Source organism: Vipera ursinii (assembly GCF_947247035.1).
Source record: "Vipera ursinii genome assembly, chromosome: 5".
In the NCBI taxonomy this organism is placed as follows: Eukaryota; Metazoa; Chordata; class Lepidosauria; order Squamata; family Viperidae; genus Vipera; species Vipera ursinii.
In genome coordinates this window covers 38,169,281-38,291,176 of record NC_139518.1, presented here as the reverse complement: position 1 = coordinate 38,291,176, position 121,896 = coordinate 38,169,281, and the positions used below count along the sequence as shown (strand labels likewise).

General features: G+C 37.3%; 3 protein-coding genes across 8 annotated transcripts; 2 read left to right on the top strand and 1 right to left on the bottom strand.

Annotated features, from left to right (window-relative positions):
* The first annotated feature begins 1,593 nt into the window (after positions 1–1,593).
* On the top strand, positions 1,594–35,337 carry KY (kyphoscoliosis peptidase). Of its 2 annotated transcripts, XM_083363179.1 has the most exons (10): positions 1,594–1,915; positions 10,517–10,564; positions 16,431–16,505; positions 18,318–18,374; positions 24,309–24,391; positions 27,006–27,114; positions 28,405–28,522; positions 32,221–32,409; positions 32,514–32,704; positions 33,524–35,337. In XM_083363179.1, exons 1-10 carry the CDS (start codon positions 1,768–1,770, stop codon positions 34,426–34,428), a joined length of 1,923 nt encoding a protein of 640 aa, XP_083219305.1. In that variant the 5' UTR covers positions 1,594–1,767; the 3' UTR covers positions 34,429–35,337. The 2 variants fall into 2 exon arrangements, with proteins under 2 accessions (XP_083219305.1, XP_083219306.1); XM_083363180.1 differs by lacking the exon at positions 16,431–16,505.
* CEP63 (centrosomal protein 63) lies at positions 28,382–69,507 on the bottom strand. 2 transcript variants are annotated; one of them, XM_083363177.1, is made up of 17 exons: positions 69,453–69,507; positions 66,777–66,862; positions 65,435–65,503; positions 62,097–62,274; positions 60,583–60,678; positions 58,178–58,300; positions 55,178–55,291; positions 52,217–52,450; positions 51,885–52,030; positions 50,445–50,555; positions 50,197–50,311; positions 47,784–47,978; positions 47,411–47,476; positions 45,821–46,026; positions 45,107–45,395; positions 43,009–43,163; positions 28,382–28,463 (listed from the first exon to the last, which is right to left on the bottom strand). In XM_083363177.1, the coding sequence occupies exons 2-17, from the start codon at positions 66,788–66,790 to the stop codon at positions 28,439–28,441; spliced, it is 2,136 nt and encodes a 711-aa protein (XP_083219303.1). In that variant the 5' UTR covers positions 66,791–66,862; positions 69,453–69,507; the 3' UTR covers positions 28,382–28,438. The 2 variants fall into 2 exon arrangements, with proteins under 2 accessions (XP_083219303.1, XP_083219304.1); XM_083363178.1 differs by lacking the exon at positions 55,178–55,291.
* On the top strand, positions 62,179–73,029 carry ANAPC13 (anaphase promoting complex subunit 13). 4 transcript variants are annotated; one of them, XM_083363194.1, is made up of 4 exons: positions 69,685–70,002; positions 71,623–71,745; positions 72,621–72,791; positions 72,830–73,029. In XM_083363194.1, the coding sequence occupies exons 2-3, from the start codon at positions 71,647–71,649 to the stop codon at positions 72,744–72,746; spliced, it is 225 nt and encodes a 74-aa protein (XP_083219320.1). In that variant the 5' UTR covers positions 69,685–70,002; positions 71,623–71,646; the 3' UTR covers positions 72,747–72,791; positions 72,830–73,029. The 4 variants fall into 4 exon arrangements, with proteins under 4 accessions (XP_083219319.1, XP_083219318.1, XP_083219320.1 ...); XM_083363193.1 differs by lacking the exon at positions 69,685–70,002 and adding an exon at positions 62,179–62,329 and having other exon boundaries at positions 72,621–73,029; XM_083363192.1 differs by lacking the exon at positions 69,685–70,002 and adding an exon at positions 69,567–69,605 and having other exon boundaries at positions 72,621–73,029.
* Positions 73,030–121,896: the final 48,867 nt, after the last annotated feature.

Here is a 121,896-nt window from a genome sequence, read left to right as displayed (position 1 = left end):
GCCCTGCTTGGAGACTTCTGGGAGGGTCCAATTTGGTCCTTATGGAAATGCTGGACAATTTTTTCAACTTTCATTTAATTATACAATTCTATCCCCAAACCCTGTGGATGCATAATTGTGAACAGTTGGTTAAAACTAGTTAATGGTTTTCTGAAATTCTTTGTTCATTTCCTTTCTTTGATTTTTATTTTTCTTGGTTTAGGCTTCTTTTTTGTTCTTTACAATTTCCATCATTTCTTCCAACATTTAATGTGCTTTTCTTCTGTTTCTTGGTCTTTGGCAGTCTCTTTTTACATTCATCCTGAAACATTTTCAGTTTCATTCTTTAGTTCCTCTGGTTCTCTATCAATGAGATTCAGGACTTTAAAGTAAATTTGATGTTCTCCTTGAAAATGGTAGCATATACTCAAGATCACATCATACAATCTGGTTGGCTTTGTTTTTCTGTTTTAGCTTAAGGATAACCAATTCATGTTCTGATCCACAGTCTGCTCTTGGCTGCATCTTTGCTCTTATAACTGAGCTCTTGAATGTGAGAAGTGGTCATCATAACTTCTAGAGGTTTTTGGTGCCATTATAACTTCTAGAAGTTACTAAATGAATGGTTGTAAGTCAAGGATTATCTGCACAAATATTTATAGTCCCAAGCTACAGCAAAGTTACTTGAAAAAAATGAGCTGGTAGTGGCTAAAGCTTGGATACTCTGTGATCAATTATATAAATTCATATTTGATTAATGAACATAAGCACAAAAATATGTAACTGTGTTGAACAGTCCTTTACTCAACCTGCAGAAACCACAAGCCAAACATCATTAAACATCTAGCTCTAGATAGAGGCCCAATATATATTTAGAAAGGATTCTTAAGCTAGCACTCTCTCCTCACTACACTGGCTGGCTAAACTAGGTCGCTCGTAATTGCTAAACCATATTGCCTATGTTCCTTCTCAGATTTTAGCTGGCCTGGAAGACTGCAAAAAGGATTGGTTGAGACTTCAGCCTTTTTTATGCTTAGCCTGAGTGGGCACTGCAAATTTAATCAAATATGCAAAATGTCACAAAAATAGGGGAATGCAGATATTGTGCTGATGCTGTTACATCTTGGAAGATCTGGTCAGCTTCTAAAGATATTTGAGATTGCATTGTTAACTGTTTGAGATGAGTTGGACAATATCAAAAACTTCCATTTCCAAAGAGCATCCAGATCATTTCTTTCCTTTTTGCTATTTTTTCTATTTCACTGATTTTCTACCCAAACTAGCTCACCCTAAGCCTTGTTTTAAGTCCAAGCATTGGTTTGTCAATCAAGGAGAAATCCTTTTAGGGAATGGGCAATCTTCGCAAAGTAAATTCTCCGACAGCAACAGAGATATTAGCAGGGTTTATGTGTGGGCAAGGACTTCATGCTGAAAGGGCAGCCAGAAAAGGAAGAGGCTTAAAGAGGACATGATCTGAAACTTGACCCTCCCCTCCCCATATTCTCTCTCTCTCTCTCTCTCTCTCTCTCTCTCTCTCTCTCTCTCAGTCTCTCTCTCTCTGTTTGGGAAATGGATCCCTGCTGGGGATTTCCTTTCAAAACTGACTTGTAACCTGATTTTAGGTCAGATCACTATAGAACATCAACAAGATCATCAACCTTCTGCATGTGTTTCATGCATGTATGGGTGTGAGCATGTATTGGGTATAGGGTGAAGCAAAATGTGCACAGCGTTTGTCCTTAGAGACAGTATAATCTGTAGTTATAAGGGAGAAGAGGCAATGATCTAATGGGGACTATGGAGTTTCCAAATGTTCATAGTGCAGTTGCTCTAGAAATGCTTCTTGTAGTCCAATCTGAGAAGAGACACACCACTGCTGTGCAAAAACTGCAGGAAGACAAAGAGGGGGGAAGCCTTGTCCTACAGCAAAACCAAGGTAAAAAAAATTGCATTGACTGGGGAGTTTGCAGTGAGGGATTATCTGTACATCTCCCTTAGTAAGTGTGACTTTAGCAGAATGAGGGGATTGGGGAATGAAAGGAAACAAAGCAGGTTGGGGGGTTTTGGTTGGTTTGTTTTATTTTGATATGCATATATATATATATGTGTGTGTGTGTGTGTGTGTGTGTGTGTGTGTGTGTGTGTGTGTTTTCTGAGGTTTTCGCGGGTGTTTGTATGTGGATCTTTGGTCATTCGGGTCGAAACGTAGCTCCTACACCTTCAATTCTACGCGGGCAAAAACCCGAATGACCAAAGATCCACATACATACATACATACATACATACATACATATATATATATATATATATATATATATATATATATATATATATATACATACATACATACATACACACACACACACACACACACACACACACACACACACACACACATATATATATATATATATATATATATATATATATATATATATATATATACACATACATACATGTATGTATGTATGCATGTATAAACAAAAGTATAACCAAAAAGTTATACCAAAAAGGTTATTCCTTTCAATCTTATTCTTTTGTGCCAGCCTTTGGATGGAGGCTACATGATGTGGGGCTGCTTTAATAGTGTGTAAAGCAGCACATGGTTCTCTGTATGGCAATGCAGGTGGGAGCAATACAAGCATACAGCAAAACATAGGACTAAGTGCAAAGGAACGCATTGTGGCTACTGTTACAAGGATTATGAATGTAGATAGTCCTAGCTCAATGTGAGATTTTATCAGAGCACCCGGATCTGCACTGTAATTTTTTTCTATATCTTTTTATATACCAACTGGATTTTTGCAGCACAGGCCTGATGGTCCTAGATTTTATAGCATGAGATTGTATACTTCTAAAGTTTAATCCAGAAATCACTCTTAATTTGCAGACAAAGCCAGTGAGGGAACAGACTGAAATGGACAATGATTCAGTAATTCTATTTCCAGCTGCTGCTATAATAAACAAAGAGAAGAAATATCTCATGTATCTATATAAATATGATTGCATTAGTGTGCATAGTTGTGATTAATAAAAGGGATATCAGAATGAGACATTTATAGCTTCATTCAAATCAGAAGCCTAGATTGTGTTTTGCAGAGGGTATAAATATTAATAGTGACTTAGCAGATTTTATAGTTGTTGCTGCTGCTATTTTTTCTATCTGATTTTGGAATTAGGCAAAACTTGCATTCCTATTTGTATCATGAATACTATTCACTGATTAAGTGACATGCCATTGAAGTTTATACAGATTTCCCATATTATTGATTTTACTTCATAATAATTTTCCTGGTGAGATAGTTTAAGGTGAGAGGAAGTCCAAAGTCTAAAGTCATTCAGAGAAATTCATAATTTAGCAGAAACTGGAACCTGTTTTTCCCTTTCCTTCTCCATAACATTAAACCACATAGGTGCCTAAAGCTTGTACTTCTGTCCATCTTATTATGGAGGCGTGCAGGGTGTCCACAGGGTACAGTCAAAAAAGTCTCACTTAAAAAACAGGCAGAGCTTTTATTGCAGAGTCTTGGTTGCCATCTTGGCTTTTTTTTACCATACCTAGTGGATACCCTGCAGAGGTGGTATGTTTTTAAATTAAAACAATTAAAGCCGTGGGATGGTAATTCAGTAATATCACCAGAGACAATGTTGCTGATGGTGGGGTGAAGGTTGGTTTGTTGTGGTTGTGAGAGAGACAGACAGGCAGACAAACAGACTGACAGAGACAGATGAAGAGAGAGAGAGAATATTTGAAGGGTGGTGGCTGGGTAGATAAAATGAATTTATTTAACTCAACAGAGCCTTAACACCTTTATTTTTAAGATTAACTTTGCAAAAAGTATAAATTTAACTTTTTAGAATCACAGAAACAAAAGCATCAACAATTTGCTGCTGAATTTCAGCAACATAATCCTAACAGACATTGGGAATGCAAAACTAAGGTGGGGACCTTGGGCTGGTCATTCCATCTTTTATACCATTCTTAAATCATCATGTACAGTTCCAGACATGCAATTGTGTTTGATTATCAAAAACTGAGTAGAGAAAAGTTTTTCCTCCTTTGTCACTATTAAAACCAGAGTGAGGTAGGTGTCTTTCCATGCAGAGTTAAAACAGCTGTATTCCTAAAACAGCTTATGTGATTTAAAGGCTTCTCCAGTTGCTTTTTCTGTTTTGTACAAATATATTATCTACATCGCTAGTCATGGCTTCCCTTGTGGATACAAGCACAAGCTATGCACACAAATACATGTGCAAACAACTGGAAAACACAGAATTTCTGAAGGATGTGACTGGTTTAATCGTTCAAAGAGAGCAGTGTGCTCACATCATCTCTTTCAAATTCTTTGCAGTCCTAAACAGTTGTTTATCCAGCAGATAATTAAACTGTGGAATTCACAGCCAAAATTATATCAGAATAATAGCACATGCATCTGTGAATGTTATGACAGTCTCTAAATTTTATATATAAAGGAAAATAAATAATGATGTCATCTTGCAAATGTTACATTATGTAGTGACACAAGCATTGATGAGGGTACCATGCATGTTGATATTTGTTCCCCATTACCCCTCTGAACTGCTCATTGTACCAATAAAGACAATTTTAAAAGCAGATCAGTTAAATTCACAGAGAATAGAGTCATCAATGGCTTATAGTCTTCATAGTTGAATCGTATCTCTGGAATCAAAAGCAGCATTCCTTAAATGCCATTTAATAAGGATCAACAGTGGAAAAGAGCCATAACCCTCATGTGAACTTCCTGAATGCTTCTGTTGGCCACTCCATGATGCAGTCTTTCATAGTAGGGATCATAAGCAGGACCCATCTCATCCTGTGGTGATAGATTTATCTGTGTAAGGATGCTTTGTCCTGGGTTTGCCCTGGCTTTCTTCTATGCTTTGCAGTTGGAGAAGATTCTGTATAACTCATGGCATAAGGAGGATAGATCAGACTGGAATAAAATTGTGGTTGTCTAGCCATTCCAATGGGGGTGTAAATAACTAATGAATAACTAACTAGTGAAAAAGGCTCATAGAATACTGTAGCACAAAGGTTTTTAGTAGACAAATCTACTAAAGTCCTCACATGACGGGAATTAAAGCAATCACCTAAGGATGATTATTTATTCTATTTTACTAGTAAACAAGAAGAGGAAGCAACATGCTAGCCTTATATAATATGAACAGATTCTGTGTTGGTTGTGTGCTGTTGTTTATAAAGAAAATGTATCACTTGTAGTGTATCCAACTATTTTGATGTTGCTTCAGCAGCTGATTCAGCCATCACTCCCAGTGGTCTGCTTGGGTCAGCTGCAGCAGGCAGGATCAATCAAAGCGTGCCAGGCTAAGTGTGTTTGTTGCCAAACAAGGAAAAGTCACAGCAATGGACACAGTGGAAGATTTTCCCCTGAGCCAACACATTTCAGAAATGAGCCACTGGGAGATTATGTATGTATGTATGTATGTATGTATGTATGTATATATGTATACGTAAAAATCAATTTTGGGTATTATAGTTTGATTACAGTACTTGTGAAGTTTGACGCCATGAAACAGCCAATGCTCTTACAGTATTTCTGAATGCTCTGAGGTAATTCAGATTGAGCCATACTGTAGTTAAACAAACACATGACTATCACACGTTGCAATGATAATTTATCATTCATGGCCTGAGCTATGCCAGTCATAAGTTATGTAGTACCCAGAATGGAAAACGCATTTTTGGAATGCTGCAGCTTCTCTTTGAAGATTATCAGTATACAGTTGTTTGAAAGCACATACTGCATAATGTATTCCTTTATGGAGACTGAGTTTAGCAATGTTATATTATTCTGTACTTTATTTTGATTTATGCATTAAAAACATAAAAAACACATTTTACCACTTTCCATATGTTGTTCCAAAGCATAGAAAAGATTTGGGTTCAACTAACTCTCTTGGTAAACTCCCTTGATAGAAGGACTGGGGGCTAAATTGTCTGATGAACGGTTGAGGGAGCTAGATATGTCTAGCCTATCAACAAGAAGCATTAGGAGGACATAATAGCTGTCTTCCAGTACTTGAATGGTTGTCACAGAGAAGTTGGGGTTATTTTCCAAAGCACCAGAGGGAAGAATAAGAAGTAACAGGTGGAAGCTTGTTAGAGAGAGAGATCCAATCTAGAAGTATGGAGAAATTTTCTGATAGTGAGATAAGTTAATCAGTATAGCTTGCCTCCCAGATTTAGTGGGTGTTCCCTCACTGGAAGTTTTCAAAAATTGACTGGACAACCATTTGACCAGGATGTTATAAGAGCTCTTGCCTTGCACAGGAGGTGGGACTAGAAGACCTCTGAGGTCCCTTCTAGCTCTATGATCCTACTTTTTATGTTCTGTGGCTACCATTTGAATGGATCCATCCTTCATGTACACAATTGCACATAACAAGCCTTCTCATGGCCATAATTAAAACGCACCTCCATTTCTATGATCTGCTATGTGTGCAACTTGATTGTTAACCAAACCCCACCATTCAAAGAACATGACTATATTTGCTCAGCCTAGCACTATCGCACATTAAGGAGATGGTTAGTTTTCCTGTCAGAAAATGATACTTGGAGGAAGAAGAAAAAAACAGGATAATCCATGAATCCTCTTTCTTAACCCTAAGAACATCTTTAGCCTTGTGACTGAGGAGAAATAGAAGTCAGCAATTAAAGCAGCAAAATATACAACATAGCCAGGATAGAACAGCTATCTGACCTAGTCACTAAACAAAGCAAATTTAAGAAGTATAACCTTTGTCTTAACTCCAGATCAAATCAAATGTATTATTTTAATCAAAGATCAGCATACCACTCTCCCCTGGTAAAATTAATAAAATATTCGTGCAATGAGTTTTGACTACCACACTAGTTACACTAGTTGTTGCCATGCTTTCACAGCAGTCACACAAAATTTGGTTTTTGTACTGATTGTAGCATAGTTTGAGCCTGGAAAAGAGGATTAGGATGTAAGGAACAGTATGTAATCCTTACACAGATCCCCTTAAAACTGCAGTAAAACATTACATGTTGGATGGTTTCTGTTTCCTAATTGTCGTAGGAGCAGATGTGTTCTGTTAGTGAGCATTTGCTGAATATTCCCTGTAATAAAGTCAATGGGAATACTCTGTGCCTAACTTTAAAAAATGCCTTTCTGAATCCAGGGAAGTTTAACCTGTGTAAACAGTGTGCGGATTGCCATGTGCCTCTCACTATCAGGGCAAGGCAGTTGCAGGAAGGAGTGTTAACTTTAGTTTGGTATTCAGCATCAATCAACCTTTTAAGAACCGTCTTTTTGCCTGATCTAACCAGATGAGTGTGAATCTGTAGTGAGCACAGAACACCACAGTCTTTGATTTACTGCTAGTATCCATGATGAGAACTGATTGCCCTTCCAAATTTACAGAGCCAGGCCATTAAGGAAGAATGTTACTTCCAGCCAATTTGTAATAATTTCTATTTTGGGCACTCCTGTTCTCAGGCCTACCTACTGTGTCAGTTCAGAAGGTAAAGAAGATGACCTTGACAGTGTGTGTGTGTGTGTGTGTGTGTGTGTGTGTGTGTGTGTGGCCTGGCTGACAAGAGGTGAAACATATTTTAAATCCAGATAACATTTAGAAGTGGCTTAGGCAAAGACTAGGAGGAGGAGATGCAGCAAATCAAATTTGCAAGGTTCTGCCATTAGTATAGCCAATTTCAGCAAAAGTAGTTTTAATCTTCCTGGGGAATAGATTTCTTGATTGGTCTACACAATGGGCAGACTGACAACAGTCTTGCAAATCTGATTGTGTTAGACTTAAAATATTTTCACACTTTGTTGCCCTCACAACAGATCTTTCATACTTTGATCAAGGTCATCTTCCTTACTTTCTACAGTTGGGGTACATTTTACAGCTGACAATATGGACCCTAGACATTTTCTCTGTGTAGACCAGGGGTGTCAAACTCAATTTCATTGAGGGCCGCATCAGCATTGTGGTTGCCCTCAGGGGGCCGGGTGGGTGTGGCCTGGGTGGGCGTGGCTAGAGTGCATATGACCTACTGGGTGGGCATGGCCAGCTCTACATCGTTCGCATCAAGGGTGCCTATGGGGGCCTGGGCAGGAGTGGGACAGATCTGAGGGTCTCTGGCAGGAGGAGGGACTCTGGGCCAGGGCCAAGGCAGCGGGGGCCGTTCCCTCAGCGGGGGCCGTTCCCTTCGCAGGCCGCATGAAACCACTTCACGGGCCGGATCTGGCCCCCGGGCCTTGTGTTTGACATGTCTGGTGTAGACTCAAGAGAATCTTTCTACATAAAAGTCCCACCTGATCACCATATAAAATTTGGGCAAGGATTTTAATCTTAAAATTTTTTAGGGATGCCATATTAATTCCTTTGGTTAGTTAGTTATTTTAGAGGACTATTCCTTTTCAATACAATATTTAGATGCATAGATTTTCTCCAGACATTAGGATGAAAAGCCTTTCCTTAATTTATGTCCTGAAAATACATTGGATGATACCCTTCATTTCTCCTCCATCGCTTGAATGTCCACGATCACAGAGTGGTGATCCTCCAAAAGGATCAGATGTTTTTTTTTTTAAAAAAAAACTCCTTCCGAGGGAAAAAAGTGAAAGCTACGGTTCCAATTTCTCCATGTAATTCCACAATTTTAACTGGTCCAGAGTGCTTATGAGACATCAAATCAGTGTCAACCTTTAGTCATCACATAGATACATTTTCTCCATGTTGATCTGTCCCTAAACTGATCCTTCAGATTTTCCAACAGTACACTTCTCACCACTCTGATTTCATCCATTTTGCTGCTGGCATCTTCTTCTTCTCTTTCTTTCCATCTTACCCAGAGAGCTAGTTCTTTGCATAATGTGTTCAACATCATTTGTGGTCATTTGTGCCTTAAATAAGAATTCTAGGTTGATTTGTTTGATGGTCCATTTATTTGTTTTCTTGGCTGTCCATGGTGTTCTCCACAAAATTCAAAACTATTAATACTCTTTCCAATTTTCACTATCATACAGTGTCACAGGGAACATTATTGCCTGCCCTGTTGTGATCTTTGTAGGTGCAGACATATTAGAGCATTTGAATATATTTTCCAAGGTCTTCAGGTTAGCATATTCTTTTACCAAGAAAACTACAAAGATAGAAACATTCACACACAAGTACATAAAACTGGAAATAGTATGATTACAAATGTTATGTGTCATCTGATTTGGCTCTGAGATATACAGAAAATTATGTTTCAGGAATAACCATTTTGTAATGAAAAGCCAGCTTGTTTCAGCATGGATGCTGAATAGAATGCACTATGTAATATAGTCGTTGAAACTATTCAATTTGTAACTACTGTATATGTAGCTATGTGTAACTAGGTAATTGTATAAACTTCAACAGTATCCAAGGGCATATGTAAAACCTTGGCAAACTGTCTTGTCATAGCAAAAGCTGAGAAGAATGCAATTTAATAGAGTTTTGCAAGCTTGTTTAAGAATAAAGAAGATTCTTATTACACTTTCACAGATCAAAGCATAGTTCAAGAAGGCACAAGACTTCAGTTCTTATTAATTTGAAACAAATAATAGACATTTACTACAAAGTATAAATATAACCTGAAGACTCTGCTTTGCACTTTCTGTTAGCAGAATGCCTTGAACTTAAACTGCAGGAGCTTCATTTGCTTAGTTGTCCTCATTTCTTGCCAGTTTTTAAAAAATTTCCACATAAACTAGGTATCACAAATATGAACGCTCAAGAAACATTTAGAAGCATTTTGTATATACTTCAGTAGGCTTTTTTTTTCTACCTTGAGGGCCGTAGGATCTGCAAAGGATTTTCTAATCCACCTCAGATCTAAGGAATGGGGAACTGATGCAGTGTAGTTGGAATGCCTTGGTAAAGATAAGTATTTCCAATGGCAGATTCCTGCAAGTTGGATGAGAATCAGCCTGAAGAGAACATATAAGTAAGCAATTGCTTAAGGAATTGGAAGAGCTCCCAAAGGAAGCCCTGGGAGAGTAGTGGATTTTAAGTGTGGAATGTATGAGGTAAGATATTTAATGCTTGGAAACAAGAAACTAGAGATGAGTTTGTAAAGTAAGGGCCACTGCTTTTGATGATTGGATTGAATTGAACTGAAACATGAGAGCCAAGTAAGGTGGCATATTTTATTATGGTTGTTTATTACCAATGGCCACTTCTCTTTTAAGAAATCATGGCTTGTTATTGTCCGCAGGAAAGCTTGCAGAATCTTAAGGTTTACAAAATTAGAAATAAGATTTCACAAGAAATTTAGGAAGATAGAAAAAGAGAGAGGAGGCAAGGCAAGGCAGCGAGGGGAAGGAAGAGAGGGGAAGGGAGAGGGAAGAAACAGGCAGAAATGAGAACTGTAATCATTAAATGTGGAACGTAGTTATGAGGTGACAATATACACCAAAGTTAGGTCCAGATCCTATTTGTTTCTACTCACCTAATTTAATACTACTTCTGTCATTTAATATTTTCTTTTTTCCTCCAGGCTATGCAGTTCGCAAGCAACAAGTCATTACAACCTGCTCGCCGCAAGGTATGTGGCAAACTAGCCAATGAGCTGATGGTTCCCTATATTTCTGCGATTTTTATTCTCTAGAATAACATAAAAATTATGAAGCACTTAAAAGGGTTTGGAAAGCAATAGAAAGGTCTGTAATTGAATTCTGTTCATATATTTCAAATGAAGTGGAATTAAATTTGTGTCAAAGAGATGGGGTTATGCTTCCTGATTTTATTTAATTAGTTCCCAAGCTTCCCTATCCAGCAGGAAATTAACAGAGGAAGGAATTTCTGTTGAAAGGGAAATTGAAAGCAAGCTGCTGACAGAAAAATACTGCTATGACCTCCTGGATCATGCAAGATTGTATTGGCGTTCAAGCACAAAAAAGCAGAACTTCCCCTTAAAAGCTTGCTAGAATGATCAGGACCAATAGATTCCAGTTCACCTTTAACATGTACTTTTTGAGTTCAAAATGTGGACAGTGGCCTTGTCACCCATGTTTTAGAAAAATCAAGAGTTTGAAAGAAAATTGGAAATTAATCTGTTCCTATTGAGTAAAACATTAAAAAGAAATCCTTTAGATATGAATTGTTGAACTATCCAGAGCAGGTCTACCTTGAACTGTTGTTGTTGTTAGCTGCGAAGTCGTGTCCGACCCATCGCGACCCTATGGACAACATTCCTCCAGGCCTTCCTGTCCTCTACCATCTTCTGGAGTCCATTTAAGTTCACGCCTACTGCTTCAGTGACTCCATCCAGCCACCTCATTCTCTGTCGTCCCCTTCTTCTATTGCCCTCGATCTTTCCCAGAATTAGGCTCTTCTCCAGTGAGTCCTTCCTTCTCATTAGGTGGCCAAAGTATTTGAGTTTTAGCTTCAGCATCTGGCCTTCTAAAGAGCAGTCAGGATTGATCTCCTCTAGGACTGACCGGTTTGATCGCCTTGCAGTCCAAGGGACTCGCAGGAGTCTTCTCCAGCACCATAGTTCATAGGCCTCAATTCTTTGGCGCTCAGCCTTTCTTATGGTCCAACTTTCACTGCCATACATTGCTACTGGGAAGACCATAGCCTTGACTATACGTACTTTTGTTGACAGGGTGATGTCTCTGCTTTTTAGTGTGCTGTCTAGATTTGCCATGGCTTTCCTCCCCAGGAGCAAGCGTCTTTTAATTTCTTGGCTACAGTCCCCATCTGCAGTGATCTTGGAGCCCAGGAAAATAAAATCTGTCACTACCTCCATTTCTTCCCCATCTATTTGCCAGGAATTGAGAGGGCCAGATGCCATGATCTTGGTTTTCTTAATGTTAAGTTTCAACCCAAGTTTTGCACTCTCCTTCTTCACCCGAAACAAGAGGCTCTTTAGTTCTTCTTCACTTTCTGCCATTAGAGTGGTATCATCTGCGTATCTTAGGTTGTTGATATTTCTTCCGGCAATCTTAATTCCAACTTTTGATTCATCTAGCCCTGCCTTTCTCATGATGTGCTCTGCATATAAGTTAAATAGGCAGGGCGACAGTATACAGACTTGCCGGACTCCTTTCCCAATTTTGAACCAATCAGTGGTTCCATGTCCAGTTCTCACTGTTGCTTCTTGACCCGCATATAGGTTTCTCAAGAGACAAATAAGATGGTCTGGTACTCCCATTTCTTTAAGAACTTGCCACAGTTTGTTATGATCTTGAACTGTATTTTCTATTAAAAAAAATTTTTCATACCAGCTCACATCAGTTATGAATCTTATTTTCATGCAAATGGGAGAATAGTCTTTCTTGACCAGAGTAAAGTCTCATCACTACTTAACCAGATGCCTCTCGAAAGTGGAGTTTCATGAAAATTATTTTCCAAGCCTTTGTAATAGAAGAGTTGTAGCTCAATGATACATGCTTACAAACAATACCCAGTTCCATTTCCAAACTCTTCAAAAGAGATGGAAAAGACATATGGTAGTCAGATGAGTTCATTACCACCGTGGCGTTGCCTTTGTCTGCTGGCAGAATGATTATGCTGGTGTCATTTTTTAGGTTAAGTAGTGCTGTCTGTTCCTCTTTGGGTAAGTTGCTTTTGGGTGGTTTGCTGGTGCAGAGGATGTTGGTCACTTCGAGTCTGATTTTGTTGGCGTCATCAGGGTTAATTTTGGTCAGGCTGGATTCGACTCCGCATATAATGGTTTCCGTGGGAATGTGTTTGGGAGCGACTGCAAAATTAAATCCTTTAGACAGGACGTTGGTTTCGGCTTTGGTGAGAATCCTATCTGAGATGTTGTGCACAGTTTGTTTCATGTGTTGCTGTGAGAGAGGAGGGGTTTGTTTCTGGCGTTCCTTTAGTCTTCGGAGTTTATTGGTGTGTGTGTCTGTTTTGTAGGCAGTCTCTGTTTCAGCTCTCCAGACAGCGATTTGTTTGAATTTGTCCCAAAGTGTGGGGTGGATCTTGTTGCTGAGTTTGAGGTGAAGTGTGAGGAGGTCTCTGTTGATTCGGTCCAGGAGGAATCTTTTTGTGTGGAGTTCATTTCTGATTAGGGCCAGTTCAGTTCTTATCAGGATGCGTTTGATGGCTGCAGAGTTGGAGTGGAATTTCAATTGGAAGGATGTGGGGATTAAATTTTGATCTCGGCAGTTGCGTAGGAATGTGAGGTCACACAGAATGGAAGCTCTTCGTACTTCGAGTTTTTCATAGGTCCTAGTTAGCTGGTGGATTTCCTCCCCGTAGAGGTAAGATATTTGTTTTCTGAGGTTTTCGCGGGTGTTCGTATGTGGATCTTTGGTTATTCGGGTTTTTCCCCGCGTAGAACTAAAGGTGTAGGGGCGACGTTTCGACGGAATCCCATCCATCATCATCAGGCTGGTGGCTTCTGCTTCCTTCTTCTGGGAGAAGCATGTGGCTGTTTGTTCCTCTTTTTTAAACTGCCAGAGGGGGTGTGTTCTGTGGGTGGAGGTGTGCTCTGATTGGGTGGGGGAGTAAGTGTGTTCTGATTGGGTGGGAGTGTGTTTTGAATGGTGGGTGTGTTCTGATTGGGTGGGGGTGTGTTTTGAGTGGATGGGCTGGTCTCAGCTGCCAGCCTTAGACCTGAGCTGGCAGTTTAAAAAAGAGGAACAAACAGCCACATGCTTCTCCCAGAAGAAGGAAGCAGAAGCCACCAGCCTGATGATGACGGATGGGATTCCGTCGAAACGTCGCCCCTACACCTTTAGTTCTACGCGGGGAAAAACCCGAATAACCAAAGATCCACATACGAACACCCGCGAAAACCTCAGAAAACATTATATATATTACATTATATATATACATTATATATATATATGTGTGTGTGTGTGTGTGTGTGTGTGTGTGTGTGTGTGTGTGTGTGTATCCAAAAAATGCCCAATTGGGGCAAGTGGATTACAAGTCCTAATAACATTTAAAGAGATCTTGAGAAGAATGTTAATTGAACCTTCCTGATTTCCTTTCTTCTTTTTTAGTTCCTTGAAATCAATGACCCAGTTAATAAGAAGATAAAAGAACTTAAAATATTTACATTATTAATGCAATATTTTTTTTAATTTATCAGTTCTGCTAGACTGACGGAAATTTATTGATCTCACTGGTCAAATTTAGATGAGGGCTTTCTCCATTGACGGTCTGTGGTAATTATGTCCTTTACAACTATCCCGTTGATACAGCACTCTGTATTGCTAACTGTGTGTACCACTCAGTATCAGTGTTAGAGTGAGCAAGACCATTTTTCACTTTTTTTGCATTTTGGAATGTGTCTGCCTGTTTGTGTATGTGCACTAGCAGAATGCCTTTAAAAATCCTTCAAGACACAACGTTAGAATAACTGGTCTGTTGGCTGAGTAAATGGGTAGAGGATGCCTCTATCCATTAAAGAGGAGATAAAAACAGCAAAAAAAAGAATCAGCTGTCAGAGGTAGGCTACCAGGCTAAGAAGCTAAGATGGTAGTACTTATAGTAACAAAGGGCTTTAATTGAGAGTATTGGACTTTGATATGAAGTATCTTAGATATGTAAATTGAGGTGTTTCTGTCCTCAGCACATGTGAAATCCATGTGAAGTCCAGGAGAGGAGGATCCATTCCTTGTTTTGAGGGAGTGGGGTGGTAAATCTCTTCCTTGGTGTGGTATTTTACTAGCTGGTCTGGCCTCAAAGTGAAGTATTGTGATTTCCCTTATCTTGAAGGGGTTCCATTTTATATTTGCTTGTCAGTGCCAGCTGATTTCCTGGAGAACCCAAGTGTCAAATGCCAGCAGAAAAAGCTTTTATCTATATCTTTATTTGAGGTTGCTGGTAGATGAGAGGTGGTTGATGGTGATGTGTGACCTCACTAAGGGAGGGGTGGTGTCATAAGGGCTTTTATTGTTCCAACAACATAATGCATTTTCCTCCATTTGGAGGAGATTAAGAGGCATTTTCCCATTTTGTCTCTAAAAAACTCCTAATCCCATTTGTAAAGAAAAGAGGGGCAAAGATATTGCACACTGTGTAACCAAAAAGTTTCCCTGCATTTGATATAAACTTTATTGAGGCCAATGAACCAAAGATCAGACTTGGTAGTACTACCGCGTGCAATTTACTATAATTTTTAAGATTTCATATGCTTCCAAATGGAATAAGGTGAAGCTGTTACATATCTCTAATCTCGTTTCTTTTCTGGAAAGATGTACAAATGGAAAATAGTAATGTCTGTACCTTATATAAAATTCTATGTGTGACAGGATGATTATACAGTAAAAGCCTACTTACTGTGGCCAGAATTGACAATTGACCTTTATTCCCCTTTCCAATTTATGAACTTTCAGGCAATCTACCTTTGTTCCCTCCTATCCCAATCTCCTTTCACTTTTTTGCCCAGGAAACAAATTTAATAAGCATAATTAAGCTATATCTCAATGAGAATGAACAGAAAGGATTCACCTGAAATAGAAAGAAGAAGAAGAAAAATACCCCTTCCTTCTTCAAAAGAAAAGGAAGGACTGTCAGAGCAATTACTTGGTTTCATTGTTTGCAAAGAGACTACGAGAAATCCTAAAATACATCAGTAAATGCGCAGAGGCTCTCAGCTAAATTTCCTTGTTTGATGAGGAAATATCAAAGACAAGGAGACAAGGCTGTCATAACATGTCTTTACTTCTTGCCAGCATTTCACCCTTTGCAGCTCAATTCTGGGGGAAAAATTGAACTGGATTAAGATTGATCCATCCCATAACCCTAATATAACTTTTCTTGAAAACAAGCAGAAAAGGTGGCATAGTTATACAAGAAATCAGCTCCTGAAAAGTACTTCTGTGTCTTTTACTATCAAATAAAAGAACAGATAAATGAAGGAACTTGAAAAAGTTGAACAAAAAGTTGATGACCTTGTAAAATGAAGAGATGAACCAGATGTGAACTTGCTGAAGTTACCTAGTTTGGGTAATGAAATGTCTGCAAGAAAACAGCCGAGCTCAGGGAGCACCAAGGACCCCTCACTTCAACCCCGAGCTACAAATATTCTCCTTGATTGGTACTGTGAAAATCTACTCACTGCTGAAGGCTTTCATCCTTCCCCCTCTACTGTTGTCTTTATTGTTCAAAGGCTGGAATGTGTGATGACAAACTGAGATAAAAGAAGGGAATTACTCAATATTGGATGGAAGCTGTCTGATTGAACAGAAAGTTACTCACACAAGTTTATGCTGCTGCCTAGTTGTTACCAAGTTTGTTCGCAACCCTGCCCTTTCCTGTAATTAATTGACCTCAGGTTTGGAGGTTGCATAGCAAGTTGCATTGGGGGAAAATGGATGTGGAACTGCCTTTTCTGTATGGATTTTCACTTTTTGTATCTATGGTATAAAATATTTGTTTGCTGTGCAATCTGAAGTGTCTTTCCCAAAATTCACTGGCCACAAAATTATTGCTTATTTTAGGAACTCAGGTGACAGTAGAAGTTCATAGTAGCAATTCTACGCCACAGTTATTCAAGAAGATCTCCTCTGAGAAAGGTATGTGGCTTTATAAAAACAGACTGCTTTAAAAAGAAAGAGAGAGGTTAGATGAAATCATACCATAGTAGACAGCTGGCATTACACAGGACTGCATCAGAAAATCCCTATTTTTTACCTGCATATTGCTATGAAATCACTAACTGGTTTTAGGCAAACTACTCTCTTTCAGCCTGAATTCCCCTTTCTGTAATATGAAGCCAATAATGATTTACTTTATAGACCAGTCATAAAGTTGACAAGAAGTAATGTACATGAAATGCTTTCGGTAATTGGGAGCACTATATAAATTAACAGTAGAGTACAGCACAGAAAAGGAACTAATTCTCAGCAATTCCTTGCTTAAAAAAACATTCTGGTTGTAAAGATTTATAGGTAGCTCATGTTCCCCAATTAAAGAAAGCAAATTAGACTCAAACTAATTTGCAAATAGATTATTAGGGCTTTCCCCCTCCCCTTCATTAAGAAAACAATACTATGAGATATGAACATGTTCTTCATAATAGGAAAACATTATAATGTTTCCCTTAAGTAAATTTGACTCCTGGTAACTATTCAGATGGATCAGTGAAGGTTGGGGGTCAGGTTAGAGCTGTTTGTTTTAGGAAGTTATTTACTTTTGCCATCTTCTCAGGGGTTTTTTTTTGTTTCTTTGTTTGTTTTACTTTTCCAGACTAGTGTGCAACCTTGAGAATTCCTTAAGGTCCCCCATCATAAACATTAGCCAAGTCTGACCCTGCTTTCTTCATAAAGATTGGCCAAGATTGATTAAATACTGCAGCCTACAAATCTCTAATTCAATAAATAGGTTGCTTCAATAAAAGGAAAATAAAAAAGGCATAAGAAGTGCCTTTTTACTTGGCAAATCTTAAATGGACATTACCAAAAGTCCTTGTTCAAGCAATACTGTTAAGATACTTTTTATGGGGTAGAAGAAGTAATCCCAGACATAGTCAACAGTAAATATTTTCATTAAAAACTTCCAGTTCAATGGAAGAATGATACAAAATGGATGAGATTAAGCCTAAACATTATTGTCAATTCTCCATGTTGGTCAAATCTGCTTTCAGCTTTCAGTGATATTTAAATTCAAGATCAGTTTTTCAGACATTGTATCCAGTATCTAATCAAGAGAGAGATTAATGTCCTAGATCAGGGGTGTCAAACTGCCGGCCCGCGGGCCAGATGCGTCATGCAAAAACTGTGCCCACCCCATTGCCGGCAATAGAAAAAAAGTTGTGATACATCATGACACATCACGTGATGTTGCGAGTTTGACACCTAGATTGTCCTAGATTCCCCACATCCCCACGATATTTATTGTAAGAGGAGATTTACAATTGTGATTTTGGTTTTCTAATTTTGGTCAATTGCACATTCCAATTACATCCCATTTATATCCAATCAATTTCTCTATGCTTTCCTATTGTAATACCTGATAATTAAAAGAGTTGGATAGATTGAGGAGAGAAAAATATCAAAAAATCATCTAGAGTCTAAGTAAAACAATAGGCCCATTTCAAATGAAAATTTTGCAAAGCTATGACACAAATAATGATTACATCATCAACTTTTTGATATGTATACTCTTGAAAAAGTATATACTTTTGTACCGAACACTGCTCAACATGTGTTATTGTGGGGGGAAACTTGACTGTAGAGACTTTCTAATAGCAAAGAACTCTAAGGTTCTCCAGCCTGATGTTTTCCAGTTGTGTGCTACCAAAACGTCAGCAACTTTTCAAGCCAGCATATTAGAATATGAATTTTTCTGTCTACCTAATTAGTTCATATTTTTTCACAATTTCACAGGTTTTCAAGTGCATGGAAAGAGCAGACCCCGCCCACCCGGACTGAAAGATCAACATGGTAACTACATTATATTGTCTGTCCCATTTTTTCCAACCAACTGTCTGTATATATGTCTATCTGTGTACCAGCAAGAAAACTCTCTGAACTCAAATCAGAATGGGATGAAATATGGCACAGCAGAAAATGTCAGAAAAAGAAAAAATGAGTTTGTAAATGGGTCAGTCCAGCCAGGAACTACAGAGAAGAACTCTCCAACAAATCCATCATCAATTCAGCCTTATGTCAAAGGATCTTGGGCAATGAACTGGAATACTGCCAAATGCTCCATTCTAAGCTCCCCTCCTCCTGGCATTTGCATCCTGCTGTCCTTTTTGTGCACACATATGTGTAAGCATACAAACAACTAAGGAAAAAGCAGAAACATGCACACACTCACAGGAGGCCACACAATTCATAGTTACACTAGGGGGAAAAAGAAAATGCCTCCTCTGGCTATTTATTGCTGGTAAAGGAATTCCATGTATAATGGTCTACATGCTTTCTCTATTTTGTTGCAGATAGAGACAACATCCACTGTCTTCCAGTTGTCTGGCATCTTACCAGTTTTTTGAGATTTCTTAAGATAGTACATACAGCTTCTGCCAGATGATCTGCAAATTCCCTCTCTAATATGTTGTTGTTGCTTTAAGGGCAACTCCCAAGAACAACTTTCAAATCAAATGAGTTATGCATAAAAATGGAAAAAGTTCACAGCTTGTTGTTCATCTTTGAGTGTTGCCTGGATTTAGTGACAATAAAAAATCCCCTGATAACCAGTGAATGTATATTACTTACAGATAGAATGTGGGATTTAAACTCATTAAGAATAAATGAATATTCCCTATGTTTTTTTTTCCAATCTTTAGACTGTTCTTCCCAAATGTCTGGGAAAAGATATAGTAATAGCACTTAGACTGCTCCATATATAAGTGTGCTTTACAGCACTTTCTGAGCAGCTTACAATGTCAGCTTATTGCCCCCAACAATCTGGGTTCTCATTTTACTGACCTCAGAAGGATGGAAAGCTGAGTTTACCTTGAGCTCATCAGGATTGAACTCTAGACATAGGCAGAGTTAGCCTGCAGCACTGCATTGTAATCACTGTGCCATCATACCTCGTTGTTGATGAACACAGTCAAAACCAGAATTGTGTGCTTCTGCCTTTTATTTTATTTATTTATTATTTATTTTAGGTTTGGTTAAGTTAATTTTTAGTTTGCAAAACTAGTAGCATTTTGCTGAACACTTTATTCACTGAACAACTGTTACAGTTATTTTCTTTCTATTTTGAACATACCTGAAAAAGTATTTTTTGTGTTTGTTAGCATCTTTTGCCAACATCAGCTGTTGACTTGGTTACAAACATAGTACAAGCACTGTGGATCACAACTGCAGATTATTGTCTACTCAGTTGCATTTTTATTTTTTAAGACATCACCAGGCAAGGAATTTTGTTGCTTATTTCTCCATTCCCAGGTTCTCAAATTATTTATATGGTGCGATACACACATATAATTAATCGTTACCCATGGTTAATTTAATTTTTTCTTGAAAAGAAACCACCAGAAATGGAAGATAAATTGTATAATTTAAGTTTGTTTACATTTATGCACAGGCTGAGCAAAAGAGAGTTTTATAGTATTAATAATAGATTTTCATTTTCCACTAAAGAAACCACAGCACTTAATGATAAATATCAAACTTTCTCCTTATTTTTCCTGTTTTATTAAATATGAAAAGAAAAGTAGATTAGTCTGGTCTTTTTCCTTCACTAATCAGTAGAAGAGGATGGGCAAATTTCATCCATTCAATGTCTGAACAAGAACTTTAATTCCTTTTGGTTTTCAATAGAAACACATCCATAGTGACTATTTAAAATCAAGAGGTAAGATTTTGGGGTGCCCACATAATAAAGTTGCACTCAGAAGCCCCTGTAGCCCTCAAGGGTGACAAAGCAGAATGGTAGCTCATTCAGATTAACCCCAAATCATGTCAATATTCTCAAGACTAATAACTTGGCCTCTTTCCTATGCTTGGCTATAAATCTTTCAGATTACAAATGAAGTCATTTATAAATGAATAATGATGTAAAAGAACACCATACTGCCTGTTGATTAAAGTTGCCATTGAAATATAAAAAGGAGAGCAGCAATTAGATTTTTTTAAAAAGAGGCCCAAGTGCATCTCCAACTAAAAAACTGCAACAATTAAAATAATGTAAGAAGTGTAAGCTAAAGACTGTCTTCCTGCTCTCTCTTACACACATATACACAAATGCTTTTGTTTCATATAGACACCACTATCTTAGATCTTCTCCTAAACACACACAGAAAGAGGTTGAGATGATAGATAGATAGATGGATAGATAGATAGATAGATAGATAGATAGATAGATAGATAGATAGATAGATAGATAGATAGATAATTTTTGGTATGGTACTAACATATCCCAAGGTAATACATTGGCAACTATCTTTTGTAATATGCTCTGGAAGCTACAGCCATCAAATTTCTACTGTAAATGTCCAAGGACATACAGAAAATGCTCTTTACCATCACCTAAGTCAGTGTTTTTCAACCCCAGGAATTTTAATATTTGCGGACTTCAGCTCCCAGAATTCTCCAGCCAGAAGCCTGGGAGTTGGAGTTCACACATCTTCAAAGTTGCTAAGGTTGAGAAACACTGACCTAACAAAGAGCATTTTCTGCATGTCCTTGGACTTTTGCAGTACAAATCTGATGACTGTAGCTGCCAGAGCGTATTAAAAAAAAGACTATAGTAGTCATTTGAAATTTTGCAGCCCAGGTCTGGTGTAGTTCTACAAAGAAGCAAAGCAGATTTTAAAAGGCAAACAAAAGTTGAGTCTGTCAGAGGAGCAACCTTCAAAAAACTATCTAGATACGGTTATAATTCCAAATGCTTTGCAACCCTACTGGGGATTGAAGATCCAATGCAGAACTTAAGAGAGCTTTTCCTAACCTGATCTTTCCTAGTGCTAATTTGTAGAATTAGAATCCTTTACATTTGGTGTACTGTATATTTTAGCTGAGATAGCAAATAGCAAGATGGGTTTTTAATGAAGTATTGGACACTGGGATAGACAGTGCCTGCCAGAACTTGATGTAGCCTTTGTTTGCTAAAATGGAGTATTTATTTAGAGTACGGCATATCACCGATGGACTAGCAATATTAACATTATTATTAACATTTCACCTAGATTAGTAAAACACAATAAAATATAATTTTTAAAAAAGATCTACGTTCAAATACCAATATCTAGGCCAGCTAACCACTGAAGCGCAGCAGCATCATTTATATTAAAAAAAATGCACTAGCAATGCACTAGTAGCCTGGTACACAATTCCAGCTCTTAGTGGTATCTTTATACCACTGTATGACCTCTTGTGAATTCTGTTGCTGTTTGGAGCCTTTTCAGCCTTATAATCTGACAAAGAGCAAAACAGACCACCAATTTAAAGAATGACCATGCTCCCAGATTTGCTTACTTTTTAGTAATTTTCAGAGATGTGCAGAGTAGGAACCTCTTAAATGTATAAATCTGTTTTAGCTCTCTTTAGGTTACTGTAATAGCCCTTTTCAGTAAAAGGCCACATATACAAACAAGCTTATTAAAGAGACAGATGCCTGGTGCTGAATGCTGGTTGAGACAGACAGATGGCTGATCGGTACATTAGGCTGCTCACAGGTACATCCTATCTTGCCTGACATTTTGCCTTCACTCACTGCAGCCTAGAAATGAGGTTTAATCCTAAAGTATCCTGCAGATACTATATCATCTGACACAAGGCTTTACTTTGGCAGCACCTCTCCTTCCCTGTAACCTCAGGTACAGAAGAAAATTTAGGAACAAGATACTCCCTAACTTTAAAATATGGAATAGTGTAACTATGGGAAGCTCCAGTCTGAAATAGTATATTACTGCAGTTTGCTCTACATAGGACTGTCACCTGGAAATTTCTGAGTAAATTATCTCAGTACAGATGTTTGAGAATATGGAAGTTCACCCAAGGAATATCTCTACTTTGAAAATTGCAGTGGTTGCCAGGTGATTGTCAGCAACCCAAACTCTACATATCTCAGGATCAAGATTTCTATAAGACTGTCTGTTCCCCAGAGGCTCCTCCTGTCCAATGAGATCAAATGTGGCGAGCCTACTCTGGCTTCCTTCTTTTAAAAACTGCCATCTGCAGAACCTAAGGAGTTGAACCTTGGGCTCTCTTTTTTGGAATAGATTTCTTCTAGATCTCACCCTGCTGAGTTTTAGGAGAACCATAATAACTAGGCTTTTTAAGATAGCTTGGGAGGAGACTTTGTGTTAGTAGGGATGGGGTTTGTTTGGATAGGGTTTGTTGACGGGCATAGATGTTTGGGTTTTTTTTGCAATGTTTGACTACTATGGTCTGTGCTATTACTTATGTTATTTTGTTATATTAATAGTTAATATTTTATTTAAAGCAATATGAGCTACTCGAAGTTCATTATATAGCAACAGCATATGAACCCTAGGCACTAATCAACTAAAATGAGTGTTTAGTAATGCACAGTCTTGCTTAAAGATCAATTGCCTAACATCCACCCCAATACACAGCCAACCATTTTTACATTCAGTCCAAATTTGCTCTGATAGTTAAGATTCATATGGGAGGACTGGAATTTTACAACAGTTTAAAGTTATTTCACAAGATCTCAGGAAAAAAAAAACATTAAAAATGGATAATTCTCAGGATGGGTACTCTCTAAAAGTAGCGTGGATCCTAAATGCTGAATTAGATTATGTGCATTTTTACAAGTCCAACATCTCTGCAACAGTGCCAGCCATGCAAGGATGATTAAGCCCCAAGTGCTTAGAAGAACATATGTATCAAACAAAATTCCTTGCTACTCAGAAACAAAGTAGTTAGGTGTAAAGGAAAGCAGGGTCTTTGTCTTCTTTATAAAGTTGTAGAAATCATCTGATTTGAGGAGTAGGTGTTTTCATAGTTTTGCATCTAGTCCCTATCTAGAGTAGTACTTACTTGATGTAATATTGACTTTGTACTAACATTGTAAGACATAACTCTCATCACCTGGCTCAATTCTGCTTAGCTGACATCTAACCTGAATAAATAGGAATGATAGTATTTGCAGACAAAATCTCACAAGTATGTCAGCTTGGGAGAAAGTTAACTCATCTACTTTGCCCTAAGCAAGGCTGCTGAACAAGAAACTTCATACATATTAAGTAGAAAGCAGTATACATTTACTTCACTGCTCTTATTGCCACCTTGACCCAAACATATCATGCTTGTTTGGTCATAAAGGTAAAGGTAAAGGTTCCCCCGCACATGCGTGCTAGTCGTTTCCGACTCTAGGGGCCGGTGCTCATCTCCGTTTCAAAGCCGAAGAGCCAGCACTTGTCCGAGGACATCTCCGTGGTCATGTGGCCGGCATGACTAGACGCCAAAGGCGCACGGAATGCTGTTACCTTCCCACCGGAGTGGTCCCTATTTTTCTACTTGCATTTTTACGTGCTTTCGAACTGCTAGGTTGGCAGAAGCTGGGACGAGTAACAGGCGCTCACTCTGTTACGCGGCACTCGGGATTTGACCCGCCAAACTGCCGACCTTCTGATCAACAAAGCTCAGCGTCCTAACCCACTGAGCCACCGCGTCCCTTTTTGTTTGGTCATATTTATGCCTAATTCTCTGCTATTGTTGCATCTTTAATACTGTGTTATTTAGGATTTTACGTAACATTTTGTTGTGTTAACATAATACATTGAGCTAAAAAAAACAACCCAAGTCTGACATAGAGAAGCCCTTATTATAGTTCTAAATTATTTTTACTAGTTTATTGGCTTATTCTTTCTAGAATAATTAATCTAGGGAGATCAATTGAAGAAGGTAGTATCCGGTCATCCTAATTATTCCTGATTGCATCTTTATTTCTAGCTTATCCATGGGACAAATCATGCTTAAAATCTATGCCTTTGGACCTGAAGCAATTTGAAAAATTGGATGCATATGCAAAAAAGGTAAATAAATTCTGAAAGTAATAACAGCATGCCTCAGAGTTGCCACCTTTTCTAGATCTAACCCATGGCCCTAGATATATTAGTGTTTACCACATTGCATAGATTCTGGTATTAATTATTTCCACAAACATTATGGAATTCATATGGAGTCCCATTATTTAGTTTTCTAGCTATTTTAAATTATGCTGATTTAGTTATCCTACCTACCTGCTTTATATACAATATATTGTTATTTCAATAATTGTGTTGTGTGTCCAAATTATTAGCATGTTTGACAGTCAAGAGCTAGAGAGCTGCTAATAAACTGATCCAGACATATAATGAATTAAAAACTACACCATAGTGTTGATTTAATACCTACTTTCTCACACAGGCACACAACTACTGTTTGAAGAAAGATGGAAGTAAATTGAACTGCAACACAAATTTATAATATTTAGATCCTGGGAATTATATCTGATTTGTTGAAAATAGGCGCTGCAGTCATCAGACTTATGACAAATTATAAAGTACAGTTTGCTAAAATTTGATGGCTGCAATCTATTGCTTCAAGTTCCACTTGAACAGACTATAGTATACAAGTAATCCATCTGAGAGCTTTACTGTATCTATATTTGTGCTCCCATGTTGTATCTTCAATTCTATATTGACCTCATTCTTTCACAATTATCTTAAGGAAACCATTTCCTCTTCTTGAAGAAAAATGCAAATTTATTCAAGTCCTAAATGTGAACTGGCAGCCCAATGGAAGCTGGATTTCCATAAAGAAAAACTGCTCAAAATATACTACCACTTCCTACCACTGTTCCTAATAAAATGAGCAAAAAGTGTTTATAAGAGTTGAAGTCCAACATGTTTTACACACCATCTTTAACAAAGGCATTTTTGAAATATATGGGTTCAGATATAATTAGGTAAAATATCTACCCTTTCCCAGTAAAGTTGCTAAATTTTAGAAATACAAGAATCTGTCTTACAACACGCTAAAATTCTTTTCCCATCTATCCTTTTGTAGACTGTATTGACCATCAGCAAGTCTCTAATTTCTATCTTGAGACTGGAAAGCTGAAGAACACTGTATATCAGCCTCATCTGTTAGCAATACACAATAGGAAATTTTCCTGCTCTCCAACCTTTTAACTGAAGATGCCAAGAATCAAACTTAAACATTTTTGCCTTTGTGTCATATATTCTGTCATTCTGTTCAGGTTCTTTCCCTAGATATTTTTCTGATCTTACTCCTTAACAATTTTGAAATTTGCATCCATTTTTATCATTAAAATCACAAGAATATAGAAGCTTTTTAAGAAACATCTCAAATCTTATCAAACACATTCTATTTTCCTGTAAATTCCTTAGATGTCTCACTTTGGGACTACCCTCAGGATTTATTTCCACTTTTGCAAAGAAAACCACATTGGCAACTCAATACAAGTTGATAAATATTTATTACAAACACACTCACCCCTAGATGCCAATCAAGGAGAACATTTATAGCTCAGGTTTGAAATGAGGGGTCCTTGGTGCTTTTTGAGCTTGGCTCATTGCAATGTGGGCTACCAATGAGTTTGGGTCTCCTTTATCTGACCATTCGCTTGTGTTCTTGCAATCTGGTGGTTAGCTTCCTCCCTGTCTATCCTATATAGTCACAGGGGCAATCCATACAGAGGATTTGGTAGGTTACATTGGAAGCATCTCCCACCTCCAAGCGATCATAATTTGTCCTTTTATGGTATCCTCTAGGTGGTGTGCAATGCCCACTTGCAGATCTTAGAAACTGCGTTCTACAGCTTCTGAAATGTTTTTGATGTATGGCAGGGGTGTGCCATGTGGTTGGTCTTGTACCTTGCTTCTTCCTTTCTCTCCCTACCGTGTTGCGCAGACATCTTGTAACAAATGATTGTGGGTATCCATTCTGCTTCACTGACCCAGATTAGATCTATGAGATACTTCTGATTATGCAGCTTCCAAATTGTTAGAATATACTGTAGTATAGAATATACAATATAGTCTTGATCAGATGATAGAGAAAATTACATATAAATAAAATCTCTGCTTTGACCTGATGAGTGAGCAATTTTGGCTTTCAATAAGGATGTTGTGAAAGGAAATTATTGAACTGTAATCAGTTATAGCTACTCACACCTGAATAAACTGTACACATGTAACAGTAAAGTAATCCTTCCTAACAGTGTCTTTGAAACTTAAGACATGGGTGGCAGTCAGGTACAGTAGCAGGACTAAGGGAAACCCTACTCTATCTTAAACTTTGATGATTAATTAGGCTCTTGTACAAATATATCATCTTGCCCTCTCCCTCCAATCACCTAAACCAAACTATAAACTTCTGTTTTCTTTGACAGAAGGAAATCAATTGTGTAATCAAATGTGCATCTGCAGCAACAGAGGGGAAGTATTTTGCCAACTGTTTCAAAAAAAGGTCTGGAAAATAAAGGATTGAACTGAATTGGATCTTATTGGTCTTCTTTCTGGGCATGGAACTGACAAATAGAGATGCATGGATTTTCTGAACTGAGCATTAGGGAAGGAAAGCCAACTGACTGTCAGTTTCAAATTAGACAATACCTTATTATCTAACATACTCAAATTACAGGTGAATGCCAAAAGCAGTGTGGAAGAATTAGTGCAAACCTTGCTTCGTGTAGCACATACTGACCTGGAGAAAGTTAGGGCCATTTGGATGTGGATATGCCACCATATTGGTAAGCAGTTTCTTTCTATGAAATGTGTGGGTAGGGCTTGTGCCTTGTATTTATGCCTGCTGTTCTATTCTGACAGCCTAGAATGGGAATATGTGACTAAAGGTATAGTCTAGAACAAGGTTCTAACCCTTTTTTGCTTTGGGTCCTCTTTTGAGACCCATGTATCTCTGACTGTCATGGGTTCTTTTTTAAACTACACCAAATTTGATTGACCCATACTCCAAAGATCTAAAAAGCACTGGAACCAGGACTGGTGGTTATTTATATCTGTCTGTAAGTTTTGGGGAGCTGTGGTATTTGAAAAAAAATCAAGATATATAATTGAAACACACAAGTGCTTCTTATTGCCTCTATCTTATCCTATACAGTAGCTCCCAACTCACAACCATGTTTAGCGACTATTTGGAATTACAACACCGAGAAAAGTGACTTATGAATGGTGGTCACACTTACAACAATTGCAGTATGCCCATCATCATAGCATCAAAATTCAGGCATTTAACAACTGGAATATATTTCCAATGGTAGCAGCATTCCAGGTTCACATGACCGCCATTTGTGACTTTCCCAACCAGCTTCCAACAAGCAAAGTCAATAGGGGAAGTCAAGTTTGCTTAATGACCATGTGATTCAGAGTTAACAACTGACAAAAAGATCATAAAATCAGGTGCAACTTAAATCACTTAACCACCACCTTGCTTAGCAACAGAAATTCTGGCCCCATTTGCAATTAGTGGTGCTGCCACTGGGGAGAAGGTTCACATAGGAGGGAAGGAAGGCAACACAAGTGCCTTCAATTTTTCTAAGCAACCTGCTTTCACACAGGCTCCCTCATAGTTGATGTTAGTTGGTGTTTATTGTAAACTGTAGTAATTTTCAATTATTTATGCTGTTGAGATTAGCATGATATGAGAGAATTATGACAATTTGATCACATGCCTAGTAGTTGAGTGGCCCTCTTAGAAACTTACTGTGGCTCCCTATAAATGTAGCATGATCCTGGAAGGGGGAGGTCATATGGCTCATGTCTAGAATGCCTCTCTTCTGGGGAAAATATAGATATTATCATTCACAGGAAATATCTATCTCCAGATACCTTTCCAAGAATTGCCTATCATCAGGAAACATATATAAACATATATATTACATTTTTTATCTCCTTATTGTTTAGGTTAGGTCTACATGATCTACAGTGGAATGAGTACTAGTAGTTAGTTCTAGAGTTCAGAAACCTTTGTAACTTCACATTGTTTGTTTTATATATTACTTATTGTTCCATTGTTCCTCCAGAATATGATGTTATAGGTTTCTTCAATAAAGAGAATCAGTCTTTCAGTCCCCAGGATGTTCTGCAGAGTGGAAAGAGCATTTGTGAGGGATACGCTGGCCTTTTTGAACAAATGTGCAGGTACATCAAGTTCAGAAATATTTGGCCATATTCAGTTGCTTTATCACCTGTGTATCTATTCCACCTCCATTTGCACGTAATAGGAATCTCACTCTGAACCTTTGTTATTGAATGGCAAGACGTCCCAGAAATGTTAATTTTGCTTATCATTCTTGCCCAATATAATTTATTTTGCACCATCTGCTGAAACTTACATTGTATTAACATAATGGCAGATGTGAATATGGGGATAATTTAGTTAGAAAGGTACTGTGTTTTTCTGGATATTTGAAGGTCAATAAAAAAAGTCTGAAGGCTATGGAACAGGGTTGTCTGCAAGAAAAGAACTGTGAGCCCGCATCCACTCTCCAATTTATGTGTAAGGCAGAGAGGTAGAATTAGGGTATGCAAGTTAGTGTATTATGGAAGAGACCAAGCTACCTATATGTAGGACTTTTCGAATAATTTTATAAAATTGAATTGATGTTAGACATAGCTGGAAGTAACTTGAAGCTCTGTATTTCTGTACTGTCATCAGATTCTTAGTTTAATATTGAATAAGACTTTCTTCCAACAGTCTTTATTCATAATTAATAATTGACATCCAAAGTCTGGAAATATATTTACAAAAAATATCCCATCAAGACAAAATATCTGGCATTAGAAAACAAATTATGAAATCTCATTTAAAAACCATTTTGATCAACTGAGTAAATGAACTCTTGATTAAACTGAGTTACCTGGAAGTTAAATAACTACTTACAACAAAATGTGATTGAAGTCGCATGTTGAGGTGTTAACATTCTTACAATATATATTAACAATTGTAACATTTATAGGCATGTTTGAATGCAAATGCATTAACTAAATAGATCTATATTCATATTTTGCCACAAGCATTCATGTACAGTCAAATCAAGCAAAAACTCTCCATGTATATGTATATAATCTTTTATGATTCTAAGCGAACCAGACTTACCTTGATGGCAAGATGGGCAGTTAATAAATCTTACAAATAAATAAAGTCTTAAAATTCTCCAAAACAGGGACATATTGGGGCAGAAACAAATGCCCCCAAAACTATGAAAGACAATTATATATTTTCAACAGGTTGAACTTGCATGTCTACTTTTCACTCAACATGAAATTTAGCAATGCATTAATAACCTTTTCATGAGAAATAAAATTGCTGTTTAATAGAATTTTCCCCTTAAACTGAGGCAGAATTGGGTTCTTCCCTGATGATTTCATTTAAAAAAGGTGAAATAGAGCTACTCAACTTTTTTTTCCATACCAAACTTTAACAAATGGCACTTGAAACTTTATTCCTTCTGCATGTCGAAGTACATATAGTGCCTCCCATCTTAAATTAGGAAGGTGTATGCTTGCCCTCTAATTGATCTTGGATACTATAACATTTGTTAGGTCACCAAGATTCTAATTGGGGTCATTGTAGAACCTCACCCATAATGACTGTAGAATACTGACAACAGCAGCATGCTTAATTGTAACCATGATCTATAATTGTAACTATAATTGATTATGGAGCAAATTTGGTGTCACAAAGCTGTCTTCTTTCAGCCATTCATTATATAATAGTCAATAAAGCATAACTTGTCTGATTTAGTAGAACTTAGGTGAAGGATGTTTAATGTCCAGACATGAGTATAATCTTTTGATTATCTATTACATTTCCTGATGTTTAAAACTCTCATGGATTTTAGCTTAAATGCTGAATGAAGTCCAAGAACATTTACACTGTTTCTTTGCTGAAACAGCTGCTTGATTTGGCAGGCCTTGCAAGACTACAGTTAGGAGACGAAGAACAGTCAGGGAGTATAATAAATTTTCTGAAGAATCCGAGCCCAAGCCTTAGAAAACAATTTACTGCCTTGTTCCTGTAATTGGTAATGCAAAAAATAGCTGTGGAAAAATACAGGATTTATAAGACACCATCAACTTCTATTGTTGATGTAAATATTATAAATTTCCTTCCCTAGCTCATTATAATACTGATTTTGTTTTTCAAAAAACGTTCAACTGCCTGTTTGCCACTTGAAACAGAAGATGCCCTAAATTCCAGAGCTTTGCTGATGCAGACACTGTCTAGATTGGCAATTCTACAATTTGCTACAGCAAAGTTAATTGATTAAAGGCAACTCTAACTGGCAAACTACCAGCTTGACAAAGGAAAGTGGAAATGGGCAAAAATATTTGTATCTCAGCAGTTTAATCCTATATCAGCTATGACTCTAGCAGTGACCCAAAAGGAGATATTATAGGAAAGAACCAGCCATCCAACCAAGTGACCATTTGCTTCTTTCATTGATTATACAGTTAGTTATCTTGTCTCCAGCTACATGGTTTATCACTGCCAATTGTCTCATTTATTCCTTTCCCTTGCTGAAATCTATTTTTCTTGCACTTTTCACAGGCTTTTATAGTTTTGTTCTATTTTTGTTGTTGTTCTCAATATCTTTTATTCAGCTGAAGCAACCAAAACTGTCTACAGTATTGAAGGGACGGTCATGCCATTCATTCATTGTAATTTGCAGCATTTTCCAGGTTATTTTCTATTCCCCTTTGAAACATAGGCTAACATCTTATTTGCTTCTAATCATCTCCTTGCATTGAGCAGATACTTTTACTGAACTGTCTGCAGTGATTGTATCTGTCTGCAATCAATTCCAATTGTGTCTTTCAATCTATGTTGCTGCAAATTTAATTTCATCTACCATCACACTGCTCAAGCTACTGGCTTTGTTAAGAGCTGAGGGACCTCTTCCCATCCCTTTGGTAGATACTGGTTTCTCACTGATGAATGTCTAACAGCAAAAAGACAAGAACCTAGGTTTGGTCAGTTCTACATATAGAGAACTTCCAGACTGTGTCATTCTTTGGTTTTCCACCTTGCTCCTTCATTAATCAGTCAGTATTTCCTGAACATACACAATCCATTGCAGGATTGTTGGAGATTTTTGTTCCCCCTTTGGTTTGGGGGTTGTTGTTTTTTTGGTGAGTCTATACACCTTTGACTTTCTTCAAATCTGATGATCATTCTGTTTCTGCAGTTTATGACATGAACAAGCTTTGAATGGATAGGTTCCATCAGAAACCTAATATCCATATTCTGGTTCAGCTATAGCCTCCATAATACTTGCAAAGATAGCTCCAGGGAAAGCACAACATAGGGATCTAACCGGGATGTGGCATGTCAAAATGAATATACTGTAATTATTAAAAAATGTGAAGTGCATCTTTGTATACTGCTCTTGAACTCTTTTACTGTGTAGAAAATTGTTACAATGGAAAAGGTTTATAAGGTATTAGGTGATCAATATGTAAAGTAACTAGATCATTTTCCACCACAGCCTTTAACAGATTCTTGAACTTTTTCTTTTTTTCCCCTTAAAACAAAACAAAAAAGAAACAAACACAATTTGATGTCAACCAGTAGTTTTCACATATGCAAGCATTTAGCAGCAATTGAACGGTGCATCACAAAATAGTGTCAAACTTCTTAATACAGTAAACATATCTTCCTGCACCAACATTCCAGCGAACACACTAACAATATGCATTATTGTACCAATAATAATGCAACAAAGGAACCATCTTCTTGGAATGCTTCATTGAAATTAACAATGATTATAAAAGAATGACATTATTCCAAGATGCGCATGTTTAGTTCCCGAGGACTCATTCTTATCTTCTTTCAGGATTGCAGGGGTACACTGCATGAATTTATCTGGTTATTCTAAAGGCTATGGCTACAAACCAGGGCAGACCTTCGAAGGAGAGTATGACCATGCCTGGAATGCAGTTTACCTTGATGGAAGGTGGCATTTGGTGGACAGCACTTGGGGATGTGGCTCAGTTGATGAAGGTTGCAGCAAGTTTACCTTCAGGTGCATGTCTCTGGTTCTGGTGTGCTGCTGGGCGCACAGATGGGGTGAGGGCAGGGAGTAATTACGCACATTGCCAATAACATTGTGATCTCTTTTTGTTCTAGATACAATGAATTTTATTTCCTCACCCACCCTGCACTCTTTATTAATAATCATTTTCCAGACAACAACAACTGGCAGCTACTCAAACCAACTGTGGCATTAAAACAGTTTGAAAATAACATGCTGTACAAGAGTGACTTTTACAAGATGGGATTGCTGGTGGCCCATCCAGAGACATCTATTATTCAGACAGGTACAATCATACAGCTTCTTGCCCCATGTCAAATAGTATTAGATATAACATTTCCAGCTTTTGGAAGGAAAAAAATTGCAGCAAAATTTAAAACTGAGGTTGATTTTTAATTAGTTTTTAAAGATTAGCTTGGTACGACTTAAATTTCTAGTAGTACTCATTTTTGCACTTATGCCAAGTACAATTTATGCCAAGTTCAAAATGCCACTACATAATTAATCTGAAAGGGTCCCTAGAATTATTTGTATATTTCAATTTCAAAAGAAGGCACAAAAAAAAGAAAGTTTAAGAATACAAATGCCTCATAAGTGCAGGTTAATAAGCCTGATATTATAAATCAATGTAAATAAATATTAGCTCATTGGTTTTCTGATGTTCCCAGCTATCCCTTCAGTGTCAATTAGCAGTTTTAACTATACGAACATTTTCATTTTAGAATTCTATCTTTGGAACTTTCTTAACTTTCTCTGAAATCCAACAGCTTCTACACTGCTGAAGGTGGATCTATTATAATAAAAACCACATATGATTTTATCTTGCCTCGGAATGATGAACAGTTCTATTACACTAGTAATAAAATAAAAACAAGTCCCCAAACTGAAATTTCCCTGTCTTCAACCCTGTTGCTGATTTATTCTGAATTTGGATGTGACAGAGGTTTTGAACAATTTCTAACCACTCAACTACATTATTCTCCCTTTCATTGCCAAAGTGACTGACAGCAAAGCTGAGTTCAGATCACTTTCTACAAGCTTTTTGATTAATTTGTGTTTCTCAATAATAAGACATATTCTAACCAGCTTTCTTTATTTGTTACAGTAAATGGAAAAGTCACAATAGTAGTGGAGAGCAGTTCTCCAATGCTGTTCATGTTTGAACTGAAAAGGGCAAAAGAATACAGCTTGATGACTTTGAAGAGGAATGGGATGAAACTGGAACTGTACCCACAGAAGATGGGGAGTCATAAACTCCAGATCTATGCCAAACCATCTAAAGGCCTTGAGGAAATTTACATGTGCATCCTAGAATACAACATTGAATGCAGTTCTATAGACACAAATGTTTGTTTCCCAAAGGAACTCCATCAACCAGTTGGGCCCAGCTGGTTCACAGAGAAACAGGGGATCCTCAGACCTTCACAAAAAGGTCCAGTTATTCATACTAATGATGGCTGCTGCAACCTCAGCTTCATCCTCAGTAAAGACTTGAACATTTTAGCCTCACTGCATTCAGACAGCGTAAGCCTCAGTGAAGAGGTAGGAAGACGACATATCTTACAACAATGCCAAGGAAACCAAATAAACTTTAAGATCCGTCTTCCACATGCTGGGAATTTTGCTTTCAAAATCTTTGCTAAGAAAAAGTCAGATCCTGGTAACTATAACTATATCTTTAATTACCTCATCTGTTGTCCAAACACTAAGGTCAAATGGCCAATGTTCCCCCAGAATTATAGTAAGTGGGCAGAAAGCTATGAATTGGTGGAACCTCTGGCTGCATTTCTACCAGCCAACTGCAACATTAAGTTCAAACTTAAACTTCACAGCATTGCCAAAGCATTTGTTCAATGTGAAAAAACCTATCCCTTGTCTCTTAATAAGGATGGCTTCTGGGAGGGATCCTGCAGTACTTCTGGCTGCAGAGAGATATATGTGATGGTGTTGGAGAATGCGAATCACAAATTTTACTCACATATTTTGAAATATGAAATTGAATCACAGTAATAGGCCACTTGAACTTTTCCCATCTGCCCACAGGTACAATATGTGATCTAACTACAATCCATTTCACTCTGAATAATTTATTTCATGCTGTTGGATGACAATACTCATGCTACTGAAGCAGCAGCAAAACAATTTAACTTGATCAACCCCCATCCCTTGAGATTTTTCACTGATATTGTCTGATGCATGAAGTTTATACAAAATGTAACTTACTCATTGAAAACCAGGCAATTTTTTTCCATAAATAACAAAATTATTTAGGTAATAAAGAAGCAATTATATGCATTTACCCACCCATCTTGCCATAATTTTGAGATGTGACCATTGTTTCTGAAAAGATATGTTCAACATTATCACGAATAATAAAAGAGCATTGTAGAAACTCATGTTGGGCCAAAGAGAGAAAAAGACTCACATTTTTGATTATCAATACATCAGTGGCTACAGAATTGGAAGAAATATGAAGAAATATGCTTTTACAAGACTATATTGTAAGCTTTCTTCTGTGCACATCATTTTCTTACAAGTATAAAATACTGAAAAGTTTTATACCAGATCTTAAATGCAATTAAATGCTCATTTTTATTTACTGGGCTGTAACACCTAGCTAACATTTTAATAAGGATCACTTATCTTTCTGTAATTTATTTAAAAAAAATATTTGGGGGGGAATGCTACTTCATGAACTACACACTGAAGTACCTCTGGATAACATAAGACAAACTAGATTAGTACACAATTAAATACAAAAAGATTATTGAAACCAGTACTATCTTTATATAGAAATCCTTTTTAATTTATAATTTTGCTGAATCAAAAAAATGAATATTTCAATAGAAGTTATAGCTGATCCAATCTATTTTGCTATCAAACTGACCACATTTTGCATATTTCTTTTCTTAAAATAGTTTAATGAAATATGGTGCAGAAGCTTATTTAAAATGATCCTGGAGATGCTGCAAGTCTGTATCATTAATTAATTTTTGATTATGTGTTTCATACATAGAGAGAACTATGTGGGTTCCCTGTCTCAGCCAGAAAATATTAGCAATTCATTTTATAAATGCCACTTAAAGGTAAAGGTAAAGGTTCCCCCGCACACACGTGCTAGTTGTTTCCGACTCTAGGGGCCGGTGCTCATCTCCGTTTCAAAGCCGAAGAGCCAGCGCTTGTCCGAGGACGTCTCCGTGGTCATGTGGCCAGCATGACTAGACGCCAAAGGCATACGGAACGCTGTTACCTTCCCACCGTAGTGGTCCCTATTTTTCTACTTGCATTTTTACGTGCTTTCGAACTGCTAGGTTGGCAGAAGCTGGGACGAGTAACAGGCGCTCACTCTGTTACGCGGCACTCGGGATTCGACCCGCCAAACTGCCGACCTTCTGATCGACAAGCTCAGCGTCCTAACCCACTGAGCCACCACGTCCCTTCACTTATCTTACTACTGTTTTATTAGTTTTGCAGAACTATTGTTTTGTAAAATAAGCAATTTTTCCTGCTCTGTTACTTAAATATCAGTAACAGATATTAAAGTATTTAAACAGACATTATCAGTATTTCAAAGGATGCAAGCCAGTAGACCCATTTGCAGTTCATGTTCTGCAGATTCAGGGACAGGGCAGATGATCATTGCTATGGAAAACTACCGTCACTGTTATGAAACTGGTTCTCACTACGAATTTAACAAGTGTTTCCTGACCTGACATTCTTCCTTTATGATGCAACAATTTGAAAAGCAAAGAATTTGTACTGTGTGGAAATTCTGGTGCTTATCTTAAAACACATTTGGAAGACACTAGGTCAGGAAAGTATTTTTCTAACTATAATACTTGGTGCATAATCACAGAAAGTAGTCTAGGAAAATAGCACAGCAGCCTAACTTTGAAGAGTAATGGAACCCTATGTAAGAAACAACAAATTTAATTTGAATTTAATTAGACGACGTTGACAGTATTTAAGATAGGTAGCATTCACCTATCAAAGTTTTAATTTAAAAAAATACTTCAAAAAGTTCCTACAGAAAATCATTCTACAGGGGTTCATTTTGAAGATTTTGGCTCTTTGCCAATGAACTTTCAGGAGTGTGATCTTGTAGTGTAAACAAAGTAGGAAAAGCATATAAAAAAATTCCTGGAATTCTTTCTATCCCCATTAACAATGCTGGCCACAGGAGATAGTCTTATTTTTTTTAATCCTGTGAAACAGTGTTATATTTATGTGTATGCATATGTGTGTGTACATATCTACCAGGAAGCACAGAAAAGGTTGTTTATGAGCTGTTGACTCACATGAACCACTGCCCAACTCCTCTCCCATAGAGGTTCACAAAGAGTTATTTTCTGGATTTTTGTTTCTTCTATAGTCCCCACAAAATGGTTCACTTAGCCATATCTAGCCTTCTTTATATCACTTCTTGACAATTTTCCACTGGACTGAAAAGAAAAAAAAGGCTGGGTGGGGCCCAAGGTTATGTCCTATTCTAATTCTGACAATATACTCAAATCAGTTGTGATGCACGAAACATCGTAAAACACTAAGAATGACTAATATGTAATGCTTTCCTTTATTTCTTGTATGCATGTCTTGAGAGGAAACTGCAAAAACTGTTGTTTGCCAATGCAGGATTGGAAACAATTGTTACATAAATAAAGGCAGGACAAGAAACAATGGATGAATGAAAACTAAGCAATGAAAACTATCAAGGAGAGAATTAACCTACAACAGGAGAAATTTCCTGATAGTTAGAACAATTAATCAGTGAAGCAATTTGGCACTGTGGGTGGTCTAAAACAGGAGGTTTTTAAGAAGAGACTGGACAGCCATTTGTAGGAAATGGTATAGGGTTTCCTGCCTGAGCAGGGGGTTAGACTAGAAGACCTCCAAGGTTCCCTTCCAACCGTGTTAATTTGTTAAATTTAACACATAGATTTTTCTAGTACAAAGGGAACTCAGGTGAAAAAAAACTGCTGGGTATTCCAGAGTTTCTCCCAAGGATTCTCCACAACTTCTCTAGATTCTCCCCTCCCCCCCCCCATTTTGCTCAATATATTGCATTGTAATATCCAGAGAATATTTTCCATTGTCTTCTGGCTATTTGGAGTCCAAAAAAAATTGGCCCAATATTATATTATGATTTTCAGCAGCAAGATTTTTGTGGGGAAGAGAGCCAATTTGGGGCTTGTTTTGAGATTTTTCTAAGGAGTCAAGTGTGGGAGTAGAAGACATTTGCCTGTTTCCATTCCTATGTTGCTGAAATTGTTACAAGTGGTCCTTAGTGACCATTTGCACCAGTTACAACCACCTTAGTGACCATTCAAAGTTATGAATGGCATTGAACAAGGACGAACTTATTTTGAGAGTGCAAGTAACTCATTCATCTAAATACTTTCAAATTTTAAAAAGCACAAAAACTCTGGTGCAGCAGTACCCTAAGGATTTTAATATTGAGCCCAGCTGTTGGATGCCACATCTTTATATCTCATGAGTGTTTGTATTACTAAACAAGTGTGTTCATTACACATTCTACAGATGCAAGAAAAAGTATGTGAACCTTTTGGGATTACATGGAGTTTTGCATAAATTGGTCATAAAATGCGCTCTAAACGTCATGTAAGTCACAACAATAGAAAAACACAGTCTGCTTAAAATAATACTACACAAACATTAGCTGTTGTCATGTTTTAATTGAACATAAGATGGAAACATTCACAGTGCAGGGTGGAAAAAGTATGTGAACCCCTAGCCTAATGACTTCTCCAAGAGCTAATTGGAGCCAGGAGTGAGCCAACCTTGACTCCAACCAGTGTGATAATATTGGATGTGTTGCTGACAGCTGTCCTGCCCTTAAAAAACACACACCTGTTTTGGGTTTACTGGTCTCAAGAAGCACTGTCTGATGTGAACCATGCCTCGCAGAAAAGAGCTCTCAGAAGACCTACGATCAAGAATTGTTGACTTGCATGAAGCTGGAAAGGGTTACAAAAGTATCTCCAAAAGCCTTGATGTTCATGTGTCCACGGTAAGACAGACTGTCTACAAATGGAGAAAGTTTAGCACTGTTGCTACTCTCCCTAGGCGTGGTCGTCCTGTAAAAATGACTGCAAGAGCACAGTGCATAATGCTTAATGAGGTAAAGAATCCTAGAGTGTCAGCTAAAGACCCACAGAAATCTCTGGCACATGCTAACATTTTTGTTGACACATCTACAATAAGGAAAACATTAAACAAGAATGGAGTACATGGGATGACACCACGGAGGAAGCCATTGCTGTCCAAAAAAATATTGCAGCACGTTTGAAGTTTGCAAAAGAGCACCTGGATGTTCCACAGCACTACTGGAAAAATATACTGTGGACAGATGAAACCAAAATTGAGTTCTTTGGGAAAAACACACAACACTATGTGTGGAGAAAAAAAGGCACAGCACACCAACATCAAAACCTCATCCCCACTGTGAAACATGGCGGAGGGAGCATCATGGTTTGGGGCTGCTTTGCTGCCTCAGGGTCTGGATGGATTGTTGTCATTGATGGGAAAATGAATTCCAGAGTTTATCAGGACATTTTGCAGGAAAACGTACGACCATCTGTCCACCAACTGAAGCTCTGCAGAGGATGGGTGATTCAACAGGACAATGATCCAAAGCATACAAGTAATTCAACAAAACAATGGCTTCAACAGAAGAGAATACGCCTTCTGGAGTGGCCCATCCTGACCACAACCCAATTGAAATGCTGTGGCATGACCTTAAGAGAGCAATTCACACCAGACATCCCAAGAATATTGCTACACTGCAACAGTTTTGTGCAGAGGAGTGGTCCAAAATTACTCCAGATCGTTGTGCAGCTCTGATCTGCAACTACAGGAAACGTTTGGTTGAGGTTATTGCTGCCAAAGGAGGGTCAACCAGTTATTAAGTCCAAAGGTTCACATACTTTTTCCACCTTGCGCTGTGAATGTTTCCATCTTATGTTCAATTAAAACATGACAACAGCTAATGTTTGTGTAGTATTATTTTAAGCAGACTGTGTTTTTCTATTGTTGTGACTTACATGACGTTTAGAGCGCATTTTATGGCCAATTCATGCAAAACTCCACGTAATCCCAAAGGGTTCACATACTTTTTTTGCAACTGTATGAACTCATGGCTTTGACTACCAATTACATTATTAATGTATTTAATTTCCAAAATATTTTTAATATGTAAAATAGAAGGTGCATACAGGCTCAAGCAAAATATAACCTCTGTAGTTATTAAAAACCCAGGTTTGAAGGCAAACTCCCCTCCAACTCTATTAATTATAACACCATCTGATTATTCCCAAAAAACATTCAACATTCTCAAGGCCTAATCTAGTAGTAATAGATAAAAGTAGTTCATATATCAGCTATTCAAGAGACACTTTTTCCCATATCCAAGTGTTGTTATGGTCACTAGCCACATCAACTCAATCAGTGTCAAACTGCCGGCCCGCAGGCCGGATGCGTCATGGCAAAACCACACCTACCCCATTGCCGGCAATGGAAAAAAAGTTGTGATATGTCACAACATGTCATGTGACATTGCAAGTTTGACACCCCTGCTCTAATACATAAACTAGATAACTCCTGTTACACTTAAGCAGCCATATCCACAATTTGTTATGACATAACTTATGTCATAACAGCAATAATTCTAATCTATTAGAACAATCTTTTAATTTTGAGCTACTACTTATTTGAAACAGACTGCTGTGCCAAAATTAATAACCGTTTCAGGTACTCGACATCACTATTGGTTTTCTGAGAAACAAGTGTTTTTCAAGAACATAAAAACTAGCTGCTTAATTCCTGGAAAATACATGTAATAGCAAAGGATGAGACCCAATTTAATGCAGTGGTTAAAGATTCAGGGGGAGAAACTAGAAAGCTGTAACTTCTAAGCTTGCCTTAGGCACGAAGCCAGCTAAATGGGCCAGTCACTTATCTTTGTTCTAGGAAGGAGGATATGAAAAACCACTTCCAGAAAGTGCAAATACCACCCATACACCCTTCGTCTACTTGACAAAGTTTATTGCAACAGTGAGATGGGTGGTATATAAACTTAATAAACAGTAGTAATAATCCAGCTCAAACAACAATTATCTCTGCTCTCTCTGAGTTTATGAGTATCATCACAAAATGGCATTGGGAGCGATTTAAAAAAAAAACATTTCACAGAATGCCAATTGGTAGAAGTAACAAGTAACTTGCATAAAAACCATAAGCCTCAAATATCTTTAAATTTTCCCTCTCTGTTCCAGGACCAGGCCTTATTCTTGTTTTCTTTTTCTCCCAAAGATGTTCCAGCAATTAACTTTTCTTCAAACATATGCATACAAAAAATATTTATTTAGACAGAAGATAGAATTCATGGACTCTTTTGCTTTTTCTCTCAAGACTGGCTCACAGCTTTCCTAATGGCCATTATGCTTCCTCCACTGCCTCTCCTCACTATACTGAATTGCCTTCCTTGGGCTACACCAGCACTTCCTTAGTTATCTCACAGCTCTGCTCCCAGATTTCTTCACTTATCCAGCAGAGAAAATGAGACCATTTGTTCGTCTCAGTCCCAGGGAACAAAGCAAAGGAGGCCAACCTTCCTACATACACATCTATTTAACATTTTAAGAAAATGTAAAATAAGTCATAGTAAATCACAGTTAGTTATAAGACAGTACTGTAAATAAATCTACAGAGCACTTCACCAACTTTGTCTACCTCCACCTTTCAGGCAGTGCTTCGCCAATGATAACTGAAGCAATAGGCATTTGTTTTCTTTCTTTCGGGATCATTATATAAAATACAACATTGTGGTCTCATATAAGAAAACATTGAGCACATTAATTCTGCTGGACTGAAAATGAGTTGTTCTTCATGTCCAATAAAATGCTGTGTGTGCTTTGACAGCCATTATTTACCATCCCAACAGAACAGTATAAATCAAAATTTGTGGTTTTTTTTTTGGCATACCTTCATGCTGAGTATAATTTCATACTGTCCATCAGTGTCAAACTAAAGTGTTGGCAAAGAGAGGCATGAAGCCATGAAAAGCAAATTTAGCAAGCAAAACAGAAGCGTTAGAAAACTGAAAAGAGAATGGAATTACATAGAAACGGCCCTGGAAAAACTAAGGTGTATGTTAAAATGTACTCTTGGAGCAAGGATTTCCTTAGAGTTATTAACACTTCAGCATTGTAGTACTTCAGTAATCTCAGGACTGACACCAAATATGCTACATTTTCAAGATGTAAATATTCTTCACTTTCTACAGAAGAGATGTCAAAAATTACTAAAGCATACTAATGCCATTATGATAATAAAGGTAAGAGAAACTACAATGCAGATCATGAACTGAGATTATATATTTAATATCTTTCTAATTCCATTTGAAAATTACAATCATAATCTGAACTCGTGGTTTCAAATATCCAGGAATAAAAATCTAAGTCTTCACTTCTTTGAAATTTCAGTCAAAGTAAGGTGCTGCACCTGGCCATTGAAATTTTGGTATCTTTTTTTTTGTATCTTATTGGTAATTTAGAGAAAAAGGATGAGTTGAAAATATGAAGAGGTTATGCTTAGTTTCTTAGCTTTTGCCCAAGGGCATACTTTAAAATCTGCATTTCTTCCTGAAGCTAAACAATTTTTTAAAAGCTCTTTGGCATACCAACCAGCCTCCCAAATTTGTTCTTATGCTTAGGAACAGCTGTGCAGTACTTCATAAGACAGCTGTTATTTAAGTTAAATTGCTCCCATGTATTGGTGTTTATTACTTATATTGAACTTTACTTTTTGAATCAAGATATGTAATAAAAAATCTCTTTATGACACAGTTATTTGACCATATTTTTTCTATAGCTATAAAAATACACAAAGGACCATTACTAAAACATTAATTTGATGTTTGATGGCAACTAAAATCCACATAGAATATTCACAAGAAAACCTGAAAAGCAAAATGCCATTCTCTTTTCTCCAAGTCACTTGTCATGTTTCATGGCATCTTGGAAATAGATAGAAAGTTAATATTCAAATGACAAGCAATATGATTTGTATTCATATTAAAATAAAATAACAGTTTCTACATAATTTTATTTCTGAATGCATAGACATAAAATATTTACTCTACTTTGATGGGCAACACCATCCACTCCTGAAGCTTGCTCTTTACTTTAGAGGAGCACAATGCTCCCCTAGGTCAGTCAGAAATGTTTTCTATAGTAGTGTAATAACTGTAATCAGACAAAGTATTTTGCTACAAACAAATTTCATTTCTTTGAATTCACTGCCACTGAATACCCTAAGACAGGGGTCGGCAACCTCGGCTCTTTTATGACTCGTGGACTTCAACTCCCAGAATTCCTGAGCCAGCTACGCTGGCTCAGGAATTCTGGGAGTTGAAGTCCACGAGTCATAAAAGAGCCGAGGTTGCCGACCCCTGCCCTAAGACAAAAGAAGCAGAGAAACCTACTTCCAGAGGGCAATAACTGTGTTTTCCCTCTAAAGAAAGCAGCATAAATGAAGCAGCTCTTCAATTCACAAACCCCGAAACAAAATTACTTTTGGTGTGTAAACTGTTGTACTGTCCTTTCACTCTCCTTTTTCAATTCTTCAATATGTGTATCTAAGCGTTGCAAAATATGATGGGACCTTTCTTCTTCTTCTTCTAGGAACTTTGCAGCAATCACATCTACATTTGCGGTAGACAGAGGACTCTAAAAAGAAAATATGTTCAACAAGACTGTGAATAAAAAAAAATCAATTTTAATCTGCTTATTTTTACTATTTAAACAATGAAAAGGAGAGAACTATACTACCAGTTTCACAATGTAATTTCAACACTAGCTGGTTTGCTAGCTCCAGAACCTTCTAGAGAATAGCTAGGTCACCGTGATACACTTTTTACTAACCTTGTTCCTAGATTACTGCAACATGAGGTACAACTAATTCAGGAGACTGGACAGCCACTTGTCAGAAATGGAATAGGGTCTCCTGCTTGAGCAGGGGATTGGACTAGATGACCTACAACAGACATGTCAAACACAAGGCCCGGGGGCCAGATCCGGCCCGCAAAGTGGTTTCATGCAGCCCGCGATGCCATCCTGGAAACAGTGAGGGAACGGCCCCCACTGCCTTGGCCCTGGCCCAGAGACCCTCCTCCTGCCAGAGACCCTCAGATCTGTCCCACTCAAACGATGTAGAGCTGGCCACGCCCACCCAGTAGGCCATATGCACTCTAGCCACGCCCACCCAGTAGGCCACGCCCACCTGGCCCTCTGAGGGCAACTGCAATGCTGATGCGGCCCTCAATGAAATTGAGTTTGACATCCCTGACCTACAAGATCCCTTCCAACTCTGTTATTCTATTCTATTCTATTCTATTCTATTCTATTCTATTCTATTCTATTCTATTCTATTCTATTCTATTCTATTCTGTCTGTATATGTCAATACTTGCCAATTAAGATCTTAGGATGGACTGTTTGTAGTGCCAAAAGGAAATGTTATAAAGCATTATCACAAGAAGTGATTGTTGCTGTCTTTTGGTGAAGCATGTCAGACATCTAGCATTTCCTAATTTATATGTACCCCTTTAAACTTTATTTGAAGCATTTGCCTCTGACTCCTTTATGGTACATACTTTATTGTGTTGTATAGCTTTTAGTTTTGTTATTTTGTATTGCTGCACATTGCTCTTAATATTATTGGATAGAGAAATAATAATAATTGAAAAACAGAAGGCAAAGCTTCATGTCTGCATTGAGTACAAGAATTTAACTGCAAATGCAATCCCAACTTAGAAGCTAGACAGATAAATATCTACATATTTTTAAAGGTATATCAATTTTTAAAAAAGCAAATGACTTAAGTGACTAGTTTATTTGGATTTATGATCTCTGGAAAAAAATTGACCAAGATTGAATATTTGGTTGCATATTGAAAAACCTTTATTGAAAATGATAACTATCATTTGGCTTTTAAGGCATCTAGGTTTAATTTGTATATATACTCCTGGAACTGAAAGTCTCGGTGAAATCTATAAGACTGACTTCTCAACAATAAGATTCATCGTCAGACCTTTAACAGTCCTCACATAATTACTGGCTTTCCTCAGCAACCATATGGCCTTTGAAAATTGAATACAAAATATTCAAAATCTTATTGGTAGTTCATAATGATTCCTTCAAAAGGTACGTGCAAGCAACAGGTTACATTCTTCAGTTTATATAAATATTTATATACTATGCATTTTTTGCACATGAATTTGCTTCTCATAGTTAAGCTAACATTCCAACAATTAAATCATGCTATATAACTATCAGGTTTTAGCACTCATTCCATCAGTCCCTTCTCAAGCAATGTATTCTCTCCCATATTTTCTGCAAAATTCAAAGTTAATAGCAAACTAGCACCAGATTTACAAGTATTGTTCCTCAGCATTTAGAGAACAGTTTGCACTTATTATAGTTGGGAATTGGGAATTGATGGTTCTCATCTTTCTTTCATTTCTTGTTCCAGTCATTGTAGATTGAAAAGTAAGTGACATGGCATTAGTGAGTGAAAATATTTCAAAGAGGACATACTGAAACGAATGCAAAACCTCACAGGTTATGATATCAGAAAATAGTATATTCCTTACAATCTTTTATTATGCTTACCAAAGGTAAAATGTCTTTCTCATACTCTCTTGATACCATGTAAGAAAATTCTGGATCTTCACAGAGCAAAAGATCTGTTCTCTCAAGAGATTCACAAGGCAAAGATTCGACACTTTTTGTTCCATTGAGCTGAGGTAGTCCAGGAGCTGTACTAGAAACAGAAAGCGTTCTGGATGGAAAGTATTTTGCTCTCTGGAGTTCCTCCTCATATTGTTGGACAGTCCTGTCATACTTAGCTTGAAGTGCTTTCATTTCTTCCTCATGCTTGCACTGCAGATCTTGCATTCTTCTGTAAATTTATTAGAAATAATATGTTAGATCAACAATGATTTTCAGTTTAAAATCTGCAAAAATGTTTAGTGGCTGAAATCACTGCCAGAAACTTCCTGAATGCAATATAGTCCACAAAACCATAAGCATAATTTCCGTCTGTGCTATTCAAAAGGCATATATTACAACTGTTTCTACCACATAGAACTGTTTTTTACAAAATAGGAAAGAAGGGAGAAGAACATCTTTTTTCAGTGATTTTTTCTGTTTGGCAACAATGTAAAAAAAATAATCAAATCTCATTTACAATTAATAAAATATGGGAAATGACTAGAAATTATAAAAAGATTTTAGAGTGCTTCAGAATTTTTTTTTAAAAAAATCAAAATCTAGTATTTGTTAGGTTTTCAAAAAGTCTGTTTTCAAAATCATATAAACTCTTACTTGTTTTCTGCATTTGTTATCTCAGTCACCTGATGCTGCAATTGCTGCACAATATTGTCATATTTGCTCTGAGAAACCCAAGATGAAGCTTCTAAGTTACTTCTAGTTTCTGCTAATTCTTTCTGTAGTTGCTTATTCTGAAGTTCCATTTTATTTAAAACCTTGTTATAACTTTCCTGGAATTCTGCAAAGGAAGCACTTTTTGCCTTAAAATGATAGAAACACATTAGTAAGATTTTTTTTTTGTTTAATGAAACTCAGTTGCTTCTAAAGTTATTTTTCTGTTTTATGGATTTAAGAAATTTACAAGTATTTTATTAAGAAAGAACCCCACTGGAAGGTAAGTCAATCACTAAATGTTTGAATCATCGTCTGAACTAATCAAATCTACAGACCAAAGGTTTCTCTCATTTATCTAAAATGAATGTGAACTTTAAAACCACTTAACTCACAAATCAGTGTACAGTTAAGCATATATATAGCTTCATAATTCAGATCCAAAACAACGAGACTGCTTTCCGTTTGCTGAAGATACTCAAAATCTCCTAATACTCCATTTAGAAGAAGTTGCTCTATGATTAGTATATTTTTGCTCTATATAAACAACAATGACAGCAATGAATCTAAAAATCTTATTACGGACAAAGCCAAACAGAAGCATAAACACCAATTATGACATAACGTATAACTGCTTGCCTTAAGCAAAAGAATTTAATTGTCATTTCCATTTTGTTTCTTCATGGTTACATGAGTAAATGATTAAAATTATTGGAGTTAGTTTCTGCTCCCTAACTCATTAAAATTAATTTGCAAGAACTGCATTATTTTTTCAAATTCAAATAATTATGAATTTTAGAATACAATAGAGCTGGAAGGGACCCTGGAGGTCTTCTAGTCCAGCCCCCTGCTCAAGCAGGAGAACCTATACCATTTCAGACAAGTGACTGTCTAACCTCTTCTTAAAAACCTCCAGTGATGGAGCACCCAAGATTTCTGAAGGCAAACTGTTCCATTGGTTAATTGTCCTCACTGTTAGGAAGTTTCTCCTTAATTCCAGGTTACTTCTCTGTTTGATTAACTTCTAACCATTTTGGAAAAAAAAATTCCTGGTGTAATTGTTGTTAATTTTGTAAAAAGTATATTTTTGTTGTATTTTTTATTATTTTATACAAAAAGCTAAGCCTAGTTTCATTTCGTGCCAGATAAGAAACATTTGTAAGGGCTCATTCTCATATGGAGTATCTTAGAAAAATGTCCTCTTTTTATGCAGAGATCAAGAGGGCAGCACTGAGATTATGAACTTGCACTGACATCTAGTGGTCGTACTAAATAAAATAATACCTTATTTTTCTACAACTTTAAAAAAAATCATACTCTGTTGAATATATTCAGAAACAAATTTCCTAATCAACTCTACACCCCACTATTACTTTCAACATTAGATGCATATAGTAGTTTGTTTTGGGGGAGAAAGGTATCTAAGCATCTTCAACTTTGTACAAATGCACAAAAATAATACTTTTCTGTACAACAAAGCAGTTAAGCGACTCAATGCATCGAAGGAAATAACTCAATCAAAATGTATTCTACCTTCTGCAGCTTCTCTGACAGATGGTGATTTTCTTGTCTGAGGGCTTCCAACTGAGACAGAACAGCCTTAAGAGATAAATTTATTTTTTTTAATTGTTAGTATAGATTAAATGCAGGAAATAAATAGCCCCTTGGCTATACACTTCTTATCAAGCCATGTGGACTTTAGTATCATAAATTATTTCGAATAAGAGAAGCCAAACTTTCATATTCTGAAGTTACTAGTAGTTATATTTAAATCTGAACAAGTATTACCAAAAAGAATAGAGTGTACAACAAGGGAACCAAAAAAAACCAAGTCTCACATTATTATTTTTAATCAAGCAAGTTGTAATACTGTACTATAAAATATTGTAGAATTCAATTATTTTACCTTGTGCTCTAGTGTCTTTTGCTCTGTTTTTTCAATCTCTATTTTTAGTCGTTGCTCTAAGCTTAAAGTAGAACCCAAAGAAGCAATTGTGATGTCACGTTGATGCAGTTCTCGTGTTAATTGGGTAACCTCAAGCCTCATTCCTTCCAATTCTTGGCTATGACTTTGTTCTTTGTGGGATAGCTCTTCCTTCATCTGGACAGAATTGGATACAAATTTGCAGGTCAGCATTTCTGCAATAATCATCATGCATTGTAAGTAATACCAATCTCTCTATAGCATAATTTCCTCCTGTTATCTTGCTAAAGAATCTCATACTGCAGCAATATTTCAGAAATTCATTGCATTAAGTTACAGTAAAACAGCCCTGTCTGAAGTTGGAGTGTTCATCTGGAGTCCTTGCATTCAACCAAATAGAACCTAACTGATGATTTTCTGTATTTTCATTGAAACCAGCCAACAACAATGTACAAATATGACCAAGTAAGACTGCTTTTAGGAAATAATTTGAATTCCTAAAGATCTGCAGGTTAGGGTACAAATTGCACAAAACAAGAACAACCTCCTAAGACCATTCATAGTAAACACCAGCAGCTCCTACAAAGTTAGAATGCTGGGACTAGTGGAAAGCTGTAAACCTTAAATGTCGCAGTATGGTCTCAAAGAAAGGATGTCATCTTAAGACAATACTCTCAACTCCTTAAGATTTTATGCATTATTCCTAGAGAATTATCTTCCATCTTGATCTGAGATAAATATTTGATATGGACTGTAAGAGAATGTAAGACAGGATGCTCAGATTGCTATATACCAAATGGGCAACATAAGTTAAATTTAAATTTTAAAATTTAAATTTTAATCCCATTTATATCCCGCCCTTCTCCGAAGACTCAGGGCAGCTTACAAGCTTAGCAGTAGCCTTCATTCTATGTATATGCCTGCTTATTAGGGCTTTTGGGGGCCCCCAAGTGGCATTATTACAAAGTCAGCTTATTGCCCCCAACAATCTGGGTCCTCATTTTACCTACCTCAGAAGGATGGAAGGCTGAGTCAACCTTGAGCCTGGTGGGACTCGAACCTGCACTAATTGCAGGCAGCTGGTGTTACTTAAGGAGGCATTAGCCCACTGCTAATTTAGATGAAACAAGTCATTTTAACAAGCTAATCTGCTGGAACATGGAGAAGCTGAAGCATTCTGTTTTTTCCTCATATAATGCCCATATACATTTCAATATGTCTTAAATCATAGCCTCATGTGAAGTCAGAACTAGGAAACTGAATTAACCAATTAAGTTGCCTCTGAAGTCAGCAGTGTGAAAGAAAAACAACACCTAAACAGTTCTTTAGTTCATAGTTTTAAGTTCCCATACATCATCATTAATGGGTACTTTCCCTTTAAGCTTGAACTACATTGGATATTTTTATTTCTTGTGTGTGCTGGATTGAGTGAGTAAATGCAGCTTCATTATATTTAGGACATAACTTTCATCTAAATATGTGAGGATGGAAAATAATGATGTGAGCATGGCAAATAATGTCATATACCCGAGTCTTGACACTAATAGCCTATAACATTTTTGAGGGAGAAATGGTTAAATTTGAAGCCTTCATTGAGAAAACTTTGGGGGGGGGTATAGATTTAGTACTTTTGTACTATATTTTTCTTTCTTTAGGTTCATATTCAAAATTTGTCTGTGTTGATGGGAAAGAAAAAGATATACCAGTAAGGACAACATAGCATTTGGTAAATATTTGGATGGTATCTAACAGAAAACTCAACCTGAACTGTATTTCTAAGCATACCCTTCACCCAGTTGACCATCTTCCATTTAATTTCAAGCTGCTGCTTTATGTATTGACATTTCATTGTGTACAGTTATGCTGTTTTCTTTTTAGCCAAGGCTAGATGACCTTCTGTCTGCAATCCCTTATATTCAACTACCGTATTCTTCTGGAATTTTGCAAATTCTGCTGAAACTATAATAATGATATGAGACATCAGAGTTCTTCTCATTTTTTAAGAGTATTTTGCAATAAGCACCTTAGGCGGTCCAAAATATAAACATATATGAGTTTGTACTTTCTACAGCTATCTAACTTTACTTACATAACCTGAAATGGAGACTTAGCTTTTTCCATAAATAATTTACTTTTAAAATGGAAAGGTCATCTTGCAGGCATGAAAATTGCAATAATGGAAGCAGTGAATGTATTGAGTTTCAAAGAAAATAATCTTAAATTCTGAATCATCTTCTTCAATATAATTCATCACTCCTCTTTTAGTACCCCTTAATGATAAATTGTTTCTATGTCTACATTACCACAATGTAAGAAATTTCATACTGTCCCAATCTGTTTTATTGATACATAAATTGGACATTTTAATGTATTTATTTGTACAAGAGATCCACACTTTTTTTATCTCGGTCTTGGCTTTGCACAGCTGTTCTTCAGTTAGTCGAAGCTCCAGTAATTTCTCCTTTTGCTCTTCAGACAGCTGGATGCACTTTCCATCTGGAGATCCCAAGCTAAAGCCATGAAAAATACATGCAAAAATCAAAAACAAGTATTTGTAAGCAACATAATGCCAAATTTAATAAATCCAACAGATTTTTTGTTTCATAGGGTTTTTATTATAAAGAAACTTTTGAGGTCATGTACCTGCCCTCAAGTTGAATCACTTCAGTGCCATCAAACTGCTGGCATAAATGCTCCTCTAATTCTGTTCCACCATAGTATTTTCCTTTGGCTTCTGTATTCTTTTGCAGCTGCCTAGACAAAACAGTTTAATGCTTGAAGCCTTCTAACAAACAAAGTAAATTATACCAGTTGTACAGAGAGGCATTTGTGTAGATACACTAATGTCATAACTGAACATGGCAATGTGTCTTTAAAATAACTTTAAATATTTATCAAAACTGTAATAAAAGAAGTTCTACCATAGTACTACATTAACAGGTATTATCAATCAATAACATTACAACACAACCTCTTACCAACATCTTTTAAAATTATTATCTCAACCTTTATTCTGACTATTTGACAAATGAATTGTCACTGGTCTTCCTAATAATGGAACACTGATTTAAAATATCTTATTAGAACATTAAGGGAGCTAGTTTGGTTTAGAGATTAGAGTTTGGTTTAGGAGCGGGAAAACCTGACTTCCATTCCTGCCTTATGAAGGCATCTGAGCCACTGAGATTCTTGTTAATTGTCCATGTAGTTGTTGGGAGTCAAAAGTGACCTGAAGTAAAAACACACACACATACAAACACACAGAGTGAGGTGGGATATTACTTTTTAAAACGAGGTGGGTGGGTGAATCACTGGGACTAATGTTAAGGAAACAGGAAAAGGGGAAATGGGGAGAATTACAAAGGATTGAGAAGTGGGAAGGGTGATCCCCTGTAGGCTTTGGTAAGAGAAATTTTTCCTTTTCCTAGTAGACTTACTGGATATGCAGGACAAAAGAGAAAAAAAAGACCATGTGGAAGGATGGCCATACTACCATTGGTTCCAGTTTTATCTACTTTTGGCAGCAGTTCACAACAAATTTAGGAAAGATGATGAGCTTTAACAATACTAGAAACTTAATGAATTCAGTTAGGTTGAAATTTCGTGCATTCACCGGACAGCAACACACATTCTTACCACAGCAAAAATACAATCTCAAATATATGGTTCACAATGCATAAACTGGCTGAACTGACAATTCCAATTCAAGAGAAATTACAGCAAGGGTGTTGACAATCAACAGCCAGTGGCACATTTTCACTTTATAATAATGCACAAATACATTTTGATAACTGTTTCCTTTATCTTTGCTCTACTAGAATTTTAAGAAAAAGTTCAATTTGCCAAACAAAATTATGCTAATTTTCTATAAAAACTATTGGCTTGCTGAGTTCTGTCATACAGGCAACAGTTGTATTGACAATCAACATAAAGAGAATCCATCTGTTTTCCTACTAAAAAAAATCTGAAAATATTTTAAATTGTTATAAATCCATGTAATCATATTTTCTCTTCTTAATTGAAAAATAATGACATATTGCATAGTAATCTGTTCAATATTTTCCTCAATATTTGGAGACACACCTGATAAGAGTTTCTTTCACATTCAGAGTTTCAGTTAGCTTGGACAATTCTTTCTGTAATTGTTCATGATAAAGCTGTAAATTCGTGATGAAGTCCTCCTGAGACAACAGAGTAGACCTGAGTTCCCTCTTTTCATCATGAAGAACCTTCAAAGGAGAAAATGACACTCACTAAAAATGAATATAACATATGGGATTAAATTTACCTTTCAACAGAGAACACAATCCCTTTCTTACCAAACCATGTTTCCTACTTAGTCTCGATGGAATGCTAGAACAAGTGGCTAAATAATAATATGCATTATTCAGCTTCCAAGCAATTCATTCACACACCTCTAGGGAGTTCCGGGAAAGTTTCAGCTCATGTAGAAGCTTTTGTTGTTCTGTCAGAATCTTCTGGTTAGTATCAGTCAAATCATCTACTCTTATATTCAGTCTCTCCAGTTCCAATTCATTGGCACAAATAGTGTCGTTGGCTCTTTCCAACTTGCTGGCTAAATGATGGATTTCAGATTGGCTTGCCAGTTCCACAGATTCAAACATTTGCTTCCGGCTGCACAGTTGACTCTATGAAGTAGAAAGTATTATTTTGTTAAAATTAAGCAATATCTTTCAAAAATAAAAATTAAGTTGGATGCAGATGTCACATGTCATTCTATTTTCCAATATGAGAGGATTTTTCCCCAAAACTTAATTTCATTGTAAAAATAAGGAATTGTGTCTGTTCTAAGTCTCTTCTCCGTGAGATATTCAAGTGCCTCCAAAGCAAGCAGAACAAAGTGAAAGTCCAACTCAAGCTAGAAAAAGAGGTTATCCCTGTAAAGGATTTGGTATCAGGGATAATGAGACATCTGAGGCAACACTCTATTTTTCCATGTGAGCAGTACTGTAGATTACTGATACACATTCTGGCTAATTATTGCAGGCAGCCAAAATCTCTGACTAATTTAGAATAATTCAGACTAACAGACTCCCCATATATTAAAAGTTAAAAAAATACACTGCAAAAGAAACAAATGTAAATAAACTTATTTCAAAAATAAAAGTTACTGTTACAGGATTTATTTTAAAGGCAGAAATATTGCATCCCAATTTCTTATTCTTGCTCCTAAATTTACATTTTCTTTCCTTACACTCTTCACCTTTCAGTTCCACTACAAAACTGAGAAAAGCAATGTGCTTGGACTGCAGAGGAAGCAATCACAATTTAATACACAGCACAGAAGGCTGACATGGCTATGATCTGTTAAAATAGTAGAGAAGTTGAAGAGAGCACATATGTGAACAGTAACAAGATAAAAAATATTCTTGCCAAATTTTCTTTTTATTTACTATGACCATGTTGACCATGACACTAATTTTATTGGGGGAAAACCTTTTAAATATTTGCAAAAGAAAATATTACAGAAGTACGTTTAACACTTTTTTGTCACTGACTTAACAAGTCAAGCAAAACACAGAGTTTGCAGAAATTCAGGAGATTTCTGTTAAAAGAATTGTTGGGGTCAAATTACAAACCCCTGACCTCAATACATCTTCTCAGGAAAAGCTGTTTGCTCACTCCCAAAACATTTAGAAGGCCAAAGCATGCTGATAAACTGAGGAGAGATACTGGGACGTAAGCAGAACTCTGGCAAAGCAAAATAAAGTAATTCCCTAGAAAGAAACAAGAGTTCTCTCTTCATGAAATACTGCCTTTTTCTTTTTTCAAAATCCAACTTTCTTTGAAGTCTTTGCCCCAATACCTTACAACTACACCCTATTGGCCTCACTGACTTTATACATACATGATGTGTTATATGCATGAAATACCTAGTTGCTCTTCCTAATCACACATATTATTTTGCATAAGTCTGTAAATAGAAACAATAACCCCATCCTTCTTTAGGCTTGTCAACAGATCAATTTTGTAGTTCAGTGTAATATGCCCATAAAATATTCTACAATACCATCTGCTTTACCCAAATTTGCATCAGAGGATCTCTGATTGCCCCAACACTACTTTTCAAAGGGCACTGAATGGATCTGTTTTGCCAGATAGCCTGAATAGATATTTATCAGCAGAGTTCTACAATGTAATTATGTATCAAATCATTTTCACATGGTATACTTCCAGAAAAAAAATATATCTAAAATCTATCAATATAAGAAATAAATAATCAACTATCTGATGGGGAAGCAAATATTTTTAGGGACAACCTGCTGTATTAACTTTCATGACTACAATCATTCCAGAAACATGAAAGTGGCAAATACACAGGTACACTTAAAAATAAAAATGCTATTTATTATTTTTCTATTATCTTGTCACTAACAGAAGTATACCAAAAAAAGTTCTCTGAAACCCAGTTTTAAAAGGCTGAACCATCAATAACTTAGGCATAACGCAACAAGGCATTTGTTTTAAAAAGACACACACTTTTTTCCAAGCCATTCTGTCAGCATCTCTTTTGCAAAGCCACCATCAGTGTCAGCTTCAGTCCCATCACAGCCAATTTCTGCCATGCAGAACTTCTACTCAGAGGCAACTCTATAGTCCATTAAGTGGAAAGCTCCCAGCAAGAGCTTCTTAGCTGTCACAGCAAGCTTTTTCACAGATGGAACCTCATCTGTTAAAATAAACCACAGTAGCCTTAAGCCAACATAGATTGTTTTTTTTAGAAACTGTGAAAGTCTCTTTTAAACCTCATGAGAAATAAACAATAGAACTTAGAATATTTCGGTTATATACCACAAGCATATTTTGTACGATATCTATACTATTTATGAAAAGCGTAATTTAGATCTATCACATATACTGAGTATACTATCGGGCATTTAACTGCTACAAAACTTTTAGCAAAATAATTTTTAAAAATCATACTATTTGTTTTCCCACCCAAACCATTGTTTGGGAACTTAACAGCAAAAAGGGCCAGTGCCTATTAGTTACTGAACAGATTTTAGATTATTTCCAGACTGTATGCACAGTGGTGCTTAGAAGTTTGTCAACCTTTTGGAATTTTCTATATGTCTGCATAAATATGACCTAGAACGTGATCTATTGTCTACATAAATCATAAAACTAGATATAGAAAAGCCAATTAAGCAAATGAGTCAAAACATTATGCTTGTTCATATCTTTATTGAGGAAAATGACCCAAAGCTATGTACTTATAAGCACCACTGTATATAGTGAATAGGACAGGGATTATCCCACAAGAGATTCCCTTCAATGATTACCTGAATAAACACTCAAGATTGCCATAAATTCTTTCCCTGTCTTCTAAGACAAACAATTCAGCTTAACTGTACCTGAACTAGCTCAGACTTCTCAGCCAAAGCCTTCCTTTGTGCTTCCAATGAAGCAACTTGCTGCTGGTACTGCAGACGCTGCTTTTCCCAATCTAAAGACTTTTCATGGAACTCCTAGAAAAGATAGTTACTATTTATTTACAATCTGGATGCTTAACAGTATTCTGGATTTCCTTCCAAGATTAAATTAAATTCTGATATTAAGTTATTGGATATTATTCACTAAATAAACTTACATTTGTCTTTAAGGAATTAACATTCTGCTTTCCAAAGTAGCATATACCTTGCAAGTATGGCATAGCAAAAATCTGATTATATGGTTCAGAAATATTGCTGAAGAATTAATGACAGAAAGATTAAGAGGAAAAAATAGCAATTTATTGAATGTGAATATCATCTTCTTTCACTGTGTGAACAACTTTTGTAGAGATATCCATGGATAGGAAAAAAATAAATATCTAGGTACACGTAACAATTAGCACCAGCCATGAGTAAGGACTTAGATATTTCAACCAATCACCCTTACATCTCCTGCTCTTTCAATCTTCTGCTGCTTCATATACACGCATGTTAATCAAAGGACACTATAATTAGCTAAGGAACTTTCCAGACAATAGGAAATTTATCTAATAATTATTTTTCCCTCATCTGGTGTATGGTGGGTGTATTTTGAACTACAAAATTATATTGTTAGAATAAATGGGGAAAAGTAAAAAATACATAGAATGAAATCTTCATTTAGTGATTTAGTGAACCTCACTGAAATGGATGATGAATGAATGAATTCTATTACATTTACATCACTTGCATAATGAAGCTATTACACAAATGATGCAAATTACATCACCGTCTACCACTTGCACAACTTTCTGCAAATGACATAAATGACAAGATTTGCAGCATTTTACATTATTTGTATAATGTCACTACAAATGATAAGCTCTTCAATATAACAGACCTTTCTCCAACGGATCTGTCCAATTGAGATCTCACTCTGTTTAACAATATATATACTGAAACATTAATCAACCATTGTCAGGGACAATTTCTTTAACAAAAATGAATGTCTTGCCTAGAATGATGTTTTTTGTTTCAGACAATATCTGTTTTTACAACTGATGCACCATTTAAACAGTCGCAGAAGGATTATCTAAATTTGTCTGGCAGAGGAAAAAACCCACATGTTAAATATAAGGTTACAAGATGCAAAAAAAAAAAAAGAGGAGGGTTGGGTCTACCTGATTAGAAATTGTATTTTGCAGTTTGCTGATCAGTTTGGATGAAAGGGTGGATACTGCTGAGGAATAGAAGGTTCTTGAGATTAGAAAGATATAACCTGATATTTTAGTGGCATGAATATTTGTGATGCGACAAAGTCAAGCTTAATGTGAATTTTAAAATTTATTATGTTAGACATGCCATACTTAGAATATAGAATAGATACTTTGTGCCTCTCAGTACGAACAAGCATTTTATAAACAAGAAGTAATAGGCAAACATAAATGGCTAACTTTGTGAGATATTGGAATTTTGTAAAGGAAATCCACTTTATCCCGAACCTCTTAAAGCTGCTGTGTAACCACCTTCTTCATAACCTACCCTAAAAATGACTGTTCAATACTTGATAAAATAAAAACAAGAGAAGAATTGGTAGCAGAGGAGTATAATTATTAATGTTTCTCTTATTTACAGTGACTGAGTGACTGAGTAGAGCTTCACAGTGCAGGAAGGAGGCACAACTGGCACATAGCACAAAGCTGTGCAAAGGTCTTTCTCAAGCAGGAGTCACAAGACTAGAAGGACCCACAGATTGCATACAGGGTCTGTCTGGGTAGTACCACTCCATTCAGGTACCAAAGATGGTAAAGTCCAAGAATCAGAAGGTCACAAAATCTAGAGCTTCTTATTCCCTATCCAAATTTCTACAGTGTCCAAGCATCAGGATGAGATTAATTTGCCAAGGGTGAAGATACAGAACTGAGTACAGTATCATCAGCATATTGATGATACATTACCCTTAGATAGATGCTCACTCAGCAGCTTCATGTAGATGTTAAACAGGAGTGAGAGTTATCAAACCCTACAGAAATCCACAAAATAATGGTTGAGGGCAGGATCTCTCACACTTTGTTAACACTGACTGGTACCACCCCTACAGAAAGTGAACCAACACAATACTGCCCCACCCACTCCCAGTCCATGGAGTCGATACAGAAAGATACCGTAGTCAATTGTATCAAAGGCCACCAAGAGGTCAAAAATAAGAACAGATCCATTATCCCTGTTGCGCTCCTGCCATAGATGATATAAAACCTTGGCCAATACCATCTCTGACTCATGTCCAGACTTGAATCCCAACTGAAAAAGAATCAGATAATCTGCTTTATCCAAGGCCCACTGAAGCTGCTACGTAATCCGTTTCTCCACAACCTAAAAAAGAGAGAGGCTTAATACTGGATGAAAATTGTCCAGTATGGTAGGATCCAGCAAGGGCTTCTTGAGGAAGGGGCAAAGCAACACTTACATGAGCAACCCCTTATCTCAAAGAATAATTAACCAATATTAGGTTCCAACCACACAACCTTCCCAGGAAGCCTTAGCTAGCTAAGGAGGGTATGGATCTAAGGAGCAGGTGGCTGACTTTACAAGCATAAGAACCCTGTCTATTTCCTCAGCCACAACAGGATCAAATTGTTCCCAGACAACTCGGCAGGACTGAACCTTAGTCATCTCCAAATTGGAATCCACCTTGGAGCTTATTTTTATTTTTATTTAGGAAGCCCAAGAACACAGAACATGTTGATGGTGGATTATGGTTAAATATATTTGTTTTACTGAGCAATTATGTGACAACTAAGGAACCCATTAATTTCACTTGGACTTATATTGAGGTAAAGGTCTCCTACTTCCAAATTTAAAATAAAAATCTTGAGATTTTTCCAAACCTATTCACATCTATTTGAATGTATAAATTCTGACCAAGACAATTTTCCCACCTACCTCTAATTTCTTGGTCAAAATATTTATTTCAGATTGATCTTCGTCTTGACTCTTGGATGACTGCCTAGTTCCTTTTAACTGTTTCTTCATCAATTTTTCATAACTTCTCTTCAACCTAGCTAACTGAAAAAAATAAAAATAATTTTGATAGCATAAATACTAAAACATAGATTTTTAAAACACCTGGTCTGTTTTCAATGACCAGAAAATTTATACTTATAAATTAAATTAGGGAGAACTATGCATATTTCTGAAATGTTGCAAAAACTAAATGGACTGATAGTCAAGAGTTCTTATTATGGCATTGTTTCAGTGAAATGTCCTTATTATAACAAGTACAAATTAACCATCTTTCACTGAAAATACACTAAAGAAAGTAAATACCTGAAAATTCCAAACTTAATTCCAATCAAATCAAGCATGAACAAAAGATCAGGAAAAGAGAACAGAAATAGAACAAAGGTATTAAAGATATTAAAAAGTTTTTTAAAAAATAAATAAGGAAGCAACATTGCCAATGAACTATGAATAATTTTATATTTCACTTCAAACAGTATGTATACTTCTTTAGGATGGGGATTTTATTTAAATCAAATTAGCCTGCTATAAAAAAGTCACACTATTTGATGGAAAAGGAAGTGGATGTTGCAAAAAGATTTAATTTTTATCATAAACATCAATAACCATGAATCCAACAGCAACTTGGGATACTTCAAATAGAGGCATAACTACTATTATAAGTGAAAAATAAGATATGAGGATTACCCCATTATGGAGTTACAGGATATTAATTACTATTAGGAATTACTGGGGCTTTTAAACCTTATTTAATAGTCAATTCTGCTCTGATCCCAGATCTACCACTGAATTTCAATCTAGCTTGGTGGAATCATTCCTACTTCCCTGAATGACCTCCTAAACAAGAATCATTATTATGAAATAATGTCTTCAGCTTGCAAAAGGAAGAACACAAAATTTAATTTCATCAATAGCCCAGAACAGGCCTGTGCACCTTGCATATTCCACCATCTTTTTTTTTTAAAAAAAAAGCCAATAAATTTTCCAGCACTGCTCAAAGTGTGCAATATTTAGAATCCCTAATGCCTCTAGGTCTACCAGCTCCAGCACTGCCACTCTTCTGCTAGCCCCAAGCAGCTAATCAATGCAACAGATTTTCCTTTGAGGTCACTATGATTTTTAATTTATCAGTGTGGCCCTTTCCCCTCTATCAAGTTGTGTAGGCCTGGCCTAGAATAAATAAAAAAAAAACTTTAACTCTCCAGGTAAACAATTAACTCTCCTGGTAAACTAGCACTACTAGTCACTTTGGCATTTAACTGAAAATAAAGAAAAAGTACCGTATTTTCCGGCATATAAGACGACTGGGCGTATAAGACAACCCCCCCAACTTTTGAGATGATTTTCAAGATTTTTCGTCTTATACGCCGGAAAATCAGCGAGCCCGGGAAGGCACGCCCTCCCCTCTCACTGTGGAGGAAGCAGGACAGGCTGGTGTCTGGCGGGAGCCGGCAGGGCAGTCCTGCGCACACACACGTGCGCAGGACTGCCCTGCCGGCTCCCGCCCGACGCTCTTCCCTCTTGAGGCAGCATCGCTCCCTGGCTCCTAAGGAGTCCTCGGGGATGCTGCCTCAAGAGCCATGGCAGGCGCCTCACGCTCTTCCCTCTTGAAGCAGCATCGGCGGAGCCGTCCGGCGTCGGGCGGGAGCCGGCAGGGCAGTCCTTCCCTCTTGAGGCAGCATCCCCGAGGACTCCTTAGGAGCCGGGGAGCGATGCTGCCTCAAGAGGGAAGAGCGTTGGGCGGCAGCCGGCAGGGCAGTCCTGTGCGTGCGCGCGTGCGCAGGACTGCCCTGCCGGCTCCCGCCAGACACCAGCCTGCCCTGCTTCCTCCACAGTGAGAGGGGAGGGCGTGCCTTCCCGGGCTCGCTGATTTTCCTGCGTATAAGACTGGGCGTATAAGACGACCCCCCAACTTTTGAGGTGATTTTCATGGGTTAAAAAGTCGTCTTATACGCCGGAAAATACGGTAAAACTAAAAGCACAAGCAAAACATGAAATGACACCACAGCATCTGAAATTTTACACTGAAATAGTTGAAATAACGGCAAAACTTTTAGTCTCTTATTTTGGGAAAAAAATTCAAAATACAGATATGCACACACAAACTTTAAAGAAAACAATTCATCACTGTCTTCTGTTACATGGAAAGTGGACTCACTCTTATTCAAAACGTATGTCTTTATTCATCTGAAAACAATCCATATTCTTTGATTTCAATACCTATATGTACAGATATACTATCTGCCTTTCATCTGACAGATATGATAATGAAGAAACCTGTTTTACATTTTGGTCAAGGCAGTTCTGCTATCTTTCAGAGAGCTCACCTCATTTTGGACTTTTGTTAACTGACGTTCATATTCTATAGTCATCTCACGATTCAGTTGCTCCATCTCATCTAATCTCTGGTACAATCTCTCAGTCTGGAAGATAATAACAAAATAGAGCTTAATACAGAAAATTCCGTCTTAGAAACCTTACTTGGACAATGGGATGGAAAAACAGCAAGCCTATGGAGCCACAGAACTCAATATATAAATGTTTGTCCACACAAATAACAATCCAGCGAAGAGTTAGAACTCTAAATTAGTAAAGCAGACCCTTTTACCCCCCCCCCACCTATTTCCTCCCTATACCACTTACTTGCCATGGTAATGAAAATAATAAACAAGGTTATTTTCTAAATAGAAATCAAAACTAAACCAAACTTCAGAATCATTTGCTGATATAACATGAGTAAAATTAATTTTCTATATTTAAATAAGAGATGAACAAAATTAGTGGGACATTATCATACAAACATCTTCCTGGAACCTACAAATTATAGCAACTATTGCCCACTGCAAACATACTCTCCTAGAGTCAAGATGTACAAGGAAGGGGTTGCTGTGGAGTTTCAGGTATTCATGATTACAATCTGGACCCACTTTACTTTTTGTAGAAGTAGCTCAATGTCAAAACAGTCTTAAATTTATTCACTGTGACACTGCCTAATTCAGGTGCTCTGACAGTTTAAATATATTGGAGAAAGGCCTAAGAGAATAAAACTGTCAATTTAAAAACTAGTTTTCAAAAACTAGTGGTTCTTCACATTACCCTCTTAAGGGAAAAACAGTAACCGTCATGGAGATCATATTTTATGAGTCGAGGCATCCCTAATGTAGTGTTCTCTTTAGGAAAGGATGCACGACACTGAACTTTTCTATACTATTCATTTACAGCATATACACCACCCACAGTCACTTTTTGTGAAATGGACGGCCATACAAATTTGATAATAAATAAATATCATCACCACATCCAACCAAACCATCAAAGGCAAGCTGTTTATTGCTGCAAGTCTCACTATAAATCCCTCATATGGAAAAGTTTGCAGAGTCCAGAGCTATTTTTGCAGTCTGATAAGAGATTACGTTTGAGGCAGAAAGACAGAGAGATAGTTTTTCTTGGCTACTGGCGTTATGTTCTTAATCTTACAATATTTTATCAATGACCAGTTAAATGGTTTTGACTATAAAATGTGAATCAAATCATGATGTAATAAAACCTTTCAATATAGAGGGAACTAATTGGAAAAACAGATGTAAAATAACTAATGGTGAATCTACCACTTTCATCAAATGAATACTATTCACATACTATTTGCAGAATTCTCAAACTATGACTAGTGAATGCACTTCATAAGATGGCATTTTACTTATGGACCAATTCCTTTAAATGACCTCCAGAAATGTTCAAAGGATATGTTTTTATGGGGTTAATATCTATGGTGGAATTTTTCAGAAAAAAGGTAATGTCTATTTAAATAAAATGAAAGTTACATACAAGTTCAAAGAGATACCTCTTTGCGTTTCTCCTCTGCTGCAGTTTTGAGAGAGGACAGTTCCTGGTCTCGGAATTCTAAACAAGACTCCAAAGTCTGGGTTTGAGTTTCCCATTCAGCTTTCTTGTGAGCCACCATGATATCTATTTGCTTCATCAATTCTTGCAACTCTGCCTCACATGAAGTCTGGAAACTTCTGCTATCAAGAAAATAGCTTTACTGATTGCACAATTATCAGAAAATGATATGAGGTAAGCGAAGCTTTCTTCATCTTTTTCTCCGAGATCAGCTCCTAGCCATAGTAATTCTATAGCAGCAGATTGAGATTCAAAAAGATGCTTCAGAATATATAAAAGTGCAAACATAATATCCATCCATAACTTATTAAAGCAGCTGTACTTTTTCCTGGTATTGTGGAGCTGCATGAAATAAGTATACCGTAGATGGTTCTTGTTTAACAATCACTTGTTAGGAACCATTCAAAGTTATCACAAAGCTGAACAAGTGGTACTTACAACCAGTCCTTGTAGTTGTGGCTGTCCATGGTCACGTGATCAGCATTTGCAACCTTCAGTGTTGGCTTCCGACAAGCAAATACAATGGGGAAGCCAGCAAGAGATTGCAAATGGTGATGTGACATCACACTTAGAGATAATACGAGATTTGCTTAATTAGAAATGTCAGTACTGCGGTCACTAAGCAATGCAGTCATATGACATTGAACTTCAAACCTACTGAAAACAAATGGAAAAGATAATTTGATAAGAAAACACAATTACAGCTAGTGAAAATGAATGTCTCAAGCTTTTCAAAACCTTGGCTGGAGATTTCGTGTTGGTTCTTTCAAAGCAAAGGCACAGCAAACACATAAGGAAAAGCATGATTCTTTTAATAAATATAAAACAATTTATAGTGTAATTCTACTCAAATAGCAGATCTAAAATGAATGAACTAATTGGTACAAATTCAAAATGCAGCTAGTCTTATACAAGCAAGCTGAGAACAAGGAGGAATAGCATTTTTCTCCTTTCCTGCTTGTTTCTGTTTAGACTTTAAAAAAATTCTCTCATTGCATTCAGTAGAAGGGAATTCATATAAAACATTCACTGCTGGAATATCTTAAGCATTCCAGAAATGTTAACTTGCAACAGTACTGTCCTAAAACCTGTGAATTCTAATTGTGTCCCAGTCAGCCCATGACACAATACTCATTTTTACTTCTACGAATATTAGAGCTTTGACATCAAAATATAAGAGACTCAGATTTCTATACAGGGTGAATAAGGACATTTAATGTCCAAATGTGAGAGCTAATATCCCAGTGAACTAAGATTGCACCTTTGTGTTTTCAGGTTCTCTACAATAGTGGCCCCAACCTTTTGAAAAGCAGGGAGCAGTTTCGTGGAAAGAGGTTTTTCTGTGGACTGGAGGGGGCCTGGTTTTGTGGGTTGCCTGCAATCTGCATATGCACAGATGGGGTTTCACTCATTTGTATGACCCGGTTTCTGGCGCACCGCACACCAGTGCTAGTCTAGGCCCGGGGCCCCTGCTCTACAAGAAAGCTGGTTTTTTTACTCCTACAGTGAAACAAATATAGACAACTACTACATTAATTACTCTAAATGAGACCTGGGGAATTTATGGCCTCCCAGTTCACATCAGGCCCATTTAGCTGACCCTGTCCAGCCTGTATGAGGTCAATTGGAAATTAAAAATTAAATGTAAATAAGTGCGCTGCAAGGGACAGGAGAAGCAAGTTGGATCCAGCTCTGCACAATTTCAATGTGCTCCTTTAGTTGGCTGGCAGCCACGTGAGGGCAAGGAAAGCACTTTTTCTGTGCCTGCAGAGCACTTGCCCCTCACCAGGATCAGTCTGAGTTGAAGTGATGGAGTTTGAGGACATCAAATCAGGTTACATTACTCCAGAACAGTCCCAGTTTCTCATATGGTCCCTTGGGAAAATTCATTATGCACCCGTTCTAAATTGTAATGGTGATCCCTGGTACTGTAACAGCTGCACTCACCTTCCCTATACCACTCCAAAATTCTGATGCTCATGGAATGTTATTTTTCATTATTATCAGAAGTATAAATATAATGATAAAAATTTCTGAAACTGAAGATAACTGGTATATGTGTCCTGAAATTAGAATAACCTAATAACTATTCTTATATGAGATGCAGTGGCTCAGTGGGTTAGGACGCTGAGCTTGTCGATCAGGTCGGCAGTTTGGTGGGTCGAATCCCGAGTGCCATGTAGCAGAGTGAGCGCCTATTACTCGTCCCAGCTTCTGCCAACCTAGCAGTTCGAAAGCACGTAAAAGTAGAAAAATAGGGACCACTACGGTGGGAAGGTAACAGCATTCCGTGCGACTTTGGCATCTAGTCATGCCAGCCACATGACCAGGGAGACTCCTCGGACAAGTTCTGGCTGGCTCTTCGGCTTTGAAACGGAATGAGCACCGGCCCCTAGAGTTGGAAACGACTTACACGCATGTGGGGAGAACCTTTACCTTTACCTAATAACTATTCTTAATTTTATGTAGCTAATTCTTAAGAATTACTTTACACTGAGTGCACATTAAAATGGCTTACATATCTCTCTGTAATTAGCCTGATTTAGTTGGTACAGCAACTTTAAAAGGTAAGCATAGTACTACTATTTTAAACACCATTTGTAGTTGCATTTAAACAAGGAATTAAGAGACAAGCCAAAACACAGCTGTTTCTGAATTACAACACTTTCTTAAGAATTTAAAATATTATTTAGCAATAAAAAGGTAAAGGTAAAGGTTCCCCCGCCATGCGTGCTAGTCGTTTCCGACTCTAGGGGCTGGTGCTCATCTCCGTTTCAAAGCCGAAGAGCTAGCGCTTGTCCGAGGACGTCTCCGTGGTCATGTGGCCGGCATGACTAGCACAGAACGCTGTTACCTTCCCACCGTAGCGGTCCCTATTTTTCTACTTGCATTTTTACGTGCTTTCAAACTGCTAGGTGGGCAGAAGCTGGGACGAGTAACAGGCGCTCACTCTGCTACGCGGCACTTGGGATTTGATCCACCAAACTGCCGACCTTCTGATCGACAAGCTCAGTGTCCTAACCCACTGAGCCACCGCGTCCCTTCTATTTAGCAATACCACTGCTAAATTTGTTTATTTTAGTAAAAAGGGATACAAATTATAAATGAATGCACATTTCTTCTTAATATTCAGAATTTTTGTATTGGAATGGGAAAAAACACAAGATAGTGCATTTAATAAATGTGTTTACTGACAATTTAGTAAAATAAGTAGCTAATATATTATTGCTTTAATATCTAATGTTATTTTAATAATATTAAGAAATAGCAAATACACACCTGCTATGTCCTTGGGTTTGCATTTTTTCCAACAATTTCTCCATCCTGAAATCACTTCCCTTAAAGCTGCTGGAAAAAAGAAAAATTGTGCTACACTAAGCTATCACCATTTCTACCCCTCCTATCACATTGAGAGAACACTTGATATATGATAGAAGGACCTACAATTAGAAAAGGGAAAAATCACTGAACAATTACACAGTTTATAGTAGGAAATAATTAAGCCTTCAATAGCTTTACAGACTAAATGCTGGGCAGACTACCAGTGGTGGGATTCAGCCAGTTCATACCACTTCGGCAGAACCGGTAGCTAATTTTTTATTGGCCAAGCCCACAATAGATTTCCGGGAGCCGCATCCACACAGAGAACCAGTTGCTCACATATTTGAATACCACCACTGCTATAGACTATAAACTAAAAATAATACAAAAATAAACTAGCAAACATTTTGCTAAAACTTTAACTAAGCGAGCTTTATTTCATACATTGCCATAGTATTATAAAATTAAAAGTTCTAAAGTAGCTTTAAAGCTATTCATAAAAATGTGTTTGTTGCAATTATTTTGTGCTTTGTGTCTCTCACTTTTTCAAAATAAGAAAGGAAAGGCATCACCCACCCCAAAACATGCACTGTAATTTATCTTCAGATGGAAGAACTATAAGTGACCCAGGAGATGCCTGAAGACCATATAAAGAAAAAAAATACACTTAACACTTTTAAGAAATGTTGATCTATAGATGCCATATCTGGACTAAAATAATTTTCACATACACAACATTTATAGTATTTTTACCAGAAAAACTCCAAATTGATACTAAGATTAGAAACCTGAGATACTACGGGGTAAGCAAACTGGCAGTACAAGACTGTACTGGTTCACAAATTGACCTAGCAAATTTTAGCATTTGATGTAGCCCATTGAAAAATTGTATCATATGAGAAGATACAGAAAACATCTATACCTTATTATTTGTAGGAAGCCATTTATTTTAGGATTTTACAGATATTGTCATTTTCACTGTGATTATAGATATTATTGCATATATTTATGGTATTGCTTTTATATAATTTTAACTTGTAAATTTTGATTGTTATTGCACTGTACATTGCTGAAAGGAATAATTTTGTTTTGTACTGAAAGTATGTAAAGCATACTTACATATCTGAAAGTCTTATATGAATAGTAGAAAGATTTTGCATACCTGCTCCTTCATCATAGAATGGCTATATTTAATCAGCTATATGTAAACCAGCCTTGATTGCTTAAGTTCACCAATAATTGTTAAGACTGAATACTAAATACTTACTCCTTAATGAAGTATCTTAAATTCAGAATTTACCTGAAAGTTGCCATCTAGTATTTAATACTTAGTGCAAACTAAGACATCATTCCACTTTTCCTCTAAAGTCCTAATTATTTTCATTTCTGTTAAGGCAAAAAAGAAATAAAATATAACAATAAGTGACATGCCTTTTAGATTTAATAAACAGTTTCAATTTTTGCTAATTTATTGTTCACATTTTTCTCCATTCTTTTCTCAAACCTAAGAATCATCAGATAAAAACTCACCATTGGCATTTCCTAAACTATATTTAACAGCAAGGTTTTGACTATATCTCCACTGTGCCTAGAAAATATATTCAGTCAGTGGTTATTGGTGCATATTTATTCATGTTATTCCGTCAGACCATTAATGTAGAACTAAAAAGGTCAATGAATAGAGAACATGAGGTGATGGGGTAAGTAGAACTTAAGAGCTAGGAAAGATTAATTTATATAAAATTAAATCACAATTTAAAAACATTAAACCCCTCAGTCCAGACCAGATAGCTCAAAGAGCCAGGTTTTTAGGTCCCGGCAAAATGAACGAAGGTCAGGGGCAGTCCGGAGTTCCGTTGGCAGTTGATTCCATAGGGCAGGCGCGCCCACAGAGAACGCCCTCCCCCTGTGGATCGCCCGTCGGCAATCCTTGACCGGCGGTACCCTGAGGAGGCCCTCCCTGTGGGAGCGCACAGGACGATGGGAAATTGACGCTGGCAGCAGGTGTTCCCTTAGATAATCCGGGCCCATGCCATTTAGGGCTTTATAGGTCATCACCAGCACCTTGAATCTCACCCGGAGGGCAACCGGAAGCCAATGCAGCTCGCGCAGGTGTTATATGGGAGTATTGGGAGACTCCCATCACAACTCGCGCAGCTGCATTCTGCACCAGCTGAAGCCTCCGAGTGGTCCTCAGGGGCAGCCCCATGTAGAGAGCATTGCAGTAGTCTAGCCGGGAGGTCACGAGCGCATGGGTGACTGTGCATAGCGCATCTCGGTCCAGATAGGGCTGTAACTGGCGCACCAGGCGAACCTGGGCAAAAGCCCCCCTGGCCACGGCTCCTATATGATCTTCCAAACTGAGCCGTGAATCCAGGAGGACACCCAAGTTGCGGGCCCTATCAACAGGGGGTAACACCTCACCCCCCCATAGTTAACGATGGAAAAGATTGGTTAGTCTGAGATGCTGGTATGCACAGCCACTCAGTCTTGGCAGGATTGAGACGAAGCCTGTTTCTCCCCATCCAAACCCGGACCACTTCCAGGCAACGGGACGTCGAGGGCATCACTGGGTTGGTTCAGGGTGGAAAGAAAAAGTTGGGTATCATCAGCGTACTGATGATACCCCACCCCGAAACAACGAATGAGCTCACCCAGCGGCTTCATATAAATGTTGAACAAGAGAAGAGAGAGGACCGACCCCTGAGGAACTCCACAAACGAGAAGCCTCGAGGCAGACCTCTGCCCTCCCGTCAACACCGACTGCGAGCGGCCCAGGAGGTAGGAGAACCACCGCAAAACAGTGCTTCCCACTCCCAACCCCCTGAGACGTCGCAGTAGGATACCATGGTCGATGGTATCAAAAGCCGCTGAGAGGTCTAACAGGACTAGGACAGAGGAACAACCCCTATCCTGAGTCCGGCAGAGATCATTCACCAGTGCAACCAATGCCGTCTCCGTGCTATACCCGGTCCTGAAGCCCAATTGGTATGGGTCCAGATAATCAGTTTCCTCCAGGAACAGAGGGAGCTGAAGTGCCACCACGCTCTCAACCACCTTCGCAAGAAAGCGAAGGTTGGAGACCGGACGATAGTTGTTCAAAATAGCTGGGTCCAAGGTAGGCTTCTTGAGGAGGGGCCTCACCACCGCCTCCTTCAAGGCGGCAGGGAAGGTACCCTCCCTCAAAGAAGCAGTTATTACTGCCTGGAACCAGCCTCGTGTCTCCTCCCAGGCTGCATATACAATATATATATACAAATATATATACAATCATGTCAAAATATAAAATGTCCCATCTTTTTCCAAGGACAGGTTAGCCAACCAACAAGAGTGCATTTTTGTTAAAAAATATTAGAGAACCTTTCTTACATTAATATTACACTAATACTTAAATCAGTGAGCTGAGGCTTCCTCGGATATTTAAAAGAAATGCACCTTGATTTTTATTCAAAATGTCAGGTTTTTCAAATAGGATCTTCTCAATTATCTGTAGAATAGCGTCTCAAATTATTTTTAAAGTCTGCATTGGGACTTCCTACATTGCTCAGAAAGAATTCTTGTCTCATCTATTGTAAAGAAAAGGAGTTGGGCAAAGACCAGTAAATAAGAGACGGGAATTGAGTGACTGCATTCACACAACACTCGCACTGGGTCGCGGTTTATCCATTTAATCCAATTTCCTGGATTCACATAACATGTTGAACGATAAAGTAACCCAGCGCGCTGGGTTCACATCACTCAGTAAGCCAAAATGAGTAAGGGCGAACCGACAACAGAAGACTAAGAGAACTGAGAACGGAAAGCAGAGCGTCAGAAAAGGAGCCACATTGGTAAACTCGGCGGCAAATAACCGATGCCAAGCACTCAGAGCACTTCAGCGCTCTAAGGTTCCTCGCCAAAAGGAATCCACGAAGCGAACAGGCGAACCACCCGCTCCCGCACACCACCATTACATCCCACGGAGCTCTTCCGTTACCTCCAAGCCGTTCCTAGGGGAAGAATTGAGACCGCCCCACCCACCTTCTCTACCATCCTCTCTATGATTCACGTCTACTAGAACTGCTGCCTGTGACGTCACGTCCTTTCGTTCCAATATCCGCGGAACAGCGGCGGATATCGCGTGCTGCAGGTGTGGGTCGGGTGTTGGCGTGAGAGGCGAGAGGAGAGCAGTAATGGAGGAGGAGTGGGGGCGGGGCGCACGAGAGGGCTGGTGCTGAAATAGCCCCCTTTTTGGAATGAGTAAACGTTAGGTGGATAAACGTTAGGTTTAGGGACAGGGAAACTTAAGAATGTAGGTCAGGGGTCTTCAAACTTGGCCCTTTTGTGACTTGTGGACTTCAACTCCCAGAATTCCTCAGCCAGCCATGCTGGCTGAGGAATTCTGGGAGTTGAAGTCCACAAGTCACAAAAGGGCCAAGTTTGAAGACCCCTGATGTAGGTGCTGCTAGTTTTCGGGCTGTCAAGAGAGTCTTGCAGGTCCTCATGAGAAAATGAGTTGCGGTTGTGTTTATCGATAAGTAATATTTGTAAGTTTTACAATCAAACTTGTAAGACAAGTTATTTCTTCATTAAGTGGTATTACAGCCAGCCCGGCAATAAGACACTTGAATAATGATATATCCAGAGAATTAAGAGGAATGGGAGATTTAAGAAATACGAAAATAAAATAAAGCAAGCAAGTGGCTTTGCAAGCCAGCAAGGGGCTTTCAGAAAAAATGCTGGCAAATTCGGTATTCCTAAATTTATCATAGATGGAAAAGTGCTGTAGCGGGTTTATAATGGTTAAAGAACAGGAATGCTTCCTGATGGATATTATTAGGTATACCTGTATTTTTCCACCAAAGTAGTCTTTTTAAAAGAAAAATATTGCAAGTATTGATAAAACATAATTGTCACGTTTTAAATATTTTTCCGTTACTAAGTATAATTTTTCCACTAATCTCTTAAAAACTGCAATTAAGACAAAAAAAATCGCAAAGTCACAAAAGTTTATGAAGCGGTGAATATGTGAAAGCTTCTGATATTGAAAAATAACCGTTGGAAATGTCCAAAAAATCTATATCTTTGCCATTTATCTTGTTATATAATAGGTTACATTTAATATGGAATGTAATTTTGAAGATTATATTAAAACATTTTGGGAAAAGAAAAAGCGCTTTGCAAAATGTTCCCCAAAAATTTCTTGCAAACTGTAACAGGCCAACAAAACCTGGGAGGAACATGATATGTAATATACAATTACTCTATACTGGATTTTTCAAATATGTAGGTATAATAAAATATACTCAGTTTTGATTACCAATAGAGGGATCTTGGTGTCATATATAGCTCAGTAAAAGCAGTGTTGTATGGTTCATGTTGCTCATTTATGCTTCTAAAATGATGAATTTTGACTTTAGGAAGAAACTTTTATCAGGTGGTGGGGCTTAGCAAGGATAATTTTCTAACAACACTGAAAAAGGTTTATATTCCTGATGTTGAAACATTCATTCAAAAAGTTTCCCCTAGCAATTTTAAAATGTCTTTATATTTTAAAATGAGAAGATGGAATATGTTTTTGTATTTATTATTTATTTATTTATTTTAATTCCATTTATATCCCGCCCTTCTCCGAAGACTCAGGGCGGCTTACAAGCTTAGCAATAGCCTTCATTCTATGTATATGCCTGCTTATTAGGGCTTTCACACACACCCCCAAGCGGCATTATTACAAAGTCAGCTTAATTGCCCCCAACAATCTGGGTCCTCATTTTACCTACCTCGGAAGGATGGAAGGCTGAGTCAACCTTGAGCCTGGTGGGATGCGAACCTGCACTAATTGCAGGCAGCTGGTGTTACTTAAGGAGGCATTAGCCCACTGCTCCACCAAGGCTAAGCGGGTGGTTAAGATTTCATGAGAAGTTGATTTAGATTAGATGGTTTTTACTTTATTCCTTATTTTCTCTTTCCCCTTATAGTTAGTTTGTTTTACTTACCATAAGGCATACGTTTTTAAAATTGTAAACAAAGCATTATTTTCGGTTTGTTATATTTCACTAATTCACTTTTTAAAAAACAGTTTCTGTTCATTTCAATGGAATTTCTTTGGCAATTGGGTATATGAGAAGCAGTAGTATATATGCATAAATATTTTCTTTGTATCATAGCCCTCATTATAAACTCTGCAAAAAATGGACAGTGAGGTACAAAGAGATGGGAGAATTCTAGATTTGATTGATGATGCATGGAGAGAAGATAAGTTACCATATGAAGATGTGGCAATACCCTTGGTAAGTTCCTGGATAATTAATATATTTTTCCCATTTATTTTAGAACATTTTCTCAGTTTCAAAAAGCTTTCGGTGAAGCGTTTGCTAATAATTTTATTTAAACCCAGTCAAAAACTAACATTCCAAAAGCCTGATAAAGTTCCTCCCTAGGAGCAGAAAGGGGAGATATAAATAGTACCAATATTCATAATAAAACTAAGCAGCAGTAATGCAGCTGTTGTTAATACAGATGTATCAAAACATAGTCTTACAGATGCCACATACGTTTCTTTTAATGCTGTCATCTACTTTATAGCTGTTTGAAATGTATTATATGTGTGTGTCCATATGTGTGTGTGTGTGTGTGTGTGTGTGTGTGTATATATATATGTCATATGTTAACTCTTAGATTCTTTGTTAGTAATTTAAAACGTGTGTGTGTGTGTGTGTGTGTGTATATATAATGAGTTGTGCAGTGATCTAGGTTTAAAGCGGAGAAGCTGATTCAAAGTGTAAATTGGGAAATGTGTGGGGAAAGGGAATCATGTAATAAAATAAGGTGATATAGTTCCTGAAGAATCAATAGGACACTAATTGTAATAAGCAAAACTATAATTACAAACTTGATTTCCAAATACCTAGCATTTAAGCCAGTAAGCCATTAACAAGTGTGTGTGTGTGTGTGTGTGTGTGTGTATGTATATCTATCCATATTCATAGGCATGATGCACTTGAAGATATTTTAGGTTTCTATTTAAAATTTTTCCCATTTATGAATAGATTTTTCTCAAAAAAAGAACAAAACACTGATTACTATTGAAAACATAACTTTTTTCCCCACCAAGTTCTATTGTTTCTTTAATTACTCAGTGATAATTTTTTTTATTTATTTTCAGAATGAACTTCCAGAACCAGAACAAGACAATGGTGGAGCTACGGAATCAGTGAAAGAACAAGAAATGAAATGGACTGATCTGGCTTTGCAGTATCTTCATGAGAATATTCCTCCAATTGGAAATTAATCTGTACAAATTAGCATAATAACCACTTTATTCAGATGAATTTCTCGTCAGTTTTGGTTTGCAGTCTTTTGCCCTGTTAGTCTTGTTTTGAGATAAGTGATAATTAATTGTTTTAATTAAACAGTTGCTTAAAAGGCACTAGAGGATTTTTTGTAGATCATGAGAGATTTTTCTACCTAAGTACGAAAGATTTTCCTTGAAGTTTCCAGCAGAGGTCGCAGAAGTACAAGTGTTTCCTTGAGTATGAATTGCTCTTTAATGAACTTGAAATATATTGCAAAAATTCTATGTTTGCAGTTCTTGATTTCAGTAAATTCTTATTTGTAGTAAATATATTCTATGGAAATGTAGGCAGTTCTGCTGATAAAAGCTTTTTCACTTCATCTTTTTAATGCTATCTAGAAGATGCATTGAAGGTACTCAAAATACACATTACCACACATAATAAAAACGTTAATAGCTTCAACTACAGACAGAATTAATGCACTGAAGTAGCTAAGGGAGGGATATTTAACCTTTCTTCCATCTATTGATTTTAGAGCATTTCATTCATTCAAAATATATACCGTATATATATTTTTTATTTTATTTGGATTTATATACTGCCCCTCTCCCAAGAGACTTCATGCTTCCTGAATTTACAGATATATTCAAAAGGTATATACTCAACTGTAATATTGTAAAGAAGAACAATGGTGAGCTCACGCTGCATTTCTTAAAAGACATTTGCTTAATAGACATGATATTTAAAAAGTTTATTCTAGAAAATTGTACCTAACAATGACAATATTACCTCTATTTTGTAGAGAGTACTTAAGGTCCTTGGCGAGATTCTTCACAAGTGATAATGGAAAATCCAGAAACAAAGCCATTTCTACACAAATTTAGTATCACCATTATTAAGACTTTAATGCAGTAGTCCTTGGCTTATTACCACAACTGGGGCTGGAACTTCCATGCTAAGCAATGAGGTTGTTAAATGAATCATTGAGCAAATCCAGTTCTCCCACTGACTTTGTCGGAAGCCTTTTGGGAAGATTGCAAATGGTTACCATGTGACCCTAGGATGCTGCAACTGTCATAAATGCATGCTGATTGCCAAGTGCTCAAAGTTTGAGCAGGGAATACTGCAACAAGTTTAAGCACAACTACTGGTCATGAGGCATCTTTTTTTAGCACCCTTGTAACTGAACATTGACAGACTTGAACATTCACTGGTGAAAAAAGTAAGGTTCTACATTTAGGCAAGAAAAAACAAATGCACAGGTATAGTATAGGTGATACCTTGCTCAATAGTAGTAACTGAGAGGGATCTCTGATTCCTAGTGGACAATCACTTAAAAATGAGCCAGCAGTGTGCTGCAGCTGCCAAAAAAGCCAACACAGTGCTAGGCTGCATTAACGGATAGAATCAAGATCACATTTTTTTATTTTTATTTTATTTTAATTCCATTTATATCCCGCCCTTCTCCGAAGACTCAGGGCGGCTTACAAGCTTAGCAGTAGCCTTCATCCTATGTAGTTTTAATACCACTTTACAATGCCTTGGTAAGGCCACACTTGGAATACTGCATCCAGTTTTGGTCACCACGATGTAAAAAATGTTGAGACTAGAAAGACTACAGAGAAGAGCAACAAAGATGATCAGGGGACTGGAGGCTAAAACGGAACAGTTGCTGGACTTGGGTATATCTAGTTTAATAAAGAAGGGCAAGGGGTGACATGATAACAGTGTTCCAATATATCAGGGGTTGCCACAAGGAAAAGGGAGTCACGCTATTCTCCAAAGCACCTGAAGGCAAGGCAAGAAGCAAGGGATGGAAACTGATCAAAGAGAGAAGCAACCTAGAACTAAGGAGTAATTTCCTGACAGAACAATTAACCAGTGGAACAACCTGCCTCCAGAAGCTGTGAATGCTCCCAACACTGGAAGCTTTTAAGAAGAGACTGGACAGCCATTTGCCTGAAATGGTATAGGGTTTTCTGCCTGAGCAAGGGGTTGCATTAGATGACCTCCAAGGTCCCTTCCAACTTTTTTATTATTATTGTTTATTAATAATGAATTAGAGGCCTCTTTTAGGCCTCTAATTCTCACAGCAAACTGCATCTGGTAAAATTGGGCCAAGCTCTGTTCACTGTCAATTTTGTCTTTTAAATCTTCAATTTCCAATACTTTTGCTTCTAATAAAGCATTCTTTTGAATCAAGTCTTGCACTTGATCATCCAGCACCTCCACACATTTAGCAACTTTTTGCACTGAGGACAAAATGTCTACCTTCATTTCTCTAAGTTTCTGTTCCATCCTTTCTTCCATTCTCTGCTCCAATTTCTCCAATTTCTCCTCCATCTGTAGAAATTTAACACCCATTGACTCCAAAATTAACTGGGTATGTTTTTCAAGATCCTTCGATGTCAATACATCAGGAGAATGCAACGCCTGCAGCAATGATTGTTGTTGCACCGGAGAATTTCCAGCACTCCGAAAAGTTCTAGGGGGAGGTTTAGCCGCCATCTTTTACTTACAATTGTGACGCACTTTCACTTTAAGTTTTAAACAAAGTCCATCAAGCTTGAGAGTAAAATAAAATCTTCTTCATCTCTTCATCTTTCCCTCTTGTACTGCTCTGCCTGCTCTTTCCCTTTCATAGTCTCTCCTTCAAGCAGGGATGGTCGCAGACGCCTGGCTCTGCTCCATAAAGTCCGGAGCAGAGACGCTGGTCAGCTGGGAGCAGCCCAGGCTACGGGGGAGTTCAATCCTTCGGCCGCCCAAGCTCCAAGCTCAGGCGGCCCCGGAGAACTCAACCCCCACCTGGGGGCTCACCCCCTCCTCTTCTCCCGAGGAGGGGGCTTCAGATTCGCCCGAACAGCTGATCGGCGCTGTTTTGGGCGAAAAAGCACCAGCTGAGCCGCGGGCAGCCCGGGAAGGCTCCCTCCGTCGCCGCGGAGCCACCGGAAGTCGGCGCTCAGCCTTTCTTATGGTCCAACTTTCACAGCCATACATTACAACTGGGAAGACCATGTTGTTGTTGTTGTTAGTTGCGAAGTCGTGTCCGACCCATCGCTACCCTATGGACAATGTTCCTCCATGCCTTCCTGTCAACTATATGCACTTTTGTTGACAGAATGATGTCTCTGCTTTTTAGTGTGTTGTCTAGATTTGCCATGGCTTTCTTCACCAGGAGTGTCTTTTAATTTCTTGGCTGCAGTCCCCATCTGCAGTGATCTTGGAGCCCAGGAAAATAAAATTATCACTACGTCCATTTCTTCCCCATCTATTTGCCAGGAATTGAGAGGGCCGGATGCCATGATCTTGGTTTTCTTAATGTTAAGTTTCAAGCCATCTTTTGCACTCTCCTTTACCAGCAACAAGAGGCTCTTTAGTTCCTCTTCACTTTCTGCCATTACAGTGGTATCATCTGCATTGTTATGGGGATAGATAGACAGATTCTTAATGTTTCATATTTAAATTAATATAAAACCTATGCAATTATTTTGTGGAAACATTTGACATCTGAAGTACATATTGAAAAGGACTTAAAAATTTTGAAACCTAGTTAAGTATAAGGTAAAGGTAAAGGTTCCCCCGCACATGTGTGCTAGTCATTTCCGACTCTACGGCCTGGTGCTCATCTCCGTTTCAAAGCCGAAGAGCCAGCGCTTGTCCGAGGACGTCTCCATGGTCATGTGGCCGGCATGACTAGACGCCATAGGTGCACGGGACGCTGTTACCTTCCCACCGTAATGGTCCCTATTTTTCTACTTGCATTTTTACGTGCTTTCGAACTGCTAAGTTGGCAGACGCTGGGACGAGTAACAGGTGCTCACTCTGTTACGTGGCACTCGAGATTCGACCCGCCAAACTGCCGACCATCTGATTGACAAGCTCAGCATCCTAACCCACTGAGCAACCGTGTCCCTTCTAGTTAAGTATAGATCTTTTCAATTCAACTTAATATACATGGTACAGTACACATTTTTATTATTATGTTACCTTATTTTAATTTTACAGAACTATAACATTTAATTCCAAGAATATTTCAGGGCTATATCTACATCTGTATTCCAGGGATGTTGTTAGAAATGATGGGGAAATCCATTCCACTGAGTTGTTTGAGAATTGTCCATGTGCACCAAAACATCAGAGCAACATGGAAGGCAAAAGGGAACAGCCTATCTTATCTTTCGATAAATATCTGTTTTATCATTAGCCTTGCCTACTATGGACTCATTTTGCAAGAATCTACATAATAAGCTACCAAATTCCAAATGTGCCCAGCAATCCAGAAAGTTTGGTCCATTCTTTAATAATGCTATCTAGTAAAGTCAGTATTGATAACAGATTATATTTTAGAATCATGAGTTATTGGTGTGGATATAAAACTCATATTTTGGTTTCATAAAATGGTCAGATATACTTCTAGGGTTAATATGGAATTGCGTAGATGTGATTTGTAACATATCTATGCAATTCCATATTAGACCAAAATATTTTGTGTTATTTCCTAATCTATCTCTCAAAATGTGAGTAGAACACTTAAAATTGGATAGGGACTAAAACTTAATTCTAAAAAAAGATTTCCATATTGCTTGAATTACACTTTAACTGTCTACTGAAAAGGACCTCTAAATTTCTTCAAGAAGTATAGTTGATTAGTAGAGAAAACCTCCCTTTTACTTCTCTTTCCATCTTTTTTTAATAAGCCCAGTATAATAATTTTATTCAGCATATATGCTGAATAAATAATATAATAATAATATAATAATTTTATTCAGCAGCTTATAGCTGCAGTAGGGTTAATAGCCAAAAATGAAGAGCTTACTATTTTGGGAGTGAATCTTCTCTAACTTTGTTGATCAACAAAACCTATACAAGGGACACAATGTTCGAAAGAGAAAATGGAAAACAAAGCAAATTTATGTACATTATCATATCTGCCAAAATATTTATGTAGTAATCTATTTTATATAAATATGATACATGTTTGCTAATTCAGGATGTCTGGATTGTAATGATTGATACCGTGATACTGAGACAGATCCTGAGCCAATCAAATCAGCCAAAAATAGTTTGCTTAGTTTGGAATGCAACAGCCAACTTTACTTGGCCCCTGGAAGCCCGTTTTAGCCATTAAAACTGAACTGAGAGGGAAAATCAGGGTATGGGTCATGACCCCATAACTCATCCATGTAGAGCTAAAACACAATTTAGTGTTATGTCTGAATTAACTCAGTACAAGGAAATAAAATCTATTTTTCAAAAAAATCAGTTATATCACACAAGTGTTTTAAATATAATATTGTAGTGTTTTAACACTAAATTGAATTGAATTTGCCCATAAGAGCAGAAAATACATTATTTGGTTATATTATTAAAAATACAACATGTTCTCTCTTAACACTTGGATTTAATTTTTTTTAATCAATGCTCCAGGCAATAGAGTGTGCTTTAGATTCAAATGTCTCCTTAGCGAAACAAATCTCTGAAATACACTGCAACATCTTGTATACTGTGAAATTGCAATATGCATCAAATAGCTTCCAATCTCAACTGAAAAAGACAAATTGTTCAAAATCAAATGACATTCTTTTGTCATTTTGTCCAAAACACGGTACTATTTTTTCACTGTTTGAAGGCAAAAGTAAAAATACTATAAAAAGTGATAACAATAACATTAATAACATTTTCTACAATCTAGTACAGCACATACTTAACAAATGCCTCATTCATTAAGCTTGTAAGCCGCCCTGAGTCTTCGGAGAAGGGCGGGATATAAATGGAATTAAAATAAAATAAAAACTAAATTATTTGAACTGTTAAAATAGATTTCCTCCAGTCTGGTGTCTTATAAATGCAGTGGGCTTGCAATTCAATAATAACCATTATGCCAGAAAATTATAGAGGATCCACCAGAAGCCCCCAGACTGAAAGTTGATTTAAGATGTTTAAAATGTTTCTTTTCCTACTTCCTACTTGCATTCCATCTTCCCAGTAAACGTTTCACAGCCCAAGTAATCCTGTTTCACTCTCAGTGCTTTAAACCATTAATTACAGCAGGAAGAAAAAAATAGTCATTTCCAGTTTCCAAAATCACATACCAATGCAAATTATTAATAGTGTCAACACTAGTTTGGCTTTCTTAAAGGATAAAAAAGCAGAGAATGCATAAATCCACTCCACCATTTCAAAGAGCAAAATAGATACATATTTTACATTAGGGAAACTGGATTCAGAGGCAGATATGCATGTCACACTGAATCATAAAACTAACCAGCAACCCTTTAGCCTAGTCAAATTGGATGAATCCAGATGGTATAATTAGTCTGCAGTTGCAATTGCACTTATTGTGCAATTCAGGAATCTTAGTGCCTTCTATGATTAAGATAATGTAAATATGTTGTGAAAACATAAGTGTCTTTCAAATGAACAATCACTTCCATAGGATATAAGGGAAACACTATGATCGTCTGACTGAAAATGTCCAATTCTAATTCATTTCAATTAACTAATGCCTGAGATGTTGATGAGTATTTAAGTTCATTTAATTTTTCATTATATTGAGTTTTCCCATGATCAGGCTTCTTATGTTCCATGTTTCCATTCTGCAGCTTCAGATTTTATTTTCCTATATGATAACATAAGCAACTAGATGTTCATAAGGCTTTAATCTAAACCATGTCATAAATATCATTTAGTATTCCAAAAGATCTTCAGCTCTCCTTGAGTAAAATGTTAGTGCCATGCAACCTTAGGGGCTCATCATCTGTCAAAATCATCAATCACTTTATTTATTTTTTCTATTTGGATGATTTTCTTGTTAAATCAGGAGTGATTTGGCATTGCCTTCTCTTGCCCATATGAAATCATGCCTTTGCCATTGTCACTGAAATTAGCATTAACTATATTGCTGCTGCCCAATATAGATGATTGCTTGCTTTAGTGAAGCAACTGGAATGTCTTCATGCCTTGGGTGAATCTGCTGGTATATATACTTTCCACGTACACTCTCACTGTTCTTCACTCATGCGTCTCAGATAGCCACCATCCCAGTGGCTCACCACAGTGAGCCACTATAACCGAATTTACGATGGCAAATAGGATGTATTCCAATACATACCAGTTATTCACTTCACCTCATACAAAAGCAAGGACAGTCCACACCAAATGGCATGTAATTACTATGAAAATCTTGGCTCTAATACTCCCTTAATTTCTTCTCATTGTAAAATGAAAAACTGAATTACTGGTGAGAGAATAGGAAAGGCTCCAGTTGTCTTCTTTTCCTCATCTGCACCCATTTCCATCATCTTTGTGCACATATGTACCTCTCAACATTACTAAATGTTTAGATATGTTTTTAGATTTTTGGAGACAATTTAAGGAGCAAGCTGTTGTTGGCAACTGAGACAGTATTGGAATGTTAATGTGGACCATCTGGACTACTTGCTAGTGTCGAAATATTAGTGTGATGTGGTAATTTTGGAGTGTATGCCAGAGAAGGGAGAATGAGCTGTTGGTTCTTTTTGCCCTAAAATCTGATAACAATTAACATATTATTTAACTCTTCACAGAAAATAAAATGTATGATGTATCTTGGGGGAAAGTGAGGATGTGCATTGATTCTCTTCTATCCCTGTTTTCTTTGGAAGCGAGATGGGGGAGGTGGTTTTCCAAGGAGACCTTGAAGTATGGGGTTTTGTTAGGCCTGGAATCTGTATCTCCATAGAAACTGGCCATGAGGAGAGCAACAAACAGAGGCGAAGGAATTTCAGCATGGCCAGACAGGCATCAGTGAAACAAGAAAAGTTCTCTTTTAAAAATGAAGAAAAATATAAACCTATCCAAGGAATACATGGGGGACAGAAGTGCCACTTATTGCTGGAAACTCAAGTATGAGGGTGGGAGATTCTTGCTCTTCAAAAAAAAAAAAAAGTCCAAGTCCTGTCATACTTAGTAAGGTTTTTTTAGTATTATTTTCCTTTGCAAAGAGAGAACCACCCCAAAACATGCATTTTAAGTGATTCTTAACTAAAAACAAAATTTTAAGATATTCTCCAAATCTTTACACCCTAACGTTTGTCATAAAATATTAAAGGTAAGCAACACTGTGGCAAGTAAGCTAGAAAGTCAAGAAAATAACCCCTTAAAAGAAAATTAAAATGTAAATGGAGTATAAACTGGTGTTGTACCATAACAGTGCTGTGTTGTGATTTGGAAAAATGGCATGAAAAAAGATAGTCAAAAGCTTAGTAATAAAGATATTTTGTACTTGTCCCCGTTTTTAGACATTTAAGATCCATTTTCGTATTATATTCTTTTTCTTCCTCAATGGACTCCAGAGCAGTTTGCCATTCCCTTCATTATATTTTCACAACAAGGATATGCTCACCAGAAAGTAGGCAGACTATTATCAATTAATGTCCTAGAAGATTTCTGGCTGATCTGCAATAGATCTTCAAAGCTATAGGAACAGTTTTAAAACAATATTCTCTCAGACTCCTGAAAAAAATTCATTTGGGGAAAAAAAAGAAAGAAAATAGATAAAGACATGTTGAGAAGCATTCCATTCTTCAGTCGTTAGCATATGTCTGGGATTGCAATTTATGGAATTCAGCGTCCTAATGAAAAAATTCATACCTATCATGGAATTTCATTTTCAGTGCAAGCGATATTTAACCCACACAGAAAAGGAGTGGGAATCAGTAAGAACAGAAAGGAAAGCAAAAACAAAATGAAACAAAGCTAAGTTATATCAGTTATCTCAACAACATTCATTATTCTTTCCACATTCTTGTGTCCTTCCAAATCATGCTTGCTTTCACTATTTCCATATACCACCTCATACATGCCTATTTGTTGCTAAATTTATCTCTTATCTAAGTTTGAGGATCTCATCAGCTGTATTCAGCCATTAATTTCTGGATTTGGATCTCTTTCCTTTGAAATTGGTCACTTTTCATTCATTCATTCATTCATTCATTCATTCATTCATTCATTCAGTTTGTATGATCACCCATTTCAGAGTGGCTCTGAGCAGAAAACAAACTTAAAATAAATTAAAAACAAATTTCCATCATAAATACATAAACATTAAAATACCAGGCAACCGGGAAAGGGCGGTATATAAATATAATAAAATAAATAAATAAACAGAATCTTCACATGGACACTTATTTGCTTTGTGATGTGATCATCTTTTTTCTCAATTCACTTCAATACTGCACAGGTCTTTTATCCATATTTCTTCATCTTCCATTCATTTCTGAGCCCATCTCTTTGTGTTTATACTACAAATACTCTTCAGAAATCCAGTCCCACTGCATTCTAATTTTATATTTGTTCACACAAACAGAATTCTCAGTTTCTATTCTTCCCTTTCTTGTTTTTTTTGACAGTACTGATCTCTTAATACTGCATCAATTACAGTTTTTTCAATATTACCAATTTTCACTATTGTCACATTTATTACTTCTTTTTCTTTCTTTGTCTTCAACATTAACATAGCAATCTTTGATACATCATTATCTTTATCATAAATATCATTAAAATATTCCCCTCAATCCTGAATTAACCATTATGCAAACTAAGCATGTCGTTGGGGCATGTAGGAAAGGGGGATGCCACAGAAGTTTTGCTCTTAACAATTATGCCCTTAACTCTTTCACTGCCACACTTGACTTCAGTTTTCAAGAAATAGTTATATTTGCACTTTCCTTTATAGCAATTTTATTCAAAATGCAATTACAAATTTTTAAAATTTGCATTTTTTTTCAGTTGCCCAAGTTATAAAAAAATGCTTAAATTTCTTATGGCTACTTAGTGATATAATTTTTTCCCCAAAACATTTATATTTAATACAGTTGTGAAATTTTGCCTGGGACATGGTTTCAGAGAAAAGTTTTAATTTCCTATTTCATCGTGAGCTCTTATTAATTTTTGTCAGTTAAGCCACGGAAGGGCCAAGAAGCATCATTATTAGGCTGTACTTTAAAAACTTTGTTTTGTTTTACTGATACTCTATACACTTATTCCTTAATGAATGAAACAATGAAATTCACTTTCCCTAAGAAGCCTTATAAATCCAGTATAAATCCCACGATATAGAGGCAAACAGCGCAAGCACTTACAGAGCGCCTCATTGTATCAAAATCAAGATTGCACAAACATACAACCACCCTGCATTGTAGAACACAGGGAAGAAGAGAAACAACTATTTAGAACCTCTGGTAGAAGAACACGGGCAATGACTAGAGCAGGGGTCGGCAACTGGAAAAAGGAAAAGAGCCACTCAGAACCGGTTCCATCACACAAAAAAGTGGGAGCCGCAAAAAGTGTGCACGCGTGCGTCCACTCACGCGCATGCACAAAAAACATTTTGCTCATGCGCAAAATGGGAGGCACCTGCGCGGCGACGGGTCTCCCCTTTGGAGAGGTGTGCGCTGTCCCGTCCGGAGACCTGCCGCGTTTGTCAAACATTGACAAACACGGCAGCTGTGCAAACGGGATGGCGGCGGTTTGGAGAGTGCGCGTGCACTCTCCAAACCGCCACCATCCCGTTTGCACAGCTGCCGTGTTCATCAATGTTTGACGAACGCGGCACGTCTCCGTCCAGGATGGCGGCGGTTTGGAGAGGTGCGTGCGCACTCTCCAAACCGCCGCCATCCCGTTTGCACAGCTGCCGTGTTCGTCAATGTTTGACGAACGTGGCAGGTCTCCGGACGGGATGGTGGCAGTTTGGAGAGGTGCGCGCGCACCTCCGCCCTTCAGAAAGGTGCACGCGCACCTCTCGGAACGGCCGGTGCCACTCTCCATTTGGGGAGGTGCGCGTGCACCACTGCCCATTCAAAGAGGTGCACACGCACCAGGCAGCTGGGAGCCGCATGAGATGGCTCAAAGAGCCGGATGTGGCTCCGGAGCCGCGGGTTGCCGACCCGTGGACTAGAGCTATGGTTATAACACACGGAACTGTCAACAATCCACTTTTGACAACAGCCAGCCAGAGACAACTACATCCCCCCAAAAAGGATGCGTGACAACTCAAAGGAATACGGCCAGCCTCAACAAACAGACCAGTGACGCGCTCCATGAGCAGAGTGCAGAGACACCAACAATATAAACGCGATCTCCCCACCCCAGCGTTTCCATCCTGACGATGTTGGCAGTTAGCCAATGAAAGCTTGATCTTTTAACAATAAAAACTGTTTTAGTTTTTCTTATTCCATCCCAGATATATATATATATCAAAACCTCCAATTTTATCAATAGATTTGTTTGCATCATAAATGTCCCTACTTTTGAGATTGCATGCATACTTCAATTAATTCTTGTTTGGAAGAAAAATCTTCCTGAGTCATAAGTATAAATATCAAAATCTGGTTCACATCATTTTGATCAATGCTTTTGCCAGGACGTAACAAAAAATAGGAACTACTTTTGAACAATACCAGACCTTGTTTTTCTTACTCATTCTCCCATGTCAATATCCCTTCTTTAAAGTATACATCTCATGGGAAAGCAATACTGATTGAAATTTTTCATCAACTCTAGTTTACCCCATTTGCCCTTTGCCCTTTCAGCAGCATACATTGTCTTACACAGGGAGTCCTCAGGTTATATCCATTCGCTCAGTGACTATTCAAAGTTACAAGAGCACTCAATGAGAGGGATTTATGATGGTTCCTCAGAGTTCTGGCTCTTGTGGTATCCCAACAGTCATGTGATCTTGAGACCAAACTCACAATATTGTAGCAAGCTGTGGTCATGTTATCATGATTTCTGACATGACCTGCTAGCATCTCACAAGCAAATAGGGAAACTGGCAGAAAGTTGGAAGATATGGTCACATGGCTCCTCACTTAACAACCCATATTCCTTGCATAATAAAAGCAACCCAGATTTCTGGAACTGCCATCACTAAAGAAATCAGTTACCTGACATTGTGCTTTCTGGCTGTGCTGCTTAGCAATAGCAATTCCAGTCCCAATTGCTATAATAAGCCAAGGGGTACCTGAATTGTCATCTGAAAAGTTTTTTAAAAAACCTTAGCAAACTCAAGAGAAACCAACATATCAAGTATACTAAGCTTATGTTTGAGTCTATGTTATTTTGCTAAAAATCCTGTTTGCTGTTTAAGTTTATTCCTCAAATCTCCAGTCAACACATTTAGAGATTCCCTTCATATTTCTTGCATTTTTGTTCATACATGGTTGAATAATACCTTTCCACATTATATTCCTTGACCACTGGTATGATTTGCATACCTACCAAACATTTTGTTCTTTGCCATGATCAATCCTTGTCCAACATTCCTGATAGGTCTATTTTGACTTTCAGTCTTACTCATTTTGATATCCTTCACAAAACTGAAACAATTATCAAAGACTCATAACACAAATATTAAAAAAGTAACCCTATCTTGTGTAAATGAGTACTAATAATGACTCTGTCTGAGGTACACAGTAGTCACAGAGTTGGCAAATGTGGAGGGAAACTGCTACATCAGGCTGGCCATACATGTACAATGAGCCCGTAGTGTATAGAGTCAGAATCAGTAACACAAATTATATTTTAAAAATATAGTTCAAGGTATTTTATTGTTGACTTCATTGCCATTAGAACTATGATTATTTATTTCTTCTGCAGGATGAAGCTAAAATTCATCATGTCTTTGCTAGCTTCTGTCCTAGACCAGAGCACAGCATATAAGCGATGCTTGAGCAGAGTCCGCAGGATTGTCTGGGACACTACACATCCACTTTATGATCTGTTCTCCTTGTTACCTTCTGGTACGAGGCTTCGTGGTATCTGAAGCAGAACATCCAGATTCAGTCACAGTTTTGTTCCATATAGTAGCATCAACCTTGTGAACTCTCAAATTTCCTCTTTCCACTATGTATTCAAAATGGACAGTAATTAATATTTGTGTGTGTGTGTGTGTGTGTGTGTGTATCTATACTTTCTTTTGAGAGTAAGCAACAGAATTTCAATTTTATTGTGGGCCAGAGTGCTCACAGTAAAAAATGACAATAAAGATGATCTTATCTAACAATATTTTAATAAAATAATTTATATTTTCATAATAACTTCACAAAAGAAAGTCCTATAGGCCACATGGACTGCCAGTGGGACACTCCTGCTGATTGCAAGACATGGATGCCATTATAGGAATGAATTTGTGAACCATATTTGTGGTATATTCAACCTGAGTTTTAATCTATGTTAGAAATAACAGTATATGCAGTAGTAAGTGCCCAGCTATTTGAAAGGTTGGAATGATCTCTTGATTTTTCTTTTTCATTCTTATATCTTTGCAGTTTGTATTAGTTTTTATTTTTTCCTAATTATATTTTTAATAAAAAATATTTTTATAAAAAGAATGATGTTTTAATGCACCCAAATAAACATTTTTACTCGTCTTAAAAAGGAATTTATAGCATATTGCTCATCAAGTCATTAAAGAACTGAAGTAGTGTACATTCCTGTCTCATTTGTCAAAAAGTTGTGGGCCCTAAATAAATGCTAACAGCAGGTCTTCGTACTTCAAAATATATGAGTTATCATGCCCATAGGTAACTCTGTGGATGAAAAACTCTTTCCAAGCAGCATACAGAGTTGCTCATGAATAAAACATTAAATCCTCTGTCCTCTCCTTCACTCTTCAGGGCTTCCATATGCTGGCAATATTTTTCTGGTCTGTTTAGAAAATGATAATCCCATGAATCCTTTGGTATGCCTGGAATGTTTGCATTTCCAACTATGTATGTGTTTTAGGCATGCTGGAAAAGGAAGAACTTCCTAGTTATTTAATAAAAATTATACTAATGGTGCCAGTCTTTGGATTTTTTTTTAAATTGCAATCTGCAACAATGTAAGTTCAGAAATTGAGAGTAAGCATTTAGAAACTTTAATAGCAATTAGACAAAGGCACAAATCCTACTGGATTGCAACAGATTGGAAATACAAACCTATGGTCCTCCATTACAGCTACAGTAGTTTGAGAGATTACCTTTCTAGATTACCTTTTGGCATTTTATAAATAAGAATGTCATGAGATATCTATTTGAATACTTCACTGAAATTTAGGTACATTATATCCATGGCATTCCCCTGATGTGTAAATCTCTTTCAAAAAGGGAGATAAATTTAATCTGAAATGAGTAGCTTTTGTTAATTATTGGATTAGTGCACAAGAACCAAATACCCACAAGTATGCTATTTAATAATCTGAGTGGGGTCCTCGGTGGTCTCAGAGCTTGGTTGTTTTCTTGCAGATGTTTGATTACCAAACTATGTAATATCATCATTGCTAATAGGAAGTAGGGTTTGAGAGCACAAGGACCCCACAGATCAACCCTGAGCTACAAATATTCTTTTCTATCAATATTCTGAGTGAGAATTCGGCCCAAAATAAATATAAGGAAGATGGAACTATAATTTCCCAGATCCTTTTCCTTCCCTTTTTGTGGAGACAAGGACAACACTTATGATCATTCAGTCTTCTGGAACTTTCCCAAATCTGTAGGAATTCTCAGAATTACAGTTAACAATTTTGTAGTCACCTCCACTAGTTCCTTTAATAATTATTCTGGCCCTGGACACTTGAATTCATTTAAATTGGTTACATGTTCTTCTTGTCTACCCTGAGCTGCAGTTCTTTCTTTCCACCAGTAACAACAGATGGCAACTGGGATTTGTTTCTCTTCTAAGAGAAGACAGATGCAAAATGCAAATTATAACAGTCTGCTTTCTCAGCATCACTGTTGCCATTTCGTTCCATTCTTCTCACAACAGACCTACAGTCCCTTTACTTTTCCTTTGTTTCCAATGTAACTAAAGACCCAGTGGTGGTCTTTGGGGCATTTCTTAAAAAAATTAGCTCAATTTGAGCATTAGCTTTTCTTACACAATCCCTACATTTCTGAGGATTACCTGGCATCCATTATTGGATATATAGCCCTCACTTCCCATACATATTCCCTTTTTAACATTTTAGAAGCCTCTATGAGTGTTCACATTTGTCTCTTTTAGATGTTTCCCATTTTTCATTCTAGAAGGGATTGTTTGCAATTGCACTTTTAATTTTTCTAGCTTTCCCTCATCCTGGTCATTTTTCTCCTTCAGGATTTCTTATCATAGAATCTGACCTTCCTCCTTTTTTTTTTTGCTTTATTAAGAATTTTTATTGCAATAGTAAAATCTAATCCAAACTAAATCTAAAGAAAAGAAATAGAAAGGAGTAAAAAGTGCAAGGAAAAAGGTAAAGAAAGAGAAAAAAGAAAGTAAGAATATAATAAATAAAGAAAAAAGAAATATATAAAGAAGTCACTTCTAAAATTCATCACCAGTATAAACAAATTCAGTAAACTCTTCACCCACTCTAAAATTAAAAATTACTTATCTCTTTATACCATATACTATCTTTTATCTATAAATAAATCCATAAAATGTCATATTTTCAATATTGGTATCACTAGAAAGCCTGAAACGGCAGCCAGTAGTAACAACATACCTTGCTTTAACCTTGACTAAATAAAACAGCTTTATATTCCTTACATTTACTACTAATAGATTTAATCTATCATTCATTCAAATGTTTTCATAGGACTAGATTTCTACATACATGTTATTTTTTTCTCATCCACAGCATCTTCATTATTCCATCAACCATCATTTTTTCACACTTCTTGTTAGTCTAAAGAATACCATTTACTCCTCTTATATTTCAAGTCACCAAATTTCCATAAATCAGGAGTGGAAAACTGGAATAAAGACAAAGTTGGATATAAAAAGTAATAATGGTATTATTTCCACATACTTGTTACATTCTTGCATACAGCTTTGAGAAAGGCAATGTCACATGAGGAAATTGGCCTTCTTAGAAATGCTTAACAGATACATAATTTTTTGGATAGAGAAGCAGTTGCTGAGCCAACTTAAATCTCAAAATGCTCACTTAGTCAGCTTCTTTTCCAGTCTTATGTTGATCCCACTCCTATGCCCTTCTTTGAACTTCTTTTAATTGCCTTTAAAGAATAAACTCTCTTCTAGGAACTGTTCATATCTGTCCAGCAACAGTGGTAAAAGAAACAGTGGAAATGCTGCAAGCTTTATACAATAACCTGTTTTGTCATCTTACAGAAGAGCAAAAAGTGCTCTGACTTTAATTAGGGAATATGATTGATTCAGGCAGTGCTATGCTGTCATACCAGTTAGAGAGAGTGAAGACATGCTTATAGATTATTGTAACTGATGATGAACAAGCTTCTTCCTTTGTGTAGCTTTGGAAGAGCATTCCTGTTTACCTTATAAAACTGGAATCAATTTTCCCTGCATATTAAATGCCTATGTGGCAAACAGATGCAAAGAGTTTTCATTCTAACTCCTTTAGCTTTTATTTCTGAAGCAGGAAGCACCTGTAAATTTATTTTGGGATTGAATTTGATGACTTCTTCAGAATTGGACGGAATTACTCTGCACTCCATACCGTAGATATGAGGAATATTTTCACTCTGGTCTATGGCAAACTGCTAAGTTCAAGCCTTTGATGAAATTGCAACTGTATTCTCCAAAACCTTGGCACTACTGCTACCAGCTCTATCAGAACACTGTTAATATATAGCTTATTGCAAAAGAGAGAGAGTTTTTGTATGCTTTTCAAAAGGTTGTCTTGGATATTATTGTTGTTATTATTGTTATTTTGGAATAGAAAAATATAATTAGAGATTTCCAATTTCTTCATTTTCTAATGAAGACATATTAGTACTTACGTAATATAACAGAGGAATCAGTCTGATTAAACACCAGGTTGTTTAAAAGACTAGTGTTTAATTTGTTGGCAGCCCTAGAAGTAACTTGGGTTTTTGCCAAACCAAGTTGGCATTTTCCATATAATGACAGATAAGTTACACATAAATGGGAATGATTATTATGTTCCTGATTATGTTGTACACCCTATTTCTATTGTGTAAATAGACAGGCCATGTCCAGAGGGAATAAATAATCTCTCTAGGTACATTCCCTGCATCTGTAACATTCAGGCTACTGTTCTGCAATGTTACAATACACAGACAAAGTAGAGCTTATTCTTTTCAACAACAAAGAAAATAAGCCCTTGTTGCTATTATCACCCTATATATTTCATCTGCATCTTAATGTGCATGGCATGGCATATAATGCTCTTATTCCTAACATAAGACATGGGTCTTTAGAACTAAAAACATATCCAAGTCTAATAGATAAAGCACTCTTATACAAAGCATAAAAAAAGAATTATAAATAGTATGCTGAAGCAACTTTTCTTCATACTTTTTTTTCACACGGTCATTATTGCCATGTCTTTTGGGGGGGAAAATGCTCCAATAAAAGAGAATATTTGTAGCTCAGGGTTGAAAGAGTGATCTTTGGGGGTCTCTGAGCTTGGTTGTTTTCTTGCAGACATTTCATTACCCAAACCAGATAATATCATCAGTGTTAGAAATCATTCCTCAAATCAAACTACAGATCATTTACTATCTTTCCACCATGGTTTGCACATCTTAAGATTTCTTCCTTGCTCTACACTTTCACCATTTATGTATAAAAAATCTGCCTAACAATTGCTGGAAAACATTCAAGTTCTCAGTGAACAATGTGGCATTGTCTGCATACAAAGTACGGTACATAGACTTTACATCCCCAACCATGTTACCATAAACATTCCTTACACATTTATTTATAAATATATTACACAATTTAGAGGATACACATGTCCTTGTCTCCTCCCTGCTAATATTGAATCATTTGCTAAGCATTTCATTCTTTTTTTTATTTTAATTCCATTTATATCCCGCCCTTCTCCGAAGACTCAGGGCGGCTTACAAGCTTAGCAGTAGCCTTCATTCTATGTATATGCCTGCTTATTAGGGCTTTCACACACACACCCCAAGCGGCATTATTACAAAGTCAGCTTAATTGCCCCCAACAATCTGGGTCCTCATTTTACCTACCTCGGAAGGATGGAAGGCTGAGTCAACCTTGAGCCTGGTGGGATGCGAACCTGCACTAATTGCAGGCAGCTAGTATTACTTAAGGAGGCATTAGCCCACTGCTCCACCAAGGCTCTTGTAATACTTACATATTCTTTACTTCCTACAACAATGTGCTCTTACCACATTCAATTCCACATTCACACAGCACTTTCCATAAGTCAAGTCTGTTCATTTTGTCAAGTTTCTTAAATCAGCTTTCTGTAAATCAGCAAAGGTATAATATGGTCTTGACAACTTTCTGTCCATTCTCAATTTTTAAAAAGTATGAAGCCATATGGCACTTTTCAAATTCTTGCATCCCACAATCTTTTAATGAAAATTCCGCCAAACACCTTCCTGAATACTTTTATCAAACAAATTCCCCTCCAGTTTAGCATTCTGTAACTATATGATATATATGCTTATAGGATTTCTCCAATTGTCTATCAAGATGAAATCTTGATACATACATTAAATGTTGCACAGCCATTCTGTAGGAAAATGCATTCATATTTTAACATCATTTGTCCAGTAACACAATATATTCCAGCAGCCTTGCCATTTTTACCACTCTTAGAACATGTATGACTTCCTTTCCATTCCTTCACCACTTTCTGGGACATTAACATGTATAGCATTCATTTTAGTTCCATGCTTTGATATATCACTATCATTCCCTTGTTTGACTGTCTGTCTGCGTTTGTATACAAACACACAAACACTTTTGATTCAATCTTATCTCTATGTATGTATGTATGTATGTATGTATGTATGCATCTATCTATCTATCTATCTGTCTGTCTATCTATCTATCTATCACCTTGTATGTGCCCATCTTACCATCTTGACTTCTGCCATTATCTATGTTCTTCTATGTTGCCACTCCCAATCTTGACTTCTGCCATACAAGTCCCTACAATTTTCTTGCCAATATTTTTCAGAAGTACTCTGTCCTTGCCTTCTTCCTAGGGCTGACTGAAGGAGTAAGGCAGGAGAAAAATCATGATTCCCAGTTTCTAGCCTAGTGCCTCAAACTGTCTCTCCTTCCCATTGAAATCTCTAAATTATTCCATCCAGTATTCCTAAATTATTTCATCAATTTTATTCTTAATTCCATGCAGTCTTCTGGAAGTTTCTTGTTTTTTGTTGACAAGCTTTATAAGGCCACCCAGTATGACTAGGGTGGCATTCAGCATAACAAAGAACCAACCTTTCCACGAAAACATATAATATTAAACATATACAATATAGGTAGCCTTTGCTTAACTATAATAATTGGGACTGGAATTTCCATTGTTAAGAAATTCAGTCATAAAGCATGACATCATGTGACCTCATCACTTACCAGTAGCAATCCTGGCAGTCCCTGTTGCCATTGTTAAGTGAAGATTGTGCATCATTAAGTTAAGATCTTTTGTGGTTGTGACTTGTAACTTCCTGCCAGCTATCAAAAGCAAAGTCAATGCGGAAGCAAGTGACAGATGGTTTGGAAACAGGCCATGAGGTCTATGGGTGTGTTGGGAGGAGCAAGGGAAGGAGTGTTGTGGTGCTATGTCAGAGTGGGTTGCAGTGCCACATGAGGACAGGCAGGTGAGGGGGTACAGAGGCACCATGCAAGTGGAACCAGGGGATCTGGATCTCTACTCCATAGCAGGCTTCTCAAAACAAAAAAGCAGTGAGAGTGTCTTACCAAGAACAACTTTGGACCTTCCCTCTAGTTTACCTATTGATTTTCCTTGTGGAAAGCCAGCAGGGAAAGTTGCAGATGGTGACCTTGTGACCCTGGGACATTGCAATCATTGTAAGTGTGAGCCAGTTGCCAAGCACCCGAATTGCAATCACATGACCAAGGGGATGCTGTGACAGCCAGAACTTCAAAGGCTTTGAAGTACACTCATTTAGTGCTGCCGCAACTTCAGTTACTGAACAAGTGATTGTTAACTGAGGTCTATTTATATATGTAGAAGTTACAATGGATTTTTAAAAACCTACTTATGAACCATCCTCGAAATTATGAGTGCCTGCAGTTATGTGATCACATTTTGGGTGCTTTGTAACCAGCTGGTTACAACCAATTATAGCATCCAACAGTCACATGACAACAGTTTGGAATGTTTTTTGTAAGGCACAGGAAATCAGGAGCCAGGATAGAGTTCAAAAGCACTACTCATTTATTTCATGCTACCTATTTACAAGAATCTGATCTAAAAAATGGTCAAGAAAAATTGGTATCAGATAAGAGTCAAAGGACTTAAAAGGGGATTTTAAGTCAAGTTCTAGCTATATATAAATAAATATGGGGATCAAGTTCCATAATATAACAACTAAAACAGGACTCCACTCAACTGGCCTCTAAAGCTTGGACAAAGAATCATGTCTTAAGGGCTTTCCTTATGGCAAACAGAATTGGGGCCTGTTATATATCAGGAGGAGAATACTCCATAAAACAGAAAATGCACACTTCAAATGACAAATTTTAAAAGAAGGAACCTGGAGCATAGTCTCCCTGTGGGAGCATGTGGGGCAGGCAGACATTCTCTGAAGGTGGTGCCTAAAGTACCCTGTCTTATGCTTTATATTTATTTCCACCCAACTTCAAAAACATTTGAGAGTATTGTGTTTCCTATATGCACTACATATATGTTGGTTTTTTCCTCATTCACAGCCTCTTCACCACATTATTCCACCAATCATCATTTTTTCACACTTTCTGTTAGTCTAAAGAATACCATTTACTTTTCTTATATTCCAAGTCACAAGTTTCCATAAACCACGCTTGGCAACAAAAATATTGTCCTCCATAGGACAATTATGGGTTTCCCATAATTAAGAACAGTAGATAAGCTTTATCCCATCTTCATTCTGCATTCCCTGCTACTGGTAAACAATACAGTCAGCCTGGATGTCAGTTATCAAGACAGTGAGCAGATAGGAATTGACCCAACTTCAGAAAAAAGGAAGATATTCAGTCTTTGGCATAAAAAGGAGGAAACCTTTAGGAGTTTTGCTGCCCTATCCTCTTTTATAGGAGCCTCAATTGAAAGTAGAATGCCTGCTGGCATTTGGGGGCTACAGCTATACCTTCCTTCTAATAAATACTATTGATCAGAAGTCTTGGATTATCATTCCTTGGATCACAATTTCCAGTCCAGATTGCAAGGAAGGAAATCTGGCAAATGCAACTAAAGAACAGTTTTGCCCAACCATGAGACAGGGATGAATATTGAATTATATTAAAAGTAATTCAAATACTATAGTTCTACTATAAGGTAGAATTCTTGTGCACTATGAAAAAGTTGTCCAAACAAATTATTGCGTTCTTGCTTTGACCTAGAAAATACAAGCATCAGCAGCTAAGGATGATATATGATGCAGCCCTCGGTATCGTTGAGTTCATAAATCACTTTTCTGTATATATAAATACATATATATATACAGAAGCATTTCTTTGCTGTACCTTTTGTTATATGACTAGTAGATTCTATTTTGTGAAAAGGATGTGAAACAAAAAGATTGGAATGGCAGGTCCTGAATGCAGGCAGGAAATAATTCCAGGGTAATGTGTTTCTTGACTGGGCATGACTTCCTGGAATACAGTAATGGTGCTCTTTTGTCCAATTCATTGTCCCTGGTTCAGTTTAGGGATTAGTTGTTGGGGGACTAATGAGTCAGTGACAATAAAAACAGCAGCCAAATTCTCTGACCCAAATGCTCTCTCTCAAACTCAACCTTTCTTATCAGTAAGTAATAGCTAGAAATAGTACGACAGTTACAGACAGGCCTGGAGAAAATGCTGTGTATTATCAACTATATTTAGGACTTGTCTTATAAACCATTTATTAGCTGAATGTGTAATAGGGCATGAATTAAAAACTAAATCTAAGGCCACAATAGGGCAAGCAACTGGATAGAGATCAGCCCAGGCAGCAAGAGGGAAGCTGGCAGCCAAAAGTAATTATCAATTTGAGTAAAATGGTAAGATTGTTCTGTGGCAAGTCTTAATTAGATTGAGGTAGGAAAAGCTTTCTGCTTTCTCTGATTGTTCCCCCCCCCCTTTCTGCTGTCCCTGGTTTTCCCTCTTTTGCTTTTCCTGAGATTCAGGATCCTAAAGATGGATCAGATGCACAAGTCCATACATCCCTTGCACCTGATGAAACTGGGAAAAACAGAGATTACAAAGTGAGTCACACTCTCCAATTCCCTGTATTTTTGCCTTCCTTTTACTTACAAATAACTCAGCTGATTGAAACATGCATAGAAGGTTAAGCAACATTATCAAGGAGTTGAAATACCTTCCGCATGCGTAAGTATATTATTATACAGTCAGGTAGGCATACATGCAAAACTTTAAATGTAAGTCATTGAATTGCTCAGTTGTCTCTTTCAATCTTGGTTGATCTGATATAAAAACAGTGATGCTCTGTAAACCTTAAATAGTATCTTTCACAATATAAAGAAATGATAATATTTGCATGTGTAATATAGAGGAAATAAACAGTCTTCAAATACAGCATTGTCTTTTTTATATAACAGCTGTGAGCAAGAACAACATGCATGTGAATTTTCCCCAGGATTTTCCCCTGGGGCAAGAGTTAGTTTTGTAATCCTATAGATATAACAGAGGGGGAAAAACTGTCATGTGCTGCAACAGAGAAATTAATGAAAACATGTCGTTAGAAGTCTACTCCTTGAGAAAAGATTTTACATAAAGATTTGAGGAAACTAGCAGAGGCATGTTTTCCCTATGTACCTCTGAAAAAAGGTATGTGTTGAATATTCCAATTCAGAGAGACTTATCACCTGTAAGAGCAAGAAACTGGCTGCTTGTCTACCCGTCCTTTAAGAAATAAATCATTAGTAGCAAAACATTTTATTTCAAAAACATGAACTGGGATAGTAGAGTTTTTTCACAGTCCCAGATCATGCTTACAAGTGTCTTTCTTCCTATCAGATGACCAGCAACCAGCTGCAGGATATAATAAGGTATGTCCTGTCTGGAATCCTGCATAGGAAACTCCCTCCTTAGTGTTTGAATTTGAGAAATGCGCACCACGCGTCCATTGTCCCGAGACGCTCTTCTCAAAACAGAATGTTGGACCATACCTAGGAAAGTAGCAGCATTGACTGCAAAACATCTCATCTATTACACATTCCAGGAGATTGACCATACTCTGTGCAAGTTAGAAAGTCAAGAGGCTACTACAGATACATTTACTGAACCACAGCTATGATTTGCACACAGTTTAGAGAGTTTGTTTTAATGTTTCCCCACCAGTTTTTCTTTGCTATATATGATTCTATAGATATGATTTTTTTTCCTTTGATAGTTATGATTCAGAACAGTTCTATGTAAGATTATGCTTATTCTATTACGAAAAAGAACTAATTGAGAAAGAAGAAAGAAACAATAGTGGCTGTGTACTAAATAAGAATTATTGTACTAAGGTATATTTAGTTTTTTGAAGGAACTAGTTAACTTTCAAAAAGAAAAAAAAACTTGGTAAAGGAAAAAGAAAATAGACAAATGAAATTAGGGCCATTTGGCCCAGTCATTCAATAGAGCATTCAATACGTTCCTAAACTGGGAATAGCTGCCCTCAAGAAAATAGTGTGGGAATATTCTCAAGATAAGAGCCTTGGTGGAGCAGTGGGCTAATGCCTCCTTAAGTAACACCAGCAATTACTGCAGGTTCGAGTCCCACCAGGCTCAAGGTTGACTCAGCCTTCCATCCTCCCGAGGTAGGTAAAATGAGGACCCAGATTGTTGGGGGCAATTAAGCTGACTTTGTAATAATGCCGCTTGGGGTGTGTGTGAAAGCCCTAATAAGCAGGCATATACATAGAATGAAGGCTACTGCTAAGCCTGTAAGCCGCCCTGAGTCTTCGGAGAAGGGCGGGATATAAATGGAATAATAAAAAAAAGATACTGGAACAATTTATAAATGATTTTATTTAATACCAGGGAAAGGGTGATTGGGTGAAATAGTTTAAGAGCCATTGCAGCGGATAATAATAAAGTGTCTGAATTTCTCTTGCCCTAAATCAAACTACCTGTCAGCAACTACAGAACCCATTTCAATTTCCTATTTTCTTGACTTGGAATGGATTAGAGAAAGAGGGATAGAGGTAAAAGACAGAGTAGTAGACAGGAAAGGGCCATAGAGCTCTGATCACTGCAAGTAGACGATATCCAACATTTTTTTAAATCAAAAATCCCTTGATACCATTTTAGAAAAAAAGCTTCCTGCAATTGACATTAACATTTATTTATCAAATTTATATAGCTGCCCATCTCCCCATCCCCTATTAAAAGATACTTTAATAAATTAATATTGTCAATTCTGAATAGGCCACAGTTTTCCAGGATCTCAGAAAGAGGTTGTTCTATTTCTGCTTCCCAACTGGATATATCAGAGAGCAACTGTATGAGTAACAATCAAACCTGAAACTAAACTCAAGAACAAGTACTGTGCTTCTTACCTATGGTTCTCTCCTCTCCACTTTAGCAAGAGAGGTTGCCTGAGCCTCAATCAATGTTTAATGATGGTACCAATTGTCTAAACTAGAGGAACTACCAGGCCGTGTCCTACTACCAGGCCGTGGCCTATTGGCCACCAGGCCATGGGACAGGCTGGCCAGTGCCCACCCTCACTCATGGGGCACCGCATGGCAAAAATGGGGTGCCACCTCATTTATGTCATGTGTGCTTGTGGTGCTGTTTGTGTGTGGGCACACATGTAAAAAGTTTTCCCCTCCCTTCCCTCCGGTTCGCCAACTGAGAAAGTTTGGAGACCTCTGGTCTAAACTGAAATAACTCATTTTATCTTGGCCTACTTTGTCCTTTTCCATTTGAGGTATGAGCTCTTTCATACGGTAACCTAAGCTGCATGCCTCCCATGATGAAACCAGCTGGAAAAGAAGCTACTTTAAGAAATTACTGTCTGGATTTCAATCACTCTTTGTGTATTGTTATTGTTATATTGTTATATAGTACTGTTGGCAATATTATTAGGAGGGCGATTCACATCTTCCCGACTGGTGGATTCCCTGCTTCTTTACCTCTCCTAATCATGTTGGGACAACAAGGACCTTTCTCTGGGTGGATCTTTGAAGAAGTGTGATTTCCATTGAGATATGTTTTCTATAAGCCCCTCCATTCTTCCACTGACAGTTGGAGAAACTCCAAATATCACTCTGTTCTCTGAGAAATGAGGTCATAGAAGTTATTTGGGCATTGCCTTCGTAACAGGATAAAATAGGATTAAACTAAGAACATGTCTGGAATGAAATAAGACTCTTCTGCAGGGTCACAGAAGGTGGGGGGAGTACTATGGAGTGTACTGTTGATATGCATAGGCTGGATCCCTGAGCTCCAGGTATACACATGGCCTGTGTAAACAACTATAGGTGTGCTTTTTTTGTCTTTATCTCCTGCTTATATTCTGTGAGGTGAACAATAGTAATGTATGTTCAAAATAATTTTGTCCTGATTTGCGGTTCCTGAAGCTATGATTTTAAGAAGTGAAAGCCGCATTTGGGCTTTAAGTGACAGGTAAGACTCTGAGTGTGCAAGACAGGGCAAAAACTAAATTTGGTGTACTTTTGTTTATAGCTACACTTGTTTAAACATAATATAATAATAATAATAATAATAATAATAATAATAATAATAATAAGAATAATAATAATAATAATAATAATAATAATAATAATAATAATAAGAAGAAGAAGAAGAAGAAGAAGAAGAAGAAGAAGAAGAAGAAGAAGAAGAAGAAGTTGGAAGGGACCTTGGAGGTCATCTAGTCCAACCCCCTGCTCAGGCAGGAAACCCTATACCATTTCAGGCAAATGGCTGTCCAGTCTCTTCTTAAAAAACTCCAGTGTTGGAGCATTCACCACCTCTGGAGGCAGGTTGTTCCACTGGTTAATTGTTCTAACTGTCAGGAAGTTTCTCCTTAGTTCTAGGTTGCTTCTCTCCTTGACTAGTTTCCATCCGTTGCTTCTTGTCCTGCTTTCAGGTGCTTTGGAGAATAGCTTGACTCCCTCTTCTTTGTGGTAGCCCCTGAGATATTGGAACACTGCTATCATGTCACCCCTCAGTCTTCTCTTCGTTAAACTACACATACCCAATTCCAGCAACCGTTCCCTATATGTTTTGGCCTCCAGCCCCCTAATCATCTTTGTTGCTCTTCCCTGTACCCTTTCTAGAGTCTCGACATCTTTTTTACATCGTGGTGACCAAAACTGGATGCAGTATTCCAGGTGTGGCCTTACCAAAGCATTGTAAAGTGGTATTAGTACTTCACTTGATCTTGATTCTATCCCTCTGTTAATGCAGCCTAGCACTGTGTTGGCTTTTTTGGCAGCTGCAGCATACTGCTGGCTCATATTTAAGTGATTGTCTACATTTATCTTTCCCAATACATCACATTAAATATTACATTTTGGTAACAACATGTGGAAGTCTTTGGGATAAGTACCCATTTCTTAAGTTGTACATCGGTTTTAATTCCTTATCATTCTTTTTCTTCATCTTTAATTTTTGGAGGGAGGAACCTCATTAATGTTCTTGTGAATCCCTCCTTCAAAAAGCAAAAGTGGACATTGCTGCAGAATCACAAACTGTAGCGCTGGAAAGAAACCGAAGTTCACCTGAATTTCAGTTTCCAAGTTCCAGTCATACTTTTATGCCTGACTTCCATGATGATGGAGCTATATTTTAAGTCATAAAAACACTACCTCATTGTATATGTGAAACCTAAGGTATCCCACAAAACAACCATTCTGCTGTGGCTACATTCCTGCATCTGAAAAGAAAAAAAAATACTGTAATATTACACCAAGTACAATTAAGATCTTGTCTCTGTTGGTCTCTGTCTCATCTTGCAGCTATGTAAGTAGTGCGGTTTTGCAGAAATGGCATTTTTGACGACTAGAGAACATTACTTATATTGCCAGCATTACAACTGGAATGTGCAGTTGGCTCTGCAAAAAAATTCAGAGTTAATGTCTATCATTTGGCAAAGGAATCACAAAACATATCTGACATAGCACATGAAATAAGAGTAGAATAGCATTCTGAATGGAAAATGACTTTTAAATAAGATATAAATTTATTAATAAAACATATCCCTTAAATTAGAAGCTTAATTTTACAAGTGCATACAGTCATGGCCCATTTTTGGAGTTTTGTTTGACATTATGTCCAATTTGCTTTTTTTCCTCCCTTTTTTTGTTGTGTTCCAATACACACAAAGGGAATAAACCTGTGTATAGCAAAACATGTGTTCCTGCAATACTTTTCTGTGAGAAATACTTGATTTTCTTGAAAAATTTCTGGGGTGCCAACAATTTTGGCCATGACTGTATGTGCTGGAGAAAAAAAATGTAGATTTCTTTAATTCTGTTATTGGATTCCCTATGGATGTACAAATAGATATCTTTAGGGGACTGAGGGCCATACTTAACTCTTATGCAAAATAGACAGGGCTGTATCACACAGAGGCAAGAATAGGTTTTCTTCAGATTTGGGTGAGTGGAAGTGTTATGAGGGTTTACATGGTAGTTTTCCATATATTTCAAGACTGAAAATAGTAGAACGTAGTAGTATTGTAGCAATTTTAGATTATTTTTATCAAGTTGTGGAAAAAATAAATCTAAATAATTTAAAAGTAAATTAAAAAAATAAAGATCAAATTAGCCTGGTGTCAACTCTAAAACGAACCTGGCTGAAGCCATCTTGCTTGTTTTCAGTTGCCACAAGATTAGAAGGGGAATGGGAACTTTTATGCTAGCCTAAAAATTCTCTGACTTGTGGGAACTAAGGTCATTTCTGTTCCTTCATCTGGAGGGTTGATGTTAGAAAGCCCACCATTCTATTTGGAAACGTAGTTGATCGCATAGGCTATGGGGTGAGAAGTTTAATGTTGTAATACTGTTACTTTTTGGAGGGAACTTTAGTCTTGGTTTCACTTTTGACCATGCCAATACTTTGTAACGAATAAACATGTTTTTAGAGGAAAACTCAAGCCTTGGAGTTCTGCTTTAATTGGTCTCATCTATTGGAACCATGACATTAAACATTTAAATAGAGTAAGTCTAGTACTGCTATGCACAGTATTGTTGTAAGTGTCAGAAACCATTCTTTCCTGGGGAGGACATATTTCATTTCTTCCTGAGGATACTGTCATTCTCCTGAGGGGGAGGGGGAAGACTCTGTGGTATGTTTCTCTGCTCTGCTACAATGTATCTTTTCCGTGATTTCTACCAACGTGGTCATTTAAATGTCTCTCCCTTGAGAAAGTTGGGGTAGAAAGGAATATACCTCCGGCCATCTGGCTTATCTCTTGCTGAGGAAGGGAAAGGTGTGAAGACCCAATAACAGATTCACAAGCATGAGAATGGACCCTGTTATCAGCTCCTTTCCCACAGCGCGCTTAACACCGGAGGATTGGCCCATTCAAACTGACTGGATGGTTAGGGTTAGGTCAGCATGAACTCAGAGAGCAAAATGGACCGTGCCAACAAACCCACAGTGCTTGCGAATGGTTAGGAGGGCACTGACTTTTCTAGGCTGTCCTGTCTATGTTTCCTGGTAAAATACATCAGAAAATCCTATTCAGGAAAATTCCACCTAGGGTTAGGGTTAGGTCAGCATGAACTCGCAGAGCAAAATGAACCTCCCCAAAAAACCTCAGTGCTTGCGAATGGTTAAGAGGGCATTGACTTTTCTAGGCTGTCCTGTCTATGTTTCCTGGTAAAATACATGGGAAAATACTATTCGGGAAAATTCCACTTATGATTAGGGTTAAGTCAACATGAAGTCAAAGAGCAAAATGGACATCACCAACAAACTCGGACCGCTTGGGAATGGTTAGGAAGGCACTGACTTTTCTAGGCTGTCCTGTCTATGTTTCCTGGTAAAATACATGGGAAAATACTATTCGGGAAAATTCCACTTATGATTAGGGTTAAGTCAACATGAAGTCAAAGAGCAAAATGGACATCACCAACAAACTCGGAGTGCTTGGAAATGGTTAGGAGGGCCCTGACTTTTCTAGGCTGTCCTGTCTTCTCCCAGGTAAAATACATGGGAAAATCCTATTTGGGACAATTCCACCTAGGGTTAGGATTAGGTCAGCATGAACTCGCAGAGCAAAATGGACCTCGCCAACAAACTTGGAGTGTTTCGGAATGGTTAGGAGGGCACTGACTTTTCTAGGCTGTCCTGTCTATGTTTCCTGGGAAAATACATGGGAAAATACTATTCGGGAAAATTACACTTTGGGTTAGGGTTAGGTCAGAATGAAATTGGAGAGCAAAATGGACCTTGCAAACAACCCCGGAGTGCATGGAAATGGTTAGGAGGGCACTGACTTTTCTAGGCTGTCCTGTCCATGTTTCCTGGTAAAATACACAGGAAAATCCTATTCAGGAAAATTCTACTTAGGATTAGGGTTAGGTCAGCATGAACTCAGAGAGTGAAATGGACCTCACCACCAAATGTGGAGGGTTTGGAAATGGTTAGGAGGGCACTGACTTTTCTAGGCTGTCCTATCTCTGGTAAAATATATGGGAAAATCCTATTCGGGAAAATTCCACTTATGGTTAGGGTTAAGTCAACATGAAGTCAAAGAGCAAAATGGACATCGCCAACAACTCAGAGTGCTTGGAAATGGTTAGGAGGGAACTTACTTTTCTAGGCTGTCCTGTCTATGTTTCCTGGTAAAATACATGGAAAATCCTATTAGGGAAAATTCCACTTAGGGTTAGGGTTGGGTTAGCATGAACGTGGAGAGGAAAATGGACTTTTGCAACAAATTCAGAGTGCTTGGGAATGGTTGGTTAGTTTTCTACAATGTCCTATCTATATTTCTTGATAAAATACATGGGAATATCCTATTTGGGAAAATTCCATTTTGGGTTAGGGGTAGGTCAATATGAACTTGGAGAGGAAAATGGACATCACCAACAAACCCGGAGAGCTTAAGAATGGTTAGGCTATGTGGGTGGGAAGTTTAACGTTGTAATAATGTTACGTTTGGAAGGGAACTTTAGTCTTGGTTTCACTTTTGACTGTGCTGATACTTTGTAAACAATAAACATGTTCTTAGAGGAAAACTCAAGCTTCAGAGTTCTGATTTAATTGGTCTCATTTATCACAACCATGACACTTCGTATATTTTGGCTCCTGTCTCCACTCACTTCTGAAGCAGATACAACTCTCAAGCTGATGGAGTTGCACATCCTTATCATGAACTGACATTTAGAGAGCACAACAGTTGGATTCAAATATGGTGCTAAGCCAAATCCAAACAAACCACAGGGATTGTAAAAATGCTTAAAGCACAGTGACTTGACTCCAATTAGGAGTTCTGATGAATATGATCAAAGGTTATCAGAACTGTCTGTGGTTAACACATTCTGGGCCAATTCACATGTTGCATGAAATGATAACAACTCCATTGACTCTACTGAGGGTCCCCCAATCTATTATTTAATTAGCCATGTTTTTATGTCATGGGCAAACAGAAATTTGGCTCTATCCACTTGGTAAAAAAAGAAAAAAGCCACTAGTTGGTATGTACTAGATAATTTTGTTCTCTAGCTTATCCAGATGAATGAAGCAGAACCTTATATTTACATATTACAAAATGGCAGACAATTTAAACTGTGTATTGATGCACAATCACAACCATACTCTAAGTAAAGTTGGCTGCATTATTTATAAAGCACAGCAGATATACTAGAAAAAAAATCCAGTCTATTTACCGTAATTCGGAATAAGTGTGGATACAAGTTTTAAAAAATCAAATTCTGATTAGACATAATTTTGACATTCCAAGTCTAATCTTCCACAAAGGATTACTTTAAAATGGAATAATTTAGTTGCCTAGGAAAAAAAAATATCAGAATTAAATAGTAACAGCAACTTCACCATTTGAGTACTTTCAATCATCCAACTAAAATGCTGGTCATGCGATAGTTAATCAGCCTTTAAAGATGTCCAGATGAAGCAAGTTTTGTGGTATTAGAGCAATGAATGAAATGCATTTTTTTCAGATGACAAGAAAATATATTAACCTGATCATAAAAGATTTGCCTTGCTTTTGCTGGAGAGAAACTTTCAAATTCCTTAAATAGTGCAATATTTAAAAACAGAAGTACAAAATTCAGAGGGGGAAAACCATAAAGCAGAAGTCCAGTTACCTTTACTTTTCCTATCCCAGACTGAACATTAGAGTTGGACATTTAAATCACATAATCCTAACCTACATCTGCAATTATAACTGTGGTCATGTTCAGACAAGTAATTTATTTCTGTTTCCCCCTTCTTGGGGCTCCATGCACACACCAAGAAATGTTGTCAGTATTGTCTGGCTTTTCTTTACTGTACTAGAATTATCAGACTTCTGATATGCTACCATTTGATGTGGTCTTTGATGAAATATGTTGCAGGGTAGACACAAGCACAAAGGGGAAAAAACTTGCCTATGTATTATATCCTACATCATAAACCTTCTGAAAAACATCTGCTTTTGTGGTTTCTGGCACAAGATCAAGATTTAGATGAAAAGCTAAACTTAGAGTGGACTCCATAATGGACTCCATAGTTTCAACAACAATCACTTTTTTATCCCATCTTTCTACTTTGTCTATTATCAAAGAGTTTTGAAAGCTTATACATGCTAAATTCATTGGTAATGCCATGTCAGGCTTTGGATGAGATGAAATCTGCAGCTTCCCCACAAATATTATGATGGTGATGTATGTATGTATGTATGTATGTATGTATGTATGTATGTATGTATGTATATCCAAAATATCCTGCAATATCACACAAAAATTCTAAAATCTTACAAGACAGTTGACATTCCTACACAATATATTATGAGATTGCCTTCATTGTGTTTTTGCTTTTGATTCTGCATACATTTTTCCTTAGATTTTTTAACCTTTATGTGAAACTCATGGGGAAGGTTTTCCAGGGATTTAGGCTGTGATCAATGTGCAAATGCTACTCCACTTTAGCTTTCCTTTCCATCTACTATGCAACCAGGTCTAAAGGTGGGCACTAGGCAAATGAATTAAGACCAAGCACACAAGTCTGGTTGTGATGGATTTCTCTGTTCAGCTATTGTGAGTAGTGCTCACTGACCTTTGAAAAGGTTGCATTCCCTTAAGCAGGAGTGAGAAATTTTTAGTGATCTGGAGATGCCCTTAATCTGTTTGGAAGAGCACAGCCTTGTTCTTTAAGCCAGGAATAGATAGCCAATAATCACATACAGCTCCCAATCAACCATTCTCAAATTTCTAAAATTCCTCCAATTAAATGTTGGTAGTATATTAGCCTTTAGGTTAGACCAGGTCAAGGTATACACATGATGGGGTTGCAGGAATGTTCCTTACTAGAACAAGGTAGAATAACACAATCTTGAAAGACTATCCAGGTTTCTTTCTATCCCATTTTATATTAAACAAAATAAAGGCAGAGTTATTTTGAATTTCTTTCTTGTGCCTTCTTTTTTATCAAGACTGTATCATCTTTTCTTCGTGTCTTTCTTAACAGTTCCTTCATTCTTTCCCCTCTCAACGGCCCCTTAATAGCTTCTCCAAGGCCTGCTTTATATTCCTTTACATAGTATGATTGCCAAAAAGCAAAATATTTTTTTGTTTTGTTTTATGAGACCAACAGAAAATCCTAGCCATTTCTATGTATATGATGTGGTCCTTCATCATGTGAACCCGAAAACATCAGGTTCCTTCTTTGGGACTACTCTTGGATTCATCATTATCACTAAAAGCACTGTGCCTTTGAGTCAGTGTCGACTCTTGGTGATTACCTGGGCAAATCCCTACAGTTTTTTTAGCAAGATTTAAGAAGTAGCTTAACATTATCTTTTTCCTAAGGCTAAGAGAAAATGACCAGCCAAAGGTCACTCAATTTTATAGTCTAAGGTGGGACTAGAACTCAAATTCTCCTGGTTTCTTGCTTGATGCCTTAGCCACTAGACCAATCTGGCTGTCATTATTCTCTTCTTGTAACCTCTAAGTTATGATATTACACATATGTGCAACTGCCTTTGAAAACATGTTGAAAATTTCAATCAATGCATAATTAAGTGGATAAATTATTCCTTGATTAATTGATAAAATCATACAGTACTGGTTCCTTATAATCAATTCAAAATATTGATTTAGAAAGTTTGCAAACCTTTAGTTAGCTTTTTTCAATAAAACATATTAATATATCATATTCAAATACCATTTTATAGATGTACTTTCTCAAGATAAGAACTAAGCCAAGAATGGGAGTAATACCTAAATTTGAGATGAATCTAGCTGTGTTGGTATTATTAGATGCTATGGTTTTCATAATCATATAAGGTGTGTTAAAATTATCTTAATAGCATTTATTATTGATTCATTTCATAATTTTTAAATTGTTGTAGTGTAATTATTATTGTTATTAGTATTATTGCCTTCGAGTCTATCTTGACTTTTGGCAACTGTATGGGTAAGTCCTGTAGTTTTTTTGCACAATTGCATAAGTTATTTGCCATTGTCTTCTTTCTAGGGCTGACCCAGAATCATCCAACTGGCTTCAATATTAGAAATTAGGATTTTCTGTTTTCTAGCTTAATGCTTTCACCATTATGCCAAACAGCCCTCTCAACAAAAAAATAATTGTGTTGTGCATTTAGGATTTTGCAAGATTATGTTGCTGTCAGTTATAGTTCAATATATCTTTGTTGCTATTTTTATCTTAAATGACTTTGCACTGGTTTTATCACCATTTCATCTTTTAGTTTAATTCTATGTTGCCCAGGAAATTCTAGTTAATTAACCAACCGAAACGTTCAATAAATATATCACTATATTGAAATGTTGGGATTAAAACTTACAATCAAGAGAGTATGGTTAACTACCAGAAAATGTGTTTCATGGTAGAAGTTTGGATCTTTCTGAGTACCAGTTTACATTCTGGAAGAGTCTGGGAGTGGAAATACAACACATTTAAAGGCATTATTTTAGTAGAAATAATGAATAGAAACAGGCAATACACAGCATATAATCACATACTTTGGCTTAAGTAGGCCATGGACCAGAATATAAATTTCCACCAGATGCGTCTTACATTTTTTCTGCCTTTGACCATTTTGTAGTGTAATATGCCAAAGCTTGTAGGAAAAATTAAATCATGGAATAAATCTGCTATAAAAATTCCTTCTGAAAGCCCCTTATGACTTCATTGGCTTGTGGTATCTTTTTCACAGGATAGCATCACTGAACTGTTGCTAAACCACAAAAAATGTTTTATTACAGAAATGAAGCCAAACACTAATTCTACTAGTGAACATGCATTTCACTTCTTCAACAAGCTGCAGTTTAAAAGTCTGGTTTATGCTTGAAGAAGTAAAAGAGAGAGAAAGAAAAAGAAAAAAAATGAGAGAGAGAGAGAGGATGATGATGATGATGATGGCACAGAATCAAATCAAATAAATATAATTATAGATATAGCTCCATTTTATTTTAGGATGTGACTATGAATAAGGGAAAGTTCATCTATTTAAGCAGAACTTTTTCAGAAAATGTTTAAAATTAAGGGTCAGTTCACTTCTTTTATATTGCTGATTGCTCTTTCATATTTGTCCCAAAGTCTAGCCAGATCAAAGCTGACAAGGGAAACTGACTTGAATGGCTAAGCTATGTGTCACAAAAGGTCATGAGTTCCATATTTTGCAATCTGCTTTGGTTTCTGTTCTGACAAACTAATTCCTTAAATGGTTTAACATCTGACTAGTTTAAAATCTATAAAGCAACTATTATTCTTCCTTTTAAAAAAATCTGACTCAAGTATTATATTAATTAAATTACACTCCAAGGAATTCCAATTCTCCCTGAATAATCTCCTGTATTTTCCAGCTAAGTAGATGATGACAGACTTTTTGATTCTTCTGTTCTAGATAGGAAAATAACTTGTATGTGGCATAGAAGCCACACTAAACCTCTGGGGAAATGATGCTCTAATAACAACACAGCAAGTGACAGCATTAGAAATTTGAAGATGAAATAGAAGATCAATTGACATTAAATAGAAAAATAAGTTTCCTAAAGTGATATGCATAGATACCGGGTCAGGCTCAGTGGGTTAGGACACTGAGCTTGTTGATCAAAAGGTCGGCAGTTTGGCGGGTCGAATCCTGAGTGCTGCGTAGCAGAGTGAGCGCCTGTTACTCGTCCCAGCTTCTGCCAACCTAGCAGTTCGAAAGCACGTAAAAATGCAAGTAGAAAAATAGGGACCACTACAGTAGGAAGGTAACAGTGTTCTGTGTGCCTTTGGCGTCTAGTCATGCCGGCCACATGACCACGGAAAAATTCCTCAGACAAGCGCTGGCTCTTTGGCTTTGAAATGGAGATGAGCACCGGCCCCTAGAGTTTGAAACGACTAGCAAGCATGTGCGGGGGAATCTTTACCTTTACCTATATTCCTACATGTCCAACAGACTCCTTGCATTTGCCTTTCAACTTCCTCAGATTATTCAACATGCCAAATACCAGACTGGTTTCACTTGAAAACCAAAAGGGATTTTGAAGATTCCCTCTTCATCAATCCATGTCCATTACCAGAAAAGAACCCATGCTTTATGGGTTTCGGCTATAATAAGATAGGAATCTTATCTCAAGGTTTATTAGACTGTGTCAGTGATCACCGTCTAATAAACCTGTGGGCGCGCCAGATTTATGGAACCATCTTCCGGTTGAGCTCCGGATGGCGCCCAACCTTCGCTCCTTCCGGCGCGATCTAAAGACCTACCTGTTTGAACAAGCCGGCCTGGCCTGATGGGTGATGGGTTTGGGTTTTATTGCTTTTTATGTATTTTAACTTATTGTTATAGTTTTTGGGCATCTTGTTTAATCTCTTTTAATTTTTGTATTCTTGTCTTTTAACATGTATTGCCCTGTTCACCGCCCTGAGTCCTTCGGGAGAAGGGCGGTATACAAATAAAATTATTATTATTATTATTATTATTATTATTATTATTATTATTATTATTATTATTATTATTATTATTATTATCAGAGCTGAAGCTACAATCTTGTTAAAGTAATGCCTACTTTGCTGCTTTGTTCCTTCCTTCACCCACCATACACGCAGATGCATAAAGCTAAGAAAATCCCTGTAAAGAAGTCTAGGAGGAAGGGATCCGTGTTCTTTTCTTTTTCTGTCCTGTATTATCGTACTGAATCCTCTCTGATCTCCTTTTATTTACATCTCCATATCCTGGACTTGGATTTCCAGGACTTCACAGTCCACGTTGATTACAATTTCAATAAATATCAATACATATTTTGCAAAATATTTATTCCAATGTGGATTATCTGTGAACTTGCTCCATTTTGGAATTTGTTTTGAAATATCCTTCTTCTAGACAATCAGCACACTTCACAAGCCAAGTCAGCATATTTTTGTTTTGGTCCATCATAAGAGACATTGACCACCAGAACTCTTATTTTTTTCGTAGGTGCATCTGCATCCTCTCTGCTCTTCTCAGATGCATCATCCAATTTCCTGTTCCCCAGGATCTTTTTTAATTCTACTGAAAGCTTGGAGCTTATTTCTTGTGCAAGGGCCTAAAAGCTCTTTCTCAGTTCCAGGACTGGAAAATATCTTCTGAATGTTTGCTTCTCCTTATCTTTTGTTGGTTGGCCTTCTTCCTTTGTTTGACTGTTTTCCTTTTTATACCTTTCGTTATAGTATGTAATTTATTTAGTCTAGTTACAAAATATATGTCAAATTCATTTTCTTGAGAAAGACATTCATGTCACAAAATATTAGTTATATAAATATAACTGCACAATCATATTGCATAATTTTTAGTTACATAATTACATACAGAATTGTAACTGTTTACTGTTAAATGATATATTGTACTCTACATTTTCATTTTTTGTTTTTATTTTTTTCTCTTGTATTTTTTCACTTACTATGTATCCTGTTTATAATGTATTTTTGTGTTTGTCTTTGTACATTTAATTCTTTTTCTGTTGTTATTTTTAAAGCCATAAAATTACCTAAAACATTCAAAATATTGCGGGCTGAAGTTGTGATTCCTATATATTTATCTTCCCTTGTTTCAGAAATCAGTTTTTGTAATCACTCTTCTCTCTTCCTTGTCTCTTCTTCCTGGATTCAACTGGCAAATGTATTGGCTTAGCTAACTTAGTTAGGTATGGAGACAAAATTGCTTCAGGCTATTGGGATTGCTTATTTGGTAGTTTTTCTTTTTGAAGCAGGCTACTTTTCTCAAACTAGCTACAGATGGAAGACAATAAATAGCAACTTGGCTAAGATTTAAACATTGTTCCCCAAATAAATCCAATAAAAGAAATAGGTGTGAGAAGTTACTCATTCCTTCTAAATAGAAAATGGAAGGTTGGCAACAGAGGTGGAAATACAGCAAGCAGTACTGGGAAATTTTAAACCTAGGCTGTTGTTTTTGAAACCAAAACATTTTTATTCAGAGGGAAAAGAAAGAAGCAGTTTGCATTAAAGGTATCCTGTGACACCTATTACACACATAGACATGAAGACACACACAGAGACACACGCACAGCCAAGCTGTTCAATTTCTCACTATTTGCTGGCTTAGAAGCTAGGGTGGGAGCTGCAGGGAGGGAAAAAGAGATGAGCCATGTTACCTGTTACTGCTGTGGCTGCTTACACCAAGTTTGAATGCTATAAATGGCATTTGAAAAAAACAAAGCAAAAATAGTAACAGCAATAGTATAACAGAATTGAAGGAACCTTGGAGGTCTTCTACTCCAACTCACTGCTCAAACAGGAGACCCCATACCATTCCAAACAAATAGCTGTCCAATTTTTTCTTAAAAATCTTCAGTGATGGAGCACCCCACAACATCTAGAGGCAAGCCATTCCATTGATTAATTGTTCTCACTGGCCAGAAATTTCTCCTTAGTTTTATGTTAGATCTCCTGGATAAATTCCTAATCTTTACTTATTATATAATGTTTTTTTGAAAAGATCTGTATAGATTTATGAGAATTATTACATGGAAATAATAGTCAAAGAAAATAAAGAAAACAAGTAAACATTGGAATTATTCCAGATTTATGCAACTGACTGGGAATAGTAAGATCTGTGCTTCAATGAATCTAGAGGACACGATGTTGGAAAAATCTGGTAAACTTGTTAGATTATAGATGTTTGGAAACAGCAGCCTATAAATTTGTTCATGCATAGAGATAAATCTGACTCCCACCTCATTGTAGATCCTGCTCATAGATTCAGTTTGGAAATGCAATACTATACAAATAATCTGTTATCAAAGAAGATAACAAAACTCATTCAGGTTAAGGCCACATCATTTACTACAAAATGAGAATGAATTAATTGAACAATCATCCTTTTTCATTTTATTCCATTTCTGAGTTTATGCTAACCCAGCAAACTGTAGTGAACTAAAAGTAGCTGTGTAAGCTTCTGAAATTAATTTTCTATGAAATGTGAAGTTGCTATCATGACTCACATTCCACCAAAAATACAGTTTAAATATTTTAATGAAGCCAGTTTTACAAATGCTGCACTAGTCTTTTTACTATTTTTATTGGGGTTTTTACCATGTATTAACTGTATTTTTAATCGGGCATGTATTTAATTATCTTTTATTTTTTGTAAATCTCTGTGTTTTATTCTTGCCCTGTACACCGCCCTGAGTCCTTCGGGAGAAGGGCAGTATAGAAATATTAATAAATTAAATTAAAATTAAATTAAAAAGTAGATATCAGATTGGAAGGGTCTCTCTCTCTCTCTCTCTCTCTCTCTCTCTCTCTCTCTCTCTCTCTCTCTCTCTCTGTGTGTGTGTGTGTGTGTGTGTACATCATTAAAATCAGCAAAGAGATATCATAGCCCCTTTGTCCATCCAGTCATCATCTGGATCTCTACAATCTGAAAGTATCTCACCTTCATCATCTGGAAACTGAGCTCTACTGGCCATAAATGGTTTGCTTATGACCAATTAACCATGAAGCAACCTTACAACGATTGTATGATATTCTGGACACCTTATCATCAAACACTCAAACCTAATAATTGTGTGGATGGTGGGGATAATGATGATGAGGAGGAGGAGGAAGAGGACACTATTTTGGATTTCCCTCAGTTATTAATAAAATAAAATGTTGCAACAAGAGCCTAACAAATAACTGGGAGAGATATTTTCTTCCTGGTTAGTCTCCTGAAACTTTTTTCTATAGCTCAAAAATAAAAGAAATCAAGTTGGTTTGTCAATGATAAAACTTCTCATTGCTTTCCCCTGCCATCCAAACAAATGTTTCTGCTCCTTGCTTGGGGATCCTTTAGTCTTTTCAGGAGAATTTGGTTTATTGTGGAGCTGCCAGTAAAACCCAAGACTGCTGCAGGTGTTTGCTCTATTTTTTTAAGGGTACTGAATACCAGCTTTATAGAATGCATGTTTAATGTTCCATGCCTAATTAGCAATTTTGTCTGCACCTGCCCTGTCTCACTCTTCCACTGCCACACATGGACATCCTTCTGGCCATCTGCTCTCTCAAAGCCATCCAGACAGCAGCAGCTCTGCATCTGGGACAGGAGTTCTATGGATACATGTGTCTCTGGGAGAACAGTTAGAATACGAGAAGGGGTTTATTTCATTTTCTGCTGTCAGTGTCCTTGAAAACAGCGGGAATGTGCCAGCCGCATTCTTCTATGTTGTGCCCAGGGGCTTTTAATGTCATGAAAAGTAATCGGAGCTGCTTCTTGGCTGCTATTGTGAGATGATAACTATTCACAACATACAGGAGCTTTTGTTAGTCCTGAACCATTTTGCCAATCACTTTCCTTCAAAAACAGGGAAGCAACTTTACAGAATTAAAAGCCCCATTCTCACATTGTTATGGAAACAAATAAGACTCAAATTGATTGGGTTTTACTCCAACTGTTTTATTGGTTTAAATGGAAAAAGTCTTCAGGCAAAAGCATAAATAAGATATTTACCTTGTTTACATCTACTCTAGTAGTAATTCCAATACTGTATATTCCATTATATTTAGAATAAAAGACCAGCTGTTCCATTGGTTGATTGTTCTGTCAGAAAATTTCTCCTTGTTTCTAGGCTGAATCCCAAGGATGCTTTTTTTCCACGAAGCAACTGGACTTGAAGCTTCTTGGATGAGAAGCAAAACATCTTCAAAGAAGAGAGAGAGAGAAAAAAGAAAGTCCAGTTGCCTCATGAAAAAGCATCTTTGGGATAACTCTGACCTGGATGACTGAGAATCTCCATAGACTTCTAGGTTGAATCTCTCCTTGATCAGTTTCCACCTGTTATTTGTTGTCTAGCCTTCAGGTGCTTTGGAAAATAGATTGACCCCCTCCTCTCTGTGACAACCCCTCAAATAATGGAACATTGCAATCATGTCTCCCCTGGTCCTTCTCTTCACTAGACTAGCCATGCCCAGTTCCTGTGACTGTTCTCCATATGTTTTAGCTTCCAGTCCCCTAATCATCTTTGTCTTCTTTGCATTCTTTCTAAAGTTTCAACATCTTTTTCATAGTGTGGAGACCAAAACTGGATGCAGCATTTTTCTTCAGAAAATGCATTAAGAAGTATGCTGAAGATTCAGCCTCATGAGAGTCCCTATGAAGAGTGCAATTCAGACTGGGTTTATTGCATGTGGATTGGGCTAAACTAAATTTCCCTCTTTCACTCCAACTGAAAGGAAAAACAATCTCCATGTTGTCTATTATTTTAGGCCTGTATTTTTAATTATACTAATCAAAACAACAGAGCAGATGGCCTTCTATGAATCTACTGTTCCCATTTTATTGTTATGACTGTTGTTGTTGTTAGCTGCAAAGTCGTGTCCAACCCATCGCGACCCCATGGACAACGTTCCTCCAGGCCTTCCTGTCCTCTACCATCTTCTGGAGTCCATTTAAGCTCACGCCTACTGCTTCAGTGACTCCATCCAGCCACCTCATTCTCTGTCGTCCCCTTCTTCTATTGCCCTCAATCTTTCCCAGCATTAGGCTCTTCTCCAGTGAGTCCTTCCTTCTGATTAGGTGGCCAAAATATTTGAGTTTCAACTTCAGGATCTGGCCTTCTAAAGAGCAGTCAGGGTTGATCTCCTTTAGGACTGACCGGTTTGATCGCCTTGCAGTCCAAGGGACTCGCAGGAGTCTTCTCCAGCACCATAGTTCAAAGGACTCAATTCTTTGGCACTCAGCCTTTCTTGTGGTCCAAATTTCACAGCCATACATTGCAACTGGGAAGACCATAGCCTTAACTATACGCACTTTTGTTGACAGAACGATGTCTCTGCTTTTTAGTGTGTTGTCTATATTTGCCATGGCTTTCTTCCCCAGGAGTGTCTTTTAATTTCTTGGCTGCAGTCCCCATCTGCGGTGATCTTGGAGCCCAGGAAAATAAAATCTGTCACTACCTCCATTTCTTCCCCATCTATTTGCCAGGAATTGAGAGGGCCGGATGCCATGATCTTGGTTTTCTTAATGTTACGTTTCAACCCAACTTTTGCACTCTCCTTCTTCACCCGCAACAAGAGGCTCTTTAGTTCTTCTTCACTTTCTGCCATTAGAGTGGTATCATGTAGATTGTTGACTAGGTGCAATAAATCCAATAAACTATTTTATCTGATTAATGTGAATCATTGGAATCGGTAGCAAAAGAAGAAAATGTAGAATGTATGACACACATGCAGTGACATCATCAAACCAATCCTACCCTTACTTATTTGCATCCAAATATCTGTTACAAGTACAAACATTGTGGAATTTGCATGATGATACGACAATATACAAGTCCCTGTTTGCATATTATCACGGTTCATTGCAGACACCATTAATTCATAATTCAGTACAGTGATTTATCTGATAATCTATTCATGGGAACATAAAAGCATGGAAGCAGCATATATAAGATGTATCTGCTGGTGAACTATTCATTTTCAAATATGCATTTATATAATAAAGACAATTATAACATCGTAGCCAATTAAAATTATTGGGTTGTCTCCTATTAAATGAAGGTTAAAGCACTGTTTTTCTCCCAATCTATGTAACTTTCTTTTGATTAGTGTTAACTACTTTAAACTGATTTACTTTATAAATATACTATATAATGATAATCACCATTTCCTACAGCTATTCCCACAGGTGCAAGGTCCACTTTTTGGATTGATGAACACCGTCATGCATGATCAAATGCAGCATCAGGTCCAACTGGGCAATTCTATTACAAGGAAAGCCAAGTGTAATAGCTTCCCCTTTTCTTGGAGTTTCTCCGTGAGTATGTGAGCTGCAAAGATGGCATCAATATTAGAACCTTTGATAAAGTTGCATTGATTGGTACTGATTTTCATGAGGTCATGTAGGCATTGGTTGAGGATCCGCTCAAATATTTCCAGTGTCTAGGATAAAAGGCAAATTCAAATTGGTTGATAGAGCAATCTGCTAGGTCACCTTTATTCTTGAAGAGGGGAGCTGTGGTGCTTGAAGCCCAATCAACAGGCACGTATCCAAAGTACACAATGGTGTTGAAGAAATATGTTAGCCAATTGCCTGCTTTGCCACTAAGTTCCTCCAGCTTCCAAATGTCTGCTGGTAGGTCATCAGGGCCTTTGATATTTGATATTTGCCATTGAATTGCTGCTTCCAGCATTACAGAATTTTGTGTTTGTCCTGCACTCGCCTCTCATCTTTCACACATACATAGTGCTCAATGTTTTGTCATTCCTTGGCACATGGTTTTACTAATCTGTAGATGTTTTTCTTGCCTTCCTTCTTGTTCAGTTGTTTCTCTAAGTTGCAATAGTATTCAGCTCTGACCTGAATACTTTTCTTTGCCACTCTTGTCTCAGTGATGTAATTTTGCCAGTTTTCTTTGATCTTATTGTATACCAATTCTTATAGGCCACCTTCTTTTCCTGTACTTTTTGCTGCTGTTGTTCAGTCCAAAGGCATGGTTTCTTGACAATTCGATGAAGGCTTGGTCTTGTAGTGCCCAGAGTCATTCTTTCAGCAGTGACAACAGACTCTCAAAGAGTACCAGTCCATGTTTTTTTTAAAAAAAAAATCCATTTATATCCCGCCCTTCTCCGAAGACTCAGGGCGGCTTACAAGCTTAGCAGTAGCCTTCATTCTATGTATATGCCTGCTTATTAGGGCTTTCACCCCCCCCAAGCGGCATTATTACAAAGTCAGCTTAATTGCCCCCAACAATCTGGGTCCTCATTTTACCTACCTTGGAAGGATGGAAGGCTGAGTCAACCTTGAGCCTGGTGGGACTCGAACCTGCACTAATTGCAGGCAGCTGGTGTTACTTAAGGAGGCATTAGCCCACTGCTCCACCAAGGCTGTGACACCAATCAAGCTTTCAGTAATCAGAGGAGATGCAATATGGTTGATGAAAGCTGCCTTGTGGTTGCATAGCTTCCTCCATTTAATTTTCTCTGGACCCCTTGTCCTGCCACTATCATTTCTGTATAAGCTAATCTTCTTATCAGCAACAAGCATCTTATGTTGTGGGGCTAGGCAATCAGGTGGTATGATCTTTATAGTGATAGATAATGTAGTTATTATATTATCCCTTGTTCACATATCAAGGTCTGTTTACTGAACTATGAAATAAACCAATTTTAAAACACTAATAATTTACAAATGAAGGCAAGTACAATGTCCCAGGATAAAGTTGCAGAATGTGCTAGACAGAAGTTCCGTGAGGATGAGCTCCAGCATGAGTCCAAAAGCTCAGAAGACTGAACCGCTAGTCCCGGTAACCAACTCAGTGTCAAGTTTCCGATCCTGTGTCCTGTGTCAAGTGGATCCTGCACTAATAAACCATAAGTCTGGTAAAATACTTATCCAGATAACCTTTGAAGACCATTTTTCACCAATCAAACACATGTAGAATTTCCCATTCTTCTCACATGCAATCAAATTTATTATAAAAAAAAGTCTGAGACTATTTCACCAGCCATATGTCATAACATAGAGCATCAGCTATTCAAAGCTCAGAGTGTTGTCCATCAGTAACTGACATCACACCAGTTTTACTCTATAGAAAGACAAGCCACAGAAGACGTGGGGGGGGGAGGACCGGTCTCTGTGTTAAGATTTTTCCTTTCCATTGGGGCTGACTAGGAGCAGGCCTCCTGTTAGGAAGGCATGGGGCTCTCTAACCCCTGCTGAGATAATGGGTTAGTGAGAAGAAATATACAGCAGGGAATCCTGGTGTTCAAGGAAAAGCAAAGCAGCTAGTCTTTGACCCGAGGTGAGCAAATTGCTGGCTTTTGTCTCTTTGCATTGTATTGGGAACAGAAGAGGAAATAGCTGCATTCCAGACATTACCATGTCAATGTAAACAGAGGAGGGAAAGGGGAGGGGAGGGAGGTTTGGGCATGTGTGACTTTATACAAAGGAATCCTTGTCTCCTTGCCCAAGAATCCCACCTCTAGCATTAAAAAAGGGATTTCTTAATGAAGCTACAAAATTAAGCTGCATATGCATAGAACTAGATTTAGTATTAATGTAAAAATTATAATGAAATCTAAATTATACTTTCTAAAGGAGATCCATCATATTTTTAACAGCAAAAGAAGCACATAGGCTGGTAGATCTTTCAGAAGCCAGCATGGTGCAAATATGTACCTCATTTACCAGATAGCATAGCAGTGGAATGTTTTAGGCTCACAGTAGTAGTGGCTCAAAATTACTGAAACTTTGGAGGATTTAAACTTAGAATCTTTTTCTCTTCTAGTTAAAAGGTAAGGATGCTCAACTCTGAGGGAACCAGCATTGTCCAAAGATATTTTCTATGGTAATGTGACCAGCATGGCTATATGCCAAAGGTATGTGGAACGGTGTTATCGTCCTACCAAAGTGGTACCTATTAATCTACTCGCATTTGCATGCTTTTGAACTGCTAAGTGGGAGGACCTGGGGCAGGAATGAGAGCTTACCTCATTGCATGGCACTCAGGTCTTGAACCCAGTCTCTCTTTCTCTCGAGTCTAAAGGTAGATGTTTTCTTCAAAGCTGACCAATAGTGAATTTGCAGCTAAGTCATCACACAGTGAGTAGTGAACGTCCTTATAGTGATACCTTTGTAAGGTATATTAAAAGGACTTATAATGAATAGAGTCATGTAGTCTGAAATATAAAGGAAATAAACAGACTAAGAGCAGATAATTCCATTAGTAATTTTTTTAAAAAAAGATGAAATCTGTGTATCTCACCCGGAAGAGAGTGATTCCTTATCTTTTGCTTTGCACTAGTGGGAACGAGAGGTATAATCATCTGAACATTGGTTTAACTAGAAACAGAACTTGTATTTGACATAGGGCAGTCACTGGAATTCTTTCATAATGGCTTCAAAGCTTTTCTATAATAAAGCCTACTTAAAAGAGCATTTGTGTTCTTGAAATTTTGTTTTGCCAGCCAAGGAAAGCCTGGCAGATTTTCAATTAATTGTAGTTTCCTCAGAAAGTGCATAGTATTTCATATGTTTTAGATGGTTCATGAAATAAGACCATAATTGTGAGGTATAAATACTTGGAAAAAGTAGGACAATTAAGATACAGCACTATAGTGAATTTTAACAAAGTGATACTTCCCAGAGTTCTGCTTGATGTGTCTTCACACTTAGTCCTACAAAACAACATACAAAGTTATTACCTGAGGAGATTGACAAGCAATGACAAATTATAGAATTATTATTCTTGATATAATTTGTGTGCATTGTTTTCAGCACTTGCAAAAACACCTTAAACTGTGAATTGCTTCTATTGCAGATCCCTTTTTATAGAATGCACCATTCCATTATGTCGTTTCCAATTTTTGTCCCTGGTTTTTCAATCGGTGGATATTCTGTGCTCATTGAGCATACTTTTTTCCATTTCCTTCTGCATAACATGTGCAATGGCAAGTTGGCTGGAGTGATCAAGCTTCTTGGATGAAAAGCAAAACATCTTCTTCCTCAGGGAAAAAAAGAGTCCAGTTGTCTTTTGAAAAAGCACCTTTGAGACAGATACTGAAGCTGAAGCCCAAATACTATGGCCACTTCATTGGAAAAGATCTTGATGTTGGCAAAGATTTAAGGCAAAAGGAGAAAGGGATGGCAGAAGATGAGATGGTTAATTAGTGACATTGATGCAATAAACATGAACTTGGGCAAACTCCTGGAGAGAGTGAAGGACAGGGGGTCTGGCATGCTATGGTTGTGAAGAGTCGGGCATGACTTAGAGACCAAACAACAACAACAAACTTATGACTTCTGGTGAGGTATCACACTTTTCACCTAGACCATACAATAGACCTCATAGTATAATGAATGGATATAAACTGAAACTTAATAGACATATTTGATTTACCTTGAGCAAGAATCACAGGAATTTTCTCCCAAGAGATACAGTTTCTCTATCTCAAAACAGTGGTAAAAGTCAAACAATGTTGTACTGAGAAAATTCAAAATACTAACCTTTTGAAAATTAAATTTAAACAGTGCCATTGATCTATGGAAATACAGTAGGATCTTTCTCATTTTCTTCCCTCTTTCATTTTCTCTCAATCCCTCTTTCTCTCATGTACACATACACACATAGTTCCTTGCCACAGTACCGTACAAGAAAAAAAAAATCCAGTTCATTAACTCATTACATATATTCATGTTACATGAAATCCAAAGATACTGGTGTCACAACATGTTCTTCACATTTTTATAATTTATATCTGAAAACATTAACTTCTAATGACTGATAGGCAAGCAGTAATTCTACTTTTAAACTGCACAGTAGAGTTTTTTATTTTATTTTTATTTTATTTGTTTTAATTCCATTTATATCCCGCCCTTCTCCGAAGACTCAGGGCGGCTTACAAGCTTAGCAGTAGCCTTCATTCTATGTATATGCCTGCTTATTAGGGCTTTCACACACACCCCAAGCGGCATTATTGCAAAGTCAGCTTAATTGCCCCCAACAATCTGGGTCCTCATTTTACCTACCTCGGAAGGATGGAAGGCTGAGTCAACCTTGAGCCTGGTGGGATGCGAACCTGCACTAATTGCAGGCAGCTGGTGTTACTTAAGGAGGCATTAGCCCACTGTTCCACCAAGGCTCTTAACAGTTTCAAAACTGGGTTTCCATTAGAATGGATTCAGAGTCTAGTCCAATCGCACCCTTTCTGTGTTTCCTTCCTTCTTGGGTACCTGCATGAGTTTTATAACCGCTGCTTATATTGTTCTTTTGTCCCAAACGCTGCCTGGAGAATTCTGGGAATTGAAGTTCACACATCTTAAAGTTGCCAAGGTTGGTAACTTGTAACCCATCCTCTTTAGAATGCCATTTCTAGATATTCTGATACCCATAGTATAGACTTTCCAAAACCATGCTAAAATTTCCTTGTATAGTTCTTTTATATTACGATTACAGGTAGTGATTTTTACTTTCTTTGAATTAAACTATTGAATGCCTAAATATTGTATTGTATTTGGAGTGTGTCTTCTTGAAAATATTTAAAAAAAATTAATTCCTGAAGTTTGACTTTATCTTGAGTTACTTCTGTGGCCTTAACATTTATCCTTAATATGCCAGCTCCCATACTTCTCTTTTATACTGTAACTATGATTCTTTATATATTTGATTTTCATTGTATTTATATCACTTGAATCACTTTATATACTATTCTGAGAATTTGTTTATAGAGCTTGTCCTAATCATTTCAAAAATTAAAAAAATACTTACAAATGCAAATATTTTAGGATCTCTATATATCATATCAGCAGAGTGAAAGACACATTTTCTGTTTTTGCTTCTGAATTGTTCACTTCTATCCTTATTTAAATCTGCCAAGTATCATGCACAGGCATTTTCCAGATGTTATGCAAGATTTAAAACATGCCATTTTTCAATAATTAGGATTAGTTTGGGGATAAACTTTTGGAGTTGGATCCAGTCTTTTTCATGCTTAGATCAGGCCTATTAAAATGAATAAATCCAGATTAAGTACAACTAATCCAACATATTATTTGTTTCTTATATCTCTATGTTAATTAGTCCCTCTTTTTAACATTCCCAGCCTTGAATGAGCATATGGATTCATCTGCACAGTCACCTTTCTATGCCATAAATACACTTTCATTTTCAATTGTTGCACCTAGTCCTCATGATTTTTCATATATTTGTACTTCATTGCACCCAACTATTCAAACCTATCGTATTTTATATGTGCAAGAGTACAGGGCTTTCTTTTTCTACAACCATGAACCTATGATAAAAACAATACATTTTTATAAATATTCTTTCATTTCATCTTTGCGAATTGGAATATGGTTCCTTCAATATTTCTGAATCTACTTAGGTAAAGGTAAAGGTTCCCCCGCACATACGTGCTAGTCGTTTCCAACTCTAGGGGCCAGTGCTCATCTCTGTTTCAAAGCCGAAGAGCCAGCGCTTGTCCGAGGATGTCTCCGTGGTCATGTGGCCGGCATGACTAGACGCCAAAGGCGCACGGAACGCTGTTACCTTCCCACCGTAGTGGTCCCTATTTTTCTACTTGCATTTTTACGTGCTTTCGAACTGCTAGGTTGGCAGAAGCTGGGACGAGTAACAGGCGCTCACTCTGTTACGCGGCACTCGGGATTCGACCCGCCAAACTGCCGACCTTCTGATCGACAAGCTCAGCATCCTAACCCACTGAGCCACCGCGTCCCTTTGAATCTACTTACAAAGCACTTAATGAGGAGCAGCATATACTGACTTCACCTGCCTATAGCTATAACTATGTTTTTCAGCTTTGGCAAATGTAAGATGTGTGGACTTCAATTTCCAGAATTCTCCAGCTAGCTGAAGTTGCCCAGGTTGGAAAACACTGAACTGGGACATATTATGACTGTTATAGTTTTGTTTCTTGGAATTTATTTAATATCCCAGAGCTGGGAATTCTGGAAGTTTCATTCCCAATATGTCTGGGATATTCGGGAAGTTACCAGATTGGGAAATACTGCCTCAGGTACTTCCTGATACTAAATTTAAAGGTTAATTAATACAATTATCCTCAACTTTATTCAAATAAAGCCTCAGTGCTTATATCCTT

Excerpts from the sequence above, each read along its gene's own strand:
- KY (XM_083363179.1), top strand. The coding sequence starts at position 1,768 with ATGGGGACTATGGAGTTTCCAAATGTTCATAGTGCAGTTGCTCTAGAA. Across the intron at positions 18,375-24,308 it reads CGGACTGAAAGATCAACATG|CTTATCCATGGGACAAATCA; the intron begins GTAACTACATTA and ends CTTTATTTCTAG. Across the intron at positions 32,410-32,513 it reads TGCAGCAAGTTTACCTTCAG|ATACAATGAATTTTATTTCC; the intron begins GTGCATGTCTCT and ends TTTTTGTTCTAG.
- CEP63 (XM_083363177.1), bottom strand. Across the intron at positions 55,292-58,177 it reads TTTTGACCAAGAAATTAGAG|GAGTTCCATGAAAAGTCTTT; the intron begins GTAGGTGGGAAA and ends TATCTTTTCTAG. Across the intron at positions 43,164-45,106 it reads AGAAAGACATTTTACCTTTG|AGTCCTCTGTCTACCGCAAA; the intron begins GTAAGCATAATA and ends TTTTCTTTTTAG.
- ANAPC13 (XM_083363193.1), top strand. The coding sequence starts at position 71,647 with ATGGACAGTGAGGTACAAAGAGATGGGAGAATTCTAGATTTGATTGAT. Across the intron at positions 71,746-72,620 it reads AAGATGTGGCAATACCCTTG|AATGAACTTCCAGAACCAGA; the intron begins GTAAGTTCCTGG and ends ATTTATTTTCAG.